Source organism: Phyllobates terribilis, unplaced genomic scaffold, assembly GCF_046119375.1.
Source record: "Phyllobates terribilis strain yellow unplaced genomic scaffold, ASM4611937v1 Scaffold_9__5_contigs__length_417890890, whole genome shotgun sequence".
NCBI lineage: Eukaryota > Metazoa > Chordata > Amphibia > Anura > Dendrobatidae > Phyllobates > Phyllobates terribilis.
Window position 1 is genome coordinate 155,129,035 of NW_027362769.1, and position 144,179 is coordinate 155,273,213.

The window sequence follows — 144,179 nt, forward strand, 5'->3', positions numbered from 1 at the left end:
CAGACCGTCGGACCTCAGGCAGGCAGGCAGGTAACAGGAAATCAGGCAGGATTAGGACAGCAAGCTGGCAGGAATCTGGCAGGTAACTGGCAGGTAACTGGCAACGGGACCTGAGGGCTGAAGCAGAGTAGAACGGTGCAACAACATTGCTCGGGCACCTCCATTTTGGAGGAGGTGCCTTATATATGGTAAAGACCTCCGGCCATTGGCCGGGGACTCCTTAGGACGGCGCGCGCTGCCCCTTTAAGAGGGAGGGAGGGCGCGCGCGCGCGCCCTAAGCACAGTGGCCGGGAAGGAGCGCGCGCTGCCAGCAGAGCGGGAGAGGGACGCCGGGCACGGAGCAGAGCGGTGAGGGGAACAGCGTCCCTGCCTAGCAGAGGGCAGGGACGCCGGCACTACAGACTATATTGTTCATCTTCTCACACATCCCGTTGGTTTGTGGGTGGTAAGGCGTTGTACGAATTTTCTTACAGCCTTAGAGGTTGCAGAACTCTTGGAAGATTTCGGCTTCGAACGCTGGACCCTGGTCTGTCAGGACCTGTTCCGGATACCAGTGTGGATGGCAGAAGTATTGCTGCAAGGCTCTGGCCGCTGTTTGGGCTGTCAAGTCTTTTACCAGGACCACCACTATAAAACGGGAATAGTGGTCCACGATTGTCAGGGCATATATGTATCCTGACCGGCTGGGAGCCAATTTGACGTGGTCCAGAGCTACCAGTTCAAGAGGCTGCGTGGTGACGATGGGCCTCAAGGGTGTCTTCTGGCTGGTGCGGTCCTTCCTCCTTAGGTGACAAGGGCCACAGTCCCTGCACCACTTCTCTACAGCCCCTCTCATGCCGACCCAAAAGAACCTTCCTCTTAGCAGGAACTCCAGTTTCTTCCAACCGATGTGTCCCGCTCTGTCATGGTAAGCCCCCAGGACCATAGCTGCATCCCGACTTGGGACCACGACTTGCCAGGTCAGCTCGTGCGTTCGGTGGTTGACAAGTCTTCTGCACAGCTTGCCTTCGTAGAGGAACAGCTTGCTCTTCTCTTTCCATAGCTGCTTGGCTTCCTCTGGGGCATCCGGATCTAAGCGGGCGTCTTCCCGTGTCAGCAGATCTTTCACCAGGTGGACTGCAGGGTCACTATCTTGGGTCTCGGCCCAGCTGTGGTGAGGCAGGGGGTTGATCATAACGGTGGTCAAATCCTCCTCCTTCAAGCGGTGGGAGTACTGAGCGGCCCCATACCGGTGAAACGCGGGGAGTTCTACCTCCTCCAGCTCTTCTGGGTCTTCGTCACCTTCAGGTAAGTGAGGCATTCTTGATAGGGCATCCGCGTTGGCATTGGTTTTGCCTGCCCGGTACTTGATCACGAAGTCATAATTCAAGAGTCGCGCCATCCACCGCTGTTCTAGGGCACCCAGTCTTGCATTGTCCAGGTGTGTTAGCGGGTTGCTGTCCGTGTACACGGTGAACTTTGCGGAGACCAGGTAATGCTTGAACTGTTCCGTCACGGCCCACACCACCGCCAAGAATTCTAGCTTGAAGGAGCTGTAATTCTCCGGGTTCCTCTCGGTGGGCCTCAGCTTCCGGCTGGCGTACGCGATCACCCTTTCTCTGCCCTGTTGGTTTTGGGACAGTACGGCTCCCAGTCCCACATTACTGGCGTCTGTGTGGAGAATGAAAGGCTGGCCATAATCAGGGTAGGCCAGGATCTCATCCCCTGTGAGGGCCATCTTCAACTGGTGGAAGGACTCCTCTTCCGGTTTATCCCACTTGAAGGGTGGCTTTTGGCTTCTGGACTTAGACTGTCCGATCAGGAGGTCCTGCATAGGAGCTGCCATCTTAGTGAACCCGGGGATGAACCTTCGGTAGTAGCCTACCAACCTGAGGAATTGCCTCACTTCCTTGATGTTCGAAGGGCTTGGCCAGCTCTTGATTGCCGTGACCTTGTCAGGGTCGGGGGCTACTCCTTCCGCACTTACCACGTGGACCTTAGGTTTCAACAGGTGACATTTTGATGGTTTCACCTTCAGGCCATAGCCTGCCAGGGCTTCGAACACCTCGGCCAGGTGCTTTAGATGGGCCTCGTAGGTCTTCGAATAGACGATCACATCGTCCAGGTAAAGGAGGACCGTCTCGAAGTTTCGGTGCCCTAGACAGCATTCCATCAGCCGCTGGAAGGTCCCTGGTGCGTTGCAGAGCCCGAAAGGCATACAGTTGAATTCGCTCAGTCCCATCAGGGTGGTGAAGGCGGTCTTCTCCTTGTCGGCCTCTGCCACAGGAACCTGCCAGTACCCGCTAGTAAGGTCCAAAGTAGAAAAGAAGTTAGCTGATTTTAGTGCGGCTAAAGACTCCTCTATTCTAGGCAGCGGGTATGCGTCTTTATGGGTGATACGGGTGATTTGTCTTTAGTCTATGCACATTCTCATGGTGCCGTCTTTCTTTTTCACCAGAACCAAGGGGGCTGCCCAGGGGCTACAGCTATCTCGAATGACCCCAGCTTCTTTCATTTCTCTTAGCATGCCCTTTGCGTTCTGATAATGTGCAGGGGGTACAGGTCTGTGTCTCTCTTTTATTGGTGGGTGGCTCCCTGTGGGGATGTGGTGTTCTATCCCTTTTACTCTGCCGAAGTCTAGCGGGTGCTTACTAAAGACTCTCTCGTACTCCTGTACCACTCGGTAGACTCCTTGCTTTTGGTGCAGGGGAGTGGAGTCAGCACCCACATGGAGTTTCTGGCACCAGTCCTCCTTTTGTTTCTGGGAGCCATTACCCTCCGCCTGTGGAGATGGAGGCAAGGGTTCCACGGCCCTGATAGCTTTGTGTTCGACAACAAACAGTTTGGCGAGTGTAGCGTACCTGGGTAAGTGTACCTCCCTCTCCCCAATGTTGAGAATGCGAACGGGCACCCTCCCATGACGGACATCAATCACCCCCCCGAGCTGTCAAAATGGTGGGCCTGCTGTCCGAGTACACGGGTTCTACCATGGCTTGGTAGTCTCTACCTCTCAACCCGATTGCAGTCCGACACCAGATCATCATTTCACTTTTGGGAGGCATGGAAATGGGGAATGGGTCACTCAGTCTTACGCTACCGATCTCACCACCAGACAGTTCTACCTGCTGCCGTCTCATCAGGGCTTTTATCTCCTTGTTGAGGACTCTCTGTTGGCTGGAACTAGCATTCACCGCCACCTGTTGTAGAATTACAATTACCTCTGAAAGACAATTTTCAATCACGTTAGTACCCACAGTTATTTTAGGGTGACTTTTGCGACGGTCAATGTCCACGATAATCACTCCCTGTGCCGGTAGTTCAACTTTACCAATTTTAATGGTCATCTCCTTGAACCCCATCTGCGGCACGGGTAAGCCATTACTGGCGATAATGCTCAAGTTACTGTCTGGATACCGTGTGATATCAGCATCAGTCCAATACTGCTTAAAAAGTACATAAGGGATAGTGGTTACTTGCGACCCAGTATCCAGCAAGGCGCTCATGGGGATACCGTCCAGCACCACGGGTAAAACCGGGCGCCCCCCAACGTACTTATCACGCCAATTATAAGGGACTGGTGATCTTATGCCTGGGGGTCGGCCCTCTGCCCCAGGTTGGACCCGTTTAAATTACAGTACCTGGAAATGTGTCCTGGCTGGTTGCATCGACGGCAAATGGGCTGTCCATCCTCTGCGTAGCAGTCTGTGGGCCTCCCTCGGAACGACGGGATCCTCCTCTGTCGACGCCACGGGACATCCTCCGGACTTGAAGCCAACTCGATGGGTCTTGACGGGTCCACTTGCAATGCCTGGACGGTCCTGGTCAACGCCGCGACGCTCCTGGTCAGCTCCTGGACTTGTTGGTGCAGATCTTTCGACGGGGCTTGGTTCAGGGCCTGAGCATCAGCCCCCACGGAGTCCACAGAGGAGGGTGCCGCCTCCTGGTGGTAGGTGAGAGCAGGGCGCCGGGGGTTTATAGCGCCACTGGTTGCAGGTTCACGGAGCACCCTTATGGCCCTGTCCTTAAATTGGGCAAAGGTCAGATCAGGGTTCTGAAAGAACATGAGGCACAGTTGGGCCCTGTGGGCGCTAGACGGCAGACCTTCTATGAATTGTTCTGTTAGCAGCTTATCCGTTTCCTGCACACTGCCATGGTCAGTTTGTTGGATAGCCCTCAAGGCTTACTGCAGATTTAGGGCATAGTCTCTGATGCTGTCCTGTGCCCGCTGCTTACATCCATAGAACCTCATTTTAATTTCAGCAGAGGTATGTGTGTCAAAGGTACCCCGCAGCCGGGCCAGAATATCATTCACGGTCCTTTTCTCCTCAGTGGGCCATGATTTTACCTCCCTTTGGGCTGCGCCAGTTAACTGCCCTGTTAATATGCTGACCTTCTGTTCCTCTGTCAGGGGGTAGACTTGGAACAAACTGTACAGCCTGTAGGGCATGGGGCTCCCCTGAATACTTAGGCAGCCAGGCCGCTCCAGGGATGTAAGGCAGGGAAAATGGCATCACCGCTGCTGCAGCCACGTTGGTGGTAGTGGGCGCCTCTGTGTCCGACATCTTCCTCCCCCCTAGTTAAGCGTGGCCTACCTTCCCACGATCCTCTTCTGTAGGCCGCGGCTCCGCTGATGCTGCTCCGGACGAGGACCTTGCGTCGCGTCCTGGTGACGTCAGCGCCGCTCTCTCTCCCTTCCAGGACCTTGCGCAGTGTCAGTGCGTGGGGCGGAGCTTCGGGTCTCGCGCGGTTTGGACGTCCACGCCCCTCTTCTTCCCGCGCGGCGTCCTCAAGATGGCGTCCGATGGCTGGAAAACGGCTGAAGATGGCGGGAACCGACGGAAGATGGCGGGAGACGGCTGGAAATGGCGGGGAACGGCTCCGGATGGCGGGAAACCTCTTTCCAGGTATGTGTACAGTCTCTTTCAGGCGCGCAATACCCGTTTGTGGTGGGTTGGTTACAATCCTGCCGACTACGCCAAAGCTGACTCGCCCCCTGGGCCGTGGGGCACTCAGATCCGGGCAATAGGGAAACGATGGGGGTAGTGGTGGCACCCTGGTTCCGTGGCTCAGGGTGGTCAGACCGGTGGTAGTCTGCGATGCGCTGGTGGTATGTCCGACTGCGCCACCCGTGGATTGCGATCAGTGCGGACCGCCGCTGCCAGGCAGACCGCTGGGGCTGATGATGTATGCAGCTGGGTTGGTGTGGCTCCCCACGGGAAGAGTGCGGCCCCAGGGCAGTATAATGGAAGATGGGGGTGATGGTGTAGGGCGTCCCAGTACCGTTAGTGCTGGAGGAGCAAGGAGCACACAGACAGCAGGTTGCAGTCCAGGGTCTTTACTAGAACAGGTAAACTGACCCACAAACAGTCCCGGCTAGGAGGGGACCTGGATGTCTGAGAGCAATTGGGAAATTGGCCCTTGTCAGGGTGAGGGTGTAGGCCTACCGTGCTTTCTGCCCTCCTTCTGGCTATCTCCTCCTTATAGAGTAACAGCCCACGTTTCCGAGCTCTCCGTGTATTCTCGCCTGTATGGCCTGCAACGTGGGTTCCTTTCTGCTCCCGGCCTGGTACGGCTTTGCTGGTCCCTTCTGTTGTGGCAGAGTCTCCAGGCTTCTTAGGCCAAGGAACATGCAGTCCCCTGCGGACTGGTTATCTGCTGTAGGATGTGGAATCCTCCCAGCCTCAGACACTAAAGTCTGGTAAATTGAGTTCTTTGTCTGCCAAGACAGGCTCACTTCGCCTCTTGTCTCTGGCTTGTGGCTCTCCTACTGCCACACTTCCTCTTAGGGTGCAATACAACTGTCCCTCTCTGCTCTGGGACACCTCTCAGTCCTGAGACAGGTCGTCCAGTTCTCTCTAACCCTGCCCCCAGTTCCAGCTTTTATAGGGGCAGCCTGCTCCCCCTACTGGCCTGAGACAGGAGGTATTGCATGCTAATGTTCCCCTGACTAGAGAACCTCCCCCTTTCTCTCAGACACAGCTTTATTATATTTGTGGCATCCAGGCCAGGGTGACACATACATACATTACATTACTGATCCTGAGTTACATCCTGTACATCTTTTTATTATAAAAATGAAAAACATAACAATAATAATAACAGAAACATAAGAAAATTAATAACCAGAAAATGAACAATGTAATGAACTGGTCCAGCCGCTCCCTCTTTCCTCACACACTTACTATACATATATACACAATAATAACTACCTACACCATGACATCTGGTCCGGTTACCAAACAAATAATAATATAATAAATAATAACCGACAAATTATATACAAACTAATATATACATTCTTTTTTTTCTTTTTTTTTTTAATAAAATAAATACTAACTATACAAATATATACAAGACAAAACAAAACCCCCCACACTCGAGCCCACCAGTCCCTCGCCGGCACTGACCTGAGAGCTGGTCCCGCGCCTCATGCCTCAGTCCATGTCCAACGTCCATAGGACAGATCAGGCAGTGCCAGTTTTTCACTCAAATAACCAGTGTCCCACAAGATGAACCCACCTCCCCCTTTTTCCCTTCACCCAACCTAACACCTACACCCAAACCCAAATATACAATATATACAGAAACAAACAATAGAATAACACACAATACAATAACCACAACTGACAAAGCCCAAGTTCGACGCCTGCAGCCCTACATCACTGTCTACTGATCAAAACAAAACAAAAATCTATGGTGTCAGCAGCAGCCCACCACCAGGAGAGGAGATGACCAGACTAGGGCACACTAAAAGAAAAGCCCCTCCAGTGGAGAGCGGCCCTCCGTGTACCCAGTCTCTCATACTCCAGAGAACGCACCTTCACCAGGTCACCGAGTATGGTCCTAAACACATCGTCCACTGGGAGGATTTTCCGCTGCGTCGATACTAAGCACCGTGCGTTCCACGTGTGATACCTAACCACTGCGCTAACTAGAAATAAGGTGCAGCGGTCCCGACCACCCAGGTCCCCGAATGCTCCATAGGCCCATTCCGCATAAGAGAGACCGGCCAGCCGGGGCCAGCCAATGGAGGCGCCCACCCTGTTGTACACCTCTGTGTTAAAGGGACAACGAAGCAGGAAGTGGTCCATGCTTTCAAGCATGGTACCACAATGCTCCCGAGGACAGTTCCTGTCCTCAGAGCTCCTACACTTCAGATTGTCCCTCACACACAGTTTCCCAGGGAAGCAGCGCCAAGCCAAGTCCCAAATCTTCGAGGGGATCCTGATAGAATTCAAAAGATGCAGACCCACCCCAAGATCCCGACTTGGGCAATCTCTGAGCGCCAGAGGCCTCTGAAAATGGGTCAACAGAACCCTGTTGTCAAGGAGCTTCCTTGGCAGAGTCCTGACCTCCCACATTCCCAGACCCCACCGGCGAATTACCTTCAGAACCACGGTAGCGTAAGCCGGGACATGTCCATGCGGTGTGCGGAGATCCTTCTCTTGCCCTCCTGTCTCCCATTCCTGGAAGAAAGGCTGAAACCATCCCTTACAGGAGAATACCCACGGAGGAGCCCTCTCTTTCCAGAGGTTTGCAATATTGATCTTTATGAAGGTATTCACAAGGAATACCACAGGGTTGACCATACCCAACCCTCCTAGTCTCCTCGTACGGTAAGTAACCTCCCTCTTGACCAGGTTCAGTCTATTCCCCCATAACAGTTGGAAGAACAAACTGTAGACCCGAGTCCAGAGAGGCTCCGGCAAGACGCACACACTGCCCAGATAGATCAGCAAAGGGAGCAGGTAAATTTTGATCAGGTTTACCCTTTCCCTTAGGGTCAAAGACCAACCCTTCCATTGGTTCACCTTCTGAGTGGCGATCTCTAGCCTGCTGTCCCAATTTTGTTTGGGGTAATCCCCCTGGCAAAATTCAATGCCAAGAACTTTTGCAGAGACTTCGGGTTCTGGAAGGGTGTCCGGGAGATCAAAACCTCTGACATCAGCCATTCTGCCTCCCCATCAGAGGAAAACAAAAACGGTGACGTCATCGGCATACGCCACCACTCTCAGAGTGGCTTCCGGTGCTGCCCGGTCCATCCCGATCCCAGCCAACGGTCCACGCTCCACCCTCCTAAGAAGTGGGTCAATCGCAAACACGTACAGCAGCGGGCTCAAGGGACAACCCTGGCGAACACCACACCCAACCTCAAAAGAGCTGCCAATCCAACCGTTCACAAGCGGGAAACTCTCTGCCCCAGCGTACAAGGTCTTAAGCCAATCAACGAACCCCCCCGGCAGGCCATACCTCAGAAGGACAGACCAGAGGTACTCATGATTAACCCGATCAAACGCTTTTGCCTGGTCCAATGACAGCATGTACCCCTTCCAGTGACCAGCCCTACCCTGCTCCACCGCCTCTCGGACACAGAGTACAGCACTAATTGTACTGCGGCCCGGAACACAGCAATGCTGGGCCCCCGAAAGGAGTTGGGGTGCAAGTTTCCCCAGCCGATTAAACAGCACCTTTGCCAAAACCTTCCTGTCTGCATTGAGAAGCGCTATGGGACGCCAATTCTCAATGCAAGATGGGTCCTTACCCTTTGACAAGATGATCAGGGCAGACCTCCTCATTGACTTTGGCAGAGTGCCCGAGGAAAGACACTCATTGAATACCTCAGTCAAGAGGGGAACCAAGGCGTCCTTAAAGGTCTTATAGAATTCAGATGTTAAGCCATCTGGACCGGGAGATTTCTTTAGGGCAAGCCCTTCAATCACCAACTTAACTTCCTCTTCCCTGATCATCTCTGTCAAAACGCCAAGAGAGGGATCTACCCCTGTTTCGGGGACGGCTTCAGCCAGAAAAGCCAACATCTCATCCCAATCCAGATCCCTCTTCCCCAAGAGGTGCGAGTAGAAGGATCTGATGACCTCCAGGATCCCTGATCTGGATCTTTTCAGGGACCCCGCAGTGTCAACCAGTCCTGTAACAACTTTACTATTCACTGACATCTTGCAGTTTCTGTAAGGGTCGGGCGAGCGGTACTTCCCGTAATCCCTCTCAAAAACCAAAGATGCGTGTCTATCATACTAACACCTCATTAGCAAAGATTTCACTCTGGAGATCTCCTCGCGGCTACCTCCAGTTGAGACAAGATGCTCGAGTTTCCTCCTCAGGCCCTGATACAGGCGGTACCTGTCCAGGCTCCTGAGGCTTGAGAGCTGGCAGAAGAATTTTGCCACCCTTTTCTTAAACATCTCCCACCACTCTGACTTACTACTACAGAGATCCAGTAAGGGTACCTGGATCTGAAGAAAATACTCAAAGGACTGTCTTATCTCCGCTTCTTCCAAGAGAGACGAATTGAGCCTCCAAAAACCTCTTCCCATCCGGGGGGTCTCTGTAACATTCAGGGAAAACAAAATTAAACAGTGATCGGAGAACTCCACCTCAACAACAGATACTGCTGAAGAGACAGCTTCCTCCTTTAAATAAAACCTGTCTATCCTGGACCTACAGTTACCTCTATGATAGGTGAACCCCTCGTGGCCTGCGGTGTGCCGGATGTGGACATCCACCAGGCAAGCCTCACTAGCTATACTATTAAGGGCGACGCTATCATAAGTCAGCTTGTCTCTGGAACCTCCTCTATCCCGGGGCCTCGTGACAGTGTTGAAGTCCCCTCCAAAGACGACCTGCCGACTCGTAAATAGGTAAGGCTTGATCCTCGTAAAGAGACACTTCCGGTCCCACTTAGATTGGGGACCATAGATGTTAATGAGCCGGAGCTCTTGTCCCTTCATGAGGACATCTAATATCAGGCACCTCCCCATTTCTAACTCAATAACCCGTCGGCATTCTACCGGTGCGGTAAAAAGGACCACCACTCCGCTATACGGCTCGGCCGCAAGAGACCAATAGGAGGGCCCGAGTCTCCACTCCCTCTTAGCTATAAACACCTCTGCCATATTTGGCAGCCTGGTCTCTTGCAAAAAGAAAATGTCAGCTTCAACCCGGCTGAGAAAATCAAAGGCCGCAAATCTAGCCATATTTGACTTAATGCTGGCGACATTAATGGACGCCAGCGTCAACGGAGTGGGTACCGCCATCATTGGTGATTAAGTTAGAAGGCTTTCCTATTCCCACTCCCCTTATCCTCTGCCTCAGACGAGAAATCCTTCCCCGTCTTTAATGACATAGAGGTGTCCATTTCAGCATTTTTCCTTCTTTTCTCGTCCTCGTCTCCGGGCTCTGGGCCAGTCCCTCCCCCCAAGGACCTTGCATCCCCAGGAGAAGGAGACTCGGCGCCCCCTGTAAGCTCCGCTGAAGCCGGAACCTCACCCTCAGCCTCCTCCTCAGAGGAAGAGATGTTATCAAGGGCTTGGAACCGGTTAGAAAGACCAACCAGAGGGGAGTCGGTTTTACCTTCCTTAGGTACCTTGGTCAGAGCGGGAGAAGATGTTTTATCTCCCTTCTTTTTCTTCTTTTTGGTGCCGAGCTTAGGCTTGTTCTCTAGCCACCGCTTATTATCCTCATCCATACTTTCATAATGGGAGGATTCTGAGGCAGAGGCAGTTTCCTCCCTGTGGATCCTCCTGACCTCCTCATCCAACTCATCATCCCTCGGGGCCTCAGCAGCAAGACTGGCATCCAGGACAGGGGCTGCCCCGGTAGTCTGGGGCTCGCCCCGCTCCCTCTCCTGTCTGCGCTTGTCTAGACGCCTCAGCTGGGCAGGCGTCTTTTTATTGCTTTTCTTCCCTGGCCCCTCAGCTCCCCCACCCCTGCTAGTCCCATCCCCAGCAGAATCGGCCTCACGGCTTTCTCCCACCGGGGTCTCGACTGCATTAGCGAAGGAGCGAGGACAACGGCTGAATGGGTGACCTAACTCACCACACAGGTGGCAACTAATCTCCACACAAGAGGCAGCAAGATGGCCGACACCCCCACACAACGCGCATTTCTGCACAGTGCAGTTTGCACTGAAGTGTGTGGGGTCACCGCACCTGTGACAGAGCTTCGGTTGCCCCTGGTAGAAGACCAGGATACGATCCCTACCCAGGAAGGCAGACGATGGAATGTGGGCAACCGTACCACCTGAACGCTTAAGTTTTACCATAAACGTCCAGGCCCCTGACCAGATACCAAACTCGTCGCGGTTTTTCTTTGGCATCTCCACCACCTCTCCATACCGACCAAGCCACGTCATGATGTCATAGCAAGAAAGCGACTTGTTACGAGTCATCACGGTCACTTTCTTGATCTGGTTTTGGCGAGACACTGCCTGAACGGCAAAGTCTCGCCAGCCGGGCTCATTTTTTGCCAACTCATAATTCGCCCAGAAGAGCTCAAGCCCCTCCGGCCGAACAAAGCTGACATCAAACTCAGGAGTGGAATAGGGATGTATCAAGGCGTAGATGTCAATCGCCTTGAAGCCCATCCTCAGCAGGAGCTCCACAACTTTAGACCTTGGAGGACATGCATCACTGCCCCTCCACCGAAGACGGACCACATTCCTACGCACACTGCCTGGCCCGGCTGTTGGGAGGGACCACACTGTATCCCCCCCTTTTTGCTCTCGGAAGGCCCCGTGGCCATGCCTCTCTATCCAGAAGGATAGATCAACCTCTCGACCCTCTACCATTAGTGATCTCTCCCCCTTCTTTAGAGCCTCCAGAAGGCGCCGTTGCAACATGCCATCCCCAAAGTCCGGAGACGAGGAGGATGCCCTATTTGCCCCGGAGGTGACACTGGCATAACTCTGGACAGGTGTTGCCACCCCCGGGGGGGCAACCGGACCAGTGACTACATCAGCCCCAACAGCATCACCATTACCCACCTCCATCTCACCCTCCACCAAACCAGCAACCACACCACTAGACAATTAACCTCATTCACCCCCACCACCACATTCATTCCTGCTGGACCAGTAACAATGGCGGATGACATTTTGACCTCCGCATCAGGCACAAGGGGCTCAGTCACCTCCAAAGAACTGGAGACGACCTCACCCCCGGTCTTATGTGTGCCCTCCACATCATTGGTCGGTAATTTCCGCTGTTTGGCATTCGGTATAATGTGCTGCTGATCTTTAGCTGCTGTTAGGCGCCGCTGATCTTTAGCATCAGGATCTTCCGGACCAGCGACACCAACACAAAATAGCACTTTGGTGGGAGGACCGGAACGCTCAGCCCCGACAGCCCCCTCACACTGCCGCCGCTTCTCAACTAAGTGATCAGAGGCAACAGCATTCAGAGGTGCCGAGGCTACCGGAGCTGCCCCCGACACCGGGCTGCTCCCCCCTCCCTCTGAGGAGCGCACCACAGCATCGTGGCCTGATGGAACGCCCGCCGCCGGGCCGCCCTCACTGTCCAGCCCTCGGCTGATGCACCTCCTGCTGCGTCCCCACTACTACAAGCAGAGACGGAGCTCTGCGCCTCACTACCGCGCTCTGTAATCTCCCCGCGCCTTTGCACCGGATCCACAGCAGAACCCGGGCTGGGCTGGGCAACGGGGCTTATACAGCGAGCTGAGCCTGCCGCCGACTCAGGGGGTACAGGGAGGGGGGCATATACGTATCTTACCGCTTCCTGCAGCTTTGGCTTGGTCTTCTTTGCCTTTTTGTGGCCCCCAGGTGCCTCTTCTGGTAGATCGTCACCAAGATGGAAGTTTTGGAGGCACACTGGGGACTCCAGGAGCTTAATCTCCGCCATTAGCGCCCCTCCCTGGCCGCTGCTGTCACTGTCCTCCCCAGAGCCAGCAGAACTGCGACCGGATGTCACTGTCGCCTGTCCTGCAGGGAGCTCGCTGCACGTGGCCTGCGGGTGACTTTGCAGGCTGCCAGGCGGGGCTTCCTGCTGGTCATCATCACTCTCATCATCCACCTGGCTCTCAGGCTGCAGCCCCATCTGCCTTTGCTCTCTGGTATCAGCCATTTCTCTGTAGCGGTCTTCATTTATTAGTTTTTCTTTGAATGGACCACTCTGCTCTCTGATGGTGGCTTTCCTTATTTCCAGCAGGTGAATCTCACTGGTCAGCCTCTTTACTTCAGCCTGGAGCTTGGCCTTCCTTGGTTTGGAGGCCCCTGCAGCTTTTGCGCTTGTGCAGCGCAGCTCCTCCCGGAGCCTCCTGATGTGCATACTGGCATCTTCATACTCACGGAGATGGATCATGACCCGGGAGGCATAGGTGGACACAGACTCCCGGGGTCCCTGCAGCGCCCAACCCCCCACAGGGAGGTCGGCCTCACCTCCATGAGCACTCAGCTTTCCTCCGGAAGGAGCGCCATTATGCACGCCGCTGTCAGGCTTTTCCTCCATGCTGGAAGCCTTGCGGCTTCTAGGGGTCTCCACAATCCCGGGGGGAGTAGGAGCCACATTGCTGCGACTCCTGGTGCAGCGACTCACCCCCGAGTCCTCTGATGTGCAGGCCGGTTGCTGGTTTCTTCTGCCCCCCGCCGGCCTGGTTCGGGAAGCAGAAGCCTGGGACTTGGCTCCTTCACTCATCCCAGAAACCCGCTCTCTCTCTGGGAAAGAGAGAGAGCAGGTCCCCAGGTGGAGAGGTGTTGGTTTCTCAGAGATCAGGAGCTCACAGCAGGATCTGCAGCCACCACACCCGTAATCAGCACACTGACTAGCAGCTGATCAGAGCTGCACTCACTATTCTGCTTGTGGTGTCACTGTGTACATACATTACATTACTGATCCTGTACTGATCCTGAGTTACATCCTGTATTATACTCCAGAGCTGCACTCACTATTCTGCTGGTGCAGTCACTGTGTACATACATTACATTACTGATCCTGAGTTACATCCTGTATTATACTCCAGAGCTGCACTCACTATGCCGCCTAAAATAACACACGGTTTGTGTGGAGCAGATTATACATGGAGGACCTGGAGCTTTAGGTTTCTCCCTGGACTCCATGGTATAGCGGACATATGAAGCATAATCCATACGTGTACTCCACTGACCTAGATTAATGTGGAAGAAGCGAGTACATTGTTGCTCCACTGTTTGTGCTTAAATCATGTACTCAATTATTGCTGCCGAGAATCCGGCATAAACGGCTTGATCCCTGTAACACTCAGTACAATTACTCCATCTAATGAACACACTTTCACTTTTAACACCCGAGGGGTAATTATTGGGTTCCTAGTAGAGCTCTCCCTGCAGGGTGTTATTGTTGATATTGCGAGTGACATATTAAGGCTCGGGTAAAGAAATGATGATTGCGATATGTAATGTGATTATCGTGTTAAATTGTGGCTGCCAGCAAAGTAACATTCTCCCCGCGTTGTATTCATTCATTTATTCTTATAGTAACAGGAATAATTGAAAAGCAAACACGATTTATAGAAGAATCCTCTCCTGAACCCGGCTTGTTATTTAGAACAAGCGCAAGCACCGGGATCGAGCGCAGCGTCTTATTCTGGAACTTTCTTGGATCCAGTGATTTACTGTAATGTTGGGTAATTTTTGTCAGATCTCCTATAAATACTTAAATAATCATTTTGGAGCATCTTTTCTTAGAACTCTGTATTATGAGGACTCTCTCTTATTCCTCCTGGGAATGTATAAATAAAATGACAACCGGATGTTATTATTCCCATTGTCAATGAGTCATGTTCCTTTACATAGTATATAGGAATATCCACTATATGGACAAAAGTATTGGGACACATAAGTATTACCTTCTGGCTTTTATGACTTCCCATTCTATATCCATAGGCATTATTATAGCTGGTCCCCAGCTTGTAGTGTAAACAGTTACCATTGTTCCTGGAAAGCTTTCTACTAAAGTTGAGCGACTCTCCCCTCTTATACTCACATATCCTCGACCCTTCCAGTACCAGGCACGCAGCTAATGGTCCTCAAATTGGCTATTCTACCCTCTTTTTTAATTTTCTATTTTTCTATCTTCTGCTTCTATCTTTGCTCCCGGCCTCCAGCCTTCGGCTACCTTCGGAATTCTATTCTCTAGGCCCCTCGTGATTGCATGTGACCTATGTCGCATCCCACTTGTACATTTTATGCAGGAAGGAGATTGTGGCACATCAAGCATAACCACAAAAAGAAATGTCCCTGGCATCCAGGGCTCTGCTTCCTTCCCCTGGATTCCCTGCCCTCTGTTTTGCTCCACGCTGAGTTTTGCAAGTTTCCCAACGTGGATCAATGACATCATCTCCCTAGACTACTTAAAGCCCATTGACACACACACCTTGGGATTTAGACTCTAGACTTCTATATTTGGTGTGCTGCACCTTCTCTGTACACTGTCCTTTAACTTGCGTCCATCCCTGCTGGGGTCTACTTCATCCATCCTGCTGCTCCTGAGATTCTTGAGTGTGCCATGTCCACATGCTTTCCTACTTGTTGCATCAACGCCCGGGATCCATGTGCCCACCAGGACCAGAGGCTTAGAGGATCCACCTCACCTGATGAGCATGACATGTCGATAGTACAGAACAGGTGAAAATAGCACCAAATATTGGTTAAAGGGAACTTGTCACAAGATTTATGATGCCCGAACCACGGAAGGCATGAATCAAAGGATGGGTAGACGAAACCCAAGACTGAAAAGCCAGCTGGGAACTAAAGGGAGAAACCTGACTAGTCCAGCGTGGCCACACCTCACTCCAGATGATTGTCAAGTCCCTTCCATGTATATATGGGGGCAAAGAAAAGTCGGCCAAGGGACATTCTCGGACTCATTACTTCTCTCTTAAAGTCCCTGGCCGGCTTTTTCTGAAATGCCAGAGTGTTTCAGAAAAAAACATACCTGAATGCATTTGTGCACAGTGTAGTGGAGTGATATATGATGGGATAGGGAGGTGAGTAAAAAATTTTTCTTGTGATCATTCCTCCCCCTTTTTTTTAGGCCACATCTCTCTACTGGTTTTTAATACCTCATTTACATCCCGTTTTCTGCTTCTCATCCTGGCAGCATACACAAAAAACCCTTGAAAAGTGCTGCCTTTTGAGATTTTTCACAAGGCTTCTTTTGCATCCCATAAAAGTGCAGGGGGTCTTTCTTTTTTTACAGAAACCTCCTGGAAGTTTACAGATGGTAGCCCACAACCACCAGCTACATGCATCCTGCATGGGCATGATACCCTCACAGCACAAGTTCACACACCCAGCCAGGATGGACCCCCAATTTCATGTAGCAAGCCGGGTCATAAAAGGAGAAGAGTGCCTTGTTCGCGGCTACCACCCCGCGGCGCGCTATGCTGGGCTCTCTTAGTTGTTGGGCCCAATAGTGGCTGCTTTCCTTGTAGCAACATCCAAAGAAGCCACTCTATGGCATACGCACAAAGTTCAGTACAAAATTCCCCAGCTCCCGTAGAGTGACTGTGAAGTTCTTCGCCATTGAAAGTAAAAGCCATTGCTTGGCTTGAGCTGCAGACAAAGCAAACAAAGGTATCCAGCTATATTCAAGGTTTATGCTTTAATGCAATATTTTGAATGTACCTGGAACCTTTTTAGCTGTACTAATACATTTGTGAAGCTGGATACTTCATTTGCTTACTCTATAGCATTCCCCTTATTTGGACCCAAATTTTTTTGCTCGATGTTTCCCAATAGATAAACCCAGGAACAATAGGCAGATTTAATCACAACCTTAAAATTAGATTCTAATATAGTATTTTAGGTACTCTAAGTACCTGCCTGACTAAGTAGTTTTATTTCATGCCAGGCAAAGCTTCAACAACATGTGTTCCCTATATTATAACTAGGTTATTCAAAATTTATTTGGAAATGTTCAACTTGCTGCCAACTCTTCTCGTAATCCATCCAGAAATAATCCTGTGCCCTTAACCCTTTCTCTCTCTATATCTTCTATCTATCTATCTATCTATCTATCTATCTATCTATCTATCTATCTATCTATCTATCTATCTATCTATCTAGCTAGCTAGCTATCTATCTATCTAGCTAGCTAGCTAGCTGTCTATTTTACATTTATTATAAGTATTACAATATAATATAAGTAGATCTCAAACATCGTGTTCTTTACATTACAAATCAGCTCTTCGTGTCCTGACTAGAGATGAGCGGTGTTCGACTAGAACTGTTCGCCAATCTCAAATTCGAGCTGTTTTGGGCGGTGTTCGAGTTGTTCGACGAACCCGAACGATTTGCAAAAAATTCGGCTGTTCGAGGTTATGTTCGATAACTGTTCGTGCACCAAAAGCGTGTCCTGCATGTCTGGCGCTATTTAGAGCACCAATCATGCAGGGATTGTCTGCCACTCACTGTAATGCCACAGCCATGGTGGTTGTGGCATTACAGTGGTTGCCCAAATCGATGGGAACAGTGCTCACAGTGAAACATGAAAAGCCGGCAATTCAGCAGCGGCATACACCGGTACCCGACAATTTAGAACCGAAAGAATAGAGCTTCACACATAGATTAGATAGATAGAAACATGTCAGTCACATATATATGAAGTACAGTGACAGTGTTGATTACTGTACTTGTCATTTAGTGTAAAGGATTTATCAAAAAAAATAATAGTGTTTTCATGCACCGTCTCTTTAAAAAAGCCGGCCGGCAATTCAGCAGCGGTACCCGACAATTTATAACAGACAGAATAGAGCTTCACACATAGATTAGATAGATAGAAACATGTCAGTCACATATATATGAAGTACTGTGACAGTGTTGCTTACTGTACTTGTCATTTACTGCAAAGGATTTATTAAAAAAATAATAGTGTTTTCATGCACCGACTCTTTAAAAAAGCCGGCCGGCAATTCAGCATCTGTACCCGACAATTTATAACAGAAAGAATAGAGAATCACACATAGATTAGATAGATAGAAACATGTCAGTCACATATATATGAAGTACAGTGACAGTGTTGGTTACTGTACTTGTCATTTAGTATTAAAATAAAGGATTTATTATTAAAAAAAAATTGGCGTGGGGTTCCCCGTAATTTTAGTCTCTAGCGGAGGTTAAGCAGACAGCTGGGGCAGATGTTTGAAGCCTGGGAAGGGGTAATACCCACGGAGCTTCCCAGGCTACTAATATCAGCCCCCAGCTGAATACCTAGCCTTTACTAGCTATTAAAATGGAGGACCCCCCCAAAAAAATGACGTGGGGTCCCCCCTAATTTAATAGCTAGCAAAGGCTAGGCAGACAGCTGGGGGCTGATATTAATAGCCCAGGAAGGGAGCCATGAATATTGGCCCCCTCCCAGGCTAGAAACACCAGCCGTCAGCCGCCCCAGAAATGGCGCATCCATAGGATGAGCCAATTCTGGCACTTAGCCTCGCTCTTCCACGCTGCCCTGGTGCGGTGGCAGGGGGTAATAGGGTTGGGGTTGATGTCAGCTTATAATGCCAGCTGACATCAAGCCCAGGTTAGTAATGGAGAGGCGTCTATAAGACACCCCAATTACTAACCCCATAGTCAAAGTTAAAAGAAAACACAAACACCCAGAATAAAGTCCTTTAATTGAAATAAAGACACAATTCTTTATTGTTCTAAATTAAACCATACTTACCGTCACGCCCATTCCAGCTGAAGCCAACGATCTCCTGCAATAAAAGAAAAATAATAAAGCAACCTCATCCTTACCTTTCCATGGTTCCCACGACAGCTTCAGCTCTGCTACATCGAGATGACAGGCTGGACCGCAGCAGAACGCTGCCATCCAGCCTGTCATCCCGCAGACACTGAGAAGCGCAGGCATGCTTGCGCTCTGCAGTGTCTGGCTGTGACGGCATAAAGATGAGACGAGTTCATGTCCAATGAACTCGGCGCACCTCATGCACGTCACTGACAGCGTGGGAGAATTCTCCTGCACTCAGCACTTCAGCGTGAGAATTCTCCCACGCTGTCAGTGACGTGCATGAGGTCAGCTGAGTTCATTGGACATGAGCTTGTCTCATCTTTATGCCGTCACAGCGAGACACTGAGGAGTGCAAGCATGCCTGCGCTTCTCAGTGTCTGCGGGATGACAGGCTGGATGGCAGCTTTCTGCTGTGGTCCAGCCTGTCATCTCGATGTAGCAGAGCTGGAGCTGTCCTGGGAACCATGGAAAGGTAAGGATGAGGTTGCTTTATTATTTTTCTTTTATTGCAGGAGATCATTGGCTTCAGCTGGAATGGGCGTGACGGTAAGTATGGTTTAATTTAGAACAATAAAGAATTGTGTGTTTATTTCAATTAAAGGACTTTATTCTGGGTGTTGTGTTTTTTTAAATACTTTACTAGAAATTCATGGTGGTCATGTCTAATATTGGCGTGACCCCATGAATTTCGGGCTTAGGGCCAGCTGATAATGCCAAGCTGGCCTTAACCCCTTTATTACCCAGTGAGCCACCGCACCAGGGCCCTGGATGAGTTGGGTACAGCGCCAGAAGATGGCGCTTCTATGAACGCGCCATTTTCTGGGGCGGCTGCGGACTGCAATTTGCAGCGGGTGGGGCCCAGAAAGCTTGGGTCTCCCTGCGCTGCGGATTCCAGCCCCCAGCTGCCTAGTTGTACCTGGCTGGACACAAAAATAGGGCGAAGCCCCACGCATTTTTTTTTTAAATTATTTCATGAAATTCATGGAATAATTAAGAAAAAAAGGGCTTCCCTATATTGTTGTGTCCAACCAGGTACAAATAGGCAGCTGGTGGTTGGGGGCAGCCCGTCCCTGCCTGCTGTACCTGGCTGGACACAAATATAGTGCGAAGCCCCACGTCAATTTTTTTTTAATTATTTCAGGAAATTCATGAAATAATGAAAAAAAAATTGATGTGGGGCTTCGCCCTATATTTGTGTCCAGTCAGGTACAGCAGGCAGGAACGGGCTGCTCCCAACCACCAGCTGCCTATTTGTACCTAGCCGGACACAACAATATAGGGAAGCCCTTTTTTTCTTAATTATTCCATGAATTTCATGAATTTAAAAAAAAAATACGTGGAGCTTCGCCCTATTTTTGTGTCCAGCCAGGTACAACTAGGCAGCTGGGGGCTGGAATCTGCAGCGCAGGGAGGCCCAAGCTTTCTGGGCCCCACCCACTGCAAATTGCAGTCCGCAGCCGCCCCGGAAAATGGCGCGTTCATAGAAGCGCCATCTTCTGGCGCTGTACCCAACTCATCCAGGGCCCTGGTGCGGTGGCTCACTGGGTAATAAAGGGGTTAAGGCCAGCTTGGCATTATCAGCTGGCCCTAAGCCCGAAATTCATGGGGTCACGCCAATATTAGACATGACCACCATGAATTTCTAGTAAAGTATTTAAAAAAAACACAAACACCCAGAAAAAAGTCCTTTAATTGAAATAAACACACAATTCTTTATTGTTCTAAATTAAACCATACTTACCGTCACGCCCATTCCAGCTGAAGCCAATGATCTCCTGCAATAAAAGTAAAATAATAAAGCAACATCATCCTTACCTTTCCATGGCTCCCACGACAGCTTCAGCTCTGCTACATCGAGATGACAGGCTGGACCGCAGCAGAACGCTGCCATCCAGCCTGTCATCCCGCAGACACTGAGAAGCGCAGGCATGCTTGCGCTACTCAGTGTCTGGCTGTGACGGCATCCAGATGAGCCGAGGTCATGTCCAATGAACTCGGCTCACCTCATGCACGTCACTGACAGCGTGGGAAAATTCTCACGCTGAAGCGCTGAGTGCAGGAGAATTTTCCCACGCTGTCAGTGACGTGCATGAGGTGAGCCGAGTTCATTGGACATGAACTCGGCTCATCTGGATGCCGTCACAGAGAGACACTGAGGAGCGCAAGCATGCCTGCGCTTCTCAGTGTCTGCGGGATGACAGGCTGGATGGCAGCGTTCTGCTGCGGTCCAGCCTGTCATCTCGATGTAGCAGAGCTGAAGCTGTCCTGGGAACCATGGAAAGGTAAGGATGAGGTTGCTTTATTATTTTTCTTTTATTGCAGGAGATCGTTGGCTTCAGCTGGAATGGGCGTGATGGTAAGTATGGTTTAATTTAGAACAATAAAGAATTGTGTCTTTATTTCAATTAAAGGACTTTATTCTGGGTGTTTGTGTTTTTTTTTTAACTTTGACTATGGGGTTAGTAATGGGGGTGTCTTATAGACGCCTCTCCATTACTAACCTGGGCTTGATGTCAGCTGGCATTATAAGCTGACATCAACCCCAACCCTATTACCCCCTGCCACCGCACCAGGGCAGCGTGGAAGAGCGAGGCTAAGTGCCAGAATTGGCGCATCCTATGGATGCGCCATTTCTGGGGCGGCTGACGGCTGGTGTTTCTAGCCTGGGAGGGGGCCAATATTCATGGCTCCCTTCCTGGGCTATTAATATCAGCCCCCAGCTGTCTGCCTAGCCTTTGCTAGCTATTAAATTAGGGGGGACCCACGTCATTTTTTTTGGGGGGGTCCTCCATTTTAATAGCTAGTAAAGGCTAGGTATTCAGCTGGGGGCTGATATTAGTAGCCTGGGAAGCTCCGTGGGTATTACCCCCTTCCCAGGCTTCAAACATCTGCCCCAGCTGTCTGCTTAACCTCCGCTAGAGACTAAAATTAAGGGGAACCCCACGCCAATTTTTTTTAATAATAAATCCTTTATTTTAATACTAAATGACAAGTACAGTAACCAACACTATCACTGTACTTATTATATATGTGACTGACATGTTTCTATCTATCTAATCTATGTGTGATTCTCTATTCTTTCTGTTATAAATTGTCGGGTACAGATGCTGAATTGCCGGCCGGCTTTTTTAAAGAGACGGTGCATGAAAACACTATTATTTTTTTTAATAAATCCTTTGCAGTAAATGACAAGTACAGTAAGCAACACTGTCACAGTACTTCATATATATGTGACTGACATGTTTCTATCTACCTAATCTATGTGTGATTCTCTATTCTTTCTGTTATAAATTGTCGGGTACAGATGCTGAATTGCCGGCCGGCTTTTTTAAAGAGACAGTGCATGAAAACACTATTATTTTTTTTAATAAATCCTTTGCAGTAAATGACAAGTACAGTAAGCAACACTGTCACAGTACTTCATATATATGTGACTGACATGTTTCTATCTATCTAATCTATGTGTGAAGCTCTATTCTGTCTGTTATAAATTGTCGGGTACCGCTGCTGAATTGCCGGCCGGCTTTTTTAAAGAGACGGTGCACGAAAACACTATTATATTTTTTAATAAATCCTTTGCAGTAAATGACAAGTACAGTAAGCAACACTGTCACAGTACTTCATATATATGTGACTGACATGTTTCTATCTATCTAATCTATGTGTGAAGCTCTATTCTGTCTGTTATAAATTGTCGGGTACCGCTGCTGAATTGCCGGCCGGCTTTTTTAAAGAGACGGTGCACGAAAACACTATTATTTTTTTTAATAAATCCTTTGCAGTAAATGACAAGTACAGTAAGCAACACTGTCACTGTACTTCATATATATGTGACTGACATGTTTCTATCTATCTAATCTATGTGTGATGCTCTATTCCTTCATGTCTAAATTGTCGGGTACCGGTGTATGCCGCTGCTGAATTGCCGGCCGGCTTTTTTAAAGAAAGCGTCTTCTGAGCAGTTTGTCAGCTTTTGGACACCTTTGAAGGTGTTTTCTATGTGTTCCTATGTGTTTTTGTTTGCCTGCCATTGGTTTTAACGGTGTTCGACGGTGTTCTAAGGTGTTCGACGAACAGTTCGACGAACAGTTCCTCGAACATCCCGGTGTTCGACGAACCGAACCCGAACACTACGGGGGTGGCTCAACACTAGTCCTGACTGGAGAGCTTGTGCTTATAAGCAGTAGCCTATACAGACAGACAGAGTTGCAGTCAAAGATAATCTGAGCCATTGTTAATATAAAAGGTAAAATTCATACTACACGACACCAAGGCCACGCTACTAAAGCTGGAAAGAAGTCAACGGAGCAGCAGAACTCGAGTTAGTGAATTGTATATCAACCTAAGAACCAACACTGGACTTTCACCCACAGAGATGGATGCTGATGCTGGCCTTTTTATAGACCAGATTGTTGGGTTCATGAGGAAATGCAGCAAGAAATTACATTGACATTTTTACTGGGGTGTGTAGGACTCTATGGCTGCAAGAATTTTCAGTTTGTAAAAATGTTATTCTTTTCAATCTTTTTTTACTATTAAGACTAAAAGCTCTTTTTTTAGGTTCCGAATACCATAGCAGCTCCTCATTTGTTGCACATACATATGACATACAAAATCGATCCATGCAGGATGAACTTTAAGTCAAATTTCCTCAAATTTGCAGGTCCCTGCGTCATGCTGGAGTCTCGCATACCTTCTCAGTGCCGCCCAACTCACTGTGTTCACCGCTCTGCTTCCCCAGTGTCAGACCATCTCCCTGAGTTGCCTTGTGCTCACTGCCAGCTCTGCTCCTAGAGAGTCTCCACCTGGCTATAAGGAGAAGGGGCCAGATCCTGCAGGAATTTAACCCTGCTGTGTCCTGCAGGGTTTGCCTTTGCAGCTCCTCCCACCACTGCTTGCCCAATTCACAGTTCCTTGCCTCTGGATATTGTGGGTGCATGTTTGTTCTGTGTCTCCCATTATTGACCAGGATTATATACACATTCTGTTTGACCTCTCCGCTCCTGACCTTGGCTTTATACTCTGATCCTGTGCTGCCTGCCTTTGTGTCACCCCAGGCCTGGATGCCACAAATATTAAAGGCTGTGTCTGAGAGCAGGAGGGAGGTTCCCTGGTCACTGACCATTAGCATGCAGCACCTCCTGTCCCAGGCCAGTAGGGGAAGCAGGCTGCCCCTATAAAAGCTGGAACTGGGGCAGGGTTAGAGAGACCAGGACCCACTTCTGAAGCATCCAGAAGGGTTCCCAGAGGAAAGGGACAGGTCAGCAGCAGCTGAGGAGTCCGGGAGGCAGAGGAGGAACAGCAAGCCAGGGACAGAGGCGACGAGAGTCGGTCCTGGCTGAGAGAGGACTACACAACCGGACACTGGGGTCCGAGGCTGTCAGGGTTGCAAGCCCGGCAGCAGATAACCAACCCGCGAGGGATTTCAGGTCCCTTGGCCTGAGAAGCCTAGAGGCTCCGCCACACAGAGGGACCGGTACAGCGAGGAGAAAGCAAAAGGTACCCAAGGCCCGAGTCGCAAGCCATACAGGCGTAGTAAACGGCCAGCTCAGGGATGTGGGCTATCACACCACGAAAAGGGGGATAGTCAGCAAGGGCAGAGAGAGAACAGTAGGCCTACCCACTCACCCTGACCATTGGGGCTCGCCCGAATGCTCTCAGACCCCCAGGCTCATTCCTACCCTGTACTCCTGTTGGGTCATTAGTACTAACTACAATAAAGACCCTAGACTGTTTGAAGCAGACTCTGAACCCTTATTATTGCGGCCTGCATCATCACCCCCAGCATCCTATTACACTGCCCTGAGGCTACACTCTTCCCGTGGGGAGTTATCCTATCCCTGTGCTGCATACCAACATCAGCCTCAGCGGTCTGCCTTGCAGCGGCGGTCATCCCTGACCGCAATCCACGGGTGGCGTAGTCAGACATTCAGAACCCTACAAATAACTGCCACAGCATTTGGTCTGACCACCCTGAGCCACGGGATCGGGTTGCCACTACTACCGCCAACATTGCACTGAAGCCCGGTTCCGGGTGCCCCACCGCCCAGGGGCGAGTTAGCTTTGGCGTAGTTGGCAGGATTGTGACCAACCCGCCACAAACGGGTATTGTGTGCCTGAAAAAGACTGTACACGTACCTCAAAAGGAAGTTTCCCGCCATTCGGAGCTGTTTCCCCCCATCTTCAGTCGTCTCCCGCCATCTTCAGTCGTTTCCCGCCATCTTCAGCCGTTTTCCCGCCATAGGATGCCATCTTCAGGACGCCGCGCGGGAAGAAGAGGGGCGTGGACGTCCAAACTGCGCGAGACCTGAAGCCTCGCCATACGCACCGACGCTGCGCAAGGTCCTGGAAGGAGAGAGAGCGACGCTGACGTCACCAGGACGCGACGCAAGGTCCTCGCCCGGAGCAGCACCAGCGGCGCCGCGGCCTACGGAAGAGGATCAGCGGAAGGTAGGCCACCACTAACTATATGGGAGGAAGATGACAGGCGCGGAGGGACCTTCTACCACCAGCGTGGCTGCAGCAGCGGTGATGCCGTTCTCGATGCCCTACATCCCCGGAGCAGCCTGGCTGCCCCAATACTCAGGGGAATCCCATACATTAACTGACTTTAAGGAAAGACTGCACAGTTTATTTAAAGTTTATCCCCTGACAGAAGAACAGAAAGTGAGCATTCTGACGGGGCAGCTAACCGCTGCAGCCCAGCGGGAAGTGAAATCATGGTCAGATGAGGAGAAAAGGACTGTAAAGGACATTCTGACCCGGCTGCGGAGTACCTTTGATACCCGTACCTCAGCAGAAATCAAAATGCGGTTCTATGGCTGTAAGCAGCGAGCCCAAGATAGTATCAGAGACTATGCCTTGAACCTGCAAGAAGCTCTGGGAGCAATTAAACAAGCTGACCCTGGCAGCATGCAGGACACCGATAAACTGTTGACTGACCAGTTTATAGAAGGTCTGCTGTCCAGCGCCCACAGAACCCAGCTGCGCCTCATGACCCTACAGAACCCCGATTTGACTTTTGCGCAGTTCAAGGATAGGGCCATCCGGGTGCTCCGAGAACCCGCACCAAGTGGCGCTGTAGCTACCCGGCGCCCTGCCATCACTTACCACCAGGGGGCGGCGCCCTACCCCGCAGACATTGTGGGGGCTTATGCTCAGGCCCTAAATCGATCCCAGCCTGCAAACCTGCACCATCAAGTCCAAGAGCTAACAAAGAGTGTGGCTGCATTGACCAGGACAGTACAGTCGTTGCAGGTGGAACCGTCAAGGCCAATCAAGCTGGCTTCCAGTCCGGAGGATGTCCCATGGTGTCGACAGAGGAGGATCCCGTTGTTCAGAGGGAGGCCCGCCGACCGTTACACTGAGGATGGACAGCCGATTTGCTGCCGTTGCAGTCTGCCAGGACACATAGCAAGGTATTGTACTTTAAATGGGTCTGACCTGGGGCAGAGGGTCAACCCCCAGGCATAAGGTCATCAGGCCCGTCTAATTGGCGTGATAAGTACGTGGGGGGACGCCCGGTCTTACCCGTAGTGCTGGACGGTATCCCCATGAGTGCACTACTGGACCCCGTGTCTCAGGTGACTACCATCCCCTACGTACTTTTCAAGCGGTACTGGAATGACGCGGATATAACCCGTTATCCAGACGATGACTTAAGCATCATCGCCAGCAATGGCCAACCCGTGCCGCAGGTGGGGTTCAGAGAGATGACCATCAAGATTGGTAAGGTGGAACTGCCGGCACAGGGAGTGATCATTGTGGACATTGACCGTCGTGAAAGTCACCCTAAAATAACCTTGGGTAATAATGTGATTGAAAACTGTCTTTCAGAAGTAATTGTGATTTTGCAGCAGGTGGCGATGAATATGAGTTCCAGCCAACATAGGGTCCTCCAGAAAGAGATAAGAGCCCTGATGAACTGTCTGGTGGTGAAATCGGTAGCGTGAGGATGAGCGATCCGTTCCCCATTGCCATGCCTCCCAAAAGTGAAATGATGATCTGGTGTCGGACTGCATTCGGGTTAAGAGGGAGAGACTACCAAGCCATGGTAGAACCCATGTACTCAGACAGCAGGCCCACCATTTTGACAGCCAGGGGGTGGTTGATGTCCGCCATGGAAGGGTGCCCATCCGGATCTTAAACATCGGGGAAAGGGAAGTACACTTGCCCCAGTAAGCTACACTAGCCAAATTGTTTGCCGTCGAACACAATGCTATCAGGGTCGTGGAACCCTTGCCTCCATCTTCCCCGGTGGAGGGTAATGGCTCCCAGAAACACAAGGAGGACTGGTGCCAGAAACTCCATGTGGGTGCTGACTCCACTCCCCTGCACCAAAAACAAGGAGTCTACCGGGTGGTTCAGGAGTACGAGAGAATTTTTAGTAAGCACCCGCTAGACTTCGGCCGAGTAAAGGGAGTAGAACACCACATCCCCACGGGGAGCCACCCACCAATAAAAGAGAGACACAGACCTGTACCCCGTGCACATTATCAGAATGCAAAGGGCATGCTGAGAGAAATGAAAGAAGCTGGGGTCATTAGAGATAGCTGTAGCCCCTGTGCAGCCCCCTTGGTTCTGGTAAAAAAGAAAGACGGTACCATGAGAATGTGCGTGGACTATAGACAAATCAATCGTATTACCCATAAAGACGCGTACCCGTTACCTAGGATAGAGGAGTCTTTAGCAGCCCTAAAATCAGCTAACTTCTTCTCTACTTTGGACTTTTGGCTGTGTCTGAGAGCAGGAGGAAGGTTCCCTGGTCAGGGAAAATTAGCATGCAGCACCTCCTGTCCCAGGCCAGTAGGGGAAGCAGGCTGCCCCTATAAAAGCTGGAACTGGGGCAGGGTTAGAGAGACCAAGACCCACTTCTGAAGCATCCAGAAGGGTTCCCAGAGGAAAGGGACAGGTCAGCAGCAGCTGAGGAGTCCGGGAGGCAGAGGAGGAACAGCAAGCCAGGGACAGAGGCGATGAGAGCCGGTCCTGGCTGAGAGAGGACTACACAACCGGACACTGGGGTCCGAGGCTGTCAGGGTTGCAAGCCCGGCAGCAGATAACCAACCCGCGAGGGATTTCTGGTCCCTTGGCCTGAGAAGCCTGGAGGCTCCGCCACACAGAGGGACCGGTACAGCATGGAGAAGCAACAGGTACCTAAGGCCCGAGTCGCAAGCCATACAGGCGTAGTACACGGCCAGCTCAGGGATGTGGGCTATCACACCACGAAAAGGGGGATAGTCAGCAAGGGCAGAGAGAGAACAGTAGGCCTACCCACTCACCCTGACCAGTGGGGCTCGCTCGAATGCTCTCAGACCCCCAGGCCCATTCCTACCCTGTACTCCTGTTGGGTCATTAGTACTAACTACAATAAAGACCCTGGACTGTTTGAAGCAGACTCTGAACCCTTATTATTGTGGCCTGCATCATCACCCCCAGCATCCTATTACACTGCCCTGAGGCTACACTCTTCCCATGGGGAGTTATCCTATCCCTGTGCTGCATACCAACATCAGCCTCAGCGGTCTGCCTTGCAGCGGCGGTCATCCCTGACCGCAATCCTTGGGTGGCATAGTCGGACATTCAGAACCCTACAAATAGACTGCCACAGCATTTGGTCTGACCACCCTGAGCTACGGGATCAGGTTGCCACTGCTACCCCCAACATTGCACTGAAGCCCGGTTCCGGGTGCCCCACGGCCCAGGGGGCGAGTCACCTTGACCCCAGATTGTCTGAAGACGTATTTGCCTTCTTCCTCCTGTACCTCGTACCAATTTCTCTGATGAAGAACTGGGGACTGCTCTGGAGTAGTACCTGGTGATTATCTGCTGCCAAGCCTATCCTCACCATCAGAGGCTCTAGTGAATACCATGTAGTCACTAGAAGACCTCCGAGTGTTACACATCTATTTCCCAGGCAATAAGGGGCTTTGCAATAATGAGTTTCAATTTTTTGTAGAAAATTCGGCAAAGCTGGCAAATTCGAGCTTCAAGTGATCTACTCATCTCTACTGTGAACTGCAAAAAACACAATCTAACCAGCACCTAGAATGAAGTCAATGTGAACATGTGCAAGCTGTTGTGATTACAAAGCATAGAGCCCATCACTACTATGACACTTTGTGCACCGAGATGTGTGAAAATGTAGAATATATTAAATGTAAACTGTATTACTGTCAGGTAGAATATACTTATAAAATTAAAGTATTTCGCTCACAAATTGAAAAATTCAAGTGATCCCACCAGCCTCTACAAGCCAACCTTATTTTTGGTGGAACCCTAACCTTTTCTATCAGACATGGCCAAAAAGCCTACAAATCCAATGGGCATGTACAGCTAACCCTTTGTATCGTCTATATGGCAGTAATGCAGTTTAAATTTTATACATTCATTCCTTGCATATGTCTTGGCGTACATTGTGTGTTGCTGCACTTTTTGGTATCTACAATGTCAAAGTTCTATCTATGAATCTATCTATGAATCTATCTATCTAAGAATCTATCTATCTAAGAATCTATCTATGATTCTATGATTCTAAAGTTTCTATCTAGATTCCTAAAAAATATGCTTCAGACGGAGCCCTAATGGAACCTTTCATTATAATGAAGCTTCCTTTGGGCTTTGTGACTCAATCCTGGATTCTGGGGATTTAGATAAAAAAACCAGAGTGTTCAACGTAGAGCACAGCGTGAATGCGACCCTCGCCTAATGGAGGAAGCAGGAGGTGAGGTTTGGTGAGGAATGACAGTTCTTCTTCCCAGTTCTCCTCTCCCACAGGACTATGTGTAACTCAGCTTCAGCAATTTTTCCTTGAGTGTTCCTTTAATGAGTCCCATCCTCTGCAGTATTTTCCCACGGCTGTCGGCTATTACCAGGTGGAAGCCCCAACGTTCCTGTTACAGTGTTTCATTGACTCCTTTTATGTCATCTTGAAGTTAAAGGGATAGATTTTTTTTACAAAATACTCCAATTGAGGCAAAAAGAAGCAATCCTTAGCTCACCAATTCTCCACTACCCAGTGCCCATCTGGTGTCTATTTCCTACTGCAACAATGACATCCCATCACAGGGACAAGTGACTGCAGCAGCCAATCTAGAACTGTGGCCAAACACAAAACCCAAAAAAAAGTCCATTCTAAAAAAAAAATACACCAAAGATGAAAAAAAACATAAGAAACACTGCTTGTAATATGTTATATATCCTTATTGGCTTACACAAAGTGGCATACTGCAAATGGTGGAAAGTCACATAGCTCCTATTAGACTTACGAGCTAAGTGGCGGGAAGGTAGGGGTGGTAGTGCGTAAGGCCAACGCCAACAGCCCTGCTTCCACCTACTTTTTCTTTTTCCCACATTTTTATGTAGGATTTGTATGGTACCTGCTCCATACCCAGCGGACACCCTCCAGTAACTGCTGCAATTGGACCTAGTTCTGATTGCACCAGTTTAACCCCTTAGATGCCGTTCTGAATAGCGACCACGTTATCTAAATGGTTTGAAGGGTTGACCCATTGTCACCCCAATAGGGCCCCCATGACTCTGTTGCAAGTTCTTCAATAACCCGGATTTTTATGTATAAACCTTCTTCCACCCAATTTTTTGCGGAATTTTTGAAAAAAAAAAAAAAAGCTCACTGCACAAAACAGCCAAACACGGGAACAAATGAAACAACTTAAATTTCCTTTATACTATATACTGTATATGTTTATATAGGACATGCACAGCATGTTTTTATTAAAAAAAAACAAAAAAAAAAAACTTTCCTTGCATATCTGTTACAGCTGTCTCTTCCAAAATAAATGATTCTTGTGTTGCAACCAGAAAAGAACACCCGAGAAAACTTGGGAAATGGTCAGTAAAAAAAAAAAAAAAGATAAAGGTGAAAGAAAATAACATTATTTAGACTGTGGGAATAGGCACCACCCCAGCTGAAAAGTTTCCTCATTATTCTTCCTATGTGCTAAGAAATAAGAAAGGATAAGAACTTTAACGCTGGACTCTTTCCAGGCTTGGGCAAAGGTTCAGGTGAATTTTTTGATCCAGGCTAAATAGAAAAACATAGCCAAAAGCATGTAAGAACTATTGAGAAATATCCCCTCCTGAATCCAACTTGGCACTAGTAAAAGTTGACCCATAACAGCTCGACGCTGACAAGAAGGCAACATTTACTTTTAAAAATAGCCATCTGTGCTGCGAGGAAGCGTAATTGTGTGAGTAGCGTTCGCCCCCTGACAAACCTTTACAATGGATATAGGCTGGAGGATCTTTACGGCTTTCTTCCTACAATTCATATCGCATCGGCTGCAGTAGAACCTTTCCTGTAGGTCCCAGAGCTCAGATGTTACATTATTTATTTAGCTCACTTTTCTTTTCATATTACTTTTTTTTTTTTTTTTTGCAATGTTAATTCTCTCGTCGGCTTATTTTTTTAATTTTTTTTTTTTTTATTATAATTCTTTATTATGCTACACCTTATTGTGCCTGACAACGAAAAAGGGTTATTTTAATTTTAGGTGGTGTTTAACAGCATGTAGCATGCAGAACACAAACTAATAAAATAAAATAGAAAAAAATAAAAAAATAAAAAAACAAAGCCTGTGTTGGTAAAGCGCTTGCAGAGCACAGCGGTAGCAATAAGATCTCAGGCGAAGGAGTTTGATTTGTTCCATTTAATATAAACCCCAAGGCCCCCGGTTAGCAAGAAAGCAAGAGAAAAAAAAAATATTTGGAAGGCACCTTGGTAAATTTGTCCGATAATTTCTAAGAACCTGTTCTGCTGGAATTAACTTTCGGAATAGCTACATGATAGGGTTTTTTACTATTTTTTACCGTCCACATGCAAATTCTAGTAAAACTAAGATATATATAAGTATATAAAGTTATGGCCGAAAGTGTTGGAACCCTTGAAATTGTTCCAGAAAATGAAGTATTTCTCCCAGAAGATTATTGCAATTACATGTTTTGTTATTTCCTTTGTGTGTATTGGAACAACACAAAAAAACTGAGAAAAAAAAAAGGCAAAATGGACATAATTTCACACAAAACCCCAAAAATGGTCCAGACTAAATTGTTGGAACCCTCAACTTAATATTTGGTTGCATCCCTTGGAATAAATAACTGCAATCAATCGCTTCCTATAACCATCAACAAGCTTCTTACACCTCTCAGCTGGGATCTTGGACTCTTCTTTTGCAAACTGCTCCAGGTCTCATATTTGAAGGCGCCTTCTCCCAACAGCAATTTTAAGATCTCTCCACAGGAGTTCAATTTAAGGACCTCCCTCAACTGGGAGCATAGAGAGCTAGTGTCCCCAATAGGGATGAGCGGACCCGTGGAAGTTCGAGTTCGTCGGGTTCAAATAATCTTTAGTCCAAAGTTCAGTTCAGGTACCCGAACTTAAACCCAAATCTCACAGAAAACAATGGGGACCCAAACTTTGGAGCTGGAAAATATCTCTCTCTCCCTCACGCTCTCTCCTCCTCGAACTCCCAACCTGTAAACGGACTTCCAGGATAAGTTTGTTTTCGTTGTTCAGCACCGGACACTAGATGTCCGGTACGAACCTTGAACTTTGCAGTTCGGTTTCGCTAATCTCTAGTCCCCAATATTCTTTTTACTTGTTTGTGTAAAAAGGAAAGGAGAAGACTGATTTTGTTATGCACGTTCAACCACTACAATGTCTTCCTGGAGCTACAGAACACTTTTAAAAACTATTCTGGGGATAGTTCTGCTTATGCTCGCAAAAGGTCATGGCGCACATCGTGCAGTCATGACGTTGGGACCTTACACGCGCTTCTGCAAGAACGTACTGGGTCTTATTAGAGCTGAGATAATGTGAAGGGGATTCAGTGCTCAGCGACAGTGATAAGAAGAGACACCGAGGACCAGATGGGTGATGAAGAGTGTCAGAGGGACCAAAGAGGTGAGTAGTAATAATGAGTACAAATATATATATTTTTTTACTGTTGTACAAATATATATTTTTTTTTTCTTATGTTTATTGTGCTCAGGTATCTAGAGAAACCCCAGAGCATGGGCAGCACAGATCTTCAGTGGTTAGCAGTGTAGCTTTGCAGTGCTGGGGTCCTGGGTTCAAATCCTCCATAAGGAAAACATATGCAGGGAGTTTGTATGTTCTCCCTGTGTTTGCGTGGTTTTCCTCCGGGTTCTCCGATTTCCTCCCACACTCCAAAGACATACTGATAGGGAATTTAGATTGTGAACCCCAAAGGCGACAGTGATGTTTACATATGTGAAATGCTATGGAGTTAATGGCGCTATATAAGTGAGTAAAATCAATGACTAATGAGGGACTTTAAATTTGATGAAAATAACTACTCTGCAAATTCAATTTCCCGGGAAAATCTGGGAAATTTGTTGAGTTCCTATTTTGTCAGATCCACTTCCCTCTACAGGGAACCTCTGCATGCTGTAAGGCTTCAGCCACAGTCGGACTCACTTCCTGGAAACATCTCTTCATATAAACTCAGTAGTTGGATTACATGGTAAAACGGTGATGCGCAGTAAAGACTTAAGACTATAAACATGTTTATTACCTTTGTGTATATTGGAACAACACAAAAAAAAACTGAGAAAAAAGGCAAATTGGACATCACTTCACAAAAAACAAAACAAAATGGGCTGGATAATTTTGTTGGCACGCTCAGCTTAACATTTGGTTTCACATCCTTTAGAATAAACAGCTGCAATCAATCTCTTCCTATAACCATCAACAAGCTTCTTAAACCTCTCAACTGGAATTTTGGACCACCAAAATGACCCAGCCATCACCCCATATCACTTGTCCCCTATGCCTCAAAACTACTGGAACAACACATCCATTCTGAACTGTCCTCCAACCTCTCCTGCTGCTCCCTCTTTAACTGCTTACAATCTGGCTTCCCACCACATTATTCCACCAAAACTGCCTTGACTAAAGTCATGAATCATGAATGACCAACTAACTACCAAATTCAAGCGACACTACTCTGCACTTCTCTTACTGGACATCTCCTTTGCCTTCGACACAGTGGACCATTCCCTATTAGTACAGATTCTCTTATATCTTGGCATCACAGACTTGGCCCTATCTTGGATCTCCTCATACCTAACAGACCGGACATTCAGTGTCTCCCACTCACACACCACCTCCTCATCTCACCCCCTATTTGGCAGTGTCCCCCAAGGTTCAGTTCTAGGACCCCTGCTCTTCTCTATCTACAACTTCGGCCTGGGACAGCTCATAGGGTCACAAGGATTTCACTATTATCTCTATGCTGATGACACACAGATCTACCTCTCTGGACCCAATATCACCTCCTTACTAACCAGAATCCCACATTGTCTGTCTGCTATTTAATCTTTCTTCTCTGCTAGATTACTAAAACTTAGCAAGGACAAAACAGAATTCACCATCTTTCCACCTTCTCACTCAACTCCCCCCAACTGACCTATCCATCAAAGTCAATGGCTGTTCACTCTCCCCAGTCTCGCAAGCTTGCTATCTCAGGGTAACCCTTGACTCTGATCTCTCTGTTAGAACCCTCCTGTTTGTTTTTTCCATCTTGTGTTTTGCGGTCACGTGACCATCTGCTTTTATATTCCAGCTCCGCCCTTTTGGCTGTTTCTCTTGCCAGGTGCTTCGGTGCCTTTCTCTGTCAGTTCGCTTGGTCCTTCTGGGACCTCTAGTACCTTTTAGTCAGTTTGTCTTTTTGTGTTCTGCAACAACTTCTCTGTTTAGGAGGTGTCCCATTTTTGTCCCAGTCCTTAGTTCTTTTAGGGACCCCTCCCCTTATGCTATAGGTCTTCGTTCAGACTACCCAAGGACTAAGGCGGGTCTGTTCGCAAGGAACAGTCAGCCCGCTACATCATAGGGATTCAACTTAGTCTTACTGTAGGGACAGCTTTCCCTTATCTTTCCTTAGTACTTGTTGCAGATCATAGCACTCTCTTTCAAATCTCATTTCCAAGCCCTTTCCACTTCCTGCTGACTCCAACTCAAAAATATCTCACGGATCCACACATTTCTTAATCAAGAATCTGCAAAAACCTGCATGCTCTCATCATCTCCCGCCTCAACTACTGCAACCACCTGCTCGGTGGCCTCCTCTCTAGCACTCTTGCACCCCTCCAATCTATCCTAAACTCTGCTGCCCGACTAATTCACCTGTCCCCCCGCTATTCCCCAGCTTCTCCCCTCTGTCAATCCCTTCACTGGCTCCCCATTGCCCAGAGACTCCAGTTCAAAACCCAAACCATGACATACAAAGCCATCCACAACCTGTCTCCTCCATACATCTGTGACCTAGTCTCCCGGTACATACCGGCATACAACCTCCGGTGCTCACAAGATCTCCTTCTCTACTCCCCTCTTATCTCCTCTTCCAACATTTGCATACAAGGTTTCTCCCACGGATCCCCCCTACTCTGGAACTCTCTACCCCAACATATCAGACTCTCGCCTACCATGGAAACCTTCAAAAGGAACCTGAAGACCCACCTCTTCCGACAAGCCTACAACCTGCAGTAACCACCGCTTCACCATACAGCTGCATGACCAGCTCTACCCTCACCTATTGTATCCTCACCCATCCCGTGTAGATTGTGAGCCCTCGCGGGCAGAGTCCTCTCCTCCTGTACCAGTCGCCGTCACGTTTTGTTCAAAATTATTGTACTTGTTTTTATTATGTATACCCCTTTTCACATGTAAAGGGCCATGCGCTACAAGAATAAATAATACTAATAATAGACACCTTGTATAGATGGAGACATTAAGATAATACAAATGAGCACATTGTTGGATAAATACATATGCCGCTTTGTACATAAAGAGGATGTACGATGTTCAATTCTTTTACAGGGGCTGTAGGTAAACAAAACTTTCTTGCTAGTTACCCCCACAGAAAATAGCTGATTGCTGAGAAACCAACCACAGATAGCCTTTTGTTAGGGGACCCTTCAAATAAAAAGTGATTTTCAAAAGTAGACAATCCCTTTAAGTTTTAAATGCCTGAACCTTAGATGTACAATACAGATAGCTATTGTCTTGCATTTGGCAGAGAATACAGGGTCACAGTGGTCACAATGACTGGACCTCAGACAGAAGGGTTATGACCTCACCTTTTTGTCGGTCACAGCAGAGATTTAGGGAGTAAATAATTGCAAAGTCATAAAATCTCTGGCTTCAACAAATGAAACTGTTTCTTCATGCTTCAGAAGTGGTGATGGTTACTTTGAAGAGTATTATAATCATTGTGGTAGCTTCCTGGGCTGTGGGACAAAAGATGTAAAGTTCTAGCTGACACCTCTGAAGCTGGGATTTCATATCTCACTTGTCATGATAATCTCCCCTGCAGTCTAAGAGCTACTGATGTACCAGAGCTACGTAAGTCAGTACAGTTTGCCGTATGTAGCAGCTTACTATGATGATCTATAGTGCCGCATAATAAAATCATGACATCATATTAACAATGCTACTCCTCACCAACCTCACCCCAACTACACCCTTGAGCTCAGTCAAGCATGAATGTGTTCTCGGTGCTTAAGAAGTCGATTCCAAACACCTCTAGTGGCAGCTTATCTCATATGACATCAAAAGGATCACATGCCCAAGCCCGTTTATCCATAATATTTGCCATTGGGGTAACCTTGGAAAAGAAACAAAGTAGAGAGGAGGAAAAAAGGTTCTGATGCTTTCAAGTAAGTGTTTTATCTCACCTTAGTCCTTGACTCAAAGCTACTGCTACTACTTCTGACCATGTTCTACATTGAGACAGGACAGCAGGAAACCCTCATATCTGTGTGTGCTGTGTATGGGAGACCTCAAAGTAGCTAGTCTTCACCCACCAGCTCAGAGACAACTGGCAAATAGAGATGGAGCTTGTAGATAGAAAACTGGATAAAATGTGTTATACTAGCCATATGTTTTTCAGAAGTAATTGCTACTTGTGTGTGGGCAAAAAAAGGGCTGCTACATTACAGTTAGTATTTATTATCACCTTAGTGCTGGATTCACAGCTACACTGCTCAATACTGCTCTATCATGTTCTTCATTCTGCTGCTGCTTATAGAAGCACTCCCATCTATATTTTTTTAATTAAATGTGTGTATACATATAAGTATTGTAGTGTGAATGTATTAATACACTTACCTACTGATACATTTTCCAGTATCCAGCGCAGTTCTTCTCCTCTTCACAGTGACATCACCCCTCTGCAGATTCTCTGGGTCATGCTGCGCTCTGCGTACCCCAAAAGTGACTTTTACAATGTAAGCCTATGAAGAGTCAGAGTGGAGCTCCACAGGCTTTCATAGTAACAGAGACTTCTGGCTCACCCATAGAATAGGCCAGCTAGTTGAAATTGCGGTGACGTCATTGAGAAGCGGAAAAGAATGGCGCCGGACCCCGGAGAAAGCAGTGGTAGGTGAGTATATTAATACACTCACACTATATTACATGCATATATATATAACAACACACATTACCCTTTAAGGCAATAACAAGGGGTAAACTGGAGACAAGACCCAATTGAAGATTAAAAGAATATTTTATTGTTAAATTGTTTTTAAAAGAATTAATTACACACATGTTAAAAATTAAGCAGGAAAATATTTCAGCTATACAGGAACATATAAGTGGGTCCCCAACCGAAGGCTGAATTTATGGGCTAATTAAGTTGGGAACATATATAATATGATATTGTCACACAGCTTAGATTAAATGAGGTGGTTTCAAGGCAGCAATAGAGGCATAAGGTGCTAGTGCTCCATATAGTAATACCTATAACAAAAAAGTATAAAAAAAATGCCCAATGCTAGCAATCCACCCACTCCGTTTATGATACTTAGTTGCCAAAGTCCCATTGAGTAACCATAGTAGTATACGTCCAGGACAACAGGTCACCGAGACCACAATAGTGCATAAGGAAAATGGGCACGTTACTTACAGCCAAACGGAGAGAGCACAAAATGAAGCCCACCGCTCCTGATGCTGCTTTTAATCTTCAATTGGGTCTTGTCTCCAGTTTACCCCTTGTTATTGCCTTAAAGGGTAATGTGTGTTGTTATATGAATTTTGGAGTGACCAGATTAACTTTTGTGACATATGTTGGTTATGCATATATATATATATATATATATATATATATATATATATATATACACATTTAATAAAAAAAATAGAGATTGGAGTGTTTTTTTAACATGTGCTAAATAGAGACAGGAGAGTAGGAATCCCTCATGTCTGTGTGTGCTGTGTATGAGAGACATCATAGCAGTTAGGCTCCACCCACTAGCTCAGAGACAACTGAAAATAAAAGATAAATCCTTCAGAAGGGAAAACTGGTGAGAAATGCAGGATACAAATTATATAATGGCCAGATATGGTATCATTCCTCATGAACACCCACAATATTTCTTTTCTGAACAGTAACCAAATAATATATACGCTTTAATATGAATTTATACATGCTTAAACAGTCTTACAAACATTGTAGCATTAGAGTAAATGAAAAAATTGGCCATTATACCCTTCCTCTGCCCCGCAGCCTTCACTGCAAATGGAGAGGATGTGAGCTGACATTAGTAGTTGCTACATATATGGGGTTCATTCCTACTATTCTGATTGAGCCGTGCACATTTTGCATTAGTTCTAGAGACATTGTAATAAATGTCTCTATTCATTTTTGGTTGTGTCATGTCTGGTACTATTCGGGCGCTTCCCTTTTAAGATGTGAAGCCACATTCAAGGCATATTTAAATGTGTAACAAGCTACTGTGGCTTTCAGGCAAACACGTGAATTTGCATTGTTTTATATTCATCATAAATATTTCACTTAATTACTGTGGTACCTTGTACTGAAATACCAAACAACATTACACATTTAATAGCACGGTCCCTGATGAATTCTGCAAAGTTTGCTGCAGGTTGGAGGCTCGGGCTCAGATTCTACTATCTGTTTTTATGTAAAGGAAATGCATACATGTAGAGAGGGCTGAATGTCCAGGTGTAAGTATGTGATGATGATGATGATGATGATGATAATGAATGGGTCATTTATAAATAAACATTGCTTCCATCTAATGCAAAGAGAAGCAGCACAAAGCAAGCAAACTACAAAACATGCACATAATAGTATACACTCGTATATAATACGCTACAAATACAAACATACTGTATGTCTGCAATCACCTACTTATGAATGCATAAATATTTACGTAAAAGAGGTGGACAAATCTACTGTGTTTCTCCAAAAATAAGACAGGGTCCTTTTGGTTAGGGCTTATTTTCTGGGAATGTCTTATTTTTTTTTCCTTGAACAACTATCCACATTTATCCACCACCCAACCCCAACCTTGACTGTAATGGCTCGCTCACAATGGCAAGCAGCATCCAATGATTCTTTCATGAGAGAGAATCGGATGCTACATGCAAATGACGCACGGATCAAATACTGCTGCGAGCGTGAGCCAAGTGTCATTTTACTGTGACCCGATTCTCTTGCATGCGAAAATCGGATCACAGGTGCGAAGATGGAGACTTAATTTCTCCATCTTCTCCATTGTGTGAGTTGGCATATATCGGACTGCACTTGGATGTCATCCCAGTGCAGTTTGATGTTTTGCACGCACCCATACACTTGTATGGGCGCGCGCTATTCAATATATGCCATCCGATATGTGCTGCCAATTGCAGCATGCAGCAATTTTTTTCTCATGCTGACTTGGCATGAGAACATAAACTGTAGTCGGCACTGCTCCATAGTATAACATTGGGCTACGGCTATCCGGTGAAACATGGGATAGCACTCGTCCGAGTTATACACTGGCTACTCTCCAGTGTGAGCGAGCCCTTACTAGGGCTTATTTTTTGGGTAAGGCTTATATTTCAAGCATACTCCAAAAATCCTGTAAAATAATGCTAGGGCTTATTTTCGGGGAAACGCGGTAATATACTACCAATGCAGCAACTACACAGGGGCTCTTTAGGCAAGTGCGTCATAGTCATCATTAGAGATGAGCGTTGTTCTACTCGAACTGTTCGCCAATCTCAAATTCGAGCTGTTTTGGGCGGTGTTCGAGCCGGTCGGCGAACACGAACAATTTGAGAAAAATTCGGCTGTTCGAGGTTATGTTCGATAACTGTTCGTGCACCAAAATCATAACTGGATTTTTTCTCAGTAATGATGAAAATTAATGTTAATACGCAGTTTGAGTGTACAGCGGGGCGGGGGGGAGGGCAGGGGATGGATCTCTGCAGGAATAATGAAGATCTCCATTTTTTTTTCTCTTTCCCGCATTTGCAGTGGGGAGGTGCAATCTGTCAGCCTATCAGCAGCGCACACACGGAGCGAAGTGCTTTTTTTCACACAAGCAAGGGCATGTGTGATTGGCAGTGTATGTCACATGTCCTTGCCCTATAAGACCAAGCCATTTTCCCCGTCGCCACCATTTTCTCACTGCTGCAGCTGCGTGTTAGACGGCACCGCTGTTGCTGTGTGCGCTATACCTTGTTAATTTCAAGCCAATTTTCGCACAAATATACAGATAGCTTGGGAGTAGGGAATAGTTGTGATTGCAGTCCTTTTAAGGACTAGGTTACAGCATTTCCTACGACTTTTATCAGGCAGGTCTGTTGTCTTAAATAGATAGATTGTGGGAGTAAAGACTAATTGTAATTGGAGTCCTTTTCAGGACTAGGTTACATCAGTTCCTATCAGTTTTTGCCAGGCAGGTCTGTGCCAGTGCTGTGCAAGTTTTTTTCACAGCATTTGGCTGAATCTAGCAAAGCTAATCCTTTTTGGCCTATTGCAGAGTGTGTTAGTCAGTGGAGTAGCCTATCTGTGTTGCAAGATATACCACCTGTGTATAGAATACCAATTTTTTTACTGCACCTAGTGAAGTAAAATCTTTTGGGCATAGCATCATTCTATTAGTCCATCTATACTGACCTCCATCAGGTTGCAAACTGAATATAATTTTTTTCTGCATCTAGCTCTGAAAAAATATTTGGGCTTCTAGCGGTGTGTGGGACTTGGTCTATTAGTCCATCTATACTGACCTCCATCAGGTTGCAAATTAAAAATAATTTTTTTCTGCATCTAGCTCTGAAAAAATATTTGGGCTTCTAGCAGTGTGTGGGACTTGGTCTATTAGTCCATCTATACTGACCTCCATCAGGTTGCAAATTAAAAATAATTTTTTTCTTCATTTATCTCTGAAAAAATATTTGGGCTTCTAGCAGCGTGTGGGACTTGTTCTATTAGTCCATCTATACTGACCTCCATCAGGTTGCAAATTAAAAATAATTTTTTTCTGCATCTAGCTCTGAAAAAATATTTGGGCTTCTAGCAGTGTGTGGGACTTGGTCTATTAGTCCATCTATACTGACCTCCATCAGGTTGCAAATTAAAAATAATTTTTTTCTGCATCTAGCTCTGAAAAAATATTTGGGCTTCTAGCAGTGTGTGGGACTTGGTCTATTAGGCCATCTATACTGACCTCCATCAGGTTGCAAATTAAAAATAATTTTTTTCTTCATTTATCTCTGAAAAAATATTTGGGCTTCTAGCAGCGTGTGGGACTTGTTCTATTAGTCCATCTATACTGACCTCCATCAGGTTGCAAATTAAAAATAATTTTTTTCTGCATGTAGCTCTGAAAAAATATTTGGGCTTCTAGCAGTGTGTGGGACTTGGTCTATTAGTCCATCTATACTGACCTCCATCAGGTTGCAAATTAAAAATATTTTTTTTCTGCATCTAGCTCTGAAAAAATATTTGGGCTTCTAGCAGTGTGTGGGACTTGGTCTATTAGTCCATCTATACTGACCTCCATCAGGTTGCAAATTGAATAAAAAAAATTTCTGCATCTAGCTCTGAAAAAATATTTGGGCTTCTAGCGGTGTGTGGGACTTGGTCTATTAGTCCATCTATACTGACCTCCATCAGGTTGCAAATTGAATAAAAAAAATTTCTGCATCTAGCTCTGAAAAAATATTTGGGCTTCTAGCAGTGTGTGGGACTTGGTCTATTAGTCCATCTATACTGACCTCCATCAGGTTGCAAATTAAAAATAATTTTTTTCTGCATCTAGCTCTGAAAAAATATTTGGGCTTCTAGCAGTGTGTGGGACTTGGTCTATTAGTCCATCTATACTGACCTCCATCAGGTTGCAAATTAAAAATAATTTTTTTCTTCATTTATCTCTGAAAAAATATTTGGGCTTCTAGCAGCGTGTGGGACTTGTTCTATTAGTCCATCTATACTGACCTCCATCAGGTTGCAAATTAAAAATAATTTTTTTCTGCATCTAGCCCAGCCAATAGTTTTGGCCTAATACCACAGTTTGGCCACTCAGCTCTGCTCGGTTACCATCCATTGTTTTTTTGTGCAAACAACTCCAGAGTTGTGAATTAGTTAACCACCAAAATGAGTGGAAAAAGGCCTGCTGCTGGTGGAAAGGGGAATAGGCGTGTTGGGAAGGGGAAAAAAGGTTGTGTCCGTGGGGTAGGTGCAGAAGAAAGACCATCTTCCAGCCAAACTAAAATGTCTACTTCTTTTAGCGGACAATGTGATAAGATCCCTTTCTTACGGCCACGCCAATCGCTACAAATTCCAGATGAGGCACAAAAACAGCAGGTGCTTCAACGGATATCAAGTGCTCCTTTAAGTGGGCTCTCCTCCACATCAACTTCAACATCACAAATACTCCAGTCCTCAAAGGTGTCACCCAAATCGCACTTGCTTCCTCACAGCTCCCAAATCTCCAGCTGCCCGTCTGAGTATGAGGTAGAACAGATGGTTGAGTCTGCAGAGCTGTTTACTCATACTATAGCCTGGGAATCAGAGGTCGACTCCAGCGCTTCTGTGAATCCAGACGAGGAAATGATCTGCACTGATGCCCAGAATCTTTATGAGTCGGATCCAGGACCAGACGCAGAAGGTTCTGACCATAATGTAGACCCTCATTCCCAAACTGTAACTCCTGTTGGTGGAGACAATGAGGAAGACGATGATAAGACTCAAATACCTGATTGGAGCGACAACTTTAGTTTTTTGTCAGGGCAGGAACAGGTTGGCTCTGAGGACGACGGGTGTGATAACGCACAGGGTGATGATGATGAGGTCGGAGATCCCACTTACTGTCAACCCACAGTCAGCCAAGAGATGAGGTCAGCAGAGGAGGTGGAGGAAGATGCTAGTGACGACGAGGTCAGGTTGCGCCTTCCTGGACAGAGACGTAGTACTGGAAGCACGTCAACAACTGCATCCTCAAACACAACTCTGCCTCTCACCACAAGTCGTGGTGGCTCTTCAGGTCGCATGGGTGCTAAGCCTTGCATAGCCTGGGCATTTTTTCAGATCGATAAAGATGACCCAACTCGTGTTATCTGTAACATTTGTCAGCAAAAGCTAAGTAGAGGCCAAAAAATACATAGTTTGAGTACTTCATGCATGAACCGGCACATGGACATGAAGCATAAGTTGCAGTGGGAAGCTCAGTGTGCTACAATGCGGCCTAGCCGGCCGGGCCAATCACCGTCTGCCATATCTTGTGCATCCGCGGCCTCTTCATCCTCTGTGACTGGGGGGACAGCAGTCACACCTGTTTTGGGGCGCAGACCTGCCACCTCTTTACCCGCAACAGCCAGCGTGATTGGCAGGTCATCATTTTCTTTGGAGGTGGTAACACCAGCTGGTGTTGAGCGCTGTCCGACATCGATAGCACCACCTTTGGATCAAGGCAACCTAACATGTCCGCCTGCATCTTCCTCACAGACCGGCAGTTTGCCGGGGACACCCTTATCAACCCCGTCTAAGCACAATAGCCAGCCCTCGGTCCCTCAGATGTGGACAAGTAAAAGACCATTTCCTCCTAGCCATGAGAAAGCTAAGAGATTGAATTTCACCATCTGCAAGCTCTTGGCTACAGAAATGCTGCCTTTCCGCCTGGTGGACACAGAGGATTTTCGAGACCTTATGTCCGTCGCAGTGCCCCAGTACCAGATGCCCAGTCGGCACTACTTCTCAAAGAAAGGTGTGCCTGCGCTCCACCAGCATGTCGCACACAACATCACCGCTTCTTTGAGAAACTCTGTGTGTGACAGGGTGCATTTCACCACAGACACTTGGACGAGTAGGCATGGACAGGGGCGTTACATGTCGCTGACTGGGCACTGGGTAACTATGGTGACAGCAGGACAAGGGGCTGCTGTCCAAGTCTTGCCGTCCCCACGAGTTGTGCGTCAATCCTCTTTATGTCATTTTTCCTCCACTGCTTCTGCCTCCTCAACCTCCTCTCGGTCTTCCACCTGCACCCAAAGCCTGTCTGGTCATGCCACAAGCTTTCTAACTGCGCAGAAGGGATCCTGCACACCTCCTTACTATGCTGGCAGTAGGGCTCAACGTCATCAGGCGGTTTTTACATTGAAATGTCTGGGAAATGTGAGTCACACAGCTGAGGAGTTGTGGTCAGCTCTGGAGAACCAATTTCATGAATGGTTGTCTCCACTGGACCTGAAACCAGGGAAGGCCGTGTGCGACAATGCTGCAAACCTGGGTGCGGCCCTCCGCCGGGGCAATGTCACACACGTGCCTTGTATGGCTCACGTGTTGAACCTGGTTGTCCAGCAATTTTTAGCCCACTATCCCAGACTAGATGGCCTTCTGCAGAGGGCACGGTCGCTGTGTGCTCACTTCCGCCGTTCGCATCCCGCAGCTCAGCGACTTACATCTCTACAGAAGTCGTTGGGCCTGCCACTTCACCGGCTAAAATGCGATGTGCCTACCCGGTGGAATTCAACTCTGCACATGTTGCAGCGACTGTGGCAGCACCGACAAGCCCTGGTGCAATACGTTCTGACGTATAGCCTGGGCCAACGAGATTCAGAGGTGGGGCAAATCACGCTGGAGGAGTGGTCTCAGATCAGGGACCTATGCACCCTTCTGCACAGTTTTGAAATGGCGACGAAGATGTTTAGTGCTGACGATGCCATTATCAGCATGACTATTCCGGTGATTTACATGCTGGAGCACATGTTAAACAGAATTCGGAGTCAGGTGGTGGCACAAGAGGAGGTGGAGGAAGTAGAGGAGGAGGAGTTGTATGCGGAAGGGCTAACATCTGCAAGGTTCAGACGGTCGGCAGCACCAAGGCGGCAGGCATGTGAGGGTGGGGGAGATGGTTTAACCAGGGCGCATGGTAGCAGCCAAACTAGTGAGGAAGGTGCAGGAGCCCAGGAAGAAGTGGAGGACGAACTGATGGAAGACTCATCAGATGAGGGAGACCTTGATCACATTTCTGTTGTGCGAGGTTGGGGGGAGAGGACAGAGGAAGGAAGCATGATTGTTACCTCGCCACCAACACAACAGGGACTTGGTGCTCCTGGATGCGCAACACACATGAGTGCCTTCTTGCTGCACTACCTGCAACATGACCCTCGAATTGTGAGAATTAGAAATAATCCTGACTACTGGGTTGCCACACTGTTAGATCCCCGGTACAAAAGTAAATTTGCAGAAATTATTCCTGCCATAGAAAGGGATGCACGCATGCAGGAGTATCAGCAGAGACTGTTGCAGAATCTTACATGTGCTTTTCCACAAAATACCAGTGGTGCACGTAGTGAATCTCACAGTTCCAACTTGCCAACCGTGGGACCGTCAAGTGTTCAGCACTCAAACCGTAACAGAACCACAGTATCTGCTGGTAACATCAATTTTGCGGAATCATTTCATCACTTTTTTAGCCCATCCTTTGCAAGGCCACAGGAGACAAGAAGTCTGACACATAGTCAACGCCTAGAGACGATGGTACAGGAGTATCTCCAAGTAAACATTGAAGCCACGACTGTGTCACTGGACCCTTGCTCTTTTTGGGCTTCCAATCTGGATAAATGGCCGGAGCTAGCCACTTACGCCTTGGAGATCTTGTCATGCCCCGCAGCCAGCGTTCTGTCTGAACGTGTGTTCAGCGCTGCTGGTGGTGTGCTGACAGATAAGCGCACGCGGCTCTCCACTGATAATGTAGACAGACTCACGTTCATAAAGATGAACAAATCATGGATCCGAAACGACTTTTCTACCCCTGTGTCATCCTGGGGAGAGTAAAAGCTTGATGATTGGTTAAAATCACCCTACCAACCGTTTTAAGCTTTCAAATTACTAATCATGTTTATCTGTATCTTGACTGGAAAATAATTTGGGCTTTGTAGCAGTGTGCAGCACTGATCCTATTAGGCCATCTATAATAAGCTTCACCAGATTTAAAATTAAAAATAATTTTTAGCTGCATCTAGCCCGGAAAATAATTTTGGGGCTCCGAGATGCGCAAGACACATAAGTGCCTTCTTGCTGCACTACCTGCAGCATGACCCTCATATTGTCAGAATTCGAAGTAATCATGACTACTGGGTTGCCACACTCTTAGATCCCCCAAACTTTTCGATCAACCTTTTCATTTTAATAAAGACCAAAAAAATGGTCATTTTTGAAATTATAAGCATTAGCAGGTTGTTAGAAACTGAAATCAAACAGTTTTCAACTCAAAACTTTATTCTAGGTGATGTTACATTTTCACATAGGACCCCTTGTTCGAAAGGAGCTTCTGAACTCTCTCGTCCATTGAATTTGTCAGGTTTTGGATGGTTTCTGCTTCAATTGTTTTGCATGAGGACAGAATACCCTCCCAGAGCTGTTGCTTAGATGTGAACTGCCTCCCGCCATCATAGACACTCCTTTTAATGATGCTCCAAAGGTTCTGAATGGGGTAGAGGTCAGGGGAGCATGGGGGTCACACCATAAGTTTGTCCCCTTTTATGCCCATATCAGCCAGAGATGCAGATGTTTTATGTGCAGCATGAGATGGTGCATTATCATGCAGAAAAATGATCTTGCTGTGAAATACACGGTTCTTCTTCTTGAACCATGGCAGGAAGTGCTGTTTGAGAAAATCCACATACATTATGGAGTTCATCTTTAGCGCCTTCAGGGATCCTAAAGGGGCCGACAATCTCTCTCCCCATGATTCCAGCCCAAAACATTACTCCATCTCCTCCTTGTTGGCGCTGTAGCCATGTTTGCGTGGGGTGTCCATCAACCAGCCATCCTCCACTCCATTCATCTGGACCATCGAGCGCTGCACGGCACTCATCCGTGAACAAAACAGTTTTGAAATCAGTCTTCATGTAATGTTTGGCCCACTGGAGCCGTTTCTGCTTGTGTGAAGTGGATAGAGGAGGTCGACAGGATGGCATATGCACAGCTGCAAACCTCTGAAGGACCCTGCATCTTGTTGTTCGGGGGACGTTGGAGGCACAAGCAGCTTCAAAAACTTGTCTGCTGCTATGACAAGGCTTTTTTGCCGCTGCTGTTTCAACCTGACGTAATTGCCTGTAGGAAAGAGTCCTCAATTTGCCCTTATCAGCACGCACACGTGTGTACTGTGAATCAGCTACATACTTCTTGATTGCCAAGACACTTCATCCTGATCATCGCACAATGTTGATTGTAGTCATGCCTTGACCTAAACACTCCACAATTTGTTGCTTCTCAGCAGCCGACACATCCTTTTTCTTTCCCATTTTGGCAGAAAATGTAGGCTGCTTAATAATGTGAGAGAGCCTTCTTAAGTAGTCTTGCCTTTCATTGGACACACCTGCCAAACTAATTAGCACAGGTGTCTGCAATTGCTTACAGTGATATAAAGAGCCCTGACACACATCACCATCAATGAGTTTAACTGACAAACAAACAAATTCTTCCCTTATCACTCCTAAACACTTTTTGCATAATAATTTGGAACGCGGTGTACATGTGCTTTTCCACAAAACACCAGTGGTTCACGTAGTGAATCTTACAGTTCTAACTTGCCAACCGTGGTCTGTATGGAATTGTTCAATAAAGGGCCCAAAATTAAGATAACATAGATGGGAGAGGTCTCTATGAATAGGAATTCCTAAGTATTTGATACCCTGTGAGGGCCAGGCAAAGGGAAAGTTGGACTGGATGGAATCCTATATGGATTTAGGGAGGGAGACATTGAGGGCCTCAGACTTCGCTGCATTGATTTTAAAATTTTACCATGTAACAAAGTGATCTATTTCAGCCATAACAGCAGGGATGGATATATGTGATTGAGTGATATATACTAGGACATCATCAGCAAATAGAGAGCACTTGTACTCGGTGCCTCCCACCTCAATCCACCTAATATTGGGGTTATGGCGAATTGATGAGAGCAGGTGCTCCGTCACTAGGATGTATAAGAGAGGGGACAGAGGACATCCCTGCCTTGTCCCATTGGTGATTGTGAAAGGTGATGAAAATGTTCTGACGCACCCCCTGGGCCTTGGGACACCCGGAGCCGGACCCTTTTTGGTGGATGCTGGTGGTTGTAGTCTTCGTGGCGGCGATCCGTTTCCGTGGCTCAGGGCGGTCAAACCAGTGGCGGAACTATTTATGTGGTTTTGATGTTTAAATGTCCGACTACGCCACCCGTGGATTGCGGTCAGAGTGAACCGCCGCTACAGGGCAGACCGCTAAGGCTGGTGTTGTGGGTGCAGCAGAGCGTAGCATAACTCCCCACGGGAGGAGTATAGCCTCAGGGCAGTGTATGCGGAGGATGCGGGTGATGGTGCAGGGCAGCAGCAGTAACGACACGGAGTCAGTGATGCAGTTCAGGGCCTTTACTCACAGTTCTTATTATCCAGACCACGTCTGCAGGTAACGGCTGCCCACGTCGTACTGTGCTCACCAGGTGAGGGGCTCAGACAACTCCCAGATAACTTTGGAGCGCTTCACAGGACCCCCTTTGTGTGTCCTTTGTCTGGCCTTTCTTACCAACACTTCTGTCCGGCTGCCTCGGGCCTCCTCTTGGTAAACTTGGCGCCAGTTTCCCTGACCCTATGTGGTGCCTTCCTAGCGGGTGGAGCAAGGGGCTGCGCCACATAAAATGTCAGAGCCTCCGGTTTCTAGCTGAGGGTCGTTTCCTGCCTCCACTAGTTCGGGGACCGGTCTCCCCCTTTGGCCTGACCCCTCCACGCAGGTGGATTCGGGCGTGCGGTGGCGACTCGCCCGTCCGCACCCCTGGGATCCCTTCATTCCTCGTTCCTGGAGCCTTCTCCGCTCCTCTTCCTTCCTTCTCCCTCTTGCAGGCCTGGGCCTCTGTTACTAGGCCCGCCTCCGGAGCAGAGCTCATGCAGAGCCCCTGCTCCCTGCCACTTCTGCTCAGACTTCTCTGCACTGAACTAAGATGGTACCCACCTTTTATACTCCCTTCTCAATGCACCCAGGAACTGCTTCCTCCCTGCTCCTGCACTGCAGGGTTCCCCTTCCTCAGTGTTCCCTCCCCCCACTCCAGCCAGGGACAGGGACTGTCGTGCCCATCTCAGGGGCATATTGGTCGCCCTGCCCCACGGCAATGTGGTGTAATGCATGCAGGTGTCGGGTCCTGATCCACACTCCATCCCTATCTGAGAGTGAGATATCACACCTCTGGGTGAGGTGCAATACGTCTGTAGCAACCGAGCCCTCGGTGCTACAGTTCCATTTATCTTCAGCCTAGGTGACGTATTGTGATACAGGGCCGTGATTTTGGCTATAAAAGGGTCCCCTAGACCCCTACCCCAAGCTTTTTAAGAGAATCATATATGGCGTGCCAGGAGACTCTATGGAATGCTTTCTCAGCATCCAACGAGAGTATCTACTTACAAATTTTTAACTGCATCTAGCCCAGGAAATACTTTGTGCCTAGTAGCAGTGTCTGCTAGTCAGCGGATTATCCCAGCTGTTAAGCAAGCTACACCACCTGTAGTTTGGACACTTAATTTTTTCAAAGGAAATGCTTCGGGACCACGGGATACTTAGTGAAGAGCATCAGGAGGCACCCCAAGGCATAGGGGCTGGGACTGGCACTAGGATGCCTTGCGGTGGACAGCCGAGCTCGATCCTTATAAAAGCTTTTTAACTGCAGCAGCTTTAGTGGACGCTACTGGAGCTGGAATTACGCGGCTGCTGGCATGAGACTTGCCCTCCAATAGATCCTTGTAAATGGATTTAAAGTGTATTCATTCAAATTAGAGGGACAATTTAAATTAAAAAGCTTAGAGCTGCCTCCACCACAGGGGGGCTCTCTCGACCCACCAGCGGACAGGCACCAGTATTGGGAGAGGGGGGCTGGCCGTCAGGGTTCACCGCGGCTCTGGCACAAACCCGGCGACACGGAGGTGGCACGGGCAGGAGCGGACTGGCCGTCTCGGCTTCTCACTTTTTGGATTTTAGAAGGGCATGACATGCCTATATCTGTGTCTCCCCCTCCTTTTACTCCTCCACCTCTTTTCTTTTCGCATGACTATATGTACTTGTCACTTTTCCATGTGTTAGTTGTGTCTTCTGAGCAGTTTGTCAGCTTTTGGACACCTTTGAAGGTGTTTTCTATGTGTTTCTATGTGTTTTTGTTTGCCTGCCATTGGTTTTAACGGTGTTCGAAGGTGTTCGACGAACAGTTCGGCGAACAGTTCGGCGAACACACGGGTGTTCGACGAACCGAACTCGAACACTACGGGGGTGGCTCAACACTAGTCATCATATTGTTTATTGCACTGGCGTTACTATAATAATGATTCCTTATGGATCAAAATGATTGATTAATTGGTTTGTATGCTCTCATTATATTTACTGTCAAAAGCAAAAGACTTACAAAAGACTTTTAGGAGAACTTCTACAGGGAACCTATAGGCACCCTTGACGTTTACACATAAACATCAACCCACACATACAACCCAAATTCCAAAAATGTTGCCCCTCTGTGTAAAATGTAAAGAAAGAAAACTAGAATGCAAGGATTTGGAAAAATCTTATCACCATATTTTATTCCCATAGAACACAGTAAACAGATCAGAAAGTGAAAATTGGAATTTTTTCCATTTCAGTTGAAAAAATTAACTCATTTAAAAACTCATTTAAAAATTGATGGCAGCAAATCTCAAAACCATCGGGACAGGGTCATGTCCACCATTGTGTAGCCTTCCCTCTTCTTTTTGCAACAATCTGTAAACGTTGAAGAAGTGAGGACACAATTGCTGTGGTTTTGGGGAGAAATGTCCCATTCTTGTCTGATGACAGATCCTCGTTGCTCCACAGTCAGGGGTCTTTGCAGGATTTTTAATTTCATATTGTGCCAAATGTACACTACAGACCAAAAGTTTGGACACACCTTCTCATTTAAAGATTTTTCTGTATTTTCATGACTTTGAAAATTGTACATTCACACTGAAGGCATCAAAACTATGAATTAACACATGTGGAATTATATACTTAACAAAAAAGTGTGAAACAACTGAAAATATGTCTTATATTCTAGGTTCTTCAAAGTAGCCACCTTTTGCTTTGATGACTGCTTTGCACACTCTTGGCATTCTCTTGATGAGCTTCAAGAGGTAGTCACCGGAAATGGTCTTCCAACAATCTTGAAGGAGTTCCCAGAGATGCTTAGCACTTGTTGGCCTTTTTGCCTTCACTCTGCGGTCCAGTTCACCCCAAACCATCTCGATTGAGTTCAGGTCTGGTGACTGTGGAGGCCAGGTCATCTGGCGTAGCACCCCATCACTCTCTCTCTTGGTCAAATAGCCCTTACACAGCCTGGAGATGTGTTTGGGGTCATTGTCCTGTTGAAAAATAAATGATGGTCCAACTAAACGCAAACCGGATGGAATAGCATGCCGCTGCAAGATGCTGTGGTAGCCATGCTGGTTCAGTATGCCTTCAATTTTGAGTAAATCCCCAACAGTGTCACCAGCAAAGCACCCCACACCATCACACCTCCTCCTCCATGCTTCACGGTGGGAACCAGGCATGTAGAGTCCATCCGTTCACCTTTTCTGCGTCGCACAAAGACACGGTGGTTGGAACCAAAGATCTCAAATTTGGACTCATCAGACCAAAGCACAGATTTCCACTGGTTTAATGTCCATACCTTCTGTTCTTTAGCCCAAACAAGTCTCTTCTGCTTGTTGCCTGTCCTTAGCAGTGGTTTCCTAGCAGATATTTTACCATGAAGGCCTGCTGCACAGTCTCCTCTTAACAGTTGTTGTAGAGATGTGTCTGCTGCTAGAACTCTGTGTGGCATTGACCTAGTCTCTAATCTGAGCTGCTGTTAACCTGCTATTTCTGAGGCTGGTGACTCGGATAAACTTATCCTCAGAAGCAGAGGTGACTCTTGGTCTTCCTTTCCTGGGGCAGTCCTCATGTGAGCCAGTTTCTTTGTAGCGCTTGATGGTTTTTGCAGCTGCACTTGGGGACACATTCAAAGTTTGCCCAATTTTTCAGACTGACCGACCTTCATTTCTTAAAGTAATGATGGCCACTCGTTTATCTTTACTTAGCTGCTTTTTTCTTGCCATAAATTCTAACAGTCTATTCAGTAGGACTATCAGCTGTGTATCCACCTGACTTATGCACAACACAACTGATGGTCCCAACCCCATTAATAAGGCAAGAAATCCCACTTATTAAACCTGACAGGGCACACCTGTGAAGTGAAAACCATTTCCGGTGACTACCTCTTGAAGCTCATCAAGAGAATGCCAAGAGTGTGCAAAGCAGTCATCAAAGCAAAAGGTGGCTACTTTGAAGAACCTAGAATATAAGACATATTTTCAGTTGTTTCACACTTTTTTGTTAAATATATAATTCCACATGTGTTAATTCATAGTTTTGATGCCTTCAGTGTCAATGTACAATTTTCAAAGTCATGAAAATACAGAAAAATCGTTACATGAGAAGGTGTGTCCAAACTTTTGGTCTGTACTGTATATTCCGACAAACCAGATTTTTCTACCGGTAGAGTTGAGCATTTGTTTTCAAATTAGAACTTTCCTGAAAATTTGATTTGCAGCAAACAATCGGCCTAAAATCGAAAATCATTCAAAGTCTCTGATTGCCCTGAAAAGACATGTATGATACTCTGAGGTCTCTTAGGACTTTATTAAACCCCATTTCCAGCCATTTTTAGGGGTAGTCCAGTTATAACAAGTTATCACCTGTCCACAGAGTAGGTGATAACTTGTTTATCGATGGGGGTCTGACCACTGAGACTTGTATGAGGAACTTTTATCCCCGTAAGAATGGAGAAGCATTGTTCATTTGCAACCTAAGCTCCAATCATTCACTATGGTGCTGCCAAGCTCTGCACTCAACATTTTCCGCCAGCCCTTTAATGAATGAATGGATTGCAGGTTGGGTGTCCGATCTGTTGCGCCATCTTGTAACAGGAGTAAAAGTTCCCAATCTGGGTGGCTCCCTGCAGTGATCACCAAGTTATCATGTATCCTACAAATTGGTGATAATGTCATTAAGTTATGTGCAAATGACCTCAACATATATGGCTATGGGTAAATGAATGGTAACCATTCTCCATTGATGTGCTGTCACGCACTATCTGTACACTTTATTCAGTGCTTTATGGATTTCTGTCACTATCTCTATAGCTAAGCTCTGAGTTGTGACGTCCTCTTTCTATCCAGATTCCTCACAAAGTAGCTGCTGCATTCCCTACCTTGGCTTTTATACAGGCTATGATAGCCCCTCCTGATTGGCTGTGCTATGCCATGTGATGTAATAGCTATAAGGAATTATGGGTAGCCGCGTAAGATCATGTGAACCTTTTTTTGTTGATGCAATCTTCTGCAACGTGTAAAATGGCATTGGGCATTTTAGTCAATTCGCACAAAATGCAAAATGTTTGAATTCGTCGGGTTCAGCAAATTCCTAAAAATTCAACACAAATTCTATTCTCAGGAAATTGATTTGCTCATCTCAAGCTACCAGTTTACTTATGTCTTTCGATAAAATTTCTTTTTTTTGTGGCATCTAGATGAAATCTCCTCTTAAACATCCTTCTAAATAGTTTAAACTTTATTGCACGGGTGATTTACAGGTTTAGTGATCTGTAGACAGGCTTAATCATGGAGGAAATATGCACATATTTTTTATGATTTTAAACATAAAGATGAAATAATACATGGCGCTGATTCCTCTTTATGCACAAGCTATGTCATTTTAATTTACTAAAATATAAATTATACTGACTTTGGATGGAAATCATAAAACTGCCAAATGTAAGACGGACCAATCCCCGCACCTGTAATACCAAGGAATATTTACCCAGGGCGCATTGCCGCGGTGTCACATAATTACAGGTCTAAGATTTAACCGTTTATAAATCAGATTGTTAACGCTGTTTGCCACGAATGGTTTGTTGGGTTGTTTTTTTGTACATGGATTTATTGGGTGGTGGTAATGATGAGTGTGAAACATAAACCTTAAAAATGTTCTCTGCTCTCTTGATGGGGCTTCACAAGCTGGGACCACCACTGATTGCAAAAATGACAGGTTCTGCGTCCTTCTTTTTTCATAACATATTGATATATCTCTATTGGAGGCTTTTCATTTGCAATCAAATGTATTGAGAAATGGTCTGATCAGAGTGTGATCCGATTTTCTTGGAGGTGGAGAGGAAAAAAAAAAAGTTTCTCCACCTTCTCCATTATGTTAGTGCATCAAAATTGGACCGCATTCGGATGACATTCGATTTTTTTTCACAGACCCATAGACATAAATGGGTGAGCGCCATCCGAATCTCGGAGGCAAATCGTGCATGCTGCAAATTTTTTCCTCTGACCGCTCGAATTGGACATGTGCACAGTGCCATAGTAGAACATGGGTACGAAACCACGGATAGCACACGTCCTATTAAAACGGTCATCTGCATGAGCCTTTGATCCAAAGTCTCAATTACATGCCAGGAAATTGATATTAGCCCCCAGACCAGACCCTTTAAATATATTCAGGGTCACTATATTAATAGCAGAATCCAGACCGGAGCCCCTCAATATTTCAAACTAATATCTAATCATTTCAGATCCTAGACCAGACCCTTTTATTTTTATCTGAAGCCATAATGATTTCAGATGCAAGATCAAATCCTCTAAATATGTTCAGACACCTTATATTAATGTAACACCACCGGCCAGACCCATAAACTAATTTCAGATCCAGATTATACCACCTAAAAATAATCAAACCCCTATGTAATATCAGACCCAGGAAAAGACTCTTGTATAAATATCAGTCGTAAAAAAAATTATTTCCCTTGCTTATATAGCACCAACATATTCCGCAGCGCTGTACAGACATCATCATTACTGTCTCCATTGGGGCTCACAATCTGGATTCCCTATCAGTATGTCTTTGGAGTGTGGGAGGAAACCGGAGAACCCAGAGGAAACCCACGCAAACACGGGGAGAACATGCAAACTCCTTGGAGATTAGACCCCCTTATATATTCAGACCACAGAGTATAGACTTATCCTCCTCATTCTTGCTCATGTTCAGCTCTGGGTGCCGCTGAACTTAGTCCTGATTCTGGATGACATTGTGGAAAACCACCAGCAAGCCAATTCTTTTTATTACTCCGATTCATCACAGCTTTCACAAAAGAATTCTAAAAGCTTTGAAAAACTCAGCGTTGCTGGAAAATGTTGCAACATTTGGTGTTCTCACTCAAGTTTCTCCCAGCTCCGATAAAATGGGTGAAGATGGGGCGGGACAGGGGCAAGGTGACCACCACTTTTCAAACACATGGCAAGCGGTGACGTTCGCTATGCCAGAAATCTTACTCCAGTAGGGGCCGTATGTAGTAGGAATTGTGGTGAGGCATACACATAAGTGTACACCACTCGTCCGGTGCCCCTGACTCATGAAGAGGAGAATGCGTTTTTCATGAATCAGGAGCGTCTGTCTCACGTTCACCACTGCAAGCGACCTCTTCTAGGCGGAGTCTCCTCACAGATCTACGGTGCTTGACCAAAGTCGGGTGTCATCCAGGTCTGAGGGAAAGAGGGCTGGGCTCTACATCTTGACCGGTGTAGTCTGGACTCTGGGTCTTAACAGGCGCAGGTCCAGAATTAGTATCTTGACTGGCATAGTTGGGACTCTGGGTCTTGACTGGTGCAGATCGGGTTTTGGGGTCTTCACCGGCGCAGTCTAGACTCTGGGTCTCACTTGGTGCCGCTGAGGTCCTATATGTAACGGAAGAGCAGCCCGCTGGCACCCGCTTCTCGTCCTGGCTTGCCACTCAGGCTGCAGCATCTCTGTGCACATCTGGACTGCTCTCTCTTTTAGTGCCAAAATCTGCTTCGTTTGGAGCGCTGACTCTTTATATTCAGGAACTCCATCATCAATGGCACCTGACTGTGTGTTACATTCAAACTTGTTCCACCTGCAATTTTTCCTGTTCCGGTTAGTTCCAAATGGTCCCATGTGTTCAGAAGGTGGCAGCCTTCTCACACCAATGATACACAGCCCTGGGGTTTTTCAGGAGTATTGTCACCTCCTCTTACACCCTCATCGAGACCAGTGTGAACAACACCGGTCTTGATGAATCAGGCCCAATGTCCATATACTTCATATCAGTCACTGCGATCTGAGGAGTTATCAGGAGAAAGTTTCCAGCTCATTAAAACATATTTGTAGGCCTGCAACTTTGTTATAAACCTGACTCCATGAAGCAATTGCCAATAGGTGATCATGGCAATATTGCTGTATTCGTAAAGCCAGATCTGGGGCGTTTTGACCTTTGCAGCAGTAAATGGACAGTCTAATGTGTTTTCGTCTATTATCACTTAAGCGAAACCACAAAATAGCCAGTGCTTATGCAAATGCACATTTTTGGGGGCATACAAACGTCCTGGTAATTACCGTATTTTTCGGACCATAAGACGCACTTTTTCCCCCCGAATTTGGGAGGAAAATGAGGGGTGCATCTTATGGTCCGAACATTGCGTACCTGCGGTAGTGGTGGAGCGGGATCTCCCTCCTTTGCGGCGGCGGCATCAAAGGAGGAGGAGGTGACATGCTGCGGGTGTCTGGCTGGGGGCTGTGGGTTGAACTGAATGCGGGCAGTGTCTGGCTGCGGGCCGGGGCGGTGAACGGCGCAGGTTTCCGGTGTGCGCGGTCACTTCTTGAAGATGTGATCCACAGGAAAATGGCCGCATGCGCTGACTTGTAGCTCGGGCGGCCATTTTCCTGTAGACCACAGCTTCAGGAAGACGGCTGCGCACACCGGAAACCTGCGCAGCTCACCCTCCCGGCCCACAGCCAGACACTGCCCGCATTCAGTTCTACCAGCGCTGGCACCCAGCCAGACACCCACAGCATCTCACCTCCTCCTCCACTTACCGCCCCAGCCCGCAGTCAGACAGTGCCCGCATCCAGTCTAACCCCAGCCAGACACCAAGTGTTATGATCTGCAACAAGTACTAAGGAAAGAAGGGGAAAGCTTTCCCTACAGTAAGACTAAGCTGAATCCTTACGATGTAGCGGGCTGCCTGTTCCTTGTGAACAGACCCGCCTTAGTCCTAGACTAGTCTGAACGAAGACCTATAGAATAAAGGGGAGGGATCCCTAAAAGAACTAAGGACTGGAACAAAAATGGGACACCTCCTGAACAGAGAGAGTTGTTGCACAACACAAAAAGATAAACTAACAAAAAGGTACTAGAGGTCCCAAGGGACCAAGCGAACTGACAGAGATAGGCACCAACCCACCTGGCTAGCAAAACAGTCAAGCAACACTGAAGTCCAGCACAGCCAAAAAGGCGGAGCTGGAATATAAAGCCAGATGGTCACGTGACTGCAAAACACAAGATGGAAAAAACAAACAGGAGGGTTCTAACACCAAGGGCCCCCAGCCAGACAGCAAGGGCCCCCAACTAGACACCAAAGGGCCCCATCCAGACACCCGTGGCCCCCAGCCAGTCACCCGCAGCACCTCACCTCCTCCTCCTTTGCTGTTGCTGCCGCCGCCACCACCGCCACCACTGGTCCAGTCTCCAGGCAGGCCTCGGCGGCACGCAGGCAGGCCCTTATCGCCAAACACTGGCCCCTGCCCTCAGCCAGGCCCAGGGCCCGGCCCCCAGCCATGCACCGGGCCTCAGCCAGGCCCCCAGCCATGCACTGGGCCTCAGCCAAGCCCCGGCCCCCAGCCAGGCCCCGGCCCTCAGCCTGGCATAGGGCACCAGCCATCTCTTCTGCTGCACCCGCCAGGTTCCTGAGGGAGGGAAGCGAGGGCCCTGCAATCCTGCTCCACCGCAACTCCCCGCTGCTGAAGCACCAGATTCCTGAAGGACCCTGCCTCCTGTGACCCTCGCTCCACCGACCCCCAGGTAAGATATTGTACCTATTAAGACTATAAGATGGACCCCATCTTATTAAAATATATATTTTTTCTATATTCCACCCCAAAATTTGGGGAAAATATGGTCCGAAAAATACGGTATGTAGAAGTTACTTTGTAGCGAATGGGATATTCCTAGATAAAAGAGCAACTTCAAAATGATATAATATCAGGGAATTGCTATTTGTGCCATTTCAATATATATCCATTAGCTGTTATGTACATTACAGACCTATGTGTTCCAGTGTCACATGGAGTCCATGCACCTTTGTAGCACACAGATGTATATAGTCTGGTCAGTATACCGTTGTACGGTGCCTACGATTATTAGAGAGGTCTTCTCTCCTATAAGCATTACCTCCATATTATGGCATCCAATGAAACATGAATCCCAATGTACTGTACTCCACCTTATAAAATCAGAGACACTGGAAAGTTCAAGAGCCTTGTAGATTTCTATGGGTGGCGTAATATAGCTTAGGACAGCCATGTACAGTACATGAGCCTTTAATGTGTATCTATAATATAAAAAAAAGTTTAACAAGTCAAAGAGACGTCAGAAGTTTAGATTCGTGGGATCACAGTGCTTCAAATTCTACCGATTGCTAAAATTAAGAAGTAGAAGTGCTCAGCAGAGTTCTGGGATCATCTTTGGAGCATCTCTAATCAGATCAGCTCTCTTTACAGAATGGATCTATTGGAGTACTGGTCCACAAAAAGTTTGTAGAAGGGGAGGAAGTGCTCAACTGTACAGCGTGTCCCTTTATTTCTTATTGGCTTTGCTCGGATATTGGAGCAAGCAGTGTACGTATCCATAGAAAGTCTACAGAAGGAGCAGAATTACTCAGCTGACCGCTATTCCCTGGAGTTTCTGATCACCTCTGCGCAAACATTATTGTGAACGGTGTACATATCTATAGAAAATCCATAGAAGGGACAGAAGTGCTCAGCTGTGTGCTTAACACTTGCATTTCTGTTCAAGTCCACTCGAAAGCCAAAGCAAGTAGTGTACATATCCATAGAAAGTCTATAGAAGGAAAAAGTGCTCAACTGTGCGCTGTGCCCCTTTGTTTCTGAATGACTTTGCTCAGAGACTAGAGCGGGCGGTGTACATGTAGCACCCTGAGGATTCGGCTGCTACAGGGGTATTGCACCTCAGCCAGAGGTGTGATATTCCACTCCCGGGTAAGGATGGAGTGTGGAACTGAGCTCAGTAGGCTGCATGCACTACATACATCCCATTTCCGGGGGACAGACCAATGGTACTCCCACTAGAGAAATGTGCAGGTACGACAGTGTCTGTCCCTGGCTGGAGTGGGAGGGGGGTGGAACATCCCAGTAGTGTAGGGGCTGATAGGGGGAGCAGTCTGGGTAATGCTAGGAGCTCATTGGGTGCTGGTCACCTGAGCTCACACATAGAGGGAGTATATAAGGTGGGAACCATCTTAGAACAGGGTCTTTTGTAGAGGTTTGGTCAGACAAGCAGAGCAGCTCAGCCAGCTCCAAGGCCAAGAGAGAGAGAGAGGAGAAAGAAGGACCCAGAGGGGGAGAAGAGGGAACTCCAAGAACCCAAAATTAGACCAGAGGGTGAAGAGTTGGCACAAGGGTACCGGATCCCAAGCTGGTGGAGGGCACTAATCCTTAGCCAGAGACCGGAGGTCGTGGGCAGGATCTGCCACGACCACCCACTAAATCCACCCGGAAGGCAAACCAAGAATAGGGTCAGGGAACCCAGAGACAAGGGTTTTACCAACAAGAGGCCCGAGGGAGCCGGACATAGGTGGATCCCTGGTGGGGGAGGCCAGAGAGAAGGACAAGTCAGAAAGGGAGCTCAGGACCACGCTCCAGAATCACCTGGGGGTTGGCCGAGTCCAGGACCTGGTGGACGCAGCACGGCTCGGGTGGTCACTCAAGGCCGGAGTGACCAGAACAACAGCAGTAAGTAAAACCCTGAACTGCACAGCCCGACTCGGAGTCTTATTACCACCCTCACTGCACCACCACAACCACCACCCTCTACAACTGACCCCCTGAGGCTATACCCCTCCCGTTGGGGGTTATACTACCTGAGCTGCACACACACCACCAGCCTCAGCGGACCCTGCTGCAGCGGCGGCCGTAGTGACCGCAAATCAACGGGTGGCGTAGTCGACACTAAAGAACATCCAGTAACATCTGTAGGACTGCCACACACTGAGCTTGACACCCTGGGCACGGACCGGGTCACCGCCACTCGGAGACTACAACCCCCACCTGATCCGGCTCCGGGTAATCCCCCAAACAACACTGGCCCAGGGGGCGCGTCATACATATCCATAGAAAGTCTATAGAAGGTGCAGAATTGGTCAGATGTGCGCTAAACCCCTGAATTTTTGATCGCCACTGCTAGATCATTGATGTGAACGATGTACATATCCATAGAAGAGTTATAAATGGAGTAAAAGTGCTCAGTTGTGTGCTTAGCCCCTGCATTTCTGATTGGATTTGGTCTGCTCGAAGGTGGGTCAAGCAGTGTACATATCCACAGGAAGTCTATATAAAGGGCAGAATTGCTTAGCTGTGCGCTAAGCCCCAGTATTTCATATTACCTCTGCACAAATGTAGCATGGCGTCTCTGCCCTCTGCCAGGCAGAGACGCCGTCCCTCTCACCGCTGCGCTCCCTGCCCGGCGTCCTCCAGCGCTCCTCTTCCTGCTTCTGCTGCCGGCGCGCGCAGCTTCCCGGGCACCGTGCTTAGGGCGCGCGCGCGCGCTCCCTTCCTCTTAAAGGGGCCGCGCGCGCCGCCCTAAGGAGTCCCCGGCCAATTGCCGGAGGTCCTCCCATATATTAAGCACCTCCTCCAAAATGGAGGTGCCCGAGCAATAGTTGATGCACAGTGTACTTACCTCTGCTTCAGCCCTCAGGTCCCGCTGCTAGCCTGACTACTAGTCCTGCCCGCCAGCCTGACTATCAGTCCAGTCCACCAGCCTGACTACTCTCCAGCCTGACAGTCTGTCTTCCGTTCAGTCCGCCAGTCTGTCTATGGGCTTCGCCCACCTGCTTACCTGGGAGCACCTGCCTGTTACCTGTCAGCCTACCTGGAGGCTCCTGCTTGTCACTTGCCGTGACCACCTGTCTGCCTACCCGGAGGCTCCTGCCCGTCACTTGCCGTGACCACCTGACAGCCTACCTAGAGGCTCCCGCCTGTCACTTGCCGTGACCACCTGTCTGCCTACCCAGAGGCCCCCACCTGTCACTTGCCGTGACCACCTGTCTGCCTACCCGGAGGCTCCTGCCCGTCACTTGCCGTGACCACCTGACAGCCTTCCTAGAGACTTTCGCCTGTCGCCTGCTGTCTCTGCCAGTTCATCTACCCGGACCTCCTGTCAGCCTGCCTGCTGTGCCCATCTGCAGTATCGGTCAGTCTCAGCCATCTGACCTGTGGGAGTCACCTGCTCTCTTACAAGGTCGTCCCCAGAGTAGCACCTGGTCCCTCTGCTCGGTCCCTCCCTGGTCACGGAGTCGTTAGCCGCCGTACGACCAGGGTCGGTCCGAGTTGATACTTAGTTACGCCCCTCTGGGTCCCTCCTTGCACTGCAGCACAGAGGTTTCACCACCCAGATCCGTAACAACAAATATTGATGTGAGCGGTGTACATATCCATATAAGAATCATAACAGGGATAGAAGCGCTCAGTTGTGTGCTTAGCCCATGCATTTCTGATTGGGTCTGCTCGAAGGTTGGAACAAGTAGTGTACGTATCCATTGAAAGTCTATAGAAGGGGCAGAATTGCTCAGCTCTGTGTTAAGCACCTGAATTTCTGATTACCTCTGCTCGAACATTGATGTGAGCGGTGTACATATCCAAATAAGAATCATAAAAGGGATAGAAGTGCTCAGTTGTGTGCTTAGTCCATGCATTTCTGATTGGGTCTGCTCGAAGGTTGGAACAAGCAATTCACGTATCCATAGAAAGTCTATAGAAGGGGCAGAATTGCTCAGCTCTGTGTTAAGCACCTGAATTATTTCTGATTACCTCTGTTCGAACATTGATGTGAGCGGTGTACATATCCATATAAGAATCATAAAAGGCATAGAAGCGCTCAGTTGTGTGCTTAGCCCATGCATTTCTTGAAGGCTGGAACAAGCAAAGTGTATAGAAAGGGCAGAATTGCTCAACTGTCTCAATTGTGCACTGTGCCCCTTCATTTCTATATGGTTTTGCTTGGAGATTGGAGCGGGCGGTGTACGTATCCATGGAAAGTGTATAGTCTTTCCATGGATCAGGTGAGCACTTGCTCCACTTTGCAGGGAGAACAGATCAGACACATAGCTGTGCGTTTCTGCCCTTTTGTTTTAGTGATCAGTGGAGGTCTCAGCTCCCCAATCCCCACCGATAAAAACTTCTAAAATGTCAGAATCACATGCAAAACGTTCTGTTTTAAAATGATAGGTACCCCTTAATGTGCCCTTAGCTTTGTTTCACATGATCGTTCCTACGTTGACAGCTTATTTAATGATGGAATAACTTACTAATTTACACCATACATTGGGTGCGGACCAGAACAATTTGTGGTCACGTGAGTCCCTTTTTAGCTTAGTGCCAAAGACCAAGCCTCATACTGCCTTGCTTTAAACCAGCACATCCGCTTTAATATACATATATATAACCGTGATTCTCATATTTATATACGGTGTATATCATATGTGTTCTGTCAATGATTGGGGTGTAGGTGACCCAAAGAAAGACGAGGTCGTGAATCTATACATGAAAGTCTGTATATATTTATATCAGCATATATGTGTGTTTAGATATTCTCCCTCCCTGCGTTGTAAATACTCCGAAAGAAGGAAAACATGAAAGAAAGAAAAAAAAAAAAAAGGAAAGGAAGATCTACAAAAGGCATAGGAGAGTCTTAGGGAAGAAATAAGCCCCTGTACAGACAGCCTGACGCCAGATGGCTTCTTCTAATAAATATTCAACCTTAACTCTGTTCCCACGTAACTTTGTTGTACGAATGCCAGCACACCCACACAGAGCCGGCCCAGCGCAATGATTACAGACAGTACAAACACAACCCTGCAATAGAGGAAGCAGGCAGACGAGGTCCAGTGTACGGAGAGCCGAGGCGGCAAACATGGAAGATTGCAGGACGTAGATTGACTGCTGAGAACCTGATACGACAAGAAGTAAAAGGAAGGAAAAGCTCAATGATGGCCCATTATTCCCTAATGATGAAGTGCTCCTATTAGCGTAAAAAAATAATTACGATATATATGTGTATGTGTATATATATATATATATGTATACACTGTATACGCGTTTAAGACTATAGGACTAGTGGATTGATTCAACTCTAAGTTTGTGTCGAATTTTAGGAAATATGCTAAACCCAGCCAAATCGAACAATTGATGATTCGTTTCTCGTGAAAAAAAAATACACTGAAGCTTCATTCGGTCGTCCGATTTTCGCGTACGAGTGCTATCCATGTTTTTCACAGATAGAATTCATGTAATAGTCTATGGCACCACTGACATGTCTGATTTTTTTTCGTTAGACCGAATGGAGACACGTCTGATTTTGATAGGCGGGTCGGATCAAAACCAGCAATGTAAGTCAATGGGTCCGTGAAAAAAATCGGACCGCACTTGGAGGACATCTGAGTGTGGTCTGATTTTCACGGACTGTCAGAATGGAGAAGGAGGAGAATTTTTTTTTTTAAAATTTCTCCACTTATCAGAAAATCGGATGACACTCGTACCACACTGATAAAACTCTGATCAAAATAATCAATCCGATTTTGTCATATGCAAAAAAAATCAGATTTCTGAATGAGGACTAAAAAGAAGAATACATCAGCCAGAGAAACCTCCCATGACCTTAGACACAGCCATCCAGGCCTCCCAATAATGCCTTGCAACTATCACATCACTTGGAAAAGGACAGTCAACCAGGAAGCCTTATAAAAGCAAAGGCAGAGAATGCAGCAGCCATTTTGTGGTGAATCTGGCTAGTGAGAGAATGTTATAGATCGAAGCTTAGTCATAGAGATAGGGATAGAAAGCCATAAAGCACTGAATAAACATTACATATAGTGCGTGTGACAGGACACCAGTGATAGAACAGTTACCACGCTATGTTTCCATTGAAGAACTTGACAGGGCTGGTGCTAGGAGACCTTTGAGTGTCATACACATCTTTTCAAGGCAATTGCAGGATTTGCAATTTGCAAACTTGCAATTTGGGGCAAACAGATTTTTGGGGGAAAATTTTGCGAAGTTGGTGAAATTTAAATGATTTGAAGTTGACGCGCCCCCTGGGCCTGTGTTGTGTAGCGTTGCGCACACGGGGGATACCCGGAGCCGGATCTGTCGGGGTTAGTAGTCCTCGTGGCGGTGACCCGGTCCGTGCCCAGGGTGTCAAACTAAGTGGCGATGTTTTTAGTGGCAGATGTGATATTGTTCGACTACGCCACCCGTTGAATGCGGTTACGAAACTGCCGCTGCAGGGCAGACCGCTGAGGCCGGTGGTACAGTTGTGCGGCGTGGGTAGTATAACCCCCAACGGGAGGGGTATGGCCTCAGGGCAGCGGACGTGGATGATGGGGATAGCGGATTTGCACGCAGGCACCAGGAACCACTCAGAGACGGTGCGGTGTAGTTCAGGGTCTTTACTGGTGACAAAGATAGACCCTCCCGGGAATACTGGCTAGCGGTCGGGGTCTGGTCAGTCCGTGAGCAGACAGGATCTCCCCTGGCCAGGCGGAGTTGTAGGCCTCCCCAACTAACTGTACTCTTCTTGGCTACCTTGCTAGAGGCGGGTAAAAGTAGCCCACGTCCCTGAGTGTACCGTGTGGTGCTCACCCGTATGGCCGGTGACTCGGGGCCTTCTGGTAGCCTCCGCTCCATGACGGCGGTGCTGGTCCCTTGCGTGTGACCGTGCCTTCGGGTTTCTTGGCCAGAGGACCTGAAATCCCCTGCCGGTCGGTTTCTGCTGCTGGGTATGGAACAGTCCCCACAGCCTCGGACTCCGTGTCCGGTGAGATCTCTTCAGTCAGGACGAGCTCTACAGCTTCCAGTCTCTGACACTCACTCCTGCTCCTACAGAGCTCTTGTTGTCACTTTCCCTGCAACTGCTCCACACCAGACCAGACTGTGTCTCTGTCTCTGTCTGTGTTCTCTCCTAACCCTACCTCAGCCCCAGTTTATATAGGGGAAGTGCTTCCCCTCCCAGGACTGGGCAGGAGGTGTGGCATGCTCAGGATTCCTGACCAGGAGACCTCCCACCTGCTCACAGACGTAATATTGCTATTACTGTGGTAACCAGACCCCTGGGGTTCCACATTCCCCCCTAGTAAAATTTAGTACTCCGGGACTAAACATTTTTTTGAAAACATAACAGGGTATAAACAGGAACAATACAATAAAGTGGTCACGGCGTGTCCGCAACCGGGAGCAATTTTTGAAGCAAAAGGGTGTCCATTTCACCAAAGAACAGGGAGCCGTAACCAGGTAGGGGTCTGTCCTGCCCCGAGTCTTTAACAGTCTATAGTCCGTTCCTGGGTTACGCTCCAAACATATATACAACAGAGTTCCAGTTAATCCACAAAAGACACCTATAAAATAACTGGAAAAACATAATTATTTACAAGCAACAGTAAACAGGTAAATACCAATAAGACAGTCTGAACACTTTAGATCGTCCAACGTACGGGCAACTGGCCTCTAGTGGCCCTAGTAGACCTACTGAGCTCACTAACTGGTCCTGCACTACAGGGTGTAGGAGGTGTCAAAGGTAAGCTGGGCAACTGTCTACGGACTCTTTGGCTCACTAGGGGCACGGCAGGCTCACTATAAGCAGAGGGTTGATTCTCCTGGTCTGCTTGTGTGGGGTCTTCTGCCTCCTGGACCGGCTGCTCTTCCAGCTCTACCTGTTTTTCCGTAGGCACTTGGGATGCTGGCTGGAGGAAGGTGAGGACGGGTACCACAACAGCGCCATTTACCTGTGTCCAAGACCGAGGGAAGTCTCCGAATACAGTACTGACCATCTCTTCCCTTTCCTCTGCGGGTCGAGGGTTTTCTTGATCTTCTTCAGGGTTTCGTAGCTGCTCGGGACACTTCTTCAGGTGATCTCGGGAGACAATGGCTGTGGTTTCTCCTCCATCCTTACTGATTGTGCAGATTTTTGGGTTTTCATGGCTTGATGGCAGTACGGTGTACGGGTCCTTCTCCCACTGGTCGTCCAACTTGTGGAGCCGTCTTTTCCTCTTCAAGACCTGCTCTCCAGGTATCAGGGGAACAGCGGGAGCATGCTGGTTGTAAGTCTTCTCCTGTCTTTCTCTTGCTTGACAGAGACTTCGCTCAATGCTCTCCTGTACTTTCCGGTACTGCTGCTGCCTCTTTGTGTCCCAGTCTGCTTCTGGTGAAGTGTCCTCGGGTGTCAGGACTCCCATATCCAGATCAACAGGCAGCTTACCAGGTCTTGCTCTCATTAGGTAAGCCGGGGTACAGTTGGTAGAACCTACAGGAATGTGGTTGTATAGGTCCACCAGATCAGGCAGTTTCTCAGGCCACAGATTGCGTTCTTCCAGGGGCAATGTTTTCAGAAGGTCTATCACCACCTGGTTCATCTTCTCGCAAAGTCCATTGGTTTGCGGATGATAGGGTGTTGTTCTTATCTTCCGGCAGCCATACAGAGTGCAGAACTCCTGGAAGACTTCCGCTTCAAAGGCAGGTCCTTGGTCCGTCAGCACCTGCTCTGGGTATCCGTGTGGACGGCAGAAGTGCTGCTGGAAGGCTCTAGCTGCTGTTTGAGCCGTTAAGTCCTTGACGGGGACTACAACCAAGAACCGGGAATAGTGATCCACGATGGTCAACGCATAGACGTAGCCACTTCTGCTGGGGGTCAGTTTCAACACAAGTTCCAACGGCTGCCTGGTGACGATGGACTGCAGGGGAGTCTTCTGGCTGGCACGGTCCTTCCTTCTTAGGTTGCATGGGCCACAGTCTCTGCATCACCTCTCGATGGTTCCTCTCATGCCTACCCAGTGGAACCGCCCGCGCAGCAGGAACTCCAGCTTCTTCCATCCGAAGTGCCCAGCTCCGTCGTGGTATGCCTCCAGTACCATAGCCGCGTCTCTTCTTGGCACCACTACTTGCCAGATCAGTTCATGCGTCCGGGGGTTAACCATTCTGCGGCACAACTTCCCCTTGTAAAGGAACAGTCGACTCTTCTCAGCCCACAGTTGCTTGGTCTCCTCCGGAGCGTCTGGGTCAAGGCGGGCATCTGGCTGAGTCAGCATCTCCTTCACCCGTCGGACGGCAGGGTCACTGTCTTGCGTTTCCGCCCAGTTGTAATGAGGTAAGGGGTTGAACGTAGTGGATTGCTTACCCCTTACACGGTGGGAATACTGGGTAGTCCCATGACGGTGGAACGCGGGGAGTTCAACCTCTTCCAGTTCCTCTGGATCTTCCCCTACGTCCGGTAGGTTTGGCATTCTGGACAAGGCATCCGCGTTGGTATTGGAGCGTCCTGCCCAGTATTTAATCGTGAACTCATAGTTGGACAGGCGGGCCATCCATCTCTGCTCCAGGGCACCGAGTCTTGCAGTGTCCAGGTGTGTCAACGGGTTGTTATCCGTGTACACGGTGAACCGGGAAGAGGCGAGGTAGTGCTTAAAGCGTTCGGTGACTGCCCACACCACTGCCAGGAACTCTAGCTTGAATGAGCTGTAATTCTCAGGGTTTCTTTCGGTGGGTCGCAGTTTTCGGCTGGCGTAAGCAATTACCCGTTCTCTCCCCTGCTGGATCTGGGACAGTACGGCTCCTAGCCCGATGTTACTTGCGTCGGTGTAGAGGATAAAGGGCTGGCTATAATCCGGGTACGCCAGGATTTCATCCCCCGTGAGGGCCATCTTCAGCTGGCGGAAGGACTCTTCTTCCAGCTTCTCCCATCTGAAGGGTGGCTTCTGGTTCTTGGCCTTTCTGGACTGGCCTATCAGGAGGTCCTGCATAGGAGCTGCCTTTTTGGTGAAACCGGGAATGAATCTTCGGTAGTAGCCTATCAACCCGAGGAACTGCCGCACTTCCTTTACGCTGGAGGGTCTTGGCCATTCCTTAATCGCGGTGATCTTATCAGGGTCGGGGGCCACTCCGTCAGCACTCACCACGTGTCCCAGGTACTGCACTTTTGGTTTTAGCAGGTGACACTTCGACGGTTTCACCTTCAGACCGTAGTTTGCCAGGGCTTCAAACACCTTCGCCAGGTGTTTCAGGTGGTCCTCGTAGGTTTTGGAATAAACTATAACATCGTCCAGGTACAACAGGACCGTCTCAAAGTTCCGGTGTCCCAGACAGCATTCCATCAATCGTTGGAAGGTTCCTGGTGCGTTGCAGAGTCCGAACGGCATGCAGGTAAACTCGCTAAGTCCCATCGGGGTGGTGAATGCGGTCTTCTCCCGGTCCGCCTCTGCTACAGGAACCTGCCAGTACCCGCTAGTGAGATCCAAAGTGGAGAAGAAGTTAGCAGATTTTAAAGCAGCCAAAGACTCCTCTATCCTTGGTAAGGGGTACGCATCTTTGTGTGTGATACGGTTGATTTTCCGGTAATCTACACACATTCTCATAGTGTTGTCTTTCTTTTTAACCAAGACTAGTGGAGCTGCCCAGGGGCTACAGCTATCCCTGATTACCCCAGCCTCCTTCATGTCTCTAAGCATCCCCTTGGCGTGTTGGTAGTGTGCAGGGGGTACGGGTCGGTATCTCTCCTTTATGGGAGGATGGTCTCCCGTGGGGATGTGGTGTTCTACCCCCTTTACTCGCCCGAAGTCTAGCGGGTGTTTACTAAACACTCTCTCGTACTCTCGAACCACCCGATAGACTCCCTGTTTCTGGTGTGAGGGAGTGGAGTCAGTACCCAAATGCAGTTGCTGACACCAGTCCTCCATTTGTTGCTTAGAGCCGTTACCTTCCTCTGGATGAGATGGAGGCAAGGGTTCCACGGACTGTACAGAATTTTGGTTGATGGTATACAATTTGGCTAGCGTAGCATACCGGGGCAGGTACACTTCCCTCTTCCCGATATTTATTATGCGAACGGGCACCCTCCCATGGTGTACATCAACCACCCCCCGTGCCGTCAAAATGGTGGGCCTACTATCTGAGTAGACTGGTTCTACCATTGCCTGGTAATCTCTACCTCTCAGACCAATAGCTGCCCGGCACCAAATCATCATTTCACTTTTCGGGGGCATGGCAATAGGGAAAGGGTCACACATTCTCACGCTACCAATCTCACCACCGGAGAGTTCCACCTGTTGCCGTCGCATCAGTGCCCGGATCTCTTTTTGGAGCACTCGCTGCTGGCCGGAGCTGGCGTTCTTGGCAACCTGCTGTAAAATGAGAATCACCTCTGCAAGACAATTTTCAATCACATTAGTTCCTAGAGTTATCTTTGGGTGACTCTCGCGCGTGTCAATGTCTACAATGATCAGTCCCTGTGCTGCCAGTTCGACTTTACCGATCTTAATGGTCATCTCTTTAAATCCGATCTGTGGCACGGGCTGACCATTGCTGGCGATGATACTCAAGTCGTCGTCTGGGTAGCGGGTTATATCCGAGTCATTCCAGTACTGCTTGAAGAGCACGTACTGGATGGTGGTGACCTGTGACCCGGTGTCAAGTAGGGCACTCATAGGAATGCCATCCAGTACTACAGGCAAGACTGGACGTCCTCCCACGTATTTGTCACGCCAGTTCGATGGGCCTGGTGATCTTATTCCTAGGGGTTGGCCCTCTACCCCAGGTTGTGCCAGTTTAAAGGACAGTACCTTGCCATATGTCCGGGTTGATTGCAGCGGCGGCAGATGGGTTGTCCGTCCTCGTTGTATCGGTCGCTGGGTCTTCCTCTGGCCGGTGGGGTCCTCCTTGGTCGGCGCCACGGGATATCCTCCGGTCCGGATGCCAGCTGGATCTTCCCTGGAGTAGAAACCTGTAAAGACTGCACAGTTCGGGTTAGCGCGGCAACGCTCTTAGTCAGCTCTTGGACCTGATGGTGCAGGTCTGTAGCCGGGTCACTGTTTAAAGCCTGCGCATCAGCTCCCACAGGCCCTGCAGACAAGGGCGCCATCTCCTGGTGGTAAGTGATAGCAGGGCGCCTGTGGGTCACAGCGCCACCTGGTGCCGGTTCTCGGAGCACCCGGATGGCTCTGTCCTTGAACTGTGCAAAGTCCAGGTCAGGGTCCTGTAAGGCCATTGCCCGCAACTGGGTTCGGTGGGCATTGCACAGTAGACCCTCAATAAATTGTTCAGTCAACAGCTTATCTTCATTTCCCACGCTGTCAGGGTCTGCCTGCTTAATGGCTCTCAGGGCCTCTTGTAGGTTTAAAGCATAGTCTCTTATACTCTCATGTGCCCGCTGTTTGCACCCGTAAAATTGGAGCTTTATTTCGGCTGAGGTGCGGGTGTCAAATGTGTCTTTCAGCCGGGCTAGTATCTCTCTGACAGTCCTCTTCCTCCCAGGTGGCCAGGACTTTACCTCCCTTTGGGCTGCCCCTGTTAATTGAGCCACCAGGATGCTCACTTTTTGCTCTTCTGTGAGGGGGTACACCTGGAAGAGGTTATCCAGCCTTTCTCTGAAGTTATTTAGGGTATGTGACTCCCCTGAGTACTGGGGTAGCCAGGCTGCCCCCGGGATATAGGGCATGGTGAAAGGCATGACCGCAGCAGCGGTGGTGCTGGCGGTGGCTGAGGCAGTGAAGCTCTCCTCCGTATCCGACATCCTCCTCCCCCCTAGTGGACCGTGGCCTACCTTGCGATGATCCTCTTCCGTAGGCCGCGGCTCCGCAGTGGATCGTCAGGGTTGAGGACCTTCCGTCGCGCTCCTGTGACGTCGGCGTCTGCTGGGCTCCTTCCAGGACCTTACGCAACGTCCGGACGTGAGGCGGGGCTTCAGTTCTCGCGCGCTTTCGGAGTCCACGCCCCTCTTCTTCCCGCGCGGCGTCCTCAAGATGGCGTCCAACGGCGGGAAAACTCCACGGATGGCGGGAAGAAGGCAGAAGATGGCGTCGGATGGCGGGAAAACTCCACGGATGGCGGGAATCTTCACCACAGGTAAGTTTATCAGTCTTTTTCAGGCGCGCAGTACCCGGTGGTTGCGGGCACAGAATCCTGCCGACTACGCCAAAAGTTGACGCGCCCCCTGGGCCTGTGTTGTGTAGCGTTGCGCACACGGGGGATACCCGGAGCCGGATCTGTCGGGGTTAGTAGTCCTCGTGGCGGTGACCCGGTCCGTGCCCAGGGTGTCAAACTAAGTGGCGATGTTTTTAGTGGCAGATGTGATATTGTTCGACTACGCCACCCGTTGAGTGCGGTTACGAAACCGCCGCTGCAGGGCAGACCACTGAGGCCGGTGGTACAGTTGTGCAGCGTGGGTAGTATAACCCCCAACGGGAGGGGTATGGCCTCAGAGCAGCGGACGTGGATGATGGGGATAGCGGATTTGCACGCAGGCACCAGGAACCACTCAGAGACGGTGCGGTGTAGTTCAGGGTCTTTACTGGTGACAAAGACAGACCCTCCCGGGAGTACTGGCTAGCGGTCGGGGTCTGGTCAGTCCGTGAGCAGACAGGATCTCCCCTGGCCAGGCGGAGTTGTAGGCCTCCCCAACTAACTGTACTCTTCTTGGCTACCTTGCTAGAAGCGGGTAAAAGTAGCCCACGTCCCTGAGTGTACCGTGTGGTGCTCACCCGTATGGCCGGTGACTCGGGGCCTTCTGGTAGCCTCCGTTCCACGACGGCGGTGCTGGTCCCTTGCGTGTGACCGTGCCTTCGGGTTTCTTGGCCAGAGGACCTGAAATCCCCTGCCGGTCGGTTTCTGCTGCTGGGTATGGAACAGTCCCCGCAGCCTCGGACTCCGTGTCCGGTGAGATCTCTTCAGTCAGGACGAGCTCTACAGCTTCCAGTCTCTGACACTCACTCCTGCTCCTACAGAGCTCTTGTTGTCACTTTCCCTGCAACTGCTCCACACCAGACCAGACTGTGTCTCTGTCTCTGTCTGTGTTCTCTCCTAACCCTACCTCAGCCCCAGTTTAAATAGGGGAAGTGCTTCCCCTCCCAGGACTGGGCAGGAGGTGTGGCATGCTCAGGATTCCTGACCAGGAGACCTCCCACCTGCTCACAGACGTAATATTGCTATTGCTGTGGTAACCAGACCCCTGGGGTTCCACATTTTCGTTGTGTTCAGGTACAATACATTTGGCGCCTTTGCCAGGAAAGTTAGAGCCTTCAAACTGCAAACGAGAGTAGGTTTTATGAACAGAAGCATAAATCTTACAAACCAAAAAGTTATGTTGCTCAGTTGAATTTAATTACATTTTAAACATAAAAGTGTGGGTCAATTATTATACAACCCTTATGTTTAATATTTTGTGGAATAACCCTTGTTTGCAATTACAGCTAATAATCGTCTTTTATAAGACCTGATCAGGCCGGCACAGGTCTGTGGAGTTATCTTTGCCCACTCCTCCATGCAGATCTTCTCCAAGTTATCTAGGTTCTTTGGGTGTCTCATGTGGACTTTATTCTTGAGCTCCTTCCACAAGTTTTCAATTGGGGTAAGGTCAGGAGACTGACTAGGCCACTCCAACACCTTGACTTTTTCCCTCTTGAACCAGGCCTTGGTTTTCTTGGCTGTGTACTTTGGGTCGTTGTCTTGTTGGAAGATGAAATTACGACCCATCTTAAGATCTTTGATGGAGGAGCGGAGGTTCTTGGCCAAAATCTTCAGGTAGGCCGTGCTATCCATCTTCTCATGGATGCGGACCAGATGGCCAGGCCCCTTGGCTGAGAAACAGCCCCACAGCATGATGCTGCCACCACCATGCTTGACTGTAGGGATGGTATTCTTGGGGTCGTATGCAGTGCCATCCAGTCTCCAAACGTCACGTGTGTGGTTGGCACCAAAGATCTCGATCTTGGTCTCATCAGACCATAGAACCTTGAACCAGTCTGTCTCAGAGTCCTCCAAGTGATCATGAGCAAACTGTAGACGAGCCTTGACATGACGCTTTGAAAGTAAAGGTACCATACAGGCTCGTCTGGAACGGAGACCATTGCGGTGGAGTACGTTACTTATGGTATTGACTGAAACCAATGTCCCCACTGCCATGAGATCTTCCCGGAGCTCCTTCCTTGTTGTCCTTGGGTTAGCCTTGACTCTTCGGACAAGCCTGGCCTCGGCACGGGAGGACACTTTCAAAGGCTGTCCAGGCCGTGGAAGGCTAACAGTAGTTCCATAAGCCTTCCACTTACGGATGATGCTCCCAACAGTGGAGACAGGTAGGCCCAACTCCTTGGAAAGGGTTTTGTACCCCTTGCCAGCCTTGTGACCCTCCACGATCTTGTCTCTGATGGCCTTGGAATGCTCCTTTGTCTTTCCCATGTTGACCATGTCTGAGTGCTGTTCACAAGTTTGGGGAGGGTCTTAAATAGTCAGAAAAGGCTGGCAAAAGAGATCTTTAATCCACACATGTGAAGCTCATTATTCTTGGTGCCTGAACTACTTCTTAATACTTTAGGGGGACCAAACAGAATTCTTGTGGTTTGAGGGGTTGAATAATAAATGACACTCTGAATTAACTTTTAACGTTTTAAAAAAAAAAAAAAAAAATTTGCTGCAGTGCATTTCCCACTTCCAGGCTGATCTACAGTACAAATGTCACAATGCCAAGTTAATTCCGCATGTGTCAATCAGCTAAATCTGCAGGGGGTTGAATACTACTTGTAGGCACTGTATATAAATTTGTTTTGTGATCTGAAACAAGTGTGACAAACATGCAAAAGAATAAGAAATCAGGAAGGGAGCAAACACTTTTTCACACCACTGTACATGCACATAGTCAGCTGTGTTGCATTTTAACTAAAGTATGCATACTGCCATATTTCTACAATATAAATTGATACACAGCACATGCACAAAAATCTGCAACATGTTCTATTGGATGCCAGATGAAAGATCATATTGTTTCTTGAAACAGCACTTCTATAATGGCGATCAGTACTGACTGATATGATCCTGCTCTGAGCACCACATTGTAGGCCAATATACATATGCTTGTGCACATGGGGCATCTTGTTTCATTTTTCTTCACATACGGCTGTGGAAACAAAGCATTGGATTGTCAAGTTTAGCAACATCTGACCACCATGACTACCACATTTTTCCCCATGTACCAACGTTGAGTTGATCCTCCAGAATATCATCTGGTGGGCCCAGACACGATCACAGTAATAGACCCCTAAGATCCAGTAGAAGACAAAGGAGGTGATCACTCAAAGTGCTTTGCAAGAAAACTGGAGTAAAAACACTGAAAAGTTGAAACATTTTTGTAGAACTAGAAGCTGCGCAAAAAATGTGCAACTTTTGGAATTTATGTCAGTTTGAAACAGCTCCGTTAAAATGAGCGCAGTTGGAGAGGAGCCGGAGTGGTGCGAGGCACCCACACATTAAATTCAGCAAAAGTGCCAGTGGTTCTTACACAAGAAATGCTACTCCAGTCCAGACATTTCTGGTGAGTTCCTGAAAGGCACACACCACTGAGAAGATGCGCCAAATTCAATAAATGGTGTGTGCCTGTTAAAGAATTTGGTGCATCATACTGCAGCAAGCCCTTTGTTAAGACTGGCAAGCACAACACTTGTCTTAACGAATCGACCCAAATGTTTTTTGCTTCTAGGGAGATGGATGTTGTGCCCAAGAGATTTAACCTGAAGCTCGTAGGTCTCAATGCAAAACCCAACAATTATCATGTGCCATTTGCATTATTGGTGTCTTTTACTTTAAAGCACTTTGGACCTCCAGTTTTATACATGTATCCCTGTTAATTGTGTCCTTAGTGGACCCTCAGAGTCTTTTCCTTTTGTAGGTTTAAGGAATCCTAGTCCAACACTACTCGTAACTATCATCAGATTTGGTCAGTTTCAGCAAAATAAGAGGACCATCCCATAGAAAAAAAAAGTCTTAGCTTACTGTAGAGACAGATTTCCCTCATAATCCGGAAAAAGAAAATCATATCTCGGTGAAGCCGAATAGAACTAGTTGACTTATTACATAGTCTTGTGGAGTTATCATAATTTAAACTATCGGAGCAAAGGTAGCAACCTACATGATAAATTAACTTTAAGCAAAGCTGTGTTGATTCATCATCATCTGCTCTATCCATCATAAGTACGTAAAACCAAAACCTAGCACACATTAATCAACACAATGGGAACCACCTACACCTTAGGACTGGCAGAACTTTCAGCAGGACTTTCATTCAAGATTAAGAGGCCATCATTCACCCTACAGACATCTTAGGATATCACCAGACTGAAGAAAAAAACGACAAGAGGTCAATAGTAATGGTGCAATATGTTAAATATTTTATTGATCAAGAGTGAGTATACAGGGGTGGGAACAACAAACAAGAAAAAGCTAGCAGATAATCCAGGTGGCAAATAGATATGAGAGGTAAAATAGATAGTCAAAAAAAAGATGGATAATCTAATTAAATAAATAAATAGATGGCTGTGTGGTATCAAGATCCATACAAAGTTGTAGACATATAAATTACACAGTAATTCAAGTATATAAATGATTAGATCAAAAAAAGAGAGAAGAGTTTATGACAAAAAGTGCACAAACACGACATCAAATAGTTAAATTGTAGATAGGAAAAAGTAACTATTAGTCATTCACCTGTAAGTATACACAAACAGGTGGTCAAAATTTTTGGTTCCCCTCATTTAATGAAAGAAAAACCCGCAATGGTCACAGAAATAACTTGAATCTGACAAAAGTAATAATAAATTAAAAATCTATGAAACTGAACAAATGAAAATCAGATATTACTTTTCAACCCTGCTTCCACAGGATTAAAAAAAAATTAAACTCATGAAATAGGCCTGGACAGAAATTATGGTACCCTCAAAAATAATGTGACAAAAGGGACATGTTAAATCAAGTTGTGTCCACTAATTAGCATCACAGGTGTCTACAATCTTGTAATCCGTCAGTGGGCCTGTATATAGGGCTACAGATACTTACTGTGCTGATGGGTGACTTGGTGTGTACCACACTCAACATGGACCAGCGGAAGCAAAGGAAAGAGTTGTCTCAGGAGATTAGAAAGAAAATTATAGACAAGCATGTTAAAGGTAAAGGTTATAAGACCATCTCCAAGCAGCTTGATGTTCCTGTGACTACAGTTGCACATATTTTTCAGAAACTTAAGAGCCATGGGACTGTAGCCAACTGTCAGGCAAAATGTATTTTTGGTCCCAGTTTTAAAAAATGAAAGCTGTCTTAAATTTCCACCCCTTGTCCATTTGTAAGACATAGAACTGCAGTGCTGGCCCCCACCCTAAGAATTTTTATTACCTTCGTAAACCCTCAGTGTAGAGCAGCTTCTAGCTCAAACTAGATTTTCCCTCCAATTCTATTGTTTAGCTGGACCAACGTTTAATGTCAATTTTAATAACGCACAGGACTGTCACAAACACCAGGACCACATCTTTGGAATGCTCACCTTTTTCCCATTACAATAGTATATCTTGCATAACTGAGAAACGACCGGGAACTGGGATAATGGATTCTGAGCTTCTGAGCGTCATAGCGATTTCATATTTGATATCAATCTTCATGAATAGTGGTGGCGGCCAAGATGATGTCTCCCTCTTGGATGTGGGACCCCCCCACACCAAGATATGAAATCTGAAGGATTTTTAGGTCTTCTGCAGCTGGGTGGGCTCGCAAAGCCGAGCCCCCCTTGTGAGGTAAATAATGGGTGTCTCCCAGGGTTTTGGCTGCTTTGCTAAAAACCAGATCGGCCATTTTCCAAGTCATTCCAACCAGGGACGTCAGACGCATGCCCTAAACGCTGCGTGAAGGAATCACATCTACTTTCCGGGGAGCCGCCCCCCCCAACAGAATCTGAGACCATCACCACGTGGCACAGGTTTTGCTATTACTTATCCCTTTTATTTTAATAACTGTTTTATGCATATATGTAAATTGTCTCTTTTGTAATATCTTGTATATCTTTTGTAAACACTGCCCCCCTTTTGGGAGTAAATCATTATTATTTCCAGCTTCGTTCTTCTTGTCCTATGTCGAGCAAACACGTTCCTCACCTGCTAATTCACGTTACCTAACGGGTACCCGATCCACCTGTTAAGCGATCGGTGGTGGCAGTATACCAGTATTTATGTGATATTGTGGTTTGAGGGTGGCTGGTCGGAGGTATATATACGTTCCTGCAAGGAACTGGTGGTATATATAGGTCCTGTCACATCACGTGCCACAATAGTCGACATAAAATAGAGCAGCTGCACCCGTGCTTATCCTCGGTCAATACCGTGTTTGACCAGCAGGATAAGGGGGCGCCAGAGGGCTGCAAAGTCTGACCCAAAAGAGAGGTTGTTTTCATGACAAATTGGTGGCAAGCGGTGGGATCATAGGACATTAGTGATTGGGTTTGAGCAATCATTCCTCTCACTAAAAACTTGCACGGTTCTTACCTGGAACCTGCACAAAAGTTTTGAAGATCGAGCTCAGTGTTTATTAGATCTGAGACAATACTGTATGTGTAGCAGTTACCCCTACCCTTCTTCGTTTTTTCTGTTCTATTTTTATTTTGGTGATCATGGTCATCGTTGGGGAGCACTGGTACAGCCAGCAGAAAAAGGACACTCTTATTGGAATATGTATAACCAAAGGCATTGACCCCCTCGGCAAAAACAAAGAACAAATGGCTGCTGCACTGGCGCAGCTGGAGACGGAGCAAGCCCTTCTCCAGACCTCAGCAGGGCCAGGGGTCAGCCGAGATATGGACAGTACTACTGCAGGGGTCCCACCTGTAGACGCACGTCGCGTCAGCGACCAGGGCAGCGTGGACCCCTATCTGCAGATGACTCTACAGCAACTTCCTGCAGAGGATCATGAAGGACGGCTGAAAGTAATTCAGCAGCACCAGGAGGCTGCCGAGCGGCGAGCAGAGGCCGAAGCCCAGCGAGAGGCCGAGAGAGCCCAGCGAGAGGCCGAGCGAGCCGAGCGAGAGGCCGAGAGAGCCGAGCGAGAGGCCGAGAGAGCCCAGCGAGAGGCCCAAGCTCAGAGGGCCCATGAACTGCAGATGGCCCAACTCGGGATCCTAGCTTCCACCTCACGGAACGGTGAGACCAACAATGCGATCCTGTTTAAGCCCCGTCCAGAGCATTTTCCTGTGATGGAAAAGGACGGCGACCTCGACACCTTTCTGAGGGGTTTTGAAAAGACTTGCAGACAGTACCAGCTGCCTGAGGAACAGTGGGCGCGATACTTAACTGCAGGGCTGCGAGGAAAAGCTCTGGATGTGTTTGTGGCTCTTCCTCCGAGCCTCGATGGGAACTATGATGCCATTAAGCAGGCCCTAATCCAGAGGTTCCAACTGACTCCTGAGGTGTACCGTAAAGAGTTCCGGAACCTCCAACGTGGACCGCACGACAGTTACAGCGATGTGGTGCATGGGCTCCGAACCAACTTTGAGCAGTGGATCCAAGGACTGTCAGCGACCACCTTTGAGCAGCTAAAGGACCTGATGGTGAAAGACCAGTTACTGCATCTGTGTCCGACTGAGGTACGGCAGTTCGTGATGGATCGGGAGCCACCAGATTCCAATAAAGCAGCACAGATCGCAGACACCTACGAGGCCAACCGGAGACCAGAGGTGCGGAAGAGACTCGTCGCCAGCTGGAAAGGGGGTAAGCCATCAACCACCATCCCTGCCCTTGCCAGCCGACCTTCCGGATGCCTTTTTCCCGTTACCAATGCCCGGCCTGCATCTGATGCCCGCAGGTGTTATCTCTGCAACCAGACTGGTCATCTCAGCGCCACTTGCCCAGAGAAGCAGAGGAAGAACCCCTGATCCAAGGCCCCAGAGCCTAAGGCATCAGTTCTTTTGTGGGTGGGCCGGTTGGGAGGGCCTGTGAAAACTTGCAGTCTGTCAGGGTGGGGGACACTCTCACTGTAGGCCTCAAGGACACTGGGGCCGAACAAACCCTCATCCGACCCGAACTGGTGTCCACTGAAGAGCTTATTCCGGGAAAGACCCTGACTGTCACCGGGATTGGGGGCGTCCGATGCCCCTTGCCCATGGCCCGGGTTTTTATTGATTGGGGTGCGGGGAGTGGGGTGAAGGAAGTGGGAATATCTGCAAACCTACCTGCAAATGTTTTGTTGGGAACTGATTTGGGGAGGATGTTTGCTTATTATGCCCCTGATCCCCCTCCCAGATCTGATACGGTTGGTAAGGTTAATGCTAATAATGGGAATGTCAATGCTTTACATTATGATGATGATGATGATGATGATGATGTTGTATTGGAAGGTGCAGGAGAACTCAGCCATGTCACTCTGCGGGGTGATGTTGCTGAGGATCCCCTAGCAGGAGCAAAGGTCAGTGCCAAGGGTAATGGGGAGAGGCACGAGGACCATGAAGCAGGTGGTGCTGTGCCAGTGACCAGTGTCACAACAGAAAGTGACCTGGCTGATAGTCGCTGTCCCATACGTAGCACTGTGCCTGAGGTAATGGAGGATGATGGAGAAGTAGTTCTCATGGCCTCGCAGGCTAATGAGACGGTGTTATTCCCCGGGGAGACGGCCTATATAGCCGCTGTTACCAGCAGTCAGAGTGCCCAGAATGCAAGTAACGCCCTGCCTTCTGGACCCTCCTAGGACAGCGGAATAACTGAATCAGGTATGGACCCAGAGCCGGTCCCAGAGGGTCCCAGTGAGGACGTGGCCTTAACCTCACTTCTGGCTTCCTCCAGCCAGGAGTTTCAGGCAGCTCTGCACTCAGATGCTAGCCTAGGGACGTTAAGGAGCCTCGCTGAGAAGCCCACCTCCGAGTCGGATAAGGAGAGGGTATTCTGGGACCAAGGGAGGTTGTGCCAGGAGACAGTTCCCTGTACACCCCAACAGGAGTGGCTGAGGGAAAGACAGTTGGTTGTCCCCTACCAATTCAGGGATGAGTTGTTGCGGATCGCCCATGAAATTCCACTCGCTGGACACTTGGGGGTCAGCAAAACCAAGGCCCGGCTGTCTCATCACTTTTATTGGCCCAAAATGAGGACAGATGTGGTGAACTACTGTCGCTCCTGTACCACGTGTCAAAGAGTGGGAAAGTCAGGGCCGGCTCCCAAAGCCCCCCTGATCTCTTTGCCAGTGATAGAGGAGCCTTTCCAGAGAATTGCTATGGACATTGTGGGGCCACTGGCCATACCCAGCAGCTCTGGAAAACGTTTCATCCTTACCGTGGTAGACTATGCTACCCGGTATCCGGAGGCAGTAGCCCTGTCCTCAATTAGGGCGGATAAGGTGGCGGACGCCCTCTTAGCCATCTTTTCGCGAGTAGGATTTCCCAGGGAGATGCTTACCGACCAGGGGACCCAGTTCATGTCACGCTTAATGGAGGCCCTATGTAAGAAAATGCAGGTGCAGCATTTGGTATCGAGCGCGTATCACCCACAGACCAATGGTTTGTGAGAGCGATTCAACGGTACCCTCAAACAGATGTTAAAAATGCTGGTTGAAACCCAGGGACGCGACTGGGAGCGTTACCTTCCACACCTGTTATTTGCTTACAGAGAGGTTCCACAGGCCTTGACGGGGTTCTCCCCCTTTGAGCTCCTGTATGGCAGACGTGTCCGAGAACCCCTTGGGTTGATAAGGGAATTCTGGGAAGCAGAGCCGAACTCCCCAGGAGTGTCCATCGTGGAGTATGTCATGACCTTCCGTGACAAGATGCAGACCTTGACGCAGTTGGTGCATGACAACATGGCGCAAGCCCAGGCTGACCAGAAGCATTGGTACGACCAGAACGCCCGAGAACGGACCTACCTGGTGGGTCAGTAGGTGTGGGTGCTGGTCCCTGTACCAAAGGACAAGATTCAGGCGGCCTGGGATGGCCCGTAAGTCATTCACCAACAGCTCAACCTGGCCACCTACGTGATCACACTTGACCAGGAGCGGGGTAGGCAGAAGGCGTTTCACGTTAATATGATGAAGGCTCATCAAGAACGTGGAACCTGCGTCCTACCGGTCTGCAACCTGCCCGAGGATGGGGAGGATGACCCCCTCTTGGACATGCTCGCCCAAGCGAAGGCCAGCGGGTCCCTAGAGGATGTAGAGATAAGCGACTTGCTATCCGCAGACCAAAGGTCTCAGCTACGAGCAGTGCTGAAACCCTTCCAAGCAGTGTTCACCAACATGCCTGGCAGGACTGAGGCAGCGGTCCATGAAGTGGACACCGGGAATCATGCCCCACTCCGGCGGACAGCCTATCGAATCTCCGACGAGGTGCAGCATGTCATGCGCCAGGAGGTCGAGAAGATGCTGAATCTGGGGGTGATTAAGCGGTCCAAGAGCGCGTGGGCCTCACCTGTAGTCCTGGTGCCAAAAAAGTACCGGACCACTGGTTCTGTGTGGACTACAGGGAGCTCAACGCTATCACAGCCTCTGATGCACAACCAATGCCACGCATTGAGGAGCTGCTGGAGAGGTTAGCCAGTGCGAGCTATCTCTCCATTATGGATTTGAGTCGGGGATATTGGCAGATTCCCTTGAGCCCCGGGGCCCAGGAGAAGTCCACCTTTATCACCCCCTTCGGATTGTATGAATCCATGGTCATGCCTTTCGGCATGAAAAATGCCCCTGCCACTTTCCAGCGAATGGTCAACCACCTGCTCCAGGGACTGGAGAGGTACGCAGTGGCATACCTGGATGAAATTGCCGTCTTCAGTCCCACCTGGGAGGATCACCTTGAGCATCTGCAGCAGGTGCTCGGGCGCATTCACCAGGCTGGCTTGACCATCAAGCCAGGAAAGTGCCAGATGGGCATGAACGAGGCCCACTACCTGGGGCACCAGGTAGGTGGGGGTACTCTGAAGCCAGAGCCTGGGAAAGTGGACGCTATCGTGTCCTGGCCCACCCCCATGACCAAGAAGCAGGTGCAGTCCTTCTTGGGCACCGCAGGGTACTATAGACGCTTTGTACAAAACTATAGTAGCCTTGCGAAGCCCTTGACAGATCTCACCAGGAGGAGCCTACCCCATTCAGTCAAGTGGACAGATGAATGCGAGGTGGCCTTCCGGGCTTTGAAGACTGCCCTGAGTAGCTCTCCTGTACTAAAGGCGGTCGACGGCACACGACCACTCTTAGTACAGACCGACGCCAGTGAATTTGGCCTCGGTGCTGTACTCAGCCAGGTCGACTCGGTAAACCAAGAACACCCCGTGTTGTACCTAAGCTGGAAACTGCTGCTGAGGGAAGTGGCCTATTCCACCATAGAGAAGGAGTGCCTGGCCATTGTATGGGCCCTCAACCGCTTACAGCCTTACTTGTACAGGCGCCCCTTCACTGTCGTGACTGACCACAACCCCCTGAGTTGGCTGCACACCATGTCAGGTGCCAACGGAAGGTTGTTACGCTGGAGCCTCTCCCTCCAGCAGTACGACTTTACCGTTCAACACCGCAAAGGCAGCAAGCATGGCAATGCCGATGGGTTGTCCTGGTGAGGGGAGCCTCCCGACATACGCTTGGAGGAGTACCAGAAGGTCCTACCTCCATAGCGCAGTCTAAAAGGGGGAGGTGTCAGGCAAAATGTATTTTTGGTCCCAGTTTTAAAAAATGAAAGCTGTCTTAAATTTCCACCCCATGTCCATTTGTAACACATAGAACTGCAGTGCTGGCCCCCACTCTAAGAATTTTTATTACCGTCGTAAACCCTCAGTGCAGAGCAGCTTCTAGCTCAAACTAGATTTTCCCTCCAATTCTATTGTTTAGCTGGACCAACGTTTAATGTCAATTTTAATAACGCACAGGACTGTCACAAACACCGGGACCACATCTTTGGAATTCTCACCTTTTTCCCATTACAATAGTATATCTTGCATAACTGAGAAACGACCGGGAACTGGGATAATGGATTCTGAGCTTCTGAGCGTCATAGCGATTTCATATTTGATATCAATCTTCATGAATAGTGGTGACGGCCAAGATGATGTCTCCCTCTTGGATGTGGGACCCCCCCACACCAAGATATGAAATCTGAAGGATTTTTAGGTCTTCTGCAGCTGGGTGGGCTCGCAAAGCCGAGCCCCCCTTGTGAGGTAAATAATGGGTGTCTCCCAGAGTTTTGGCTGCTTTGCTAAAAACCAGATCGGCCATTTTCCAAGTCATTCCAACCAGGGATGTCAGACGCATGCCCTACACGCTGCGTGAAGGAATCACATCTACTTTCCGGGGAGCCGTCCCCCCCACAGAATCTGAGACCATCACCACGTGGCACAGGTTTTGCTATTACTTATCCCTTTTACTTTAATAACTGTTTTATGCATATATGTAAATTGTCTCTTTTGTAATATCTTGTATATCTTTTGTAAACACTGCCCCCCTTTTGGGAGTAAATCATTATTATTTACCAGTTTCGTTCTTCTTGTCCTATGTCGAGCAAACACGTTCCTCACCTGCTAATTCAGGTTACCTAACGGGTACCCGATCCACCTGTTAAGCGATCGGTGGTGGCAGTATACCAGTATTTATGTGATATTGTGGTTTGAGGGTGGCTGGTCAGAGATATATATACGTTCCTGCAAGGAACTGGTGGTATATATACGTCCTGTCACATCACGTGCCACAATAGTCGACATAAATAGAGCAGCTGCACCCGTGCTTATCCTCGGTCAATACCGTGTTTGACCAGCAGGATAAGGTGGCGCCAGAGGGCTGCAAAGTCTGACCCAAAAGAGGGGTTGTTTTCATGACACCAACCTACCTGGACGTGGCCGCAGGAGGAAAATTGATGACAAATGAAAGAGACAGATAATACGAATAGTTACAAAAGAGCCCAGGATAACTTCTAAAGGTGAACTTCAAGCTCAAGGAACATCAGTGTCAGATCGCACCATCTGTCGTTGTTTGATTCAAATTGGACTTCATGGGAGACGACTAAGGAGAACACCATTGTTGAAAAAAATCATAAAAAAGCCAGACTGGAATTTGCCAAACTACATGTTGACAAGCCACAAAATTTCTGGCATAATGTCTGGCAAGGCACGTCGGCTCTATGTTCACAGATGGAAAAATGAAGCATATCAGGAAAAGAACACTGTCCCTACTGTGAAACATGGAGGAGGCTCTGTTATGTTCTGGGGCTACTTTGCTGTATCTGGCACAGGGTGTCTTGAATCTGTGCAGGGTACAATGTAATCTCAAGACTATCAAGGGATTCTAGAGAGAAATGTGCTGCCCAGTGTCAGAAAGCTTGGTCTCAGTCGCAGGTCATAAGTCTTGCAACAGGATAATGACCCAAAACACACAGCTAAAAACACCCAAGAATGGCTAAGAGGAAAACATTGGACTATTCTGAAGTGACCTTCTATGAGCCCTGACTAGTGTTGAGCATTCCGATACTGAAATATCGGGTATCGGCCGATATTCACTGTATCGGAATTCCGATACTTAATTCCGATACTTTTATAATATCGAATACCGGAATCGGAAGTTCCCATAATGCCTGCGCTCTGCAGTGTCTGTGAAGGATGACAAGCTGGATGGCAGCGCTCAGCTGCGATCCAGCTTGTCATCAGAATGCCATCCCAGCGTGGGAGAATTCTCCTGACTGTTTAAAAGCCGGCGCGCGGTAAAAAGCCGCCGGCTTTTAAACAATCACGCAGCCCCATACTGCTTCCCCGCAGCCTCCCACCCCGATCCTCCGCTCCCCTCGCCACCTCCAATCCCAATCGTAAATTAGGACCAGGTGGGGAGTGCAGCACCAAGGAGCGAAGGACCCGGGCGGGGAAGCCGGCAGTGAAAAGACTTCACCGCCGGCTTTCCCGTTCTGTGCTGGCTTTCCCGCCGGTTATTTCAAATGAACAGCTGAGGTATCAGGTGATGCCGATCAGCTGTTAATTTGAAGTAGCCGCGGTGCCCTCAGAGGGTTCATGTGAGTTCATGCTTGACTGCATGAACTCACATCAACTTTCCCACGGCCGCACAGGTCAGCCTCACCTCCCAGACCCGTCATGATTAGTGTGTGCGGGGTGTGTGTGCGGGGTGTGTGTGTGTGTGCGGGGTGTGTGTGTGTGCGGGGTGTGTGTGTGTGCGGGGTGTGTGTGTGCGGGTGTGTGTGCGGGGTGTCTGTGCGTGCAGGCAGACATAGGCCGATGTGACACTACTACTCCCATCGGCCTATGTCTGTCCCCCGTCCACTCCTGCCAGCAGGATCAGCTCGATGGGAGCAGTAGTTCCCATCAGCCTGATCCTGCTATTTAAATGGCCCTACTGTGTCCCCAATAAATTTTAAATACATTTCATTGGTGGCCAGTGGTTACCTAAAAGAAATTAGTTCATACATTACCTGTCCCCGCCGATCGCCACCTAAAATAAAGTAAAAAATAAAAAACTACACCTATACTCACCTAGACACCTAATTCCCCGAAGCCATCGATCTCCTGTAATAAAATATAAAATAATAAACCACAACCTTATCCTTACCCCTCCGTAGTAGTCCACGAGTGTCCCACGATGATCTCCAGTTCAGAGCAGCCACATAGAATGTGACCGCTCTGAACCGCTGCCGCCGCTAGAATGACGGGGCCGTAAGGGTTCACCGGAGTTCAGGCAGCGCTGCTCCGGTTAGCTCCTTTACGGCACTGCTGTATCGTGAGAAATTCCCACGGTACAGCACTGCCGTAAAGGAGGTCTCCGGAGCTGCGCTGCCTGAATGCACTCCGGTGACCTCAGTCAGTGGCTCCCGCTGCCAGGAGCGGACGTGTTCCCGGCAGCGTGAGCTTACAGCAGCCATGCACAGCTGTCACCATCTCCAGATGTGACAGCTGTGCATGGGAGATGAGCGCAGGAACGTGGACAGGTAACTATTTTTTTTTTAGTAAACTAAGAATTAAATAAAATGGTGTTTTATTTCAAATAAATTTTTTTTTTCTGGGTGTAGTGTGTTTTTTCTTTTTAACACTTTGTAGGTTAGTAATGGGGGTGTCATATAGACAGCCATCATTACTAACCTGGGCTTCATGGCAGCTGGCGCTGACATGAACCCCACCACTATTACCCCCTGCCACCGCACCAGGGCAGCGTGGAAGAGCGAGGCTAAGTGCCAGAATTGGCGCATCCTATGGATGCGCCATTTCTGGGGCGGCTGACGGCTGGTGTTTCTAGCCTGGGAGGGGGCCAATATTCATGGCACCCTTCCTGGGCTATTAATATCAGCCCCCAGCTGTCTGCCTAGCCTGTGCTAGCTATTAAATTAGGGGGGACCCCATGTCATTTTTTTGGGGGGGTCCCCCATTTTAATAGCTAGTAAAGGCTAGGTATTCAGCTGGGGGCTGATATTAGTAGCCTGGGAAGCTCCGTGGGTTTTACCCCCTTCCCAGGCTTCAAACATCTGCCCCAGCCGTCTGCTTAACCTCCGCTAGAGACTAAAATTAGGGGGGCCCCCACGTCATTTTTTTGGGGGGGGTCCTCCATTTTAATAGCTAGTAAAGGCTAGGTATTCAGCTGGGGGCTGATATTAGTAGCCTGGGAAGCTCCGTGGGTATTACCCCCTTCCCAGGCTTCAAACATCTGCCCCAGCTGTCTGCTTAACCTCCGCTAGAGACTAAAATTATGGGGGATCCCACGCCATTTTTTTTTAAAATAAATCCTTTATTTTAACACTAAATGACATTTGAGGACTTAATAAAGATGCAGTCCCTAAATTATTATTTATTTTTTAATAAATTTTTCCCAAAACTTTTGACGTGGGCTTCGCCATATTTTTGTATGCCAGCCAGGTACAGCATCCAGCTTCTATGAACACGCCATTTTCCGGGGCGGCCGCGGACTGCAATTTTCAGCGGGGGGGGGGGGCAGAAAGCTTGGGCCTCCCTGCGCTGCAGATTCCATCCCCCAGCTGCCTAGTTATACCTGGCTGGACACAAAAATAGGGAGAAGCTCCACGTTTTTTTTTTTTTAATTATTTCATGAAATTCATGGAATAATTAAGAAAAAAAAGGGCTTCCCTATATTGTTGTGTCCGGCTAGGTACAAATAGGCAGCTGGTGGTTGGGGGCAGCCCGTTCCTGCCTGCTGTACCTGGCTGGACACAAATATAGTGTGAAGCCCCACGTCAATTTTTTTTTAATTATTTCAGGAAATTCATGAAATAATTAAAAAAAAAAATGTGTGGCGCTTCGCCCTATTTTTGTGTCCAGCCAGGTACAACTAGGCAGCTGGGGGCTGGAATCTGCAGCGCAGGGAGACCCAAGCTTTCTGGGCCCCACCCGCTGCAAATTGCAGTCCGCAGCCGCCCCGGAAAATGGCGCGTTCATAGAAGCGCCATCTTCTGGCGCTGTACCCAACTCATCCAGGGCCCTGGTGCGGTGGCTCACTGGGTAATAAAGGGGTTAAGGCCAGCTTGGCATTATCAGCTGGCCCTAAGCCCGAAATTCATGGGGTCACGCCAATATTAGACATGACCGCCATGAATTTCTAGTAAAGTATTTAAAAAAAACACAAACACCCAGAAAAAAGTCCTTTAATTGAAATAAAGACACAATTCTTTATTGTTCTAAATTAAACCATACTTACCGCCACGCCCATTCCAGCTGAAGCAAACGATCTCCTGCAATAAAAGTAAAATAATAAAGCAACCTCATCCTTACCTTTCCATGGTTCCCAGGACAGCTTCAGCTCTGCTACATCGAGATGACAGGCTGGACCGCAGCAGAACGCTGCCATCCAGCCTGTCATCCCGCGGACACTGAGAAGCGCAGGCATGCTTGCGCTCCTCAGTGTCTCTCTGTGACGTCATCCAGATGAGCCGAGGTCATGTCCAATGAACTCAGCTCACCTCATGCACGTCACTGACAGCGTGGGAAAATTCTCCTGCACTCAGCGCTTCAGCGTGAGAATTCTCCCACGCTGTCAGTGACGTGCATGAGGTGCGCCGAGTTCATTGGACATGACCTCACCTCATGCACGTCACTGACAGCGTGGGAAAATTCTCACGCTGAAGCGCTGAGTGCAGGAGAATTCTCCCACGCTGTCAGTGACGTACATGAGGTGAGCCGAGTTCATTGTCGGCTCATCTGGATGCCGTCACAGCCAGACACTGAGGAGTGGAAGTATGCCTGCGCTTCTCAGTGTCTGCGGGATGACAGGCTGGATGGCAGCGTTCTGCTGCGGTCCAGCCTGTCATCTCGATGTAGCAGAGCTGGAGCCGTCGTGGGAGCCATGGAAAGGTAAGGATGAGGTTGCTTTATTATTTTTCTTTTATTGCAGGAGATCGTTGGCTTCAGCTGGAATGGGCGTGACTGTAAGTATGGTTTAATTTAGAACAATAAAGAATTGTGTGTTTATTTCAATTAAAGGACTTTTTTCTGGGTGTTTGTGTTTTTTTTAAATACTTTACTAGAAATTCATGGTGGTCATGTCTAATATTGGCGTGACCCCATGAATTTCGGGCTTAGGGCCAGCTGATAATGCCAAGCTGGCCTTAACCCCTTTATTACCCAGTGAGCCACCGCACCAGGGCCCTGGATGAGTTGGGTACAGCGCCAGAAGATGGCGCTTCTATGAATGCGCCATTTTCCGGGGCGGCTGCGGACTGCAATTTGCAGCGGGTGGGGTCCAGAAAGCTTGGGCCTCCCTGCGCTGCAGATTCCAGCCCCCAGCTGCCTAGTTGTACCTGGCTGGACACAAAAATAGGGCGAAGCTCCACGTTTTTTTTTTTTAAATTCATGAAATTCATGGAATAATTAAGAAAAAAAGGGCTTCCCTATATTGTTGTGTCCGGCCAGGTACAAATAGGCAGCTGGTGGTTGGGGGCAGCCCGTTCCTGCCTGCTGTACCTGACTGGACACAAATATAGGGCGAAGCCCCACATCAATTTTTTTAAATTATTTCATGAATTTCCTGAAATGATTTAAAAAAAATTGACGTGGGGCTTCGCACTATATTTGTGTCCAGTCAGGTACAGCAGGCAGGAACGGGCTGCCCCCAACCACCAGCTGCCTATTTGTACCTGGTTGGACACAACAATATAGGGAAGCCCTTTTTTTCTTAATTATTTCATGAATTTCATGAAATAATTAAAAAAAAAAAAAATACGTGAAGCTTCTCCCTATTTTTGTGTCCAGCCAGGTACAACTAGGCAGCTGGGGGATGGAATCTGCAGCGCAGGGAGGCCCAAGCTTTCTGCCCCCCGCTGAAAATTGCAGTCCGCAGCCACCCCGGAAAATGGCTGGATGCTGTACCTGGCTGGCATACAAAAATATGGCGAAGCCCACGTCAAAAGTTTTGGGAAAAATTAATTAAAAAATAAATAATAATTTAGGGACTGCATCTTTATTAACTCCTCAAATGTCATTTAGTGTTAAAATAAAGGATTTATTTTAAAAAAAATTGACGTGGGGCTTCGCCCTATATTTGTGTCCAGCCAGGTACAGCAGGCAGGAACGGGCTGCCCCCAACCACCAGCTGCCTATTTGTACCTGGTTGGACACAACAATATAGGGAAGCCCTTTTTTTCTTAATTATTCCATGAATTGCATGAAATAATTAAAAAAAAAAAATGCGTGGGGCTTCGCCCTATTTTTGTGCCCAGCCAGGTACAACTAGGCAGCTGGGAGCTGGAATCCGCAGCGCAGGGAGACCCAAGCTTTCTGGGCCACCCCCGCTGCAAATTGCAGTCCGCAGCCGCCCCAGAAAATGGCGCGTTCATAGAAGCGCCATCTTCTGGCGCTGTACCCAACTCATCCAGGGCCCTGGTGCGGTGGCTCACTGGGTAATAAAGGGGTTAAGGCCAGCTTGGCATTATCAGCTGGCCCTAAGCCCAAAATTCATGGGGTCACGCCAATATTAGACATGACCACCATGAATTTCTAGTAAAGTATTTAAAAAAACACAACACCCAGAAAAAAGTCCTTTAATTGAAATAAACACACAATTCTTTATTGTTCTAAATTAAACCATACTTACCACCACGCCCATTCCAGCTGAAGCCAACGATCTCCTGCAATAAAAGTAAAATAATAAAGCAACATCATCCTTACCTTTCCATGGCTCCCACGACAGCTTCAGCTCTGCTACATCGAGATGACAGGCTGGACCGCAGCAGAACGCTGCCATCCATCCTGTCATCCCGCAGACACTGAGAAGCGCAGGCATACTTCCACTCCTCAGTGTCTGGCTGTGACGGCATCCAGATGAGCCGAGGTCATGTCCAATGAACTCAGCTCACCTCATGTACGTCACTGACAGCGTGGGAAAATTCTCCTGCACTCAGCGCTTCAGCGTGAGAATTTTCCCACGCTGTCAGTGACGTGCATGAGGTGAGCTGAGTTCATTGGACATGACCTCACCTCATGTATGTCACTGACAGCGTGGGAGAATTCTCACGCTGAAGCGCTGAGTGCAGGAGAATTTTCCCACGCTGTCAGTGACGTGCATGAGGTGAGCTGAGTTCATTGGACATGAACTCGGCTCATCTGGATGACGTCACAGAGAGACACTGAGGAGCGCAAGCATGCCTGCGCTTCTCAGTGTCTGCGGGATGACAGGCTGGATGGCAGCGTTCTGCTGCGGTCCAGCCTGTCATCTCGATGTAGCAGAGCTGGAGCTGTCCTGGGAACCATCGAAAGGTAAGGATGAGGTTGCTTTATTATTTTTCTTTTATTGCAGGAGATCGTTGGCTTCAGCTGGAATGGGCGTGATGGTAAGTATGGTTTAATTTAGAACAATAAAGAATTGTGTCTTTATTTCAATTAAAGGACTTTACTCTGGGTGTTTGTGTTTTCTTTTAACTTTGACTATGGGGTTAGTAATGGGGGTGTCTTATAGACGCCTCTCCATTACTAACCTGGGCTTGATGTCAGCTGGCATTATAAGCTGACATCAACCCCAACCCTATTACCCCCTGCCACCGCACCAGGGCAGCGTGGAAGAGCGAGGCTAAGTGCCAGAATTGGCGCATCCTATGGATGCGCCATTTCTGGGGCGGCTGACGGCTGGTGTTTCTAGCCTGGGAGGGGGCCAATATTCATGGCACCCTTCCTGGGCTATTAATATCAGCCCCCAGCTGTCTGCCTAGCCTGTGCTAGCTATTAAATTAGGGGGGACCCCACGTTATTTTTTTGGGGGGTTCCCCCATTTTAATAGCTAGTAAAGGCTAGGTATTCAGCTGGGGGCTGATATTAGTAGCCTGGGAAGCTCCGTGGGTATTACCCCCTTCCCAGGCTTCAAACATTTGCCCCAGCTGTCTGCTTAACCTCCGCTAGAGCCTAAAATTAAGGGGAACCCCACGCCAATTTTTTTTTAAATAAATCCTTTATTTTAACACTACATGACAAGTACAGTAATCAACACTGTCACTGTACTTCATATATATGTGACTGACATGTTTCGATCTATCTAATCTATGTGTGATTCTCTATTCCTTCTATTCTAAATTGTCGGGTACAGATGCTGAATTGCCGGCCGGCTTTCTTAAAGAGACGGTGCATGAAAACACTATTATTTTTTTAAATAAATCCTTTACACTAAATGACAAGTACAGTAAGCAACACTGTCACTGTACTTCATATATATGTGACTGACATGTTTCTATCTATCTAATCTATGTGTGATTCTCTATTCTGTCTGTTATAAATTGTCGGGTACAGATGCTGAATTGCCGGCCGGCTTTTTTAAAGAGACGGTGCACGAAAACACTAATATTTTTTTTAATAAATCCTTTACACTAAATGACAAGTACAGTAAGCAACACAGTCACTGTACTTCATATATATGTGACTGACATGTTTCTATCTATCTAATCTATGTGTGAAGCTCTATTCTTTCTGTTGTAAATTGTCGGGTACCGGTGTATGCCGCTGATGAATTGCCGGCTTTTCATGTCATTCTACATTATTCTTAGTTGTTTTACTTCATGTAGAATTAACCTACAAGGAAAGAAAGGGTTTATTTTCATTCCGATATTTGTGTCCCATTGACTTGCATTGGTTTCCGGTATCGGAATCGGCGATATCCGATACTTTTTGGGTATCGGCCCGATCCAATCCGATACGATATTTCCTGATATCGGAAGGTATCGCTCAACACTAGCCCTGACCTAAATCCTATTGAGCATCTTTGGAAAGAGCTGAAACATGCTGTCTGGAATAGGCAACCTTCAAACACATGACAACTGGAGCAGTTTGCTCATGAGGAGTGGGCCAAAATACCTGTCGAGAGGTGCAGAAGTCTCATTGACAGTTACAGGAATCGTTTGATTGCGGTGATTTCCTCAAAAGGTTGTTCCACAAAATATTAAGTTAAGAAGAAAACCATCATTTCTGTCCAGGCTGATTTCAGGAGTTTAATTTTTTAAACATTTCTGTGGAAGCAGAGTTGAAAAGCAATGTCTGACTTTCATTTGTTCATTTTCAAAGATTTTTAAATTATTATTATTTTTGTCAGATTCAAGTTATTTCTGTCACTATTCTGGGTTTTTCTTTCATTAAAGGAGGGGTACAAACAATTTTGACCACGTGTGTATAGTATACATGAACTCAAGATAAAGTGTTGCAGTGCAAAAGGTGTCAGTGTGCAAAAGTGCCGAGCAGGTGTATCAGAGTATATGTATCAATGCCAGTTTTGATCAGCAAGTTTGTGTTGCCTTCGGCAGGAGGTGGCATCATCCAGCCAATAGGAAGAGGCGTGGGTGTGGCCTGACACAGACTCACACAGGAGGTACCCGTATGACACCAAAACTCCCTCACCAAGTGACCTGTGAGGCGGTGTCAAGGGTCACGTGTGGCGGGGGTGTGGTGTCATCCAGGAACCTCCTGTGTGAGTTTGCATCAGGCGACTTCCTAGTTAAACTTCCCTCTTTCTGAATGACACCACCCCCTTATGAAGGTAGATGCCTAAACGCGCATCGGGATGGGCGCATCCTCATGAAAATTTGGCTGGCTCCCATACAGGTATACCCCATATACTTATTAGCTTTATTAAGTTATATGTGTGGCACCCCAGAGGTCCGGTTACCACAGTGGCATTGCCTCCCTCACAAGGGGTGATGCCATGCCTGGAAGCAAGGAGGGGTCCCCTAATCAGGTTTACCAGCATACAACACTTTTCTGGCTCCAGACCAGAAAGGGGAGCTCCTCCCCTTTAACTTGGAACCTGGAGATGGTGTTAGTAAGAGTGAGTGGAGAGGAGTTGAAGACAGGAGAATGACGAGGAAGGACCTGGGGAAGGGAGCTGTGGACAAGCTCACCCCAGAGAGAAGCGCAAAGGAACCGGACACCGGAGTCCATGGTTGTGGGGCACTGAAGGCCCAGCAGCTAAATCCAGAGGGCAGGAGACTGCAGGTCTCTTGGCCCCACCAGACGCCCGGCGGCTCAGCAGCATCATAGGGCCCAGCACCGCCATGTGGGAGCGACACTTGAGGAAGGCCCGAGCTGCCTGCCATACGGGTGAGGAAAAAGACGTTTTACTCAGGGACGAGGGCCACAGCATAGCTTCAAGCAGCTGGGCCAAAGAGAATAGCGCAAAGGGAACGCCTGCTACTCCACCTGGTGAGGTGGATCCATAACTTGCTTCCAGGCCGCCCGGACCTCCACTACCAGCTAGTACCCGTGCCCCGGTCTGCTCTGACAAACCGCAAGTAAAAATAGAGGAAACCACCATTAATTTGTTGTCTGGTCATTATCTGAACCCCCAGCCCTGCTTTACACCGCACCAACAAGATCTACCTCCACAATTCACCATATACTGCCATGGAGCTTAGCTTTGCCTGTGGAGAGCTGAACCAACTCTGCTGCATGACCATCAGCTCCAGTGGATCTGCACTGGACGTCGGGCCCTCATACCACCCTCATGCACATTTGTGGCCTGCTGGAGGTCATTTTGCAGGGCTGAGGGAGTGCTCCTCCTGTTCCTCCTTGCAGAAAGGCGGAGGTAGCGGTCCTGCTGCTGGGTTGTTGCCCTCCTATGGCCCCCTCCACGTCTCCTGGTGTACTGGCCTGTCTTCTGGTAGCGCCTCCAGCCTCTGGACACTACGCTGACAGACACAGCAAACCTTCTTGCCACAGCTCGCATTGATGTGCCATCCTGGATGAGCTGCACTACCTGAGCAACTTCAGTAGGTTGTAGAGTCCGTCTCATGCTACCACGAATGTGAAAGCACAACCAACATTCAAAAGTGACTAATGGGGGGGTGCTTTGCTGGTGACACTGTTGGGGATTTATTCAAAATTGAAGGCATACTGAACCAGCATGGCTACCATAGCATCTTGCAGCGGCATGCTATTCCATCCGGCTTGCGTTTAGTTGGACCATCATTTATTTTTCAACAGGACAATGACCCCAAACACACCTCCAGGATGTGTAAGGGCTATTTGACCAAGAGGGAGAGTGATGGGGTGCTACGCCAGATGACCTGGCCTCCACAGTCACCAGACCTGAACCCAATCAAGATGGTTTGGGGTGAGCTGGACGGCAGAGTGAAGGCAAAAGGGCCAACAAGTGCTAAGCATCTCTGGGAACTCCTTCAAGATTGTTGGAAGACCATTTCCGGTGACTACCTCTTGAAGCTCGTCAAGAGAATTCCAAGAGTGTGCAAAGCAGTCATCAAAGCAAAAGGTGGCTACTTTGAAGAACCTAGAATATAAGACATATTTTCAGTTGTTTCACACTATTTTGTTAAGTATATAATTCCACATGTGTTAATTCATAGTTTTGATGCCTTCAGTGTGAATGTACAATTTTCATAGTCATGAAAATACAGAAAAATCTTTAAATGAGAAGGTGTGTCCAAACTTTTGGTCTGTACTACATATATATATATATATATATATATATACACACACACATTGTGATTTGCATGTGTATTGTGTTACTCTTGAAGTGTTTCTTATACTAGGATAACAGTCTGTGGCGGCAAAGTGACAGGGAATGAGCACATTTTTACAAATTCTCTATTGAGGGTTATATCTCCTTCATTGTTTAAAAGGCGGTGCTCTATACTCTTAGTAGTGGTCATGCCTGGTATTACAACTCAGACTTATTTACTAGAATGTGACTTAACTACACTGGGCTGTAAAACCATACACCATTAATTAGTTGTTCGGCACAAGTGCTTAGAGTAGAACACTCAACAATTTTATTTTCATAGTTTATCTTGAAGGGTAGACTAATATTCTAGTTTTACAGGACCCTTTTAACCAGTAAACCCACTTATACATGTTAAGCTTTAAATTCACTTGCAGCTATGTTTCTCGACACGCCATAAATAGAAGAAATGCTCAGACTGCCAATCACTGTCTGGGGTGGTCACTGCAGTGGCTTGTGATTGGCTGAAATTTCCTGTGTGTTGAGTTGGGAACAGGAAATAAAGACCAGCGAAGATCGGGAATATATCAAAAACGACATATCCACACTGTGAAAGAGAAAAAGCGGCACTCACCATCTCTTAAATTAGTCCTTTATTGCTTCACTTAGAAGACATAAAAACTGGTAGCAGTGGAATGAGGGTAGTGTGTGAACTACAAATCAGGACCTGTAGAAGAGTTGGAATAATGCGAAACGTCCATAGTCCACAAGCTACCAGCATTCCCCTGCTGCTAGTTTTTATGTCTTTTAAGTGACTCATTTTAAGGGATGGTGAGTGCCACTTTTTCTCTTTCTCAGTTTGGATATTTAATTAACTACTTTATGGAGCAGAAAACCATGAGATCCCTCTTGACCCCGCAGTGTCAAGAAGCTGAAGGGGATCTGTGAGGTGGAGTATTACTTTTTTTTTACCCAATCTGAATCCTCAAAAAAAAATATTTTTCATTGAACAATACTATTTTAGAGCATTTGTCAGCAAAATTGCTGACAGGCAGCACTAGAGGGATGACCAAGATACTTGTTAAAACATACCTGTGTCTATGTTCCAAGTATGAGCAAAGCAGAAGTAAAGAAGTTTCAATCTGGCAGAGGCAAAAGTATCAAGTGTCCAGTGGGTGTTACCCTAATAGTTAAAAAGGGCTGTCCACTGCTCAGACAACCAATTCTGAATCTTTATATTTTCCTCAGTAAAATAATAATACTTATACTCACCTCTAGTGCTGGCGCCATTCCAGTGGTGTCTGGATCTCCCGGGGATTGCGTGACATTTTTATGTCATGCGATCACTGTGGCCAATCAGCGCTGGCTTCACTCTCCCCTCCTTCAGACAAATCAAGACATCCGGAGGAAGTGAGAGAGCAACTGACCGGCGGATGTCAATTACGTCTGTAGGAGAGGAGAATGAAGCCAGCGCTGATTGGCCGCAATGATTACGTGACATAAAAATGTCATGGGAGAGTCAGTGCCGAAACCACTGGAACAGCGTGGGCAGCAGAGGTGAGTATAAGTGTTATTATTTTACTGGGGAAAAACATAGGAATTCAGAAGGGGTTGTCCGAGTAGCGGACAACCCCTTTAAGTGTCCTGGACTCTCTGCAATTAATTCTCCCACTAAGCACCCTTTTATGGCTTTTATGGGTCTTCTGAATAGAAGCTAAAATTGTTACTCTAGGGGAGGCATTGGTGAGCGCATAGAGTACCTTTAATGCAAAAAAAGAGTTTAATAAAAAAAAAAACTTTAGTAAACTAGTTGCCTTAAAATAGAAAAAAATGTACATTTGCAGAAACTCCCCCAGTAATTTACCAAATTATTTATAAAACGTTTAGTCGGAAAGTGTATCGGCGCTTTCAGCAATAGAACGGCGAATTGAATAAGATAGATTTGTTCATTCATATCAACCAGTGCATTTTTTTATGAAGGTTTAATATTACACAAAACCATTAGCATATTTACAAATTAATCTTCCCCCAGGAAAGAAAAGATCAAAGATTTATAGAAGGAAAAAGCTTTATTACTTTTAAAGTGGAGGGAAAAAATGAAATATTTGCTTGAATGATAAATGCCTTTATTGCGACAACATGGGCACAGTATATGATTGCACAATAACGCCTGTAATGAATACACTCCCGAGAAGAGGGCTGAAATTATTTGTGAATTTATAAATCAATATATCACTTACAGATGGAGTAGTTAGCGCGATGTCACAGCTACTGCTCCTTCAGTATCATAATCATATTTTTGTTGTTGCAATTATCAAATTATTGCTTTCGTTGCCTATTGAAAATCTCAAATGATGAATGTCCCAGTCATTGGATTGCACCTATAAAATATGAATCAATGGAAAAGGGTTTCCAGGACAATATTGTATGGGTTTTCCCTTTTGAAAGTTCCCTTTAAAGTGATACAATAAGCAAAACTGATACATTGTTTTATTCCTATTTCTGGGGGTGGAGTGAGACAGTTTTCTGCAACTGGTGAAAGCATCGCCCCCTTAGGATTAGAACTAAACATAACATATTGTATAAACATTGCTCAGATTATTCTTCTGAAGGGAAAAAGAAATTATGTGACCAAACTGATTTAATTATGGGGAGATAAAATTGATACCATTTCATTCATTCTCTATTTTTTTAAATTTTCCTTAAAGTTAAACTTAGACCTACAAACATGACAATTGTGTTTTTTTTTTACCTTGAAAAAGGCGCCAGTCTGATGCTGAAAATTTTGGTTAATAAAAAATTTAATTTCATACCATTGACGATTCTTTATTTCAGCAGCCCAGGTACCGTGATCTCTCCACAAGGGGGCATATTCTACGTCTAGAGGAAGGAAAGTTTAATCATCATTTCAGACAGCGATTCTTTACTGTAAGAGCAGTGAGACTGTGGAGCTCTCTGCCACATGATGTTGTAATGATTGATTCACTAAAAAAGTCCAAGAGGGTCTGGATGCCTTTCTTGAAAAGTATAATATTGCAAGTTATGGGCGCTAGATTCTGTGATGGGGCGTTAATCCAGGGAACTAGTCTGATTGCTGTATGTGTAGTTGGGAAGGTTTTTTTTTCACTTAAAGAAGCACTCCTCCTTCTCCAATCAAAGCTTTTATCCTCTTAATATATTGCAGTCATCATATTATATAGCACTGTGTACTTACAACTGCTCATTTTGCCTTTCTACCCAGATAATTCTCCTCTTTTCCATTTGGTCTATGACATTTCGTGATTTAAAAATGGCTAGCTGAATCCTTCTAAGCTCTGTGTAGTGTGACAGGGTCACTGGCGATATATGTGAGGGGAGATATGTGTCACGGAGGTTGTTATCTTCCGTGATGTGAAACCCAGAAGCTTGTCTCCAGCATGTTAGGTGCTGAAGAGGTTAATCAGCCATGTTTGGGTTGGGTTTTTGTGAGCGGTTATAAGAGATGGCTGGGACGGCCACTCATCATATCTCCACCTCAAGGGTGTGGCTGGAGAAGTTAAATCTCCAGATACTGGCTTTTTTTCCTGTAGTATGTGTGGAGACAGAGGAGTCTCCTGTGTGGGACTTCAGTGAGAGCTGAAGTGTATTATAACCTAAACAGGCGAATCCCGCATGCATAAGGACTGTGCTATACTTTGTCTTTTGTTTTGCCGTTATGCCAGCAAGGCCGTGTTTATTTTGTTGAACCTGCAGTGCTTTATGCCATATTGAATAAACCTGCAGACGAAAAATGTTCCTGTGTCTACCTCTGGAAGCAGCTGTGTGAGTCAATCTAACAGGAGGTCAATTTTGCCTGTATGAGGCATCACTGCAAAAGTCCCTGGCAGGGGGAGGAGGGAGAAGCTGTGTCAGGAGCTGAAGAGGGAAGTGATAAATGCAGGGACAAGAGACTTCCTGTTTCGACATAGAGCAGAGAAAAGAGAACAATTAGCTGGATAGAAAAGCAAAATGAGCAATTGTAAATACACAGTGCTACATAATATGATGAGTTAGGCAACACTAACAGATAATAATGAATCCCTGTATAAGAATGCAAGGAGATTAAATTACTAAAATATTGAATTTTTATTAGTATAATAAGTATAAAAACTTAATTAAAATCCGTAAGCATAAGGTATCATTTTTGTAGCAAACAGGTAGTGGTACAGGTCTAATAGGTTTAGAAGTGTCCCTCCCTGTAATTTCTACATAGAGGTTCAATAGTCCAGGAGCGCCACAATCTAAGGTAATATAAATTAAAGTGCACAGTGCCGAGACCAGGATTCAGACATAGAGATACTAAATCGTATATAAAGTGCAAGTGCCTATGATTAAGAAGTATTTCAAAATGTCAATTTATATACTGTGTCATTCAAGTTGTGTTACATATTTTATATCTTAGAATTATGGGAGGAACCCCAGGTTAAATCAAAGTACTAGGCATATTGACTAGAGTTTAAAACTTATTAGTATTTCAGACCTGTAGCTACTTTGGCCACCACCCTGATGGCGCCGTTTCGCCACAGCTTTTTCAAAAGGGGCGTAACCTGATCATTCTTAAATACCCTAATCTGTCTGGCGATTGGTCCCATTTTATGATGGGCAGCTGTTTTAGCGCATGCAGGATTTGCATACCTTCCTTGTTAAAGAGCGACTTCCTGTCAGCCGCGTTGAAACGCACGCGTGGAACGCATGACGTTTGTGTTGCGCAGGACAGGAAAATTACTTCTTAATCACATGATGAGTGCAATACATTAAGAGGATAAAAACTTTGATGGGAGGAGTGCTGATTTAATATGGGGAAGTTAGCATCAGCCTCAAGGAGTTTTCGCCTTCCTCTGAATCAAAGTGTTAGGTTTCAGGTTGGACTTGTGTCTTCATTCAATCTCAAAATTATGAAATGATGAGACTCCTGGCAAAGTTGATATAGTATATTACACCCAGTACAAGGAGAGGGAGTGGACACAGGATTATCTTTATTTGGGTATACATTGCATGGTTTAAAACTTTTGCTCGGAGTGTTGCTATAAAAGTGATAAAAAAGTTTTGGTGACCAATCATAAGTATTACATTTGTATCACCTCTAGTTACAACACATCATTAGAATATGCTCACACATGCAATCTGATTTCTAGACTCTTTCTTAAAAATTCTGTGACATACTCGACTGGAGTAAGGAATATGAGATTTAGTAAAGGGGTTGTCCACTGCTTGCAAAGAGTTTCAAAATGGGCCCATCATAGTCGTAAAGTTAAAAAAAAGACACATTCTCATGTACTAAACCCCAATAATGCTCCTCAATACAGCTACTGGTATCCTCCTCTGGTCTCCTAGCTTCTTATGCTTATTGGTGGCGTCAGGTGACTGGCTGCAGCAATCACATCCTGTTTCAGCTGTAAGAGAGGGTTAGTAGACTGTTTCATGAATGTGAATGCTGCAGCCCATCAGTGACACCAGCAGCAGTTCAGAGGAGCAATGCCGGTCTTTTAGATGAGTATATGTGGGGGGTTTTGTTTTTGTTTTTGGGGTATTTTTTTCAAGATCTCCATAGGACCACTTTTAAACTCATAAAAAGTAACCCCTTTAATAATTTTGTATATAGGATACATAACCACTTTACAGGGAATCTGTCAGCAGGATTTAACACCCCAAACTATTTACATGCACATGTAGCTCTATCAAAGACAAGTCCAGCAATACCTTTCCATGGCCGGTCTGTTCCTTCATTACTGAGAAATCAGCATTTGAACTGATATGCAAATAAAGTTAAAGAACAATGGTAGATCTGAAGCCTCTGTCACTCCAGCTCTATTACCCACCCAGCGCCACTTCCTCCTACTTTGTGTTGCTGTTTTTATGATATATAATATCATGGTAGGTCATGTACACTAGGACTTGCCCTGCAAACCTTCCATACGAAGGATGTAGTAAACGCGACGTCGATTTCAGGCAGCTCCATGACCACTCTCTACCATGTATGCATCGCATTAGACCAACACTAATGGATAAATAACACCCAGTTGGAACTGCTTTAATGTGGAAGCCAAGACGACTGGATGAAAAAGAACAAAGAGAATTTTATTTAAACCTTTGCCCACTTTGCCTCCATCATGTCTTCCTGGTACACCTTTGAGGTACTGGTAGTAAAAAATAAGGAGTAATTGTGAGACCATAAACGGTTTCCTAATGGATGAGACATTTGAGACCAGATTGTAAAACTGGACCTGTGCCCAGATGTGAGATGCTGACAATGATCCTAAAATGTACTTCAAACAGACTTGGCTACATTGTTTCACTTGTCCATATGACTGCAACATTATATACCAAACGCAGATGCCAACTACCTTTCACTGAGAAGATCTCCGTGCTGCAGCCTCATATACGTAATCCCTAACAGCAAGCATAGATTACAGCGAAAAGGACAGTCTGTGGTGGTCCTGATGCTGCAGAGCTTGGTCAGGCATGGATTGCCTGCAAAGGCAAGGTAACAGGGGTGTAACCTAAAATCAGGGTGGTCTCTATGTAACCTAAGATGAAAAGCAACCCCATGCAGCCTTCACATACTGATAATGCCCCACACACAGAATTAGTGCCCCTATGGTACCTCCACATAGTAACAGTGACCACTATACACCCGCATACAGTAATAGTGCCCCAATTGTACCTCCAAAGACTAGTAATGCCCCCTTTCTCTTCCAAATAACAGTGTTACCATATGGCAATAGTGGCACTATGAGTAGCCACATAGTAATATTGTGCTTCCACATAGAAATAATGCTCCCTCTGTGCCTTTTGCATGAGTAGAGTGCCCCTTCTGTGCATCCACATACAAAGTGTCCCTCCTGTGCCTCCACATAGAAACAGTGTCCCTCCTGTGCCTCCACATAGACATAGTGCTTCTTCTGTGCCTCTGCACTGAAACAGTGCCTCTCCTGTGCCTCCACATAGAAACAGTGCCCCTCCTGTGCCTCCACATAGAAACAGTGCCCCTCCTGTGCCTCCACATAGAAACAGTGCCCCTCTGTGCCTCCACATAGAAACAGTGCCCCTCCTGTGCCTCCACATAGACATAGTGCTTCTTCTGTGCCTCCACATAGAAACAGTGCCCCTCCTGTGCCTCCACATAGACATAGTGCTTCTTCTGTGCCTCCACATACAAAGATGTCCCTCCTGTGCCTCCACATAGACATAGTGCTTCTTCTGTGCCTCTGCACTGAAACAGTGCCCCTCCTGTGCCTCCACATAGAAACAGTGCCCCTCATGTGCCTTCACATAGAAACAGTGCCCCTCCTGTGCCTCCACATAGAAACAGTGCCCCTCCTGTGCCTCCACATAGAAACAGTGCCCCTCCTGTGCCTCCACATAGAAACAGTGCCCCTCCTGTGCCTCCACATAGAAACAGTGCCCCTCCTGTGCCTCCACATAGACATAGTGCTTCTTCTGTGCCTCCACATAGAAACAGTGCCCCTCCTGTGCCTCCACATAGACATAGTGCTTCTTCTGTGCCTCCACATAGAAACAGTGCCCCTCCTGTGCCTCCACATAAAAACAGTGCCCCTCTGTGCCTCCACATAGACATAGTGCTTCTTCTGTGCCTCCACATAGACACAGTGCCCCTCTTGTGCCTCCACATAGACATAGTGCTTCTTCTGTGCCTCTACATAGAAACAGTGCCCCTCCTGTGCCTCCACATAGAAACAGTGCCCCTCCTGTGCCTCCACATAGAAACAGTGCCCCTCCTGTGCCTCCACATAGACATAGTGCTTCTTCTGTGCCTCCACATAGAAACAGTGCCCCTCCTGTGCCTCCACAGAGAAACAGTGCCCCTCCTGTGCCTCCACAGAGAAACAGCGCCCCTCCTGTGCCTCCACATAGGTATAGTGCTTCTCCTGGGTCTCTACACAGAAACATTGCTCCTCCTGTGCCTCCACATAGAAACAGTGCCCCTCCTGTGCCTCCACATAGACATAGTGCTTCTTCTGTGCCTCTGCACTGAAACAGTGCCTCTCCTGTGCCTCCACATAGAAACAGTGCCCCTCCTGTGCCTCCACATAGAAACAGTGCCCCTCCTGTGCCTCCACATAGAAACAGTGCCCCTCTGTGCCTCCACATAGAAACAGTGCCCCTCCTGTGCCTCCACATAGACATAGTGCTTCTTCTGTGCCTCCACATAGAAACAGTGCCCCTCCTGTGCCTCCACATAGACATAGTGCTTCTTCTGTGCCTCCACATACAAAGATGTCCCTCCTGTGCCTCCACATAGACATAGTGCTTCTTCTGTGCCTCTGCACTGAAACAGTGCCCCTCCTGTGCCTCCACATAGAAACAGTGCCCCTCATGTGCCTTCACATAGAAACAGTGCCCCTCCTGTGCCTCCACATAGAAACAGTGCCCCTCCTGTGCCTCCACATAGAAACAGTGCCCCTCCTGTGCCTCCACATAGAAACAGTGCCCCTCCTGTGCCTCCACATAGAAACAGTGCCCCTCCTGTGCCTCCACATAGACATAGTGCTTCTTCTGTGCCTCCACATAGAAACAGTGCCCCTCCTGTGCCTCCACATAGACATAGTGCTTCTTCTGTGCCTCCACATAGAAACAGTGCCCCTCCTGTGCCTCCACATAAAAACAGTGCCCCTCTGTGCCTCCACATAGACATAGTGCTTCTTCTGTGCCTCCACATAGACACAGTGCCCCTCTTGTGCCTCCACATAGACATAGTGCTTCTTCTGTGCCTCTACATAGAAACAGTGCCCCTCCTGTGCCTCCACATAGAAACAGTGCCCCTCCTGTGCCTCCACATAGAAACAGTGCCCCTCCTGTGCCTCCACATAGACATAGTGCTTCTTCTGTGCCTCCACATAGAAACAGTGCCCCTCCTGTGCCTCCACAGAGAAACAGTGCCCCTCCTGTGCCTCCACAGAGAAACAGCGCCCCTCCTGTGCCTCCACATAGGTATAGTGCTTCTCCTGGGTCTCTACACAGAAACATTGCTCCTCCTGTGCCTCCACATAGAAACAGTGCCCCTCCTGTGCCTCCACATAGACATAGTGATTCTTCTGTGCCTCTACACGGAAACAGTGCCCCTCCTGTGCCTCCACATAGAAACAGTGCCCCTCCTGTGCCTCCACATAGAAACAGTGACCCTCCTGTGCCTCCACATAGAAACAGTGCCCCTCCTGAGCCTCCACATAGATATAGTGCTTCTTCTGGGTCTCTACACAGAAACAGTGCCCCTCCTGTGCCTCCACATAGAAACAGTGCCCCCCCTGTGCCTCCACATAGACATAGTGCTTCTTCTGTGCCTCTACATAGAAACAGTGCCCCTCCTGTGCCTCCACATAGAAACAGTGCCCCTCCTGTGCCTCCACATAGACATAATGCTTCTTCTGTGCCTCTACACAGAAACAGTGCCCCTCCTGTGCCTCCACATAGAAACAGTGCCCCCCCTGTGCCTCCACATAGAAACAGTGCCCCTCCTGTGCCTCCACATAGTGCTTTCTCTCTGCCTCTACACAGAAACAGTGCCCCTCCTGTGCCTCCACATAGAAACAGTGCCCCTCCTGTGCCTCCACATAGAAACAGTGCCCCTCCTGTGCCTCCACATAGAAACAGTGTCCCTCCTGTGCCTCCACATAGACATAGTGCTTCTTCTGTGCCTCTACACAGAAACAGTGCTCCTCCTGTGCCTCCACATAGAAACAGTGCCCCTCCTGTGCCTCCACATAGACATAGTGCTTCTTCTGTGCCTCCACATAGACATAGTGCTTCTTCTGTGCCTCTACATAGAAACAGTGCCCCTCCTGTGCCTCCACATAGACATAGTGCTTCTTCTGTGCCTCTACATAGAAACAGTGCCCCTCCTGTGCCTCCACATAGACATAGTGCTTCTTCTGTGCCTCTACATAGAAACAGCGCCCCTCCTGTGCCTCCACATAGACATAGTGCTTCTTCTGTGCCTCCACATAGAAACAGTGCCCCTCTTGTGCCTCCACATAGAAACAGTGCCCCTTCTGTGCCTCCACATAGAAACAGTTCCCCTCCTGTGCCTTCACATAGATATAGTACTTCTTCTGGGTCTCTACACAGAAACAGTGCCCCTCCTGTGCCTCCACATAGAAACAGTGCCCCTCCTGTGCCTCCACAGAGAAGCAGTGCCCCTCCTGTGCCTCCACATAGACATAATGCTTCTTCTGTGCCTCTACACAGAAACAGTGCCCCTCCTGTGCCTCCACATAGAAACAGTGCCCCTCCTGTGCCTCCACATAGAAACAGTGCCCCTCCTGTGCCTCCACATAGAAACAGTGCCCCTCCTGTGCCTCCACATAGAAACAGTGCCCCTCCTGTGCCTCCACAAAGACATAGTGCTTCCTCTCTGCCTCTACACAAAAACAGTGCCCCTTCTGTGCCTCTGTGACACCCCAGGTGTCTGGTTGCCACAGTGATAGAGATATTACGTCTGAGAGCAGGTGGGAGGTCCTTTGGTCAGGGATCCTGTGCATGCCACACCTCCTGCCCAGTCTTGGGAGGGGAAGGACTTCCCCTATATAAACCCGGGGCTGAGGCAGAGTTAGGGAGAAAGAAGACAGAACAAGAGTAGAGAAGAGAAGCAGCATAGCAAGAAACATCAGGAGCTCTGTGGGGAGCAGTGTTACAACGAGTCAGGGGCTGGCAGCTACAGAGCTCGCCCTGACTGAGAAGATTTCTTACCGGACCCGGAGTCCGAGGCTGTGGGGACTAACTCCTACCCAGCAGCAGAAACCGTCCGGCAGAGGATTTCAGGTCCTCTGGCCCAGAAGCCCGAAGGCACGGTCACACGCGTGGGACCAGCACCGCCATCGTGGAGCGGAAGCCATTAGAAGGCCCCGAGTCACCGGCCATACGGGTGAGCACCACACGGTACACTCAGGGACGTGGGCTACTTATTCCCGCCTCTAGCAAGGTAGCCAGAAGAGTACAGTTAGTTGGGAAGGCCTACAACTCCGCCTGGCCAGGGGAGATCCCATCTGCTCAAGGACTGACCAGGCCCCTATCACTAGCAAGTACTCCAGGAGGGTCTATCTTTGTCACCAGTAAAGACCCTGAACTACACCGCACCGTCTCTGAGTGGTTCCTGCTACCCCCATCATCCACGTCGGCTGCCCTGAGGCCATACCCCTCCCGTTGGGGGTTATACCATCCACGCTGCACCATCCTTCCACCGGCCTCAGCGGTCTGCCCTGCAGCGGCAGCTCCATAGCTGCATTCAACGGGTGGCGTAGTCACCAACCATCTACTGCTAGTACATCGCCGCTCAGTTTGACTCCCTGGGCGCGGACCGGGTCGCCGCCACGAGACTACAACCCTCAAGAGATCCGGCTCCGGGTAAGCTCCCGCGTGCGCAACGCAGCGCGACACAGGCCCAGGGGCGCGTCAACTTTGGCGTAGTCGGCAGGATTTCGTGCCCGCAACCACCGGGTACTGCGTGCCTGAAAAGCAAAGACTGTTCAAACTTACCAGTGGTGAAGATTCCCGCTATCCATGGAGGTTTCCCGCCATCCGGCGCCATCTTCTACCTTCTTCCCACCATCCGCGAAGTTTTCCCGCCATCCGGCGCCATCTTCGACCTTCTTCCCGCCATCCGTGGAGTTTTCCCGCCATTGGACGCCATCTTGAGGACGCCGCGCGGGAAGAAGAGGGGCGCAGACTCCGAAAGCGCGCGAGAACTGAAGCCCCGCCTCACGTCCGGACGTTGCGTAAGGTCCTGGAAGGAGCCCAGCAGACGCCGACGTCACCGGAGCGCGACGGAAGGTCCTCAACCCTGACGATCCACTGCGGAGCCGCGGCCTACGGAACAGGATCATCGCAAGGTAGGCCACGGTCCACTAGGGGGGAGGAAGATGTCGGATACGGAGGAGAGCTTCACTGCCTCAACCCCCGCCAGCGCCACCGCTGCTGCAGTTATGCCCTTCAACATGCCCTATATCCCGGGAGCAGCTTGGCTACCCCAGTACTCAGGGGAGTCACATACCCTGCATGACTTTAGAGAAAAGCTGGATAGCCTCTTCCAGGTGTACCCCCTCACAGAAGAGCAAAAAGTGAGCATCCTGGTGGCCCAACTAACCGGGGCAGCCAAAAGGGAAGTAAAATCCTGGCCACCTGGGAGGAAGACTGTCGCAGGGATACTAACCCGGCTGAGGGACACCTTTGATACCCGCACCTCAGCCGAGATTAAGCTTAGATTCTACGGGTGCAAGCAGCGAGCGCATGAGAGTATAAGGGACTATGCACTAAACCTACAAGAGGCCCTGAGGGCCATAAAGCAGACCGACCCTGATGGGGTGGGAAACGAGGACAGGCTGTTGACTGAACAATTTATAGAGGGTTTATATTGCAATGCCCACCGAACCCAGTTGCGGGCAATGGCCTTACAGGATCCCCATCTGGACTTTGCACAGTTCAAGGACAGAGCCATCCGGGTGCTCCGAGAACCGGCACCGGGTGGCGTTGTGACCCACAGGCGCCCAGCTATCACTTACCACCAGGAGGCGGCGCCCTTGTTGGCAGGGCCTGTGGGAGCTGATGCGCAGGCTTTGGACAATGACCCGGCTCCAGACCTACGCCATCAGGTCCAAGAGCTAGCTAAGAGCGTTGCTGCGCTAACCCGAACTGTGCAGTCTTTACAGGTTTCCACCCCAGGGAAGATCCAGCTGGCATCCGGACCGGAGGACATCCCGTGGCGTCGACCAAGGAGGACCCCACCGGCCAGAGGAAGACCCAGTGACCGATACAGCGAGGACGGACGACCCATCTGCCGCCGCTGCAATCAACCCGGACATATGGAAAGGTACTGTTCTTTAAACGGGCACAACCTGGGGTAGAGGGCCAACCCCCAGGAAAAAGATCACCAGGCCCATCGAACTGGCGCGACAGATATGTGGGAGGACGTCCAGTCTTGCCTGTGGTACTGGATGGCATTCCCATGAGTGCCCTACTGGACACCGGGTCACAGGTCACCACTATCCCGTACGTGCTCTTTAAGCAGTACTGGAATGACTCGGATATTACCCGCTACCCTGACGACGACTTGAGTATCATTGCCAGCAATGGCCAGCCCGTGCCACAGATCGGATTTAAAGAGGTGACCATCAAAATCGGTAGAGTCGAACTGGCAGCACAGGGACTGATCATTGTAGACATTGACAAACAGGAGAGCCACCCAAAAATAACTCTAGGAACTAATGTAATTGAGAATTGTCTTGCAGAGGTGATTTTCCTTCTACAGCAGGTTGCCAAGAACGCCAGCTCCGGCGAGCAGCGAGTGCTCCAGAAAGAGATCCGGGCACTGATGCGACGGCAACAGGTGGAACTCTCCGGCGGTGAGATTGGTAGCGTAAGAATGTGTGACCCTTTCCCTATTGCCATGCCCCCAAAAAGCGAAATGATGATTTGGTGCCGGGCAGCTATTGGTCTGAGAGGCAGAGATTACCAGGCAATGGTAGAACCAGTTTACTCAGACAGTAGGCCCACCATTTTGACAGCACGGGGGGTGGTCAATGTACGCCATGGTTGGCTGCCCGTTCGCATAATCAATATCGGGGAGAGGGAAGTGTACCTGCCCCGGTATGCCACGCTAGCAAAATTATATACCATCAACCAAAACTCTATACAGTCTGTGGAACCCTTGCCTCCATCTCACCCGGAGGAAGGTAACGGCTCTAAGAAAGTAATGGAGGATTGGTGTCAGCAACTACACTTGGGAACTGACTCCACTCCCTCCCACCAGAAACAGGGAGTCTACCGGGTGGTTCAAGAGTATGAGAGAGTGTTTAGTAAACACCCGTTAGACTTCGGGCGAGTCAAGGGGGTAGAACACCGCATCCCCACGGGAGATCATCCTCCCATAAAAGAGAGGTATCGACCCGTACCCCCTGCACATTACCAACACGCCAAGGGGATGCTTAGAGACATGAAGGAGGCTGGGGTAATCCGGGATAGCTGTAGCCCCTGGGCAGCCCCGCTAGTTTTAGTCAAAAAGAAAGACAACACCATGAGGATGTGTGTAGATTACCGGAAAATCAACCGTATCACACACAAGGATGCGTACCCCTTACCAAGGATAGAGGAGTCATTGGCTGCTTTAAGATCTGCTAACTTCTTCTCTACCTTGGATCTCACTAGCGGGTACTGGCAGGTTCCTGTAGCAGAGGCGGACCGGGAGAAGACCGCATTCAAAACCCCGATGGGACTTAGTGAGTTCACCTGCATGCCGTTCGGACTCTGCAACGCCCCAGGAACCTTCCAACGATTAATGGAGTGCTGTCTGGGCCACAGAAACTTCGAGACGGTCCTGTTGTACCTGGACGATGTCATCGTATGCTCCAAAACTTATGAGGACCACCTGAAACACCTGGCGGAGGTGTTCGAAGCTCTGGCGAGTTACGGCCTAAAGGTGAAACCCTCCAAGTGTCACCTCCTGAAACCAAAGGTGCAGTACCTGGGACACGTGGTGAGCGCTGACGGAGTGGCTCCCGACCCCGATAAGATCACCGCAATTAAGGGATGGCCAAGCCCCTCCAGCGTAAAAGAAGTGCGGCAGTTCCTCGGGTTGGTAGGCTACTACCGAAGGTTTATTCCCGGTTTCACCAAAAAGGCAGCGCCTATGCAGGACCTCCTGATAGGCCAGTCCCGGAAGGCCAAGAACCAGAAGCCGCCCTTCAAATGGGAAGAGCTAGAAGAAGAGTCCTTCCGCCAGCTGAAGATGGCCCTCACGGGGGATGAAATCTTGGCGTACCCGGATTATAGCCAGCCCTTCATCCTCTACACCGACGCCAGTAACATCGGGCTAGGAGCCGTACTGTCCCAGATCCAGCAGGGGAAAGAACGAGTAATCGCCTACGCCAGCCGAAAACTGCGACCCACCGAAAGGAACCCCGAGAATTATAGCTCATTTAAGCTAGAGTTCCTGGCCGTGGTATGGGCAGTCACTGAGCGCTTTAAGCATTACCTTGCTTCTTCCCGGTTCACCGTGTACACGGATAACAACCCGTTGACACACCTGGACACGGCAAGACTCGGTGCCCTGGAGCAGAGGTGGATGGCCCGTCTGTCCAACTACGAGTTCATAATCAAATACCGGGCAGGGCGCTCCAATACTAACGCGGACGCCCTGTCCAGGATGCCCAACCTGCCGGACGAAGGAGAAGATCCGGAGGGACTGGAAGAAATTGAACTCCCTGCGTTCCACCGTCATGGGACTATCCAGTATTCCCACCGGGTAAGGAGTAAGCAGGCTGCTACGTTGAACCCCTTACCTCACTACAACTGGGCGGAAAGGCAAGACAGCGACCCTGCCGTCCGACTGGTGAAGGAGATGCTGACTCGGCCGGAGGCTCGCCTTGAACCAGACGCTCCGGAGGAAGCCAAACAACTATGGGCAGAGAAGAGTCGACTGTTCCTTTACAAAGGGAAGTTGTGCCGCAGAATGGTTAACTCCCGGACGCATGAATTACTCTGGCAAGTAGTGGTGCCACGAAGAGACGCAGCCATGGTGATGGAGGCATACCACGACGGAGCTGGACACTTCGGGTGGAAGAAGCTGGAGTTCCTGCTGCGCGAGCGATTCCACTGGGTAGGCATGAGGGGAACCATTGAGAAGTGGTGCAGAGACTGTGGCCCGTGCAACCTGAGAAGGAAGGACCGCGCCAGCCAGAAGACTCCCCTGCAGTCCATCGTCACCCGGCAACCGTTGGAACTGGTAGCCTTGGATCATGTAAAACTGACCCCAAGCAGAAGTGGATACGTCTACGCGTTAACCATCGTGGATCATTACTCCCGGTTTCTGGTTGTCGTCCCCGTCAAGGACTTAACGGCTCAAACAGCAGCTAGAGCCTTCCAGCAGCACTTTTGCCGTCCACACGGGTACCCGGACCAAGTGCTGACGGACCAGGGACCTGCCTTTGAAGCGGAGGTCTTCCAGGAATTCTGCAATCTGTATGGCTGCCGGAAGATAAGGACGACACCCTACCATCCGCAGACTAATGGACTTTGTGAAAAAATGAACCAGGTGGTAATGGATCTTCTAAAAACATTGCCCCTGGAAGAACGCAGTCTGTGGCCTGAAAAGTTGCCCGATCTGGTGGACCTATACAACCACATCCCGGTAGGTTCCACCAACTGTACCCCGGCTTACCTAATGAGGGCAAGACCTGGTAAGTTACCTGTTGACCTGGAAATGGGAGTCCTGACACCCGAGGACACTTCACCAGAAACAGACTGGGACACAGAGAGGCAGCAGCAGTACCGGAGAGTACAGGAGAGCGTGGAGCGAAGTCTCTGTCAGGCTAGGGAAAGACAAGAGAAAACTTACAACCAGTATGCTCCCGCTGTTCCCCTGGTACCCGGAGAGCAGGTCTTGAAGAGGAAGAGACGGCTCCACAAGTTGGACGACCAGTGGGAGAAGGACCCGTACACCGTACTGCCCTCAAGCCACGAAAACCCGAAGGTCTGTACCATCAGTAAAGACGGAGGGGAAACCACAGCCATTGTATCCCGGGACCACCTGAAGAAGTGTCCCGAACAACTGAGGAACCCTGAAGAGGAACAAGAAGACCATCGACCCGTAGAGGAAAGGGAAGATATGGTTAGTACCGTGCTCGGGGACTTCCCTCGGTCTTGGACTCAAGTCAATGGTGCAGTTGTGGTACCCGTACTCACCTTCCTCCAACCATCATCCCAAGAACCTACGGAGCAACCGGTAGAGCTGGAAGAACAGCCAGTCCAGGAGGCAGAAGACTCTACACAAGCAGACCCGGAAAATCAACCCTCTGCTGATAGTGAGCATGCCATACCCCTAGTGAGCCAGAGGGCCCATGGACAGCTGCCCAGTTTACCCTTGGCAGCTCCTACACCCTGTAGTTCAGGGCCAGACAGTCAGCTCCGTAGGTCCACTAGGGCCACTAGAGGCCAGCTACCCGCACGTTGGAGGATCTAAATGTTTAAGCTATCTTATAATGTTTACTTGTTTATAGTTGCTTGTGTATAATTTTGTGTTTCTAGTTCTTTTTAGGAGTCCTTGGTGGATTTACCGGGAATCCTTGTACATAGTTGGAGCGTAACCCAGGATGGACTAAAGACTGTTAAGGACTCGGGGCAGGACAGGCCCCTACCTGGTTACGTCTCCCTGTTTTGGTGAAATGGACACCTTGCTTTTCAAAACTGCACCCGGTTGCGGACACGCCGTAACCATCTTATGTGTTTTTCTTATTGTATTGTTATTGTTATACCTTGTTATGTTTTTCTAAAAAAATATGTTTAGTCCCGGAGTACTAAATTTCACTAGGGGGGAATGTGACACCCCAGGGGTCTGGTTGCCACAGTGATAGAGATATTACGTCTGAGAGCAGGTGGGAGGTCCTTTGGTCAGGGATCCTGTGCATGCCACACCTCCTGCCCAGTCTTGGGAGGGGAAGGACTTCCCCTATATAAACCCGGGGCTGAGGCAGAGTTAGGGAGAAAGAAGACAGAACAAGAGTAGAGAAGAGAAGCAGCATAGCAAGAAACATCAGGAGCTCTGTGGGGAGCAGTGTTACAACGAGTCAGGGGCTGGCAGCTACAGAGCTCGCCCTGACTGAGAAGATTTCTTACCGGACCCGGAGTCCGAGGCTGTGGGGACTAACTCCTACCCAGCAGCAGAAACCGTCCAGCAGAGGATTTCAGGTCCTCTGGCCCAGAAGCCCGAAGGCACGGTCACACGCGTGGGACCAGCACCGCCATCGTGGAGCGGAAGCCATTAGAAGGCCCCGAGTCACCGGCCATACGGGTGAGCACCACACGGTACACTCAGGGACGTGGGCTACTTATTCCCGCCTCTAGCAAGGTAGCCAGAAGAGTACAGTTAGTTGGGAAGGCCTACAACTCCGCCTGGCCAGGGGAGATCCCATCTGCTCAAGGACTGACCAGGCCCCTATCACTAGCAAGTACTCCGGGAGGGTCTATCTTTGTCACCAGTAAAGACCCTGAACTACACCGCACCGTCTCTGAGTGGTTCCTGCTACCCCCATCATCCACGTCGGCTGCCCTGAGGCCATACCCCTCCCGTTGGGGGTTATACCATCCACGCTGCACCATCCTTCCACCGGCCTCAGCGGTCTGCCCTGCAGCGGCAGCTCCATAGCTGCATTCAACGGGTGGCGTAGTCACCAACCATCTACTGCTAGTACATCGCCGCTCAGTTTGACTCCCTGGGCGCGGACCGGGTCGCCGCCACGAGACTACAACCCTCAAGAGATCCGGCTCCGGGTAAGCTCCCGCGTGCGCAACGCAGCGCGACACAGGCCCAGGGGCGCGTCACCTCCACATAGACATAATGCTTCTTCTATGCCTCCACATAGAAACAGTGCCCCTCCTGTGCCTCCACATAGAAACAGTGCCCCTCCTGTGCCTCCACATAGAAAGTGCCCCTCCTGTGCCTCCACAGAGACATAATGCTTCTTCTGTGCCTCTACACAGAAACAGTGCCCCTCCTGTGCCTCCACAAAGAAACAGTGCCCCTCCTGTGCCTCCACATTGACATAGTGCTTCCTCTCTGCCTCTACACAGAAACAGTGCCCCTCCTGTGCCTCCACATAGAAACAGTGCCCCTCCTGTGCCTCCACATAGAAACAGTGCCCCTCATGTGCCTCCACATAGAAACAGTGCCCCTCCTGTGCCTCCACATAGAAACAGTGCCCCTCCTGTGCCTCCACATAGAAACAGTGCCCCTCTGTGCCTCCTCATAGACATAGTGCTTCTTCTGTGCCTCTACACAGAAACAGTGCCCCTCCTGTGCCTCCACATAGAAACAGTGCCCCCCCCTGTGCCTCCACATAGAAACAGTGTCCCTCCTGTGCCTCCACATAGACATAGTGCTTCTTCTCTGCCTCTACACAGAAACAGTGCCCCTCCTGTGCCTCCACATAGAAACAGTGCCCCTCCTGTGCCTCCACATAAAAACAGTGCCCCTCCTGTGCCTCCACATAGAAACAGTGCCCCTCCTGTGCCTCCACATAGACATAGTGCTTCTTCTCTGCCTCTACACAGAAACAGTGCCCCTCCTGTGCCTCCACATAGAAACAGTGCCCCTCATGTGCCTCCACATAGAAACAGTGCCCCTCCTGTGCCTCCACATAGAAACAGTGCCCCTCCTGTGCCTCCACATAAAAACAGTGCCCCTCCTGTGCCTCCACATAGAAACAGTGTCCCTCCTGTGCCTCCACATAGACATAGTGCTTCCTCTCTGCCTCTACACAGAAACAGTGCCCCTCCTGTGCCTCCACATAGAAACAGTGCCCCTCCTGTGCCTCCACATAGACATAGTGCTTCTTCTGTGCCTCCACATAGAAACAGTGCCCCTCCTGTGCCTCCACATAGAAACAGTGCCCCTCCTGTGCCTCCACATAAAAACAGTGCCCCTCCTGTGCCTCCACATAGAAACAGTGCCCCTCCTGTGCCTCCACATAGAAACAGTGCCCCTCTGTGTCTCCACATAGACATAGTGCTTCTTCTGTGCCTCCACATAGAAACAGTGCCCCTCCTGTGCCTCCACATAGAAACAGTGCCCCTCCTGTGCCTCCACATAGAAACAGTGCCCCTCCTGTGCTTCCACATAGAAACAGTGCCCCTCCTGTGCCTCCACATAGAAACAGTGCGTCTCCTGTGCCTCCACCTAAAATAGTGATTCCTCTCTGCATCCACATAGACATATTGCTTCCTCTGTACCTCTGCACAAAAACAGTGCCCCTCCTGTGCCACAACCTAAAAATAGTGCTTCCTATCTGCCTCTACAGGGAAACAGTGCCCCTCTGTGCCTCCACATAGACATAGTGCTTCTTCTGTGCCTCTACACAGAAACAGTGCCCCTCCTGTGCCTCCACATAGAAACAGTGCCCCTCCTGTGCCTCCACATAGACATAGTGCTTCTTCTGTGCCTCCACATAGAAACAGTGCCCCTCCTGTGCCTCCACATAGAAACAGTGCCCCTCTGTGCCTCCACATAGACATAGTGCTTCTTCTGTGCCTCCACATAGAAACAGTGCCCCTCCTGTGCCACAACCTAAAAATAGTGCTTCCTATCTGCCTCTACATAGAAAAAGTGCCCCTCCTGTGTCTCCACACTTTGCTTCCTCTGTCCCTCTTTATAAAAACAGTGCCCCTCCTGAGCCACCACATAAAAAATAATTCTTTCTTTGTGCATCAACATAAAAAGAGTGCTTCCTCTCTACCTGCTCATAGTAACAGTGCCCCTCCTGTGCCAACACATACTGCTTCCTCTGTGGCTTTGCTGGGATATGGTGTTCCTTTGTGCCTCTGCGCCCCTCAATATCCCCATAAAATGTTAATGCCCTCAATTCCCCCTTAGGTTGTCCAGTGTTCTGTCTGCATCAAAAATAAATAAATAAAGTAAACTTACCTAACGCCACCCCCACAGCGACCTACGCTTTGTTTTACATTTTGTTTGTGGCCCGGCATGATGCCTCAGACAGCCTGTTGCCTACGAGAATTGGCTGCAGAGCAAGGAACCGAAGGTTCTTTACTCTTGAAGACGTGCATACTATTGAAAGTGATGGAGGCCCATTGACAACATGTGCCCCCTAATCTTTATATTGGTCAACTCCCCTGGTGGTCATAACACCCACCTGGTTTTAGAAACAATTGTGCTTTAAGCTCTTGGGCTTCTATGTAAAATCTACAATGGGAATGCCACCTACTATACGACACTTATAATACTGGTGTCTTGTTATACGGCACAGGGACTATTGACTCTGAGCTATAGGTGTAGCTCTCCGCAACTGTCAAGATGGCGACTGCAACATCTGTGTTCAGGATATGCAGAGAATCTAACAGGAAAAAAATCAATCTGTCATGTTCTTGATTGCTCAAAGACGTTTCAGTTCCCCTAGATGTTTGAGTGCTAATTTTTACGTTATTTATCAAAGGAGTATTGCCCGCAGGATCCTCTTGGGCGTGTCTTGAGGCTGTTCTGAATTATTAACCTGCAAACCATATTCCCTTAGTAAAGAGCATAAAAATTAGCACTCAAAAGGGCCAATATCTCTGGATCCGCATGATGGACTTAAAAAAAAAAAAGAAATGGTTGAAATTGGAAATAAAATAGGAGCAAAAACTGTTCCCTTTTGACCTAGCGGCAGGTTCTTTTTAAATAGTAAATAGCTACAGTGTAATTGTATAGGAAGGAGAAATGATGCAGTTGGACGGGGGTTTTTTGCTTGTTTTTGGTCAGTTGGCACAATGTGCTCTGATATATGACTTACTGCATTTTCTTATATATCTTTAGTAAGACCCAATTGGAAAAGTCATATTATTTCTCTAATTTGCCCATGTTTCCTTGAAGATTTCTTCCTAAATCCTGCAATCTTTCCAGTAGAGAATAAAGTGCTTCTTGCAGTTATGTAGCACTAATATATAACTATGTAGACATTTTCTGAATCTCCATGAAGTAGATCCCATACGGATTAGGTTGCATACATTTTCCCTAGATTCTGCATCATTAATGGGATAAAGGAAGGCTTGGTAAATATCCTCTGGAGCATTGTAGGATTTCCACTTTGAATACATATACATTTCTTACAGAAAGCCAGGAGCGAATACATCACCCGTCCTCTGAGAATTGAGACCAAATATATGCAGCGCAGTAATAAGTCTGCCCACACCTGATACATATATTACCGGTCCATCACCTAGAACGCCGTCTGTCACATCCGAGCTGGGAGATCTCAATTTCTAAAAGGTAAAGTAACTCAGTTTGTCATTGTCCTAGATTCACTAAGTTTTTACGGGTGCACAGATTATCATTAAGAGGATCGCATATTTGCTTTAGCATCAATCTACACTACATAAGACAATTATGGATATTATAGTTTGGGCTTTTTTGCCAAAATGTTTTTGTTTTTTTTTTGCAAAAACTGAAAAAAAAAGTCCCATATAAATGCACAGTGCTTGTACAATTTTGAGTATAGGCACAATAACGGTACGTATGTAGGCGCAAGCGATTGATCTATCGGGTAACACAATTTTTTTTAGGCAGTTTTTGGACGCATGGTTTACACAAGTGAAACACTAAATATATGGACAGTTAACAGCACTGAAAAATTATTGTTACATTTACGCACATGTTTTTGGAGATTTTTATTTTTTTTATTTATTTGGCAAAAAAAAATCTGGAAAAAAAACACCATCTTTAGAGCATGCTGTTTTCTGAAACAAATGTTAAAAACCCCATAAAAATAAGCAACAAAAAAATGCAACACTTGTTGGTTTTTATGCGGTTCTAACATTTAAAAAAAAAATGTAGGAGGAACTAGGGATGCAGTTTCATAATACCCTATTGACTGTCAGATCACGCTTAGGCCACGTTCACATGTTCAGTATTTGGTCAGTATTTGTAAGCCAAAACCAGAAGTAGGTGAAAAATTCAGAATTGGTGACGTGTTTCTATTATACTTTTCCTCTGATTGTTCCACTCCTGGTTTTGGCTTATGAATACGGATGTAAAATACTGACCAAATACTGAACATGTGAACGTGGTGCTTTCTGCAACAAAAACTCTAAGATGAGATGCCTCATTCAGACATTTGTTTTTCGTGTCTCTGTGCTATCGATATTTTGCATGGAAAAAACACATACCTATTATAGTCTGGAGCTGTTCACGTGTCTGTTTTTTGGGGGGACTAAGTGTCTACAAGAAAAAACAGAAATGTGCCGATTTTTAGACTGGGCAACAGATCAAACTTCATTAGTTGGTGAAAAAAATTGACGGAATCTGAAATTTTCAGGAAATTCGTAATAAATCTGATTTGCTTATCTTTACTCTCTAGTCATTTGGAAACTACACCTCCCAGCATGCCCTGACATCTTATGGCTGTCACATCATTAGAAACCACTTCCTAACTTGCATAGAAAACTTCACATCCCTCCTTTCACATGACAATGGTATCGATGACCAGAGTTCGTCCAGTGAAGCAAGTTGTCCAAAAAGGGAACAAACTAATGAGACAATTGGCGATGAATGGGATCGGGAATGCCTGCAATTAAATCCTTACAAAATGAGATTGCTGAGTTACACGGCAGAAGGAAAATGGTTTAATGAAATTATATCTAATAGGAGAATACAGACATGTGAATGTTCATGTGAAACACGGGGGTCACAAGGGCTTTTGTTTAGAAGTTTGGACTGGATGGATTGGCTGTGGTCGGTCGCCTGTCAGTCTCTGTGCCAAAAACTCAGCCTCTTGCAATTTCTCACTGGTGTTTATGGACAGAGTCATATACTGTGCACTGTTTTACTGCTTGAACTTCTTGTAGAATTTATTCTCAATTTTCCTAAATTGTCCTTCTTGTGGTCACTCAACCACCAATGTCTTTCTCTCCATACTGTAAAGCAGTTTTCCCAACTCCGGTCCTCAAGAACCACCAACAGGTCATGTTTTCAGGATTTCCTCAGTATTGCCCAGGTGAAAATTGTATTACATGTACAAGCAATAATTCAATCACCTGGGCAATACTAAGAAAATCCTGAAAACATGACCTGTTGGTGACTCTTGAGGACCTGGAGTTGGGGAACACTGCTGTAAAGTGTAGAAAATAGTGTTGAGCGAGTATGTTCTGTTAACCCTTTCTCCGAGTATGCTCGGGCGAGCACCGAGTAGTTACAGCTGCTCGGTGATATGGTTGAATCGCTCCCATGTGCATGATTTGCAACTGTTTGACAGCTTTAATACATGTGAGGAATGAAAAAGAAACAATCATTCCTCACATGTATTAAAGCTGTCAAACAGTCGCAAATCATGCACACGGGAGTGATTTAAACATTACACCGAGCAGCTGTAACTACTCGGTGCTCGCCCGAGCATACTCATCGAAAGGGTTAACAAAACATACTCGCTCAACACTACTAGAAAACAGTGACTTCCAAGTGGAAGTTGCCCAAAGAATGAACATTTCCCTTCTTTTATCCACTTCAGGTTCAGGGTTTCCGAAGTGATATAAAATGGAACATGCGCACAGCAATGTTGTTTTGACATTGCTGTGCTCTATGCTAATTCTATGGGGTAGTTTTGTACAGCATGTTCATCCAGATTCCTGGTGGAATCTTTCTGGAAAAGACATAATGTGCAGATATCCTTAAATGGTGATTTTAATCCCTTTTTTATTTATCTTTTTTTCAAGGCCTTCAGTGTGCTGTAAGGGTATGTGCGCCTAACACTTTTCAGGTGGATTCTGCCTAGGATCAGACAAAAAAGAATACACAAAAAGAATGCACTGCAAACTCAAAACGCTTGCTGTGTATATTTTACGTACATGAAAAAATGATATATCAGTGTTTTCCATAAGTGTGTCATCCGTGTGTCCGTTTTTACCATCAATCATCAGTGTTCTTGACGGATCGATAAAATAATAAATGAGAAAGCTTCTCCTATACTTTGCAATGTTAAACACAGACAGCAAATGGATGGCACGCGGCATGTCTCCGTGTGTTTTGCATGGACACTCAGTCTGTGAAAAACATAGTCATGTGAACAGCACCATAGATTATAATGGGTACAAGTTGTATCCATGAAAAAAATGAATAAAACACATATGTAATAATAATAATCTTTATTTTTATATAGCGCCAACATATTCCGCAGCGCTTTACATACATTGTACATTATATGTGCATTAAAATTTTAATAAAAATATAAAAAAACAACACATACGTGCAACACGGACGACTGAATGAGGCTTTAGGCTATTTCTTTTTATGCAATATTTTTCCTTCAATGTAGCCGAATACATTTTTTTTTTGAAGAATTTGTAATTTTCATTGCCACTATTTTGGGGTTTATATTACTTGCTGATTAAGCTAACTCTTTCAAGGAAGAATAGTGAAAATCACCATTTTCACATTTTTTTTCCGTTTTTAGTTTTGCACCAATTGCTGTGTAGTATACATATAATAACATTATCTTTTTGTGTGGCTTAGTATGATTACTATCCTACCAAATATACGAGGGGCATTCATTAAAGATTTCCCCTTACCCACTTCCTGTGGACTGAGAGCAATGAAACTTGGCACAGTTATTAGTCCTTCTCTACATAGGTGCCACCTAGGGACACACACTTCTCCCATCTCTTTAAGCAACTGTAAACACCTCGCTTGAAGAAGTCGAGAGGTTGCTCCAAAAGCCACATTGTGACTTCGGAAATCAGAGTCTCATCATCTGCAAAATGCATGCCCTTCAAAAATAACTTCATTTTTGGAAAGAGGTGGAAGTCCGATGGTGCGAGGTCGGGTGAATAAGGGAGATGCAGTAGAATTTCAAAGCCACAGGAGCTTGCTTCCATTTGGGCAACATGTGAGTTGTGGACTGGTGCATTGTCTTGCAGTAGGCGGACATCTTTGGTGAGCATGCCACGTCTCTTGGTTTTGATGGCCTCCCGCAATTTCCGCAGCAGTAAAGCATAGTATGCCCCAGTGATCATGGTACCCTTTGCTAGGAAATCCATCAATACTACTCTGTGCTGGTCCCAAAATACTGTGAGCATGACCTTGCCTGCCGTGGGTTAGGCACGTGCCTTCTTTGGAGGCGGTGAGTCATGATGCTTCCATTGCATTGACTGGACTTTACTCTCAGGATCATAGTGATGGACACAGCTTTCATCCTGTGTGATCAGTCTCTTGAAAAAGTCCTCCTGGATTCCATTGCACATCGTCAATAGAGCTTGAGAGCATTCGACTCGTTCCTGCTTCTGGGAAGGTGTGAGCAGCCAGGGAACCCAGCGAGCGGATAACTTATGCATGTGAAGATGGTCTTGGATGATTTTTTTTCCACGGACCCCATAATAATCTTGACAATTTGGGCTAGGTGACGAATGGTTATGCAGCGAATTTCCAAAATGGCGACCTCCACTTTCTGGATAATGTGTTCATCAATAGCAGAGTGGGGTCGCCCTGGAATTGGAGCTGTTTGCACCAAAGTCCGACCATATTTCAATTGACGATGCCAGTTCTTGACTACATCATATGATGGGGAATCATCACCATAAACCTCTTTCATCTCATCGAACGTCTCCTTTGGTGTGCGGCCTTTCAAGTAAAGGAACTTGATGACTGCTCTGTATTCCACTGGGTCCATTATCAAACCTCACACCACTTCAGCACCTGTAAAATCAAGACCAATTCGAGTTGCAAATAAGCACGTAAGCTATAGAGACTTATATCATTAAGTTTCAGCGTCCTGTGATAAATATAAGTCGGTCAGGGGAAATCTTTAATGAATGCCCCTCGTATATATTCTCTATACATATAGTTCATTTTATTTTTTCATAAACATTATTAGTTTTTGCTGTGCCATATTCTGGGAGCCATGACTTATCTATTTTTACCCCAACAGAGCTGTAGTGGGTTTGTTTTTTGAAAAATTCTGTAACTTTTTTTTCCATTGGCATGTATTTTTATGTTATCTGCGTGACAGCGTGGCAAATCAGGGATGTTCATGGGCGGAGCCGATTTTTTGGCGCGAACAAGCCGGAACCCCGAACATGAACCTGAATTTGAAATGCCAAACAAATTCGCTCAACACTATTCAGCAGAACCGCCGGCCTGTCCGTGCACTGTATGTTATACGGGTGACCGACTACTGATCTCGGCCATTTGAGGGATTGCTATATAATGCAGCTGCAAATGATGGTGCAGGCACAGCTCCTGTGCCCATTGTGCCATAGATTTCCATTAATGTAAAGGAATTTCTTCCTTCTTATGATATGAAAGTAAGGAATAGAGTGGTAAAGTTTTAAAGGAATAGTTGCAGAAAGTAAACCTCTTTTCACGTACCAGCAAAAGCCTGTAAACATCATAGCGGGACTCTCCCTCCATGAGCCAGAGCAGCTTTGTGTCTGGCGTACTCAGTCCATCCACAAATTGTAGGGTTCCACATATATTTCCATTGCCTTGACAGAAAACTTGAATTCCCCTGTAAGGAGATGGACAAGTGAGAAAGCTCACGTAGTTAATGTCTAACAAAGTATCTGCGAGTGAACACCACCATTTGCTGGTTAGATGTGCAGTTGTGGGTTGTAATAATCACCTAGGCAGGTTAACAATGCAACAATAATTTATTTCTTACAGCCAAGATTTTACAACAACTCCAGTTAAATGGCCAAAATACAATTGTCTCAGTCCACAAAATCCCTTCCCGGGACGGTAATTTCTCTGCCTTTGTACAATGCGATACTCAGTGTCTCCCAACTTTTGGTTGGCCCACAGATTTCGTATCTCCAGCCAGTATAGTCTGTATTCACTGTCCACTCTACTCCAGACGACAGATAAAATTATAGAACCACAGGTATCCAGTAGCAACAGTCCTTTAAGACAGTTTAAATCGAGACGACAGATCCCACAAAGGTAGCACATTTATCCAGCCCAGTCGGCAACTGATCTCCAAAACTCCATAGGCAATCTATCCATGGGCTCCAGGACCTCAGCTAGTCCTATCCCTTCAATGTCATTCCACCAACTCCCTGACTAAACATATGGCTTATCCCTCCCTCCCTGGATCAGCCCCATGAATGGGCAGAAGTGTTCACAACCTCTCCCTTAAACATTTGCTTTTAGCTTAAAGAGTGAAGAATATTTCAGAAGCCTATCATTGGTGACTGCATGTGAGACCCCCTGTGGTGACAACTCCGCTGGGTTTACTATTCCGTATCCACACAATGGGACTAGTGGCTGTTAGAACAATGGCTTAAGGCCCCTGAGATACAGTCACTGAATGGAAGCATTGATTTCTGAGGTTGAACTGATGAGCAAACAAATCGCTAATAAAACACAGCAAGCAAATCACTAATAAAACACAACAATAAAATCAACGAAACTGGTGCTCCATGCTGGACAAAGTCTGCATTCCTTAGAGCCATGGACTCTGCTCCACAATCATTGGTTTAATAGAGCAAGGCCAGCTCCTCACAAAGGTGATAGGAAAAGGGAAAGCTGGGAGAATTGCATTATCAGGAACTGAAGAGTGAAGTACATGTTTCCTCATGGAAGAGATTGGAGGAGACACCAGGTCATGCCCAGCAGAGCAGTGAAGGGCAGGAGTCAGCGACTGAACCTGTAGCAGGACAGACGCGCAATGCAGCGAGGTTGGCTTATAGTAACTATTACGAGTGACCAGACCCAAGTGAAGAATCGAGTGATCAGACCCGAGTAAAGAATCGAGTGTCCAGACCTGAGTGAAGAATCGAATGACCAGATCCGAGTGAAGAATTGAATAACGAAACCCAAGTGAAGAACTGAGTGACCAGCCCCAAGTGGAGAATCAGGTGACCAGACCCAAATGAAGAATCAAGTGACCAGATCCGAGTGAAGAATCCAGTGACCAGACCCGAGTGAAGAATCGAGTGATCAGACCTGAGTAACCAGACCCGAGTGAAAAAGCAAGTGACCATACCCAAGTGAAGAATCGAGTGACCAGACCCGAGTGAATAATTGAGTGACCAGACCCAAGTGAAGAATCGAGTGACCAGACCCGAGTGAAAAATCGCGTGACCAGACCTGAGTGAAGAATTGAGTGACCAGACCCAAGTGAAGAAGACATGACAAGATCCGGGTGAAGAATCGAGTGACCAGATCCGAGTGTAGAATCGAGTAATCAGATCCGAGTGGGGAACTGAGAGACCAGACTGGAACCCACACTTTGAGAAGAATCGAGTGACCAGATCTAAGAGAAGAACTGAGTGACTACACCTGACTGAGAGATCTAGTGACCAGAGCCACAAGAAGCCAGCGGACCGTGTTAGAAGGGCATTCTTCAGATCTGTGATGTGAGGTGCATAAGTATGGTACACGGTGACCGTGGCCGTGCTTCATGGAACGTAGGTGGCCAGTGCAACATGTGCTAGAAGCGACTCAGCAAGAAGGGACTTGTTGCCTAATGGTGTAGTAGTATAGACTTCTGTTAGGGCGTGGACATCGTGCTTCATTACTACCAGGATGACAGGACAGTGATGGGTACATGACTGACCGTGACGCACCACAGTACAGAATAAGAGAATAGAGATGCTTGTATCTATTGTAAATATTAAGTGCCTTGTATGATGGGGTTTAATTGTTAAATCAGTTACTGAAGCTTCAACCTCAAGAAGTGACTTATGTTTAAATAGTAAAATATTTTTTTTCACTCTAATAATATGCTAACCTGGTTTAATTTGATATCCGAATCATTGAAATTGTTGTGTTAGAGTAATAAATAATCCTTGGTTAAGATGCCGCTGTGTGCTCATCTTCTGCACTGTTGCATCCAAAGCTCCTGTTTACACCCCTATAGCAGTAATTTTTGCAGATATGTAAGACTGGCTGTAGCTTCTCTCAGTGATTGCAATTGACTGACTACACGGCTGGCTTCAGTACTTTTTTTTTTATGGAAAACCCCTTTAAGAAGTGGTTTCTATATTTTGTCCACATGTACTCAAGTAACTTTTTTCTTTTCTTTTTCTTTCTTTTTCTTTTTCTTTTCCCTTGTCTATTTATTCATATGTACGTTCACAAAATTTCTTTGCAAGAGACTTGGAGAACATGATTTAGAGAGAGAGGACCGAGCCAACTAGATTACCTCGTTAGAACAACACATTCTCCACTTTTCTGCAAGATCTGTCAATAAAAAAAAAAGGCCAAAAGGAATAAAAATCCCTTAAGAATACCTAGTCCCTAAAACACATGTTGCCTTAATAGATTTCATTCTATTCCTAAAATAGCATTATTACTAAATATTTAATTGAATAAAGGAAATTAAATTCAATCACTGTATGAGTATGACCTAAAAATAAGCTCGTAAAAAGTTTTGTAGGACCACCTATACTATTCCCTGGCTCACATTTCTCTAAATATGAGACCCCCCCCTGACCCCACCCATGATTCTTCCCTCTTCAAATGTATTGCTTCCAGGGACCTGGTTTTAAAGAAACATGTTATGTCTTAATTAAGAAAGTCAACAGACTTCTAATGGAAGGGAGCTGGATTTTTACTCTGTGGTATCTAGAGCATCAAAGACTTTGTGTTCATGCCAAACCAATCTTCCTTCCTGTCTGACTCCCACCCCAGGTGATTGCAGACAGCTGAGCAGGCATGTTTCCTCAAATCTTTTACTGACAAGGTTTCCCCTTTGTTCAAGGCTTTCCATCTACATGAAATCTTCTTTTTCCTCTTTTTCATTATTGCTACTTTATTTATTTTTTATTTTATTATTATTTTGCCTTTATTTCTTTGTTTTTATATTTACTTAGTTTTCTTCTTTGTTTACTTCTTCTTTTTTTTTTTTTTTCGACCTTTACGTTATTGTCTTTTTTTTTATGTGTTTTCTGCCCTGGGGAAACTCAGGATATTCATGGTATTGAGGCAAATAATCTGGAATTAAAAAAAAAAAAACAACCTACATTCTTGAAGCCTAATCCTAGCAACAGGGCCATCACCATCTGTTCAGAAGACAGGGCTGCTTTTCTGTTCAACATTTCAATCCTTTCCTTCACCTGAGAGAGCGAGCGTTGTTGTCCTTCCCATCACCAGAACAATAGGGTTTAACTGGCGAAATAAAACTTGACATAAAAGTGACATTGAGCAAACAAAGACCTTTCTGATATTTTACATACTTCTGCAAAAAAAAAAAAAAGAAAAGAAATAGAAAAAAGAAAATGGAATTTATCATATGAGATCCGTCCAAAAAAAAACATCGATATGTATTTCAATATATATATTATTTTTTATGTATGTATTTATTTAATTTTTTTCATACTTAGCTTATGTTATATACTGGTTACATAATAGAAAATATAATAAAAAAAATATCTAAATAAAAATAAAAGGGTTTCTTGTCTTTATCATCATGCTTTATGGGGACGCTGTGATAATGTTAGAAAACATATTGGGGCTCATGTATAAAACTGAGACGTTTGTCCCTTATCTACTGAATTCGGGGATGAACTGATATCGTAGACATGTTTATATCATATAGAATTCCTATGTAATGCAGTCCAAGTGTATCCTTCAAAGGGCCATAGACCTTTTATTCTTCAGGATACAATACGGGAATTAAATATTTATAAATATTCTGGAATGCAATTACCACGATTAATACAGCATTTCGGGTTATAAATAAACCTACGCAGATTTGAATCACTATGTGACCTGTCAGATCATGAATTGTATATATCTACAGGTGCATCTCACTAAATTAGAATATCATCAAAAAGTTAATTTATTTCAGCTGTTCAATAAAAAAAGTGAAACTCATATAATATATAGAGTCATTACAAACAGAGTGATCTATTTCAAGTGTTTATTTCTGTTAGGCTGTGTGCCCACGATGCGTTTTTAATGCGTTTCCGCAGCGTTTCCACTGCAGATTATCATTGCGGAAAAAAACGCAGCACTACCAATTATTTTGCGGAAGCGCTGCGTTTTCGCCGCCATTGACTTGCATTAGAACGCGCCTATTCCGCAAGACTGCATCAGTACTTGTGTAATTGGCACGTTCTAATGTGCGGATGGTACCCGGGTGTAGAGGAGAGGAGAGTCTCATCCACACCCAGGTACCATTAAAAAAGCTGTAAAAAAGAATAAAATAAAAAATAAATGTATACTTACCTTCTGGCGGCCCGCGTTGCGCTCCTCCTTGCTTCATGGCACTTCGCGATGGAATGAAGGACCTGCGCTGACGTCAGAGTCATGTGATGGGTCACGCGACGCTGACATCGGCAGGTCCTTCACTCTAACGCTGCCGGCAGTCGGGACTGAGCGAAGCAAGCCAGCCCGGGCCATCGGAGGGTAAGTATATCTTTGTTTTTTTATTTTTTACCATTCTCTCGGGTCACACTATATAAATTCATGCTGTTTGCATGGATTTATATAGTGTGACCTAGTTGTCAAGCACTTTCCAAGTGATGCTAAAATCGCTTTGAAAGCGCTTGTCAACCCGCATGCGGAAACGCATGTGAATCCGCATGTACAGTGCCTACAAGTAGTATTCAACCCCCTGCAGATTTAGCTGGTTGACACATGCGGAATTAACTTGGCATTGTGACATTTGTACTGTAGATCAGCCTGGAAGTGGGAAATGCACTGCAGCAAATTTTTTTTTTTCTTTTAAAAACGTTAAAAGTTAATTCAGAGTGTCATTTATTATACAACCCCTCAAACCACAAGAATTCTGTTTGGTCCCCCTAAAGTATTAAGAAGTAGTTCAGACACTAAGAATAATGAGCTTCACATGTGTGGATTAAAGATCTCTTTTGCCAGCCTTTTCTGACTATTTAAGACCCTCCCCAAACTTGTGAACAGCACTCAGACATGGTCAACATGGGAAAGACAAAGGAGCATTCCAAGGCCATCAGAGACAAGATCGTGGAGGGTCACAAGGCTGGCAAGGGGTACAAAACCCTTTCCAAGGAGTTGGGCCTACCTGTCTCCACTGTTGGGAGCATCATCCGTAAGTGGAAGGCTTATGGAACTACTGTTAGCCTTCCACGGCCAGGACAGCCTTTGAAAGTGTCCTCCCATGCCGAGGCCAGGCTTGTCCGAAGAGTCAAGGCTAACCCAAGGACAACAAGGAAGGAGCTCCGGGAAGATCTCATGGCAGTGGGGACATTGGTTTCAGTCAATACCATAAGTAACGTACTCCACCGCAATGGTCTCCGTTCCAGACGAGCCCGTAAGGTACCTTTACTTTCAAAGCGTCATGTCAAGGCTCGCCTACAGTTTGCTCATGATCACTTGGAGGACTCTGAGACAGACTAGTTCAAGGTTCTATGGTCTGATGAGACCAAGATCGAGATCTTTGGTGCCAACCACACACGTGACGTTTGGAGACTGGATGGCACTGCATACGACCCCAAGAATACCATCCCTACAGTCAAGCATGGTGGTGGCAGCATCATGCTGTGGTGCTGTTTCTCTGCCAAGGAGCCTGGCCATCTGGTCCGCATCCATGGGAAGATGGATAGCACAGCCTTCCTGGAGATTTTGGCCAAGAACCTCCGCTCCTCCATCAAGGATCTTAAGATGGGTCGTAATTTCATCTTCCAACAAGACAACGACCCAAAGCACACAGCCAAGAAAACCAAGGCCTGGTTCAAGAGGGAAAAAGTCAAGGTGTTGGAGTGGCCTAGTCAGTCTCCTGACCTTAACCCAATTGAAAACTTGTGAAAGGAGCTCAAGAATAAAGTCCACATGAGACACCCAAAGAACCTAGATAACTTGGAGAAGATCTGCATGGAGGAGTGGGCCAAGATAACTCCACAGACCTGTGCCGGCCTGATCAGGTCTTATAAAAGACGATTATTAGCTGTAATTGCAAACAAGGGTTATTCCACAAAATATTAAACTTAGGGGTTGTATAATAATTGACCCACACTTTTATGTTTAAAATGTAATAAAATTCAACTGAGCAACATAACTTTTTGGTTTCTATGATTTATGCTTCGGTTCATAAAACCTACTCTCGTTTGCAGTTTGAAGGCTCTAACTTATTTACATCTTATCAAACCAGCTAAATCTGCAGGGGGTTGAATACTACTTGTAGGCACTGTATTTCGCAGGAAAAATGCATGTACAATCCGCATGCATTTTTTCTGCCAGGGAGATGCAGAAATGCTGCAGAAATGTTCTGCTTCATTTCTGCATCGTGGGCACATAGCCTTAATGTTGAGGATTGTGGCTTACAGCCAACGAAAACACAAAAGTCATTATCTCAGTAAATTAGAATACTTTATAACAACAGCTTGAAAAATGTTTTTAAAATACGAAATGTTGTCCTACTGAAATGTATGTTCAGTAAATGCCCTCAGTACATGGTCAGGGCTCCTTTTGCACCAATTACTGCATCAATGCGGCAATGTGGCATGGAGGCGATCAGCCTGTGGCACTGCTGAGGGGTTATGGAAGCCCAGGTGGCTTTGATAGCAGCCTTCAGATCGTCTGCATTGTTGGGTCTGGTGTCTCTCATCTTCCTCTTGACAATACCCCATAGATTCTCTATAATAGATTCTCTATGGGGTTAAGGTCAGGCGAGTTTGCTGCCAATCAAGCACAGTGATACTGTTGTGTGTAAACCAGGTATTGGTACTTTTGGCCGTGTGGACAGGGGCCAAGTCCTGCTGGAGAATGACATTTCCATCTCCAAAAAGCTTGTGGGCAGAGGAAAGCATGAAGTGCTCTAAAATGTCCTGGTAGACGGCTGCGCTGACTTTGGTCTTGATAAAACACAGTGGACCTACACCAGCAGATGACATGGCTCCCCAAACCATCACTGATTGTGGAAACTTCACACTAGACCTCAAGCAGCTTGGATTGTGGCCTCTGCACTCTTCCTCCAGACTCTGGGACCTTGATTTCCAAATGAAATGCAAGATTTACTTTCATCTGAAAACAACACCTTGGACCAGTGAGCAACAGTCCAGGTCTTTTTCTCCTTGGCCCAGGTAAGACGCTTCTGGCGTTGTCTATCGGCCATGACTGGCTTGACACAAGGAATGTGACACTTGTAGCCCATGTCCTGGATACATCTGTGTGTGGTGGCTCTTGAAGCAATGACTCCAGCAGCAGTCCACTCCTTGTGAATCTCCCCCAAATTTTTGAATGGCCTTTTCATAACAATCCTTTCAAGGCTGCGGTTATCCCGGTTGCTTGTGCAGCTTTTTCTACCACAGTTTTTCCTTCCACTCAACTTTCCATTAATATGCTTGGATACAGCACTGTGTGAACAGCCAGCTTCTTTAGCAATGACCTTTTGTAGCTTACCCTCCTTGTGGAGTGTGTCAATGACTGCCTTCTGGACATCTGTCAAGTCAGCAGTCTTCCCCATGATTGTGGAGCCTACTGAAACAGACTAAGGGACCTTTTTAAACGCTAAGGAAGCCTTTGCAGGTGATTTTTCTTAATTATTCTAATTTACTGAGATAATGACTTTTGTGTTTTCATTGGCTGTAAGCCATAATCATCAACATTAACAGAAATAAACACTTGAAATAAATCACTCTGTTTGTAAAGACTCTATATATGAGTTTCATTTTTTGTACTGAAGAACTGAATTAAATTAACTTTTTGATGATATTCTAATTTAGTGAGAAGCACTTGTATATTCAAGGAACCTAGGAACCTCCATTTCATACTTTTCAGGGTATATTCATACTGAGTTTTTTTCATTAAAAAAAACATGAGTTTTTCAAGTAGAAATCACTTCATGAAACTCTACATCTTTTAGGAGTTTTTAGAGGAATGTTTTGTCTCCTGAAGAGTTTCTGGAGTTTTTTCTTAGTTAAGTGTTTTTTTGCAGCATTTTGATTGGAAAGGTTTCCTTCAGGATTCTTTTCAAATAAGTAACATGAACTTTCTTTTTTTTCTTACACCAGTGGTTTTTCAAAACCTTTTCAGGAAAAAAAAAAAGCTAAAAACAAAAATTTATGATCAGCAAAGTTAATTTTCCATAGACATGAATTAGAAGACTTTTCCAAGAGATTTTGAGGAGGATTTTAAATATGATCCAATCAAAAGAAAACTCCTTAAAAAAAAGTCAGTGTGAACATAACTTATGTAGTATATGCACACGGCATCTTTTTCAGGTGGATTCCCCAATAGTGCCCTACAAAATTAACATAGTGCACAGCAGTGTCAAAACTACATTGCTGTGCACATTTTCCATCATATGTCACTTCTTTTAAGAACTGCAGAGTTTGGAAACTGTGAAGCGGTTTAAGTGCACAGTCAGACAACCGCATAACACGGATGACGATTGCATCGCAATGCTTGGACTGGCCGGCAGCTCTCCCCACCCGAGCGTGTCAGCCTGTATTTCTATACAGCTGTCACACTCGGGTCAGGAGAACCGACGGTCAGCCCAAGCATTGCGATGCCATCGTCGTCCGTGTTATACGCCCATCTGACTGTGCGTTAAGGAAGGGACATGCTCATTCTTTGGCTGCTTCCGCTAAGAAGCTGCTCGCTCTCTATACTTTCCAGTATAGAGTAAAAGACACCAGCCCCCTCAAGAAAACAACTGCTGGCATTTTCCAGTAGCAACTTTGCCTGGTGGCTGTGCCCAGCATCTAAAAAACTATGTGGGGCGGCACAGTGGCGCAGTGGTTAGCTCTGCAGCCTTGCAGCGCTGGGGTCCTGGGTTCAAATCCCACCAAGGACAACATCTGCAAGGAGTTTGTATGTTCTCCCCATGTTTGTGTGGGTTTCCTCCAGGTTCTCCATTTTCCTCCCACACTCCAAAGACATACTTATAGGGAATCTAGATTGTGAGCCCCGATGGGGACAGCGACGATAATGTCTGTAAAGCGCTGCGGAATGTGTTGGCGCTATATAAAAATAAAGATTATTATTATGTGCACATAGTCTAAGAAATTGTAATAAAGTTTGCAGTTTTTCAATTTGTGAATTTGTCAATCTTTTTGATATATGGTCAGTCACTCGCAGGTTTGCACTGTTTATGTGGTATACAAAGTACCAAAATTAATGAAAAAAAACAATGGCATGAATTGAGATGCTGGGTTATGTTTTTGGAAATCTGTTGTGAATGAGTTTCCTAAGGTTCAAGGGTCAAAGGGGAACTTGCCAGTAATAAAGATGCCTACTGGGTCTCTTTATTTATACATGCAAATATAGAGAGAACAATTCTATGAATACAATGGATCTTCTTAATGATTCCTTACATGCACCAACTGGCCATTGAAATCACAGAAAGACCCCGCGCCAGGCCTCAAGTCTTAGTGGGCCATTTGCCATGCACAAGGAATGGGGACTTAATTGAATTAGGAACAATTGTAGATAAAACATATAGAATATTGCACACATTTGTGGTCAAAAAGGACGTCCACCACCTGCACACTGCAGAGGCTGCATGTGTATTTGGCTAGAGAGCAAACTACTATTCACCTAATTAATGGTATAAAAGAGAATGATGAGAATACTGAGGCCGGAGGCGCTAAATGTCTCGTGTCACAGCGATGTGGAAAGTGGCTTAATTCTCAAATACTTGGAAGCTGGAGCTAATTTTTTAGAATGATGAAGTTCTAAAAGTTTCTTTATTTTCTTTGACCATAATTTATATTTTGAGAAGTCATTTGGTAAAGACAAGAGAGATTAGAAATTCATAAATATTCCGGGCCATAAAATTGTGGGTCAAGTTGTATGGATCCGTGTTTTATACGTGTAGTCAACAACAGGTCAATGCCCCAAATCAGGACATTTAACTTCTGCCCCCCAAAATATCCAAGAACAACCATGTTTGGGCATATACTCTGCCCCATTCATGGGATTATCCCAGGACTGTTGGCAAATATGGCATAGATAAATTACTTAGTCATCAGATTAGTCCTACATTCACCTGATTTTTAAGCCACACACATTAGATAGCTGTCAGTCAAATGATGGTTCAGCCTGAAGTAAAATCGCCCGATCCTCCCATACACTGGAGCTCTCTCTCTCTGCCAAGCACTTTTGTGTTTTCTACGAGAAAGCTGCTACCAGATCTCTGGTGTTATATCATGGAGGACAAAAGGATTGGTAGTGCGAAATCGGATCCTTATCACTCCCCACCCACACGGATAAGACTGTCGGACGAACCCAGGCTCAGACTGGCCCATTGGAGAACAGGTGAATCCCCCGGTAGGCCCCTATATGGTCTATAATTGACACAATACATTTGATTCATTTTGTACAGACAAAATCAGGATCTCCTCATTCATTTTACAATCTGCCAAGTTTATTATTATATCGAAGAGTAGGAAAATTTGTGAAAGAGGGTAATGTAATATTTGCATGTAACTGAACAGCAGGCCCCCAAAGTCAAACTTACCGGTGGGCCCTTGGCACTGCAGTCTGTCACTGGCGGATTCTGCCAACGTCAGTCTAATGTGTACAGGGAGCTTTAGAGTCCTGAATGGTCATGACAGCCTGAGGTCAAAGGTCCAGAAATGCCTTATTCATGACTAGTTATATCTCATAGAAGACATAACAAGTGTAGCCAGCAGAGGGCAGCATTAGTAACAGAGAGCGATTAATGCTGCCACCTACCGGCAGTACAAAACCACAGAGATACACCGGATCATCACATGGAAAATACCGGCAGCGCTCAACAGAATACAGTGAGTTATAATGAACTCCGGCAGGTTCACTGGAGCCGTCTATAGTTTTGATGTATTCTGCAGTAGTGATTTTGAATGGAGAACAAGACACAGATAATAAGAGAAAGGGAACCTAAAGTGTTACAAAGGCACAGCTAGGGGAGCATTGTGGTTTGCTGTAGGGTCCTGTAACTATCCCTCCTGAGGGTCCTGTAACTGTCCTTCATCTGTCCCTTATAGCTGCATTTACTTGAAGTTTCTGGGCCAGAATACAAAATCCAGAAGAGGCCATTTGGCACATGTGGAAGAGAGGATTTGGAAGAGAAGCTTTTGGTACTTCTTATACACCAGAGCCTGAGTTCAACTGCGACCTCTACACCCCTAAAGGCATAGCCCTTGCTCCAAGGAAACAGGTAAAACCAAAATTCTTCTGTACCCTTTATGGCCTCCTTCATACATCCATGTTAATCATGTATGTAAAGAAATGGTACTGGTGTCATCAATGTTTTCTATCAGTGTGTCATCCGTGTGTCATCCGTGTGTTATCAGTGTTTTTCCGGTATGGATAAAGAAAGAATTCAATTCCAATGCTTATCCTATACTTTGCATCGTTAAACACGTAAATCACATGGATGGCACACGGATGATACACGGATGCCGCCCATGGGCTGTACATGGTTTTCACAGACCCATAGACTTGTATTGACCCTTGTCACATGTACTGCCGGAAAAAAATGGACATGTCTACTCTCCATGGGTTTTTCATGGACACACGGTCCATGAAAAACACGACATGTGCATAGAAGCATAGGTTATAAAGGACACGTGTTGTATCCATGAAAAAAAATGGATGATACACATACTGGAAACACAGTCGTGAAGGAAGCCTATGAAGAACTTTGGAAGTTGACCTGGAAATGTAATTTAGCAAACTCCCTATGTAAGTGCTGTCGTATAATCCACCATATATACAGTATGTCAGCCTCATGTGCATATTTGCTAATAAATGGGGAGACTTCCTAATTAGCACTGATAAAACTTCACATAAATCAGATCTTTGAGAAGTCTTCTGATGCATGACACTGGGATGCTCCATTATTAGAAAAAGCACATTCAGGGGGAGGGTAATGGGCCATGAAGGGGTGCAAAAAGGGCATAACCTATAAATAAGGGGGCAAGATCATAGGAAAAAATTTGACTTTGCACTCGGCAATCAACAAACCTCCCTGGTATGGATTTGCCGTGATGATATGCATATACTGTATATATACAATGTGTAGGGCTATATGTATTATTATATAATTTGCTGTGTAAATGTATACCTCTATTATGCACTTTCTTCAGTCATAAATAAAGGTTTAACAACAAAGAGAATGACTTTGCTTTCTCCTTTCATATTCCTTGCATTGCCAGGTAGCCCCCTCAAGGGGTACGGTTCCAGCTGCCGCACACATATGCCTGTATTACAAACCTGCAGCTCAGGAAACTCAGCGCTAAAGAGACATTAAGGCCGGAGGCAACAAACTATACAGCTGAATCGCAAAAAAAAAAAGTTCCATGGCGGTACAGTCAAGCCCTGCTCTGTCTTCTTTGGTAATGTGGAGTAATTACTGTGCCACTTCTCATTTATTCTATCAAATGCTTAATGACGTATGAACCCAAGGACTGCGACTACGAGCCCAACAGGCCAAACATATAATGCTTCGTGTCATATCCCGCTTGCACGTAGAAGAAGACTCGCTGTGTGGTGCATTGTTTTCTTCTCTGCTGTTTAGCTTGTCACATTTAGACACAAGTATCACATTATTCAGGACTGGATCGTAATAACTTTGCATTTACTGCATTATACTCCAAGTCACTTTTTATTTGTGACAACCTATGAGATTCCGAGTGATCATATGCCAACATATTCCAAACGTGGATATTAGCCGTCCCGGTCTGCAGATTGGATCCGACTTTGAACATTTGCTACAGTAAAGTCTCGTGCACTGCAGAGCTATGTGTGAGGGGCCTATAGTCACAAAATGGCACAACATCTTACCTATATGAGGTGGAAGACAGAAGCTTTCGTGTCTGTGCGTCAATGAGGCAGTGACCCAAGAAATTTCAACTTATACAACTTTATTTTCCAACTTACAAACAAATCCAAAACTTTATCCTCCGGTTCGCAACCGGAACATCCGAGTCAGTCCGTATCAGTCCATTGCTATGGACGGCTGCACTATGGTGGCTGGCTTAAGTCTCTGGTCTGTGTTATGTTTCACACAGACAGGTCTACACAGAGTCCAATACTGACACACCCAAACCTTAACTTAAAGTTTAAATGGGAATCGTGGACATGGGCCACTCCCAAGACCCGGAGTGAGGGAGAGATCCATCCAACTACCATCCTACAGATCTCTCCAAAAATGAAAGCCCATGTCAAGTTTTCTTAAATCTGACTTGGTCAAATAGTTTGACCAAATCCACACTCTTTTATTTTGCATTGTAACCACAGGTGTGGCTGTAATAACAATGCTCTCCAGTGTGTTCAATATGCCTCTATGTGCATTCTGGGGGACATATAACGACCCTCATATATGATTCCTCTCACTGCCTCACAGAAGCCATAAACAGAATTACCAAAATTTGAATTGGTAGCTTAGGAACATCATGACCCTGAAACTCCCCCAACCCATCAGGGAACCCCACACTCTTTTGGGCACAAGCCGTCTCCAAATTAGCCACTATCATGTCTGAAAATTTTGAAAACAAAATCGATAAATTTGCGACTACTGGCAGTTATAAATGTACCACCTTTAGGTGTATGGAACTGCATAATAGAAATATTCAGGGTAGAATAGCTATTTAATGTGATATCAGATAAAACGGGCTTTACATTTTGATTTCTATATACCAATGTGTCATTCCAAATTTTGTTAAAGGGTTGCTATCATCATCAATCTTCAGTAGCACAGCGCTCCTCTGCCTCCTAACTTCCTGCTAGCTGATGGGCAGTGCACTTCTGATTGATTGACAGCTCGGATCAGTGGCACGGTTGCACTGCTAGCCTGAATTGCGTGCTCTCTGACGCTCCAAGCTTTGCCTTTTCTGCTTTGGAGGAGCACAGGGGGACAGCTTCAGAACAATGCATAGAAACACTATTGGAAAGTGCTTGTAAGTGCTGTACTCTGTGCCTGGGAGATCACCCACTGCCAATAGACTACAGAGGTGGCCGGCCGGTAATTTTTGAGAACAGAGAGGATTTTATTTACAAGTCATTGGCAAACTTGCTTGTTCTTACAACCACTTTGCAATTTTAACCATTTATAAGGTTGAAGAATAAAACCTTTAAGGACTCCAATTTTCCATGATACAAACTGAAATGACTGTTAAAACCAAGTACAGGTCCTTGGTGCATCAAGGCGGGGCCAATCATTTAACTACATCTTCCCATCTGTTTTTTCCTCTCTAACTCCACCCCCCCTTCTTTGATTGACAGCTTTGGCTTCATAGAGCTAGGGAATGGTGGGTATAGAGGGAAAAAAGTGGGAAGGTGCACTTAATTGTTCGGTTACGCCATGATGCACCGATATAACATACATCTCCTGACAGAATATCACAAAGTCATGTATCATGAATTATACAGAATATCACAAAGTCATGTATCATGAATTATGACGTTGGTCATCTTGCGCCGTTCATCTTAAGATATTTTGAACCAAGAGGATTAGGTGTGTATTTTTGTAGGAAGTGGCACAAAGATGGCATTATCACTTTTGGAGGAGGCACTCAAGGGCACAGTATAACTTTTTAAAGGGCACTGAGAGGCATTATTACATTCTAAAGGGGGCACACAGGAGACATTATTTTTAAGGGGGTTCTCAGGGGGCATTATATGATTGAGGAGCCCTCAGGAGGCATTATTACTGGGATAGAGGGAGCAATACTAGGGTTAATGTTATAGAAATAAACTGAAATATAGAAAAATAGAAATTACTTTATCCTAAGTCATATTGCAAGACTCGTTAAAGGGTCGATTGTGAATTGTAGGTTTGCTGCTTCTGTAGCACCCTGAGGATTCGGCTGCTACAGGAGTATTGCACCTCAACCCAGAGGTGTGATATTCCACTCCCGGGTAAGGATGGAGTGTGGAACTGAGCTCGGTAGGCTGCATGCACTACACACATCCCATTTCCGAGGAACAGGCCGACGGTACTCCCACTTAGAAATGTGCAGGTACGACCGAGTCTGTTCCTGGCTGGAGTGGGAGGGGGGTGGTACATCCCATGTAGTGTAGGGGCAGATAGGGGGAGCAGCCTGGGTAAAGTTAGGAGCTCATTGGGTGCTGGTCACCTGAGCTCACACATAGAGGGTGTATATAAGGTGGGCACCAACTAAGATCAGGGTCAGAAGCAGACAGCAAGACAGCTGCAGAGGAGCAGACAGCAAGCAGAGAGGAAGTCAGCCTGCAGCAAGAGAGAGACCCTGAGTGAGAGAGGAGCAGAGAAGGAGTACCCAGAGGGGAGAACAGAGAGGACCCAAGAACCCAAATTAAAGCACCGGGTGAGGAGTCGGCACAGGGTACCGGAACCCAAGCTGGTGGGGGCAGAAAACACACCCTAGCCAGAGACCGGAGGCCGTGGGCAGCATCTGCCACGGCCACCCATCACATCCACCCCGAAGGCACACCACATGAAGGGTCAGGGAACCCAAGGCCAAGGGTGTCCCAACAGAAGGCCCGAGGGAGCTGGACCTAGGTGGATCACTGGTGGGGACGGCCAGAGAACGGGACAGAAGGAGAGCTCAGGGCCACGCTCCGGACTTGTTTGGGGGTTGGCTGGATCCAGGACCTGGTGGACGCAGCACGGCTCGGGTGGTCACTAGCAGCTGGAGTGACCAGTACAACATCTGCAGTAAGTAAACACCCCTTAACTGCACAACCCGACTCTGTCTTCATTGCCGTCTGCACTGCACCACCACAACCCCCATCCTCTGCACCTGTCCCCCCTGAGGCTATACCCCTCCCGTTGGGGGTTATTTCATCAAGCTGCGCACCCACCATCAGCCTCAGCGGACCCTGCTGCAGCGGCGGCCACAGTGACCGCAACACAACGGGTGGCGTAGTCGACATTAAGAACTTAATAACATCTGTAGAACTGCCACATACACTGAGCTTGACGCCCTGGGCACGGGGCCGGGTCACAGCCGCTCGGAGACTACAACCCCCCATCTGATCCGGTGCCGGGTATTCCCCTCAAAAAGGAATATGTCCCAGGGGGCGCGTCAACTTTGGCGTAGTCGGCAGGATTACGTGCCCGCAACACCCGGGTACTGCGTGCCTGAAGAAAAGTGCAAGTTTACCTCAGAAAGAAGTCTCCCGCCGGTTCCGGAGGGTCCACGCCATCGGACTCCATCACCAGTCGTTTCCCGCCGATTGTCCGCCATTTCCAACTTGTTCCCGCCATCTGCAGAGTTTCCCGCCACTGGGCGACGCTTCCCGCCAAAACCGCAGATTTCCCGCCTTGGAAGAGCAGCGGACGCCATTATGGGCGTGCCAAAGGAGGGCAAGAGGCCACCTCCCATCGTGGGCCAGGACAGAAAATGGCGCCAAAAGTGGAAACCGCCCCCACCAACAGAGACTGTGATGCTGGAGGTGTCTGTCAGCGTGAAAGAACTACCCCTGGAGCTGACAGTCACCGAGTTGCCCCGGGACCGCCCTCGAAGTGGGAGGAGACGAAAGAAAAGAGCGAAGATGGGTGCCGCCTGGAGCAGTCTGGAGCGAGCGCACCCGGAGGCAAGAAGTCTAACGAGGAGTAGCGGAGAAGCTTACCCGGATATGGAGAGAAAGCAGAGCAGCACCGGCCCGCTGGCCAGGAGCCTGCTGGAAGAAGAGCAGAGCAGCACCGACCCGTTGGTCAGGAGCCTGCTGGACACCACGACCCCACTAGGCCTAGTGGAGGTCCTTGCACAGCTCCCCCGAGACCGGGAGTGTGCACAGACTGCCCTGGAGGGCCTCGCACGGAGGATGGCCCGGGTACAGCGCGAGATACTGGCGGAGTGGAGCCGGGAGATGACCCAGCAAGCAGAGACCAGTCAACGGAGCACGCTACCCTGGAAGAGGAAGCAGACCGCCTCTGAGGATGGCGCGGGAGGACCCAAGGCCGGAGACGGCGCCGAGAAGGGAGCCGAACGCATGGAGGCAGGTAAAGGGGACGCCTATACCCCAAGCCGAGAAACCGCCCACCTGCCCCAGCTCCCCGTCGCAGAGCCCGAAAGTCCCCCTGCTGTGCCCGTAGCCGCCATGTCACCGCTATGGACTAGGCCCCGACCGGAAGCCGCCGCAGCGACCCCTGTGACGTCACGCGCCTCGACCCGGAGCGTGACAAAGCAGGAAATACCACCAGCCTGGTCGCAAGGCCTAGTACCCCCGGGCGCCGCATCACCAACAGCGCCCCCTACCTCCGCGGAGCCTCCGGCCTGGCCGCAAGGCCAGGTAGCCCAGGGTGCCGCCGTCCTAACGGTGCCCTTCACCTTCCAGGTGCCCCAGGCCTGGCCGCAAGGCCTGGGCAACCCGGGCGCCACCACCACCGCGCCCGCGCCCGTAAAACCAAGGGTGCCACACCTGGGGAAGGACTTGTTCAGCCAGCTCACATGGCCGGACGGGCGGCCCTTCATCTGGCCCGAAGGATACCATGAGCTGGAACGGCAGCAGAAACTAAGACCCCTGGATGAACCCCTGATTCCGGCTCCGAAGCCCGTGGCACGGATCTCGCCCCCGCTAGCGGAAGCACAGTTTGAGTGGGACCCCACCGGAGAAGATCTAATGGGGTTCACTCAGGAAACTAGGGCAGCTGCAGCAGAGCGCGCTGAGTGTTGCCGACAGCAGCTCGAAGAGTTCGCGAGGGAGCGGAGAGAGAGGCGGGTCCGGGAACAACAGGCCCAAATAAGGAGCGCCGAGCAAAAGAGCCGGACCAGGAGGGACCCCCGTGCAGCGCACAGTCCCCGTACCACCGGGACTGTAATCAAGTTTAACCAGCAGCACGGGTGGGGCTTTATCAGAGACAACAACACCCTCGGCGACGTCTTTGTCACGCGCAGAGACGTGGAGTCCCATCTGCCGGAGGGGCACAGAGGTCGTGACCTCTACATCGGAGACGAGGTCACCTTCACCCGGCACAAGTGTGCCAAAGGACCTTACGCCCTCCACGTACACCGCCTGACGGAGGAGGAGTTGCGGTGCGAGGAGGAGGAGCAAGAGGACCCGGACGGGTCTGAAGTTCAAAGAGCAGGAGGAAGACGCCGTTGAGTGCGGCAGAGCAAGTGATGTAAATAGTTACCCGACCGGGTACCAAAGAAACTGTTGATACATATATATATAGTCCCCGTTGGGACCAGCAAGTGTGAACTGTTTACCCGTTAACCCCTTAATCCCACAGGCTGAGGACTGTGAGCAGCCATTCCCTTCCCTCTACCTGGCCGAGGACTGAGAGCGGCCAACTTTCCCCTGTATATAGTTGCGCGTCCTAAAGCGCCCCCTACCGGTTTTATAGGAAAACCAGTTTTTCTAAGAGACTGTCGTACTTTTCCCGGACACACGTTGCACAGTGTCCGGAGGAGGAACCTGAAACAAGAAACGACTACGAGAATGTTTATATGAAAAGTTTTATATGATGTTTTATATGTTTATGTTTATGAAAAAAAAAATTTTTGTATGTTTGGTGTTTTATGTCTTACAGCCCGAGGACGTGCTGTGATTTACCAGGGGGGAATGTAGCACCCTGAGGATTCGGCTGCTACAGGAGTATTGCACCTCAACCCAGAGGTGTGATATTCCACTCCCGGGTAAGGATGGAGTGTGGAACTGAGCTCGGTAGGCTGCATGCACTACACACATCCCATTTCCGAGGAACAGGCCGACGGTACTCCCACTTAGAAATGTGCAGGTACGACCGAGTCTGTTCCTGGCTGGAGTGGGAGGGGGGTGGTACATCCCATGTAGTGTAGGGGCAGATAGGGGGAGCAGCCTGGGTAAAGTTAGGAGCTCATTGGGTGCTGGTCACCTGAGCTCACACATAGAGGGTGTATATAAGGTGGGCACCAACTAAGATCAGGGTCAGAAGCAGACAGCAAGACAGCTGCAGAGGAGCAGACAGCAAGCAGAGAGGAAGTCAGCCTGCAGCAAGAGAGAGACCCTGAGTGAGAGAGGAGCAGAGAAGGAGTACCCAGAGGGGAGAACAGAGAGGACCCAAGAACCCAAATTAAAGCACCGGGTGAGGAGTCGGCACAGGGTACCGGAACCCAAGCTGGTGGGGGCAGAAAACACACCCTAGCCAGAGACCGGAGGCCGTGGGCAGCATCTGCCACGGCCACCCATCACATCCACCCCGAAGGCACACCACATGAAGGGTCAGGGAACCCAAGGCCAAGGGTGTCCCAACAGAAGGCCCGAGGGAGCTGGACCTAGGTGGATCACTGGTGGGGACGGCCAGAGAACGGGACAGAAGGAGAGCTCAGGGCCACGCTCCGGACTTGTTTGGGGGTTGGCTGGATCCAGGACCTGGTGGACGCAGCACGGCTCGGGTGGTCACTAGCAGCTGGAGTGACCAGTACAACATCTGCAGTAAGTAAACACCCCTTAACTGCACAACCCGACTCTGTCTTCATTGCCGTCTGCACTGCACCACCACAACCCCCATCCTCTGCACCTGTCCCCCCTGAGGCTATACCCCTCCCGTTGGGGGTTATTTCATCAAGCTGCGCACCCACCATCAGCCTCAGCGGACCCTGCTGCAGCGGCGGCCACAGTGACCGCAACACAACGGGTGGCGTAGTCGACATTAAGAACTTAATAACATCTGTAGGACTGCCACATACACTGAGCTTGACGCCCTGGGCACGGGGCCGGGTCACAGCCGCTCGGAGACTACAACCCCCCATCTGATCCGGTGCCGGGTATTCCCCTCAAAAAGGAATATGTCCCAGGGGGCGCGTCACTTCCAACAGGTGGCGCTATAGAGTCTGGCCGGAAAGCCACTGTCCAAAGCATCTCACCTAGCCAAATCAGGTCTCATACTTTGCACTGATGAGGGGCAATAGCCCGAAACACCATGTCTGCAAATTGAGATTTTGAATTGGCTTTTATCCTAAGTCATATTGCAAGACTCGTTAAAGGGTCGATTGTGACTTGTTGGATTGCTGCTTCCAGCAGGTGGCACTATAGAGTTCAAGTCCTCTTCCTCTCTGAAGAGGCAATTTGCATAGAAATACAACCCATAGAAATAAACCCATCAGTATGTTTTTAGAGTATTGGGGCTGTGGACAATGCAGAATGCATACAACCAGCAGTTAAGATGAATTATTTTAGATATTTTCATAAAGCGCTAACATATTCTGCAGTGCTGTACAGAAATTATAACTACATACAGATTTTTTTTTAGATTGATTCCCAAATTTTAACTTTTTCAAAAACAAACCAAAAATTTTTGTCCCAAGAGACACAGATACAATTATACACAGTACAATCAAATGTCAGCCGAAGTTGTTTGTATATTGATTGAGCCTTCAGATTTGTCTAACAAGCATTAATACTCTAGATAAATGCACATTTGAGAATGTAATTAATTTTTTTTCCTAAATTAACCATCTCCTCGTAAACCTGTTCCGCCTCATCCAGTTAGATTCCAGTTTGACTAATATAGAAATAATTTAAATAAAACACAAAACTATCTTATCCCTTCCCCGAAAATCCCAAAATATTTATTTTTTCTCCTAAAAAAAAAGTACCTATTGACTGTTCAAAATGGAATTGTGCCAATATTCTATTATGGCCAAACATGTCAATTCTAATGGGCTTCAGACCCGCTCCAGAGAAAACACATTTAAATCTACTTTCTAGTTATTTATTTGCTTAATTACACTTAGGGCTTATGATGAAATGTCAGGCTTAATTGTATACAAATTACGTGACTGCACAGTGATCCAAAAGGTATTGCGAGCCCAGCTGGCTTTGTCTCAAACTGTTATTCTCTATGGCAAATATGGGTCAACGATGGGCACTCTGCCACGCTACAAACCACCTTTGTACAGACACATAGGACTTTATGAAACACATCAACAGATTTACTGTAAAGACCAAAGTAAATGGGAAATGTATACATCTCAAATTGAGTCGAATAATGTGTTTAGGATTTTATATCTTCAGATTGTACCAAAGCATAGTTATTCAAAATTTCTTGGAGGTGCACACGGGATGGCGGTCATGAGGACATTCAAGTCTTAATTATGGACTATTCCAAATGAGAGTGACGGATGGGAAGGATGGAGGAGAAACTATAAAGTTTTTGTGTCATTTTTTGCAGATGGATGGACAGGTGATAAAGGAAAAATGTTACCTAAGTTATGTTTGTAAAGTTTGGTGACTAGGATTGCAATTTCTTGTTCCTAGTAAGGCTCTGTTTATATCTGCGTTGGAGGCTCCATCATAGAGAAAAAAAATCAAAAATACTGGACAAAAAGTTGGACAACATTTCTAGAAGCCAATGGACTCCATTAAAGTCAATAGGGTCTGTATGGTGGCTTTGAAATCCATCATGTGATGGATCCAAGAGTTTATATGGTCTGTATGGAGACTTGAATATCCATCATGTAATGGATCCAAAGCCAAGAGGATCTGTATGGAGGCTTGGATATCCATCGTGTGATGGATCCAGAGTCTTTAAGGTCTATAAAGTGGTTTTGATATTCATCATGTGATGGATCTAGAAGTTTATAGGGTTGGTATGGGGGCATGGATATCCATCATGTGATGGATCCAGAGTCAATAGAGTCTGTAAGATGGCATTGGTATCCATCATGCCATGGATTTGGAGTTAATAGAGTCTGTATGGAGGCTTTGATGTACATTATCCCTGGATCCAGGAATCTATAGGTTCTGTAAGTGTCACGTCTTTCAGAGGCCAAAGATTCATAAAGGTTACCTGGGACAGACTTGGCACAAGCCACTCCATCTGACAGATTCCATAGGAGCCCCAACCTACACCCTTATCCACTGTACTGGGATCTGGTCTTAAAACGGGGTCCCCTGCTTTGCTTCCATGGAAGGTCTGCCATCTAGAGGTGAAAAAGAGAGGCCAGGAAGGGTCGCCAAGCAGGGTGAAAACCAAAAGGTTATGCCAGGGACAAAATCATAAAGAAAGCGGGTAGTCAAACGTCAAGCTGAGGTTGAAGAAGGAGAATAATCAGGGCAAACAAACAGGAGCACAGCAGTACAGTCATGGCCAAAAGTTTTGAGAATGACACCAAAATTATATTTTCACATGATCTGCTGGCCTCTGGTTTTTATTAGTGTTTGTCTGATGTTTATATCACATACAGAAATATAATTGCAATCATATTATGAGTACCAATAGGTTATATTGACAGTTAGAATGAGTTAATGCAGCAAGTCAATATTTGC